Source organism: Phacochoerus africanus, chromosome 10, assembly GCF_016906955.1.
Source record: "Phacochoerus africanus isolate WHEZ1 chromosome 10, ROS_Pafr_v1, whole genome shotgun sequence".
NCBI lineage: Eukaryota > Metazoa > Chordata > Mammalia > Artiodactyla > Suidae > Phacochoerus > Phacochoerus africanus.
Genome location: NC_062553.1, coordinates 88,572,917 through 88,717,095, shown reverse-complemented (window position 1 = coordinate 88,717,095; position 144,179 = coordinate 88,572,917). Strand labels below are relative to the sequence as shown.

General features: G+C 36.9%; 1 protein-coding gene across 1 annotated transcript; it reads right to left on the bottom strand.

Annotated features, from left to right (window-relative positions):
• Positions 1-57,517: 57,517 nt before the first annotated feature.
• On the bottom strand, positions 57,518-137,569 carry SLC7A11 (solute carrier family 7 member 11). Its single transcript, XM_047798886.1, has 12 exons — positions 136,967-137,569; positions 133,189-133,315; positions 129,105-129,220; positions 121,372-121,497; positions 117,112-117,211; positions 110,008-110,052; positions 80,233-80,356; positions 78,259-78,362; positions 77,212-77,308; positions 75,631-75,780; positions 73,970-74,147; positions 57,518-62,875 (listed from the first exon to the last, which is right to left on the bottom strand). The coding sequence occupies exons 1-12, from the start codon at positions 137,241-137,243 to the stop codon at positions 62,811-62,813; spliced, it is 1,509 nt and encodes a 502-aa protein (XP_047654842.1). The 5' UTR covers positions 137,244-137,569; the 3' UTR covers positions 57,518-62,810.
• Between the last annotated feature and the right edge of the window lie 6,610 nt (positions 137,570-144,179).

Genomic DNA, 144,179 nt, shown 5'->3' with positions numbered 1-144,179 from the left:
TACAACATGGAATTTTACAGCTCCTTTGTATTCTATTCACATATAGATAATACTGAGCATGAAATGTCTGTGTAGCCAGATTCCAGGATGTGTTTGTATCAGCATGACCTGAAATGCAAGCAGTCTATTTTTGTCACAAAGTCAAAACAATAATATTTGGTACCTGAAATGTTTATATGAATGTTGACCCCTAAAAGCACATTACCTTTTGAGTGTAATATTGCTATCCTTAATGCTTGCCAGATCATTGGTATAAAAAAGCAATAGTACCTTGGAATTCTTTCTCCAGAAAGACAGTGTTTCCCCAGGCATTTTGAATAAACCCAGAGCAAAGACTAGGCTAACCAGATTTAGAGCTCTTTATCTGCAATTCATGGTAAATGGTCACAGAGCCTTTGGTGAAGGCTAGGAAGTAGATTTATTGCACATACAGGTGAGAGTATAACAAGAGTTCATCATCAAGTAAATTCCTGATTTACTAACTTAAATCTGAGAATTAAGTGAAAATGAGCTACTCCCTTAATGGTAGCCAGTTTCAGACCTAAGCTTCCCACCCGGGGAGTGTTTTCTACAATGCAAATCAAAAAGGACTAATGTCCTACCACCTATTTCAACCAAGGAACCCTGTGATTCGCCAACGATTCCTATAATTCAGAACATTCTAACCAATGCGCTTGCTCTGCTGCCTATTATGGTAACCATAACAATTTTACCTTTGAATGCTGCCACATGGCCTCAGCTGCCCTGCAAGACTTTCCTCCTCATTTCAATCAGGGAAACCATTTCAACCGAAGCATCTGCCATCCACATGCTCAGTCAGGAAAGAACAGTGGCACAAACTCTTTTCAAAACTGCTGCCACTCCCCTCAGCAACACATTTCTTAAGAACTTGACAATGAACTATATACCTTAGGGGGCAAATTAGGGTGATGGTGATTTGTATATGATAATTTTACCCCAGAATACATGCCATACTTCTCTGTATTATTTAAGGCATTTCAACTTCAGAATCTCAACTTCACTATCCTAAGCCTCCACTGAATTGAGATTATAGTCAAGCAAATGACCAAGAATCAGACACATACCTGCCAGTTCAGATTGAGCCAATCATTTCTTTGAAAAACTGTTTCAAGGTCAATCACTCTTATTAGTTATTATTGTTCTTGCATATAGTCCCAAGTGTTGTCAAAAAATAAAAGGAAAATATTTTTTTAAAAGGAAACAACTTTTCCACCCAGGTTTTGAAATGCAATTAACTCCTCTGGGACACATCAGTTAGAAGTCCAGAAATAATGAGAGGTCTGCAGGTTTCATGCGATGCATTGGCTCTCCCTGGCAAAGTTAGCTCCAGATAAAAAGAAAGTCTCCAAGCAAGAAGAGACAGCCCCATTAAATACGGAAAACGTATGTCTGAAATCCCAAGAACAGTGATGTGCTGGGAAATGTCTAACAACTCACTCCCCAGCAACAGGGAGGAGGTTATCCTGATTTATAGCATTTAAAATACACCATGGTTGACATCAAGTTGTCCAGGTGACACCACTGAACAAAGATGAGGTAAATACACTCAGCCCTTGTAAGCCATAATTAGCCAGCTCCCACCCACCACTACAGAGAAAGAAAGGCTAGGGATTCTCTAGAATCAACTCACGTGGTCCAATTCTGATGCTTAGGAAACAACAGTTTTTCCAGGTGCTTTTGCTTTCACTTAAAAAGGCCGGCAGGATTATAAAGTTAATTTTTATTGTAATTCAGCAACAATTTCACATCCTGAGTTTCATTGTCAAGTATGTGGAAGTTAAAAGAAGCTGAGAGAATGGAGAGACTCTTTGAACACTGTTAGAGTTCCTGAGATCCAGTCTTTGCCATAATCAAGAATTTAAGGGGAGAAATGTATCATTTGCTTTTTTTTTAGCTATTCAATGCTCTCGCAACATTCACAATATTCTTACAGTCTTTTATTTGATGTGTTTAATATCAGTGGCAATGTGGTTCCCCCAAAGTCTTACCTTGAATAGACATTTCATCCCAAGGGAGATCTTTCATTCCAGAGATCAGAGGCTGTATTTAATTAGCTCTTCACCATGGCGTGCAATGGGCAGCCTCTGATCTCTGGCAACCTCCCAGAAGATGAATGGGAGGCATTGTTTTCAGTCCCAGCCCACTAATAAGTCCCACATCCTCACTTTTCATCCCACTTTTTCTAAGGCTCCATTACATAAACCCATTCCCAAGTAGCATTTTCTTTACCAGTGAGGTCTTTTAACTCAAAGGAATATAAACCAAACATGTTTAAATTAAGGGGTGAAAGACATTTATGAAAAAGGCATTAGCTCAAAAATTATAGAAAACTTAGAAAACCAGTCTCAGAAAGTAGGAAGTACTCAAAAGAGATGAATCAACAGAAAAATGTTGCAGAGAAAGAGTTTAGTTTGGGACCCCACGGACTGGGAAGACAGGGCCATCACCTCTCTTCCATGCTCTGTTGCTGCTGCTGCCTATTTGTTAATAACTTCTCCTCTATCCTTGGGTGGAACTATCTTACTGCCAAGCTAAGCTGCATCTCTTCAACCTTGCACATGAACCCTACCTTCTGCCCAGATGTAGAAACTCAAGAATTCACCCTTAGGAAAAAGTGTGCTCAGAGGCCAATGGTCTACAACTACGACAACCATACTCAGCACATAGAAACGTGCACTTTCGTAGAATGCTTTCAACGAATGGGGGAGCAGAAAATGATTTTACAATAAAGAGAACAGAATAGTAAATGAAGAGGAAAGATGACAGAAACAGGCTAATCTTTTAAGAACTTTCATAGGAGCAGAAGCGATAGTAGCTTGAAAGGGAGTGTGGTCTTGGAAGTAATGTTTTTTCTCTTTTCCTTTATAAGGGGTAAATGCAAGTCAATCAGAAGATGTACTTAAGAGAAAAAGGTTGAACATTTTCTAATTAAGTGAAAAATTGAAGAATGACTGGAACCGGGTAAAATTAATAACACATGCATTTGTTTTAGCTTTATGAAGAGGAGGATACCTTTCTCCCTAAAATTTGGGAAAATGAAAGAATAATGAAGTCAGAGACATGAATCGGAGGGGAGGTTGCAGTTGTTTATTGAGTTCTCTCAGATAGTCTTGATCTGTCTACTTAAATAGGAGATGAGAGCAGTGTTCATACTGAGGGAATGAGGCAGAGTTATGAATGAGGGGTGAGTAGAAACCATTTAGAAAATGTGTTATGAAAAGTAATAATGGGAGTTCCCGTTGTGGCTCAGTGGTTAACAAATCCGACTAGGAACCGTGAGGTTGCAGGTTCAATCCCTGGCCTTGCTCAGTGGGTTAAGGTTCCAGTGTTGCCATGAGCTGTGCTGTAGGTCGCAGACATGGCTCGAATCCTGCATTGCTGTGGCTCTGGCGTAGGCCGGCAGCTTAGACCCCTAGCCTGGGAACCTCCATATGCTGCAGGAGTGGCCCAAGAAATGGCAAAAAGGACAAAAAGAAAAGAAAAGTAATAATGAATGAGGCTTGAATAAATGAACTACTAGTGGAATCGAAGACCACATCCAGCTGACTGCCTAAAAAGCTGCTTTATAGGAGTCACTAAAGTTGGGCTGATAGATTTTTCCATTAGGAGAAAAAAAGTATATGCTAAATCCAGCTTCCTCCCCAGCCATGGTAATAGCCTTGAATGTGATTACATAAACAACAGATGCAGGAGAAGGTGTTAGCCACACACCCACACACATAAAAGGCTCAAATACCTTCTTGTAGTTATGGTAAGTAGAATAAAATATTGCAAGAGGATGAAATGGTTGTGACAGATGGTAAATGAGTACTGAATTCCAGTGTCTGGGGTAGTTTTCTCTTTGGTTTTGTGGTGTCTTTTATGGCTACTTAAAGGAACTAGAATTTAACCACCCATTGAGAGCACAGATTGGACCTTAGATTCACCTTGGTCTTCTGAGGTTTGTCCCTTTTCCATAGAATCTTCCAGATGCATTCTGTAATGACACTTTATCAAGCCACTGCGATCAAATTCCAAAGCCAAATCTGCTATAGGAAACTTCCTAGAAGAAAAGGATATTTCATCAGAGGTAGCCATTCATCCTAGCCCACACCTCCCCTGCTTCTGATCTTCCACTGTTAAAAACATAACACACTGGAGGAAGATTGTGCTATATTTCATGAGTGCTCTGTGCCACCACCAAGGGACAGTTCCATCTGTTATTTGCTCTCAGCTTTGCTTACTGATAAAATAGGAAGGACAGCTTGCTGATGGGCTCTTTGAAGCAAATGGCTCCTCTCTTTCCTGCAATTAATGTTTATAAATTATTTCTACAGTAGACAATATGTACGATACCATGATTTCAAAATTAGTTTCAATAAATTAAGGGCCTGCATTGATTGCAAGAGGAGCTCAATTACAATGAACCTCATGGAGTTTAGCATTGCATGCCACCTTTTGTGAAAATTGTTGCATGAAATCAAACAGCCATTAAATCTGCTGATTATCATTCCCTTCTAAGATCTTAAGATTGTATGTTCAATTGTTGAAATTTCATTTTATGCATAGTATATCAGAAAGTTTTAGTTGTTCACAGAAAACAGAATTTCAGAGCACCTTAAAATTTCAGAGACTAGGTTAATAGCTTTCTGGTTGTAGCAAAGGGAAATAGTTCATGAGAACAAAGCACAAATATAACTAAAGTGATTTTTTTTTCCCCCAAATTATCCTGTTGTCCACATAATTTACCATTCTTAGGGCAGAGAAATAATTGCGTATTTCCTGGACTTTGCACTATTTTAAAAGAGATTTCCACAGACCTAGAATATGAATCACTTTTTCTCAGCTGGAAAATAGCCTTTTGCCTCAACTTGCATGTTTCCTTTATTTCTTGGGCTCAATACTGACGACCACATCTGTCTACATTTTCTTTATAAGCTAAATATTTTCCCATGCTCTACAATGATCCACCTTCTGAGAAATAAAAATTAAAAAACAGTGACTATAAAGTTGATCTTTGCCTTTTCACTATAAAAGTTTTTGATTAGTAATTTTAACTTTCCAAGCAACACCTATCAGTTCAAACTACAAACAAGAAGAAAATGAAATCCTGATTTCTAAAGACTCCAGGTTGGAAAAAGAAGCCTTTGAGCAATGTGAGAGTCATTAAAAGACTCTGAAAAGCCCAGGGAGGCAACTGTCTCTTCATCCTCCTGTGAGATCAGATGAGAAATAGAACCCCTGCCAGGAGGGAGGATCAAGGGGAGACAGGAACACCAAGATCGCTGGTTAAATGGAAGAAGACAGAGCACTGCCCAAAAGCGCTACTCCTTGGTAGAGGTGAATAACAGAAAAATGGAAGAAAGAATTACTGGAACATGAGGAAAGAAAAATAGGTCTGAAGCACCCCCTACCATTAACAGAATGTATTTAGGAGAAGAAATGTTACAAAAATTCAGGAAGTGGTATTGCATACTCTGCCACCATTGCATTTAAGTCCATAACAACTCACAGAAGACGGTCTGTTTTGTGTGGGCTCACAGAACGGAGAAAGCCAATTAGAAGGCATGGTAGAGATTTGAACCCTGAAACCCACTTCATGAAATGCAATTAAGTTTTTAAAAAATTTTTTTTCTCCTTGATGGTGATATTTCTTTTTTTTATTACTAAATGAATTTTATTACATTTATATGTGTACAACAGTCATCACAACCAAATTTTACAGTAGTTCCATCCCAAACCCTCAGTGCTTCCCCCCACCCACCCACCTGTCTCATTTGGAAACAATAAGTTTTTCAAAGTCTCTAAGTGAGTATCTGTTCTGTGAAGAAATTCATTGTGTTTTTTTGTTTGTTTGTTTTTTAGATTCCACATGTCAGTGACAGCATTTGATGTTGGTGTCTCATTGTCTGACTGAGTTCACTTAGCATGATAATTTCTAGGTCAATCCATATTGCTAAAAATGCCATTATTTCATTCTTTTTAATGGCTGAGTAATATTCCATTGTGTAAATGTACCACATCTTCTTCATTAACTTGTCTGTCGATGGGCATTTAGGTTGTTTCCATGTCTTGGCTATTGAAAATGTGCTGCAGTGAACATGGGAGTACATGTGTCTTTTTGAGTCATGGTTTTCTCTGGATAGATGCCAAGGAGTGGGATTGCTGGATCAAATGATAATTCTATTTTTAGTCTTCTGAGGAATCTCCATACTGTTTTCCACAGTGGTTGCACCAATTTATATTCCCCCCCAACAGTGTAATAAGGCTCCTTTTTCTTCACACCCTCTCCAGAACTTATTGTTTGTAGACTTTTTGTTTATGTCTGTATATGTCACATATATATATATATAAAACCGAATCTCTTTGTTGTACACCAGAAACTAAAACAATATTGTAAATAAACTATACATCAATTAAAAAAATACTGATAAACTGGAGAATTGATCAGAAACTAAGAGAACACAGGTACAAAAAGGGTGGGTAGACCAATTAGTTTTTTTAAATGTATTGTGGTAGAATTAAAAGAAATAGTTCTAATAAGGTAATGTTGTTCTTAAAAAGAGAAAGAACACCACTGGTCTGTGTGAGGAATAAGAGCAATGAAATAATTTTCCTTTTGAATATAGTCATCTCTTTGGGGGGAAATTTAGATAAGAAATTTAGATAATTTAGATAAATTTAGATAATCCAGGATCCATTTGAATGATTAGACATTCAACAAAACATTCTGGTCAGTTCATACTTTTCAAGTCATCAAGGAGATAGGCACATTCAGAGAGGTTAGAGGAGAAAACAAATTAAAGTACACAATATTTTTTTCAAGGAATAGCATACATTGAACCCAGAGAATAGCCGCCCCCCTTGTAATAGATTTCAACAAGAAATGGTAATTGTGTTTTTCATAATTACGAAGAACACACAATAAAAAAAATGAAAATGTAATATGAGGATTGGATTTGAATATAGGGCAACATACAGAACCTGAAAGACATTAGCCTTCCTTTTGACTCTTTATAAAAACATATGCCCTGCCATGTGTGAAATACTTTAGCACCAATCTTCTTATCAGCTTACTCACCGTGATCAGTCCATTATTATTCCCTCTGATACAGTTTGGAAAACAAGTTTGTACACTTAGTAAATGGACTGAATCATAAACAACTGTCTTTTGCTCCAGAATTAGATTACTGGTACACTTAACTAGTCAATAGGGAGGGGAAAAAAATGTTCATTTTCCTTTGAAGAAATTAAGTGCCTGTTTTTAGAGAACTGGAAGCAAGGAATCCATTGTGTTGTTTTCCAATGAAAGTTCAAGTGCGACAAAGACATTATAATCACTGACTACTGGTGGTAAGTGGTTTTCTTTTGATATGAAATGTAAATGTTTTTAATTATTATTTCAGAATTTTCAGTTGTCTAATGAAGTGACAGGGAAAATGGGCAACACAGTGCTAGGATTCAGGAGAAAGACCAGGTGTTCTTAAATAAAGCAACATGATATGTGACTATAAGGAGACAAAATTCTTTAAGCATTAAAACTACCATTATTTAAGAAGGTATTTTTCTTCAAAGTCATTTCCACAAGAAGCTATTATTCCAATGATAACTTTATTCTAAGTATTTGTAAAACATCACTTTGGGAATTGATTTTGTACACAATACTAACCATACAAGAAATCAAGCTCTCTAATTTTGCTGCATCCTATGTAGTAGCTCAAATTCTGCCGCTTCCCCCAAATATCTAAATAAACATGATTTACTCAGAACATTTGCTGCCTCCTCATCTTACTGACAGAGTCAAACAACTAAATTGAAGACATTTAAAAAATTAAGACTTGTACTTAGAGCAATTGAAAAACATGTTCATGGTCCTTACATTTTTGTATCATAATTGCTAAATAGACTGTGGGGATGGTCAGTGAACCAACCCACTAATCTACTCCTATTTTACTACTGATTTGGTTACACGAGGCTACTCTGTATCACTAGATAAACATTTAGGAAGAAAAGTTGCTTACACAGTGCAGGTGAAATGTCACAATCTAGTTAATTTATTTTGGTCCTCGACTGCAATTTTCGACCAGCTCAATACTAGTGCAAATTCTGCAGTCGGCTTGGGACTATTACTCACTCCTGACAGAGTCATTTACAATTCAAAGAATGGTCAAGTTCTTCCACTTAGGAAGGCAAGAGTCATAGAATCAAAACTCATCAAATTACAATTTCCAATCTAAACAAATCCTTCATTTCTTATTCTGAAGAGCATTATTGTTCTTTAAAAGGTATTAAAATATTGGCTGTAGAGTACAGTGGCATGGCAGATTTTTTACAAGAAAAGACTAGCAATGCCAACAACATGTAGTGAAATATAAGGACATGATTCCTCTCTTTCAAACATTTATAAATTTGTACAATGTATAATGGCAATATTTAGTATAACAATCCCCTCCAAAGTTATCATTGCATTGCTGTCATTATTGTTTTCAATAAAACCTCTTGTCTTGAAAGAAATGGTGGCACATACGACTAAAAATGATTATAAGTTATCTGCACAGATTATGTGTCTGCTGTATACTCTACTCTCCTAAAAATGGTTAATATTTCCAGAGAACTTACTGTGATCCAGTCACTATGTTTAACCTCTATAGGAAGTATAGCCAGCCCTGTTTTAAAGATAAGTAGGTAAAAATTCAAAGAGGTTAATAACTTGCTCTTGGTTTCATCCCTAAGAGGTGGCAAAACCAAAATTTAAACCTAGGGCTAGGAGTTCCTATTATGGCTCAGTGGGCTAAGGACCCAACACTGTCTCTGTGAGGATGTGGGTTCGAGTCCTGGCCTCACTTAGTGCATTTATGATCTGGTGTTGCTACAAGCTGGGATCCAGTATTGCCATGGCTGTGGCATGGGTCACAGTCACAGCTCCAAATCAACCCCTAGCCCAGGAACTTCCATATGCCACAGGTGCAGCTGTAAAAAAATAAAAACCAAAAACCTATGTCTAACTCCGGTTTGCAACTTCATTGACTGTTTCTGAGAATTTTGACTAATCCTAATTTTTGAAGTTTTAGTAGGAAAAAAACTCAGTCTCTAGGAATTGAAATGTACAAACTGTTGTATATGACAATATCTGTCAGCTAAAGAAACATAATTTAAAATAATGTTTAAGCCTGAGACTAACACCCCATGTCCTATTTATCATTTCAAAAATGATTAAATAAATTTATTTCCCCACCAGATTAACACCAGAATGGCATATGATATCTATCATCCAGTCTCAAATGGCCAGAAAACAAAAGCTGCTTTCATGTTATTTCTAAGCAAGAACTGAAAGGCCAAAAATCACAAGAAAAATTCATGCTGGTGAGATTTTCAGTTCAATTTGATTCTCCCTTGAGGTTCAAACAAACTTCAGATAATCATCTTGAACTTGGTGATGAACCAAACTCACATTTAGACTATGGCTTCTCAGAGGGTCAGCCCTTCCATTTAGACTAAGGCACAGCTTAAACTGACATGCCAAATGGTGTCAGATATTCAATACTTGGCAAAACCCTCAGCTGTCATATTGAAACAGAGTTGACAAGATGGCAGGCTTAAAATAAATCCCCTGTGGAGGTTATTGATATCATTCTTGCTTTCCCTTCTGTCTCTTACCCAGCTTTGCTTCTTTCTGGAGCATACGCCAATCATGCACAGCACTTACCAAGAAATGCAAGGACTATGCAACAGGACAATATTTCATCAACAGAAGTCAGCTGTGGGTACATAAAGGGCACTTTCTTGACTCTCCAGCCCAAAATAAAACATGCTGCTAATGCATACCTGCCCCAGCTATCAAAAGGCAACTGAAACCACCACAATCTTCACCCACCAGCAGTTAACACTTCAGTCGATTTTACTGAATAAATTGGGCGTTGAGCACCATGAGTTCTTCTCCTCAACAATCCATTTTGGCAAATGCTCTGAGAATGCTGATCAATTTCAGTTCAGCAACATCAATCCATCTTTCTGGTAAGCAAGAAGCTGGCTTACCAACTATGAGTTAAACACCATGTAAGGTTTAGAAATATGGATCAATTAACTCTTTGAGTAGTACAATTTCTCTACAATAAACTAACTTGGACTGCTTCTAGTATAGCCTAAAATTTTATCCCAAATTATAACAATATTAAAGCTTTAGATGAACCTTTAGAGCTAGCCACACTGTGAAGAAAATTAAGTTTTGGATACATTAATCCTCAGTTCTAAAAAAACTGATCACACCATAGAGATAAGAGAACAATAGGAGGATAATATAGAGCCAATAAATATAATTTGGTTTCCAAGTGAGATTGTTTTAAATAGCTCTACTTATCTTTGTTTTGGCGTCTATGTAATATATAATTCCAGCCCACATATATTCCAGTTATAAGATTCTGAAGTTGGAATATAGATATCTCAGTAGTTCCCGTCGTGGCATAGTAGAAACGTATCCGACTACGATCCATGAGGTTGTGGGTTCAATCCCTGGCCTTGATCAGTGGGTTGAGGATCCAGAGATGCTGTGAGCTGTGCTGTAGATCGTAGATGTGGCTTGGATCCTGAGTTGCTGTGGCTCTGGCACAGGCCGGTGACTATGACTCCAATTAGACCCTTAGCCTGGGAACCTCCATATGTGGTAGGTGCAGCCCTAGAAAAAGACAAAAAAAAAAGAAAAGAAATTTCTAATGAGGGTCTTAGAATAATTCCATTCTTAGGCTATTCCTCTTTTTAGTGTCCTCAGAGTATTAAAGTCATAGATAATAAAAAAGCTAGAATTTAAAGGGGCCAGAAGATGGTCTGATTTTGTCCTTGAAAAATGTGTTCAATGCTTCATTCCTAGGATACTCAAAGTTGAGAGCAGTGGGCTGCCCATGCCTGCTTCCATCAGGCCATCTACCACTCTCTATCTACTGGTCTTTCAAGCAGTTTCTTTTAGGAAAATAAAGTGACACTCTTAGGGGAAAAATTAAAAATCACGACCTTGTCCATACCCCTCATTTTGCAAGTGAATGAACTGAATTTGAGAAAGATGAAATAATCAAGCCAATGCCACCTGTCTAGTTAAGGATGATGTCAGAAGTGCAACAACTCTTCCCAATTCTGACACCAGAACACACCAGGCCCTTTCAGGAGAGGAATGTTTTGCTCATGTTGTTTATTCTGTCTACATTATCACCTCTTTTTTCTTGATATAGCCTACTTATTTGCCCAGCTTAAATCCATGAAGCCCTTTAAGAAACCCAGGCAATTTTATTCATGTCAACATGCAGCTGAGCACTTATTCAAAGTCTGAAGGAAAACACAGGCAAGAGCCAGTTTCAGAGAGAAAAGTCAAAGCTAGGGTGAAACTTTCACTTAATTTCAGGGTTACTTTTATCATCATCATCATCATCATCATCACGGGATTGTTCCTTGTATTTAAATGGCACTGGACAAAGTTTTATTAATGTACCTGTTGCTTCATTTGATGATGAGTCAACAAGTTCTATGAAACATCTTAATAAACTGAGTGCTAGGAAAATCAAAATATGTAAGACCTTGAACTCTTATACAGACTGCTTTGTAACCATTCACAAGTTACATAGCATGCAAAATTTCTCCCTCAAAATAGATTTTAAAGCTTTTGAAGTCAACTGTTATGCCTCCTGTTACTTTTTATTTATGTGGGTAACTAACAAAGAGACACGTTTATAGAAAACAATCTACAGATGACTGGTTAGTGAAACTTGAAATAAAACCAATACCCTTCACTAAAGAGTCTAATGACTAAAAGTTGAATTGTACATAGAATCCACTGCGTAGGAACTGCGGGGGTGCTGCAGTCCTGATGCTAATGGCCATGCCCTCCTTCCTGAACCTTCCATTCCCTCTGCTTTATACATTACTACTCTTTTCTTGGCTATTTGAAGTTTCCTTCTTTGTGCCATTTTATGGCTTTGCTGACCCTCTATACATTTTCATACTTTTGAGTATTTGCTCTTGATATTCTTTTCTTGCTTCCTCTCTGCTTGAACTTCTCATCTCCCCACATTCACCTCAAATACCCCTTCCTTCTAAAGTCATTCCTGACCATCCAGGCTGGAATGACTTGCTCTTGCCTCTTTTCTTTTTAAAAAATATAGTTAGTTTTTCAAACAGGTAATGCAATCTCATGGTTGAAAAATAAAAAATTTAGATAGGCATGAGATGAAGTCTCCTTTACACCATTGTTTTCTGTCACCTATTTTATCTTCCCATTGGTTGATTTCTATGTTCCCAAAGATACATACGCAAAAATAAGCAAAGCCAAGCACCCCATCCTTGTAAGAGCATTATAGGCCTCCAACCAACCGGCAAGTATATCATAAGAACCCTCTTTCCCCAACCAAACAGCAGGCCAGCAGGTATATCTTAAGACATGTCCTCTCTTCCTGGACTATAAAAGCACACTTGACCACTGCTCAGAGTTGACTCTTCCTTATCATCAGGGAGTTGTCTTGCTATGCTAGCAGCATCTCTTATCTCAATAAATTCCACTTTGTCTTAGGGGTAAGCTCTCCCTGATTATCAAGAAGTTGGCCCACTGTGTTAACAGCATCTCTGGCCTCAATAAACTTGTATTTTCTTCACCTTGCTCTGAGTATGGAAAATTCTTTTTCCAAACCCTGTGTACAGGACACAAGATATGCCTTTTATACATTTAGCTCAATGTCAGGCACCTAAAAATCAGCAATAAAATTTTCTGTGAATGAATCATTAGTGTTTTCTTATTTTCCTTTTGGAGTTTAAAAAAATGCTAAGGTTAACTTGGTGTTAGCTACATTTATTAAATAGACAGCATTTATGACACTACTTTGTTGTGGCTCTACTTTTCCTTTTCCCGTTCTACTGATGCTTAGCTGAACAACAAGCAGAAATTATTCAGTAGATTGGCTTTTATTTAGGATCTGGTTCAAAAGATGTCATGAATGTGTGTGTGTGCGTGTGCGTGTGTGTGTGTGCGCGCATGTATGGGGGAGGAAGTGGAGGAGGCACTTAAGGTCTTAAGTTTTATTTTTAATCTATAAATAAGTGCGAGAATAGAGCTCTCTGGAACATACAGAAGATTCTTTGCCAAGATTCTTAGTCCCAGCAATCTATTTAGAAATGATAGTTTTGAAGTAAATCAATAGAAAATTCAAGGAAATAAGAGAACTGCCCTTTAATGGATCCAACATCAATCAGTACTGCTTCTGTTTGTTATTTCTTTTCCTCCTCATGCTTCCCATATACAAATTTTAGGATATCTTTTTGTAGAAAAATATAAAAATTTTATTTTCTAGAATCAGCCTCTTGTTATCCTCTTGCTTCTCAAGAGTTTCTGTAGTTAAATGAAACTACAATGACAAAAAAAGCTTGTTGTATGCTTGGCCAGTGGGAGTGGAAGGGAGGCATGGAATTCCACACACATGTTCATCCATAATTTTCTCTTTGGTTCAGACCCGAATGAGGAGCCAAGATGTCCCCCTGCATTGTTTGGATTTGAGGTCTCTGTGCTAGCATGCCACTGCAGAAGATCAAGTCACCCAGGCTCACCTTCCCTTTTTGTTGTCTCCTGAATAAATAATGTTGCCTGCCATATCAGTAAACGAAGGATGTTACAGCTATTAAGCCACCACATTACAGGAAACAATGCCACCTGCAGTCACCCTCAATGGTGCACCCCTAGGAGACTCAGCATGAAAAACCATAGGATAATGCAGCAGATAGCTAAGGTGCATATCAAAAGAATGATTTCAATGAGCTCAGAACTCCCACCTTCCCATACAAAGAAAAATGCTAACTTCCTTAACTTGGGATATCTGGTTTTGTTTCATTAGCAATAATCTTGAGTCCGACTACATTGTCTTTGTTGCAAAAACTCCCATACATCCTAGCTACCCTATTTGCCTCTTTGGAGCAGTCTCTCAGAATTATCTGAGATGATGTCTCCCAAACTTAAGTCCTCTGTTCTGCCCACTAAAAAAAATGTAACTTTCAACTTTGAGGTTGTGTACTTTTTCAGTGGACAATCTGTATCATTTCCCCCCCCCCCCTCTCTCTGCCACTGATGATTGTACAAAGAAATAAATCGCTCTCCTATGATGCTCAATAGCAATCAAATGTGCCAGGGCAAGGACCCCTTTTCCAGAAAATGAAATAAAACATATGGAAGGAAACTAAGTACTCTTGTCAAAATTATTCCACTGTGAAATTAGTTACATTCCACAAGAAAATATAATCATGCCAAGTGTTTCTTCAGTGATTCTCACATAAACTGCTACAGCTAAAAAAAAAAAAAAAAAATCTAGCATTCAGCTTCATAACCTGTCAGTGCCATTGGCTACCTAAACCCATTTATATTTGATTATTTTCAGTCCACTGCAATTTCTATACAGCCCTGGTGGATATTTCTTCGGTTCATTTAATGAAACATTCACATCAGTCTATGATTGTGTTGCCGCTGTCTTTGCTATAATTAACACAGCAACAGATTAAAAAATACTACTTAAAATAACTAGTGGACAGTTCACTTCCAAATAGAATACACATAAAAGAGATTATCCAACAGAGAGCTGCTAAATGTACTGTAAACTGGAAGGGTTTCAATATCCCTTAAACACTTGGCTGGAAGCTAACTGAACCACATCTCTTCTGTCAGCAGAGCATGAAACTCAGAGATTTGCTTCAGTTTCCATCCAGCCCCTGCCAGTTAAAACTAGAGACTTCCTCTGAGTAAATACATATTTCCATTTTTACTGGCATTGTCTACTTACCCTTTTATAAGTAATACACTTCCCTCTCAAGGATGCTTGAACCTTTTATGAAGATGACATTCTGAAAAGCACTGTGGTCTAATGAACTTTCCCAACTTTCATCATCACTCTGGTCTCTACAAAACCTTTCCTGTTTGCACAGAGTTGCAAATGGCACCATAAAGAAAATCTAATAGACCCCATCCTTTTTCCATTAAGAATGTATCACAGGAATGAATACACAGACATACATACTACCTAGAGAGGGAGAGAAATGAAGGCAAACAGTAAACCCTATTCAAAATCCTCCATTGAATTCTCATTTCTTATCAAATAAAATACAATTTTCTCAGCATGTCATTCAGAGATTTCTGCAATATGAGCCTAGATTATCTTTCTAGCCTATGTTTTTATCAGTCTCCTGAGTTTATCTCCTATTCATAGTAAACCAGATTACTGTAGTTCCTGTATCATTGGTGCTTTCCCATTATCTGATCCTGCCTCCCAGATAAGCTGAAAATCAGGGCCCTGTAGTCAGCTTGCCTAGAATATGAGGTGTTAGAAGCCTGCTTCAAAAGGAAAGGAGGGAGAGTCAGAAGAAGGAGGAGGTATTCTTTGTAATCTTATCAATAGGCAGTTGGCAGGCAACCAAGAAAGTGACCTGAGTCAGATCATTTCTCAGAATTGCTGATGAGAAAAGTCATACCAACCATGCAAACAAGTTGTCAGTTTAAATAAGTGCAGTAGAAATAAGGTTTCAGTGATGAAACCAGAAAGACACAGATAGGACAGGAAATATTTGAAAGTGGAGGGGTTGAAAGGCAGGGTAAAGCTGTAGAAATGAGAGGAAAGATGAAGTGCTGGGCAACTGCAGACAGAGGGCTAAAGATGGGAATGGAACTAAATGCCACCTCAGTGCTTCTATGCATGGCTTTCTTTCTAAGGAACTTCTTCCTCCACTGCTTCCAATCATATCCATTCTTCAAAACCCATCTCACATACCATCTTTCCATGAAACTTGTTCCTATCCTTTCAAAAGAGGCCACCTCTTCCTCTTTTCCACTTCATCAGACATGGTTGGTACTTTTTAATGGCCTTTCTTAGGTAGATTATCTGTTACAGTCTTTGGTTTATTTGTCTCATAACTTTACAATATTATATACACTGTAAATTATGGATTTCTTTTTTCTTAATATCAACTGTAGCAACTATAAACTCTGATGCATAATTTTTGCTCAATAAATGTTGTTAATGTTACTTTAATATCTGAGTAGGGAAAAAATACTTGCATGATCTATGGGATAAGGAAAAGAGTATCAAGGTCCAAATATATCTCTGGATGTTCTCCCACTTGGCCAGTTTCACTGGCATTCTTGCATATGTTTTATAGAGATAATTATGTTCTGCTGATATTCAAAATTTATCTACAATTCTTCATAGACCTAGTAAATCAATTTGCTAATTTGTTAGAATAAAATTATTCACTATATTCTCCAGGTATATGGAGGATGTTTAATTAATATCACTGCAGAATTGTAGGAATGTGGATTTTAATAGTATCTTCAGTTTTTCTTGGTATAGTCGAGAAACCATTTCATTCCACCTGAAAGTCTGATACCAAGACTAATTTAGGCTATGTTTTGATTAAAACTAATGTTTTAATTTGCTTTCTTACTTCAGTTAACAAACCTTTCTCACTATATTATCCCTTTGTCAAATTAAATATTTTGGAAATCTATGCTTGAAATATATATTTCATATAAACTAATGGAAGGATTGACAGGAAAATCTTATGCTACTATCAGGAATAAAATATCTCTTGAATGTTTTTTGTGTTAGCTGTTAGTAAGATTGAGGTCATATTTTCAAGCAAGCTATAGTAAAGTCAAATGGACTTAGGAAGTATATTTTATGGTTAAAAATTGCCCCCAGATTTATTTTTTTCTTCCTACTTATTTTTCTTTTTTTAGATTTTTTTTAATTGCCATTTCCCCAATACAATTTTTTTTTCTACTGTACAGCATGGTGACCCAGTTACACATACATGTATACATTCTTTTTTCTCACATTATCAGGCTCCTTCATAAGTGACTACACATAGTTCCCAGTGCTACACAGCAGGATCTCATTGTTAATCCATTACAAAAGCAATAGTTTGCATTTATTAACCCCAAGCTCCCAATCCATCCCACTCCCTTCCCCTCCCCTTGGCAACCACAAGTCTATTCTCCAAATCCATGATTTTCTTCTCTGTGGAAAGGTTCATATGTGCCTTACATTAGATTCCAGATATAAGTTATATCATATGGTATTTGTCTTTCTCTTTCTGACTTACTTCACTCAATATGGGAGTCTCTAAATGCAAATCAAAACTACCATGAGATACCACCTCACACCAGTCAGAATGGCCATCATTAATAAGTCCACAAATAACAAATGCTGGAGGGGGTGTGGAGAAAAGGGAACCCTCCTGCACTGTTGGTGGGAATGTAAGTGGGTACAACCACTATGGAGAACAGTATGGAGGTACCTTAGAAAACTATACATAGATCTACTTATTTTTCTATTCTCCAATTTTTTACTTAAAATAATTGGTATCTATAAGCCCCTTTAAATACTTTTCATTTTAATAATGAAGGGTATAAATAATAAACACATAAAATTAAAATAATCCACTCTTATTGACATTTCAATATCCTGAAGTAAAATATATTACACAGGAGTATAATACTCCTGAATAAAAAAGAATTTGCCACTTTTACGTGTATCTTCTTAAAAGTGGAATGATTTAGAAACTAGCTGGAGGTTTCATGAAAAATTTATTGATCTCCTAATTTTCTCCCAATATTTAGGGAAGCCATGCATTCATTTTTATTTCTCTTTTTCTCTAAAGATTATATAAATAAAACTCTTATCTGGACACCTCACTTTTATATTTCTATCATACAGTATAAAGTTGAGGAATCTTGACTTTTAAAATTCCTTATAATACATACACACCTGGAAGATTATAAGAAATGCAGAGTAGTCATATTCATTAAGGATCTTGTTTTCCCAGGCTACGGGCATGCATTAAGAAAATAAACTATAAATATGATACACTATTGGCTAGTCAACATTGAAAACACCCAGAATGTTAGTTCTTTCACTAATAAGATGAGTACTTATAATTCGAAGCTGATTAATAGCAAATTGTTGCAAACGTAATGAAATTTGTCGTAACTTCTTTTTATATCCAAAATTTTCCTACTCTTAGTAATGCTGTGACATATACATTTGGCTTTTATTTGTATACTTTCATTTCCAATTAAGACATTCAAAAAATTAATGTTTTGACTACATACAGTCATTGAAAGGCTGAAGCAAAATATGAAGTTTCACAACTAAAAATATTTTTTTTAAAGTATGTTTAAACAATCAATAAGGCTTTTATGAACTGGTTATTTAAATGTGTGGAAGTGAGCAAATGTTACATTACTCCTGACTCAAAAGAAGACGCTTGCTATGTGGGCAGAGAACATGGAAGCTATTTGTGAGGGGGAAGTTTGTCACCTAAATGAATGTGGTAGACTTCCCTCATAAGTCATCTCCACCATCCTGCTCTCCTACACGACTGGGAAGAGTAGAGGTCAATATTCCACACATTAGGGCATACGGAGCCTATTTATTTGCTAAGGGACTCACATCCCTGTAATCAGGACACAGTAAGACTCAGATTAAGAGCTTCTTTAAGAAACCAATCATTCAGGGAAATGAAACAACTGTTAAACTTGAATAAGTATTTTTAAAGCCTGTTTGCTGTCGTCTGATACCAATCGCCATTACTAGCCTACCCGTACAGAAGGAGCGGTCACCTAACAAACCAGATTTCGGTGTCATTGAATAGGCTCCTTACCCCTGTGCAATATCCTTTCCCTCTTTATGTGTTCATTGGAGCCCTGATTTCCATTATTTTCCTCCAACATCCTTTAAAAAGGGACATGGCATTCCTTTGCTCAATTAGATTTAAGAATTAAAGTGCTTTATGCAGAACGAGTGCTATGCTCAACATGGTGGTCATGCTCTCAAAAAAACAGAAAGTGAAGAGAGTATGTGGAAAATAACAGAGAAAAGGAAACACTGAAAGTGTCTAAAACAAACTTCAGGGAATCAACATTTTGTATCGGATTCACTTTATTCTGAAGGTAAGAACATATTATTAGTGCTTAGGATAAAGATTGGAGAATTTGTTCTGAATATTTAGATTGATTCCTATTTATAGGAAATAATCATGGCTATTATAAAAATAACTGCATATTGAACAAATGGACTCTTCCTGGCCCTTTGGACCAGTTTCCAAAGCTGATCATATTCTTGGTACTATTTTGTTCCCATAGATACACAAAGAGTTGCTGCTTTGGTTTTCTTGCCTGGAGAATCAGTTCATTCAACACATCCATATGGTGCCCTAGATTCTATTGAGAAGTCAGTGAATCATGTGGGTAAATGACAGTGGACCACTTCTATGTCCTCATTTTCTCTTCCATTATTTGAGGTTTTAAAACTTTGGTTTGAGTTCATTTTGACTGATAATTATTAAGTTTCTGTAGCTGGTCAGAACTGTTGAGAAGCAGCTGAGAAAATAGTGGAAAAAGGCAAGAAGCTGGGAAAAGATTCAAGGCTGGTGTGCAGATGTGACCAGCTGGGCTGCCCATTTCCTAATGCTCCAGAGAACTCTATATTAAACCTGTTCTGTTAAAGTCTTTGTTTCAAAATCAAACTAATTCTCTAACAACTTCTTTTAGATGACTTAAAAATACTCATTGAGCACCAATTATGCATGAAGCAGTATGATAGATTTTCAATTATAAAAATATTAAAAGAATATGATTACTGTTTTTTTCTGGAACTCAGGGTAAAAGACACCATGAAAACAATACATCTGAGCAAAAATACCGTAATAACTGGTGACAGGTTATCAGTGCCATAGAAGAGACAAAAATGTCTCAGGAGACATGAGTGGAAGGGTTATATAGCAGGAGAAACAAGGACAAAGAAAAAAGAAGCATTGTAGGGGAGCCATAAAAATTTATGATTAAGAAATATAATGTGATTTCAATACATGAGAACCAGGGAATACTTCCGTTGTCTCATCAACTGAAGGGACAGTAACAAAATGTGGGGTTCATATTTCTATCTTGTGCACTTTTAGCTACTTCATGTTTCTACCAACACACTCTTAGCTGGTTGGCTGGAATCTTTGTTACCACATGTTCGTCATCCCTGCTCTTCTTTCATTTCTTCATGAAAAATGACTCAATTTATGTAAACACATTTTCTCAGAGGTCTCTATTTCCCTATAATATTATTATCTTTAGTCCCTTCCTTAACCATTTGTAAGCTCTATAAATACAGCTGTAATGGTGCTCTCAAAAGAGCAGTGGTACCAGACCCAGGGCAAATCAAAATTCGTTCCCCCTCTCCCCTGTGAAGTGTGGCTAAAATGAACATGAAGAAACTCTATGTTGTGATGATCATTGTACAGCTATAAATGTAATAAATTCATTGAGTAATTAAAAAAATAAAATAAAATAAAGGAGTTCCTATTGTGGTGCAGTAGAAACGAATCCAACAAGGAACCATGAGGTTGCAGGTTTGATCCCTGGCCTCGCTCAGTGGGTTAAGGATCCAGTGCTGCCATGAGTTGTGGTGTAGGTCATAAGATGTGGCTCAGATCCGGCGTTGCTGTGGCTGTGGCGTAGGCCAGCAGCTGTAGCTCTGATTTGACCCCTAGCCTGGGAACCTCCATATGCCATGGGGGCTGCCCTAAAAAGCAAAAAAAAAAAAAAAAGAAAGAAAGAAAGTGAAGTATCAAAGCCTGACCTGTTATTTTTTTCCAGTATATTGAAATGTTCCTCTTTATCACTAGTAACAGTCTTAGTCCTAAAGTCTACTTTTTATGATAGTATTAAGTACCTGGTTTTCTTATCAGTGTTTGCACTGTATCCTTTAATTTTACAATGTAAGGCACTTACAACAGTCTACTTCTGTTCCTCCAGGCACTGTACTGTTGTTTTAATTTACTTGTACATGTTATAAATTCTATGATGCATTGTTTTTACTTTTTTCTTTAAACTATTTCTTTTTAAAGAATTAAAACACAAGGAAACATAAAAAAAGAAAAAGAAAAAAAGAAAATCTATGAGGAGATTGCACAAAGGCAAGTGAATTGAAGCAGAGAGTAAGCCCGATTCTTCAGCTGGTTGAGGGAAGGCTGTCATAAAGGAAAAATGGAGAACTGGCTGCTGGGAGACTCTCCCACTTTTTCTTCCTTGTGCTTTGCGTGTGATACAAAGCAGCCGAACCATGGGCACTCACTTCAGCCTGGATTCAAGTTGCATGCCTGTGAAATCAGGCAAAGCACACACAACATAATCTGGAGAATAAGTGCACCTAGTACCACCCTTCCCTCTCCACCTATTCATTCTTCAATAACTGTATTCTAAGAATTGATGCTCTATCACTTACTTATACGTTCATTTGCCCAAATGTACTTTTGCTCTCCATATCATAGCTTAGGAAATATGATGGTAGAATGGCCACTATTCTCCTGAAAAACAGATTTCATCTACAGAGGCTTATTGAAAGGCTGATAATAATTCATTCCTACCAACCACTTCCAGAAAGTCAGGGAAGGAACAGCCCATCACCTTGAAGGAGGAAGAAAGGTAATTTCTCTGTGATTTTTAAATGTGTGGAAAGAAAAATCTTTACTGCAGTATTGGCTATAAACTGCACAAACAATAAATTGTTTGGAAGATTGACAAAACTCTCAACTTTTGCTGTGACCGCTAATCAATGGCATCAACGACTTACTACTTTACATGACATAAATAGAACAGTTGTGAAAAATCAACAAGCACAACTAAATTTGGTTGTAATTTGTTCAGGTCATCATAGAAATCTCAAGAAAAGGAAGACAAAACAAGTATTAAGTGGTACAGAAGTCTAGGCTTCCAATTTTCATTGCCACTGCAGCAGTAGTTTGATTTTAGCTTGTAAAATTTGGGGATAAACTTTGGTTCATAATGGGTTCCCATTTTCAAGGATGTAAAGTTGTCTTATGCCAAAAACATGTCTACAATTACTGAAAGTTTTTTCCTGTATTCTTATATCTTTGACAAAAATATTTAACCCCTTTTCTCACCTTTTATTTTTTCTGCCTACTGGAATAAATTTGAGGTGAATGTATAAGCTATCCAATTTAGCTGGCATTTTCAATCATTAAAAAGCTGACGTGAAGGACACTGAATGTGACACAAGAAAATAGAATGGATCAGCAGGATTATAGGAAATTTATATCACTCTAAAGCATAGGGGTCATCTCTGATCCTTATCTGCACCTCTTCATATTTCCTACAAGAGGCTATGGGATAGAATAGGTTATCAGAAGTGCTGGGTGAAATTGGTTAACAATGAGAGTTGTTATGTTGCAAGAATACAGGAAATTATATTTTGTCACCCACATCTTTAAATATGGCCTCTATGGGAGCAAGAGGCCATTTTGCTTCTCAGAATTAAGCTTTGAAAAGTGGATTTGCCCAGGTAAATGTCAATGTGGCCAGTTATAGGATCAAAGAGTTTAAAGTGTGAAACCTGACTGTAGTTTAAATGAAAATGTCTCTTCAAGGAGGAGTAGTGCAAGTAGGAAGAGAACTGAGGCTGGAGTTGCCTGACAGAACTCTATTTTTTGGGGGGGTGGGGGTCATACCTGCTGCACATAGAAGTTCCCAGGCTAGGGGTCAAATCAGAGCTGCAGCTTCAGGCCACAGCCACAGCCACAGCCACACCAATGCCAGATAGAGCTGCTTCTGTGACCTACACCATAGCTTGAGACAACAATGGATCCTTGACCCACTGAGTGAAGCCAGGTCTCAAAACTGTATCCTCATGGATATTAGTTGGGTTCTTAATCCACTGAATTGCAATGGGAGCTCTGAGAACTCTATCTTGACTAACTGTGTCAAATTGAGTGAGTCTCTTTTACCTCCAGGTCTTAACATACTCATCTGTAAAATAAAACAAACTGAACCTGCAAATCTTCTATGAATGTCAGGGTGAAACTCTTTAAGTAAACTGTTGCCATTCATTTACTAAAGCAACAAATGTGGGAAATAACTATAACAGAAGACTTTTAAGTTTACATTTAATAATTAATAATAACAAAATTGAAATTAATCATTTTTTCCTCCTTTTTCTAATTTGTTAGTTCTGTGGGAAAGGATGTGCATGCACATCTGATCCCACTTTGCCTACCACGTCTTATTTTCTTGGATGTCCCACAAGATTCAATTTGTCTGTTTGCATGATACTTTCATGATTTTTAGTAACTGCTTCTCTAATCCTCCAACATCACCTTTCCAGAACATGACTTCCTCAGCAAGGCCCCACATTTGTCTATAGTCTAATTTCTTCTACAAACTCTAATAAATCTCTCATTCCCTTGACACTTAGGGTGGCTCTGATCTCTTAACTGAAAGTCACCTGGTGCAATGGCATGACATATCATGTCGCCCACCACTTAGAGTCTCTGACTTGTTTGCATATACTGATTCTCTACCTGCAAGTCTGTCCTCAGCTTACGTTGAACCTCCTAGACAATGTAACACATGCAAAATCACTGCATACCCAAATACCCCTTCTTTCCCAGGTGAAACATAAGGTCTTCTAACTAAATGGTGTTCTCTGCCTACTCTATGAATCAGATAAGAGAATTAGGTATGAAAGAGAAAGGTTTCTCTTTTTTTAGCACCACTTCCAAAACTATTCCTGAAGGTAGGAAAGAGACAGAAAAATAGGATGAGGTAGAATGCCTGTCATTATCCCTGAGATCTTGACAAGTTTTAAAATCCTTTTCTTCACTCCTAAGAAAAAATAGGTTATGATGCAAAAAATAATAGGAAACTAAAAAATTGATATGAAGGAAATATTTACATAATGACAATCAGCATAAAGAAATGTAAAATATATTTAAGAATAAAACTAAAACTATGTTTTCATTTACTCATAGATTTAAAATTGTTCAATGATACAGAAACATAATCACCAGTGGAGGTAAAGGAAGGTATGACTCTTAACTACTTTGAAAGGCATTCTGACTTCTTTGTCCTGTTGTTTTTCTAGTCCATTTCTAAGTGGGGATCCCCTATCAAATGCTCAAATGCAAAAGCATAATCTCAAATAATTGTCAACACTCATCTGGACTCTTTTTTTAGTCAATCTTACATTTTAAAATCATGTTTATTTCATAACGTTAAACTCAAGCCTGATGAAATCCCTTGACAAAAGAATCGAACAAGTCCAAATTGATCTCTTAAGTGGATCAATAGAAACTTAACTGAAATGGATTGGGGATTTTATCAAACTTGATGTAGTAGAACACTAATAAGATCACTTCCAATTCACACATATAGAACAAAATTTTCAGCACAAATTGATCTGATTACTAAGGATGAATGGTCACCTTTAATAATGGATTAAGCTGGTAAAGAATTCTCTTTTTATACAAAAGTCTTATTTTTTTCTTTTACACTGTAGGAGATTGCTTTAACTTTTCTTCTTACGCTGAATTTAACTTGCTTCTTACATAGTCAGGTTTGAGTTTAGGATTGTTACAATTTTCATAATGTGACCTGAATTTTTAAAGTCAGAAATATCTTTTGATGTGTACTCAAAAGCGAGTTTTGTGACAGCAAGAAAAGCCATGATGATACAAATGTATTGCTCCGATAAACCATAACATCCCTAAAAGCTGTTTGTAAAATAATGCAAGTAATAGTAAAGTTGTCAGTATGATAGAGGACTGAATGTTTGAAGTGTTAGCCTTGTCCATTTTGTGATTATTAATGTAACAGTTCAGATACATGCTTCTTAAAAGAGTTATTGCATGTTGGAATTTATTCATATTGTTCATAAAATTTATGCATGAAAATTTGATGATAAATCTTCCAATTTGTTGTGGTAAAGACTTCATTTAGTGATGAATAAAGGCCAAAGATTGTATCTCTTTAAAAAATCTACCTCGAATCCATTTGAAATATTAGAAGATACATACACCTTAACACCCATCTATTTATTTCAATATTCAGTGACTACCTCCTGCAGTGGTGTCAAATGTTGGCTACAGAATGCTCCCAAGTTTCACTCTTCTTCGACAAAAAGAAAGAGTGTTGCTATGAAATGCTCAGATCCTAAGAGATTTTATTGGACACTTCGCTAATGAATTGCATGTGGATGTACATTTTCCAGACCTTTTCCTCCCAAGATTATAGAATAATGTTCTAGGACCTAAACACCTTGAACACCTTGAGAAAATCTCTCTCTCTGCCTCCTTCCCTACACCCTCCTCCTTCCCTCCCTCCCTTTCTATTTAGTGTATCTCTCTTTGGGTCTTTGACTCTACTGACTCCAAATTTACCCATCTTACATTAGGTAACCAGAGCCAAAAGCAGAAAACTTCTCTCTACCTAGGAAAACATTCAAACACTCAGCCAAGGCTCTATATCTTGTTCCTACACTCTCCTTTACTGGTGAATGGGCTCTGAATTAGAAATTCTTAAACATATTTGTGTTTCAGTAAGGAAGAAAGAATATGCTGTCTACTTTACTTCCAAGTTCTTAGAACCTAGATGATTTAGACAAAGTAAATCCATCTGAAACATTCCTATCTTTTTTGTTCAGGATAACTCATAGGAGTTTTATATTGGAGTATGAGTCTAAAACTCTAGAAAACTCTTCTGGTGTCCTTTTCCCTTCTGGTAACTTCTCTGTTCATCTTTGCCCAGAAGAACATACAAAAAAGGGCTGGTTTGTCTAGTGTACATTTGGATATGCATGTGTTCCTAAAACTAACACCACCATAAGGTCATACCAACATCTTTCAACACCGGAAACTCTAAGAAATATAAAAATTAACAAGATACTATAAATACTCTCAAGTGATATGGAATTATCCCTAATTTTCCTGAAGTCGGTTTCCCCTAGATGTTCTCTTTGTTTTTACTTATGTTATATTTGAAAATAATTTTATTGTATTTTTTTCTAGATGTAAAAATGATGATGCACTTATTGTAAAAGAAATATTTGGAAAATGTGGAAAATTTAAAAAAAATTAAAAAATTAAAACTCATATAGTTCTACAACCCAGAGAAAATCACCACATTTTCAAGAGAGACTACTTTATATTTACGTTGAAAATTTCTGGAGCTAAAGTATTAAATTGGATATTTCTTTCTGTTTCTAGACCAAAGCTCCAATGGCCACATGTTTTGCATATTCAATGCAATAAAAGGCCACCATTTCATAAAGAAGCAGAAAGAAGAATCTTCAAGATATTCAAGAGACAGATAATAGTTATCTCAATTTTTCTTAACAGCTAACTGTTCCCATCCCCATTCTCCTCATCCATCCTACCTGGTTATGTAGGAAGGACTTCAAAAGGGAAATTGGGTAAATGTAAATAGTTCAATCATTTGTGAGGAAGAGGATGCTTCAGGCTATCAACAGAACCAGACTATTCCAGCTTAGCACAGAGAAATCCCACTCATTTTCAAGTGGATAATAAAGCCCCTTTGGCTTTGAGCAACACATCTCCTGGAGACATATTAAATCCAGTATTCCTACCTCTTCTTGAATAAGGAGTTTGGAGTTAGTGTGGAGAAATAGGATTTGAACTCCATTGAGAGGCCAAAATCATGGTATAGGATGTGACATAAGTATGGAGAAGAGGCAAAAGTTATTTAATGTGAGCTGGCAGAGGAAATGAGAGGTGAGTGTCACTGCTTACCATGAGGTCAAATATTATTACTTCCCTTCTCTCAGTTTTCCTCTTGGAGGTGTGCTTCCACATCCCTACTCTGCAGAACTTAGTCTTGCTTCGGACAAATAATTGTATGTAAAGTGGTGTGAGTGAATGAGATGCAGAGGTTTTAGGAGGCTGTGTGTGATGTACCATACACCTTTTTTCTCTGCACCTGACAACGCTCCAGGTAGAGATGGTTCCATCACCCTAAGTCCTAAGGGAAATGCAACGTGGAGCAGAGCCAGAGGTAACCGGTGACAGATATAAGCATTACAAGTTAATAGAATTTATATGTTATTCACATAACTTTAGTGCACAATAATCTCTTCTCATGGACACATACCAGGTGCCAAAGATTCCACAAACTGATGAGGGATGTGATAGAATACTCCAACAAGAATAGGTGGAGCAAAAAACAGCTGTAAGAACTGAGCTGCAGAAGAGACTTGCTTTTTATTTAAGAATGAAAGGTGTATTTCTGGAAGCTTCATAGACTCAATTTTTTCACTGTGTATTTGATTTTGATTCATACACTATTTTTACTCAAAGTAATACTGTGAGCACCATTTTCAATGCCTATGTTCTAGCCCATTTATTCACTTATTGCACCATTGACATTTGTCTCCTATTATTTACCATCACAATGATACTATAAGCAATATCATTATTTGATACTTGAGTTTTCAATATGTAATTTTATAAACTTAGTTGACTGAATTTTACTTATTTAAAATCCCCTTTTGTATTTTCCTTTGCATTAGATTATAGCTCCTTGTATGCACATATTATGTTTATTATTTTCTCTTAATTTCCCTTGATACTTATTCCAGAAAATTACACAGAGCTAATACATGTAATAATTATAACCAGCTAACTAACGAAACAGTGCTATGAACATACTTTTATCTGACTCTTATAGAGATAACTGGTAGGATAGTGGAATGTTTTCTTAACAATAGCTGCCTTATGGATGATGTAATTGCATAAACATTTATAGGTACTTATAGGAAGGCTAATTCTGGGTTTTATTCTATGTTTGATATAGATGGCCAGGCTCTCATCAAAGCCCTTTAGAAGCCAATTTAAGAAAAATGGCAAAAGCCAATATTTTAATATATCCAAATCCCTATTTCCCTTCTTATTCAATAGCTAAAAGCTATTAAACACAGTAAGATCTTGCAAAGTCAGGATCACAAATGATTCAATGGTAAGCAGTAAAGTCGGCAAATGAAAGAAAAAACAAAAAGTCTATATAATTAATCATCTGTAGATGATATATATTCATGCAAATTAATCTAGATAATTCCTAAAGGGGGTGAAGGGAGAGAATTGGGCATCATTTAAATTGTTATGTGTGCTATACACTTATATTCCAAATTCACTAAATGTAGTGTATGTATCAGATGGAGTGGGGCAATAGTTGAGAATGATAGCCAAATTTCTAACTTGAGCAACATGATAAATGATGATGACATTCTGTAAGAGAGAGAAATCCAGGTTTGGGGGCTGAGTTGAAGGGGAAAAGTCTCACATGGTTGTGGACACATGGAGAAATGTGAGCTCAGGGTGTTTGATGTGCATATATGTTTATCCATCTGTCAGTTTGGTGGTAATTTCCTACATTTATCAACCTGATTGGTGCAGTATCTAATCCTATTCATTAGCTAGTTACATCCTTTGATTTAAACTTAGGAGAGAGCAGAAAAGCAGTGAAGAAATGGGAAAATGTTTTACCAAGGCAGCAAAGTAGTGAAAATAATTGCTTACACAACAATATGCTTTAACTCATTTGGAGTAAGTGCTGGCCATTAAATATAGTCAAAACAGTTACCATGCTGTGAATTATAGGGTCTTAAACATCCCTTTAACTGATATTTGACTTGTTCAAGTGTAATGGTGGGTAGAGAGAGAAGTATCACAATAAATAATTGAAGATAAATTCTAGTCCTGTCAGCAATGGTTTCTTATGTGTTATTTTCACTTAAACACTCCATGAAATGACAAAAGCATAAATAGAATGAAAGCCAACTTGATGAAGTCTTTTCTATACAGTTCAGTAATGCTGAATTTAAACCACTGCAGACAAGACAATTTCAGCACTAAAGTCAGATCCCAGGACTGGTTTGCTGGGATCAAAACTGAAATGCACTTCTAGAATTGTCTTTATGAGTCAAAAAGGTCAGTTTCTTCATTGTCATCCACTTGTTGCATTTTTTCAACTTGCTGGCATCTGCAAAATCATTTTCAATTTGCAAAATTTATTCCATAGCTAAAGGTATACTATAGATTAGTGTATATATACTTAGTTACTTCAGAGTTTTGAGTATAGCAATAAATGTATGTAAAGAAACACTACAGACTTCCAGAGGTTAAGGGGCTTCCAATACAAACTAATCTACTTTTAACTTCTAAGAGTCCTTCTATTTGAACTGCCATTGATCTAAATTTACATTGTCATTGCAAACTCAAAGCAAATCAAAGATTATGCTGTGCTGATCTTCCATACACTGATAGTTGTCTATGAACAAAATTTCTTCAAGAAAGTCAGTTGGAAATTGGCACAACATTGTAAATCAACTATACTTTAAATAAAGTCAATTGATACTAGATATTAATCCATTCTTTAACCATTTTATTGAAGATCTATTTTATGTCAGATATCATGGCATGCACAAATATAATCAAAATATTAAGTGCCTAACACATTGCAAATCAACTATATAACAATAAAAATTTAAAAATATATATTAAGTGCATCTTCCCTGTCTCTCTTTGGGAGCCAGATAGGTGGCTTGAATTGCAAATTTTAAAATACTAGGAAGTCAAAGCCCTTCTCACAATTAAGATTCCAGAGTCCTACTTTATCTTGATGGCATCTTATTCCAAACCTATATCTGAATCTCAGTTCCTTTAACAGAAGATACACATACACACACACAGGCACACACACACAGACACACACACACACATTTCTGCCTATTCTCAAGTTTAGTAATGCTATTTAAAATGCTGTACTATAGAGTATAGAATTACATGGCAGAATGTCCAGCCTTCTCCCAGCTCTCAGGCTCTCTCCCCATTAAGACTTTCTCTTTTTCTCCACTCTGCTTCCTCTTTCAAGACCAAAGCAAATTCTTCCCCTAATTATATGCCTGACATCTCTGTCATATTTTATTGAAATGTTCTAACTCAAACCAAAGTCTCTCTCTAGTCTGTGATGTTCCATTTCCTAATAAGATCTCTAATTCATAGAGCAAAGTTGTTGAATAGAACTTTCTACAATGAAGGGAATGTTCAATATTTATTTTCTCCATAGAAGAACCAATGTGACTATTGAACATTTTAAGTGTGGCTAGTACAAGGACCTGAATTTTTATTTAATTTAAATTAATTAATGTTTAAATGGACACACGTGGTTAGGGGCTGCTGTATAGAACAGCACCACTCTAGATAAACTAACCTCTGCCAAGCATTCAAGTACTTGCTTCATAATCAGGGCTGTATTAGCAAGTAAGTCATTAAGTATATCTTTACAGACTTCATTTTCTTCACGTTAAATATTTTAATCTCTTAATGAAAAACACCAAGGACGGAATTATAAAAACAGAGTCACTTGAATCAGAGTTTCAAATTTTAGTAATAATTTTGAGTTTTAAATTAATCCACAGCACAGGCAAGGCAAAGAGAAATCTAGAATCCTTAGTGCAGCTCCCCTGATGATTTCTTACCATGTGAGAATACCTTCTGGCCCAGATTAACGCATGAGAACACTAATCATGCATGTGGCTATACTCCCTAAATAGAAGAGATCTATTTTAATCACAAAATATCTCCATTTTATTCAAAATAGCTTTCATGACATTTCCTTAGAAAACTCTGTCCACACATCCATAGATTTCATTCCCCCCAAATCCACAGACTACCATAAACAACCACAGACAAACCTGGTGCACCTGCTCAAAGCATTCTGTAGATAAAACTCTCCTATTGCAAGTGTGTTTCCCAGGAGTTCTTAATTAGAATGTTCATATGAAAATTGTTTGGGTCACCTTTGTTTCTTCTTGGAGGCATTTTCCAGGTTAGGGGAGAGAATGGATTGAAGAACTGATGCTTGGCCATTTCCTTCCTACTTAAGAAACTGTGTGTTCACTGATGCTCTGTTGAGTCCTAACTTATATGCATCCAAAAATTAGGCAGCGGTGGTGAGAATATGTTACTGGTTATGCATCATTCAAGATGTAGTCCCATATTTGGTCCAAATTAGACAATCCCAGAGGAGCTTTGGAAATGAAATCGTACTATTAGCTGCAGTTTACCTAGACTATGTAGACATAGAGTTTTGATGTCCAATATAGAAAACACTAGCCACATATAGAGACCTTGAATGTGGCTAGTTCAAACTGAAATGTACTGTAAGTACAGTTTTTGAAGACTTAGTATCCAAAAAGGATTAGAACATACTGCATGGATAATTTTTACATTAATTACATGTTTAAATGAAAATATTTTGGATATATTTTGTTAAACTATATTATTAAAATTAATTCCACTATTTAATTCTACCTTTCCATGTGATTTAAAATTACCTATGCAGCTTGCATTTTGTGAGTCATGTTATATTTCTATTGAGCAGCAGTGGTCTCAAATATCCTATTTCAAGGACCCTTTGCCTGTTAAAAGTTCAAAGCCTCCTTGTGATCTCTTCAAATTCCCAGATATTACATTTCCATGGCACTCTTGCCGAATACCTCCTCTATACACACTCTTTCTGTTTTGTTCTATATTAGCTCAGCCCAAAATTCATAACTCTTATCCATTATTAATTTAAACGAAGAGATTTATAAGTGAAGAAACAGGATTGACAATTTATGGGCCAGAATTGCTTCTAAAGATCTCCTGCATTCTCTTTGCTGTCTTTTTCCTTTTTTTTGTTGTTCATTCTCCCTTTTCCTCTCCTTTCTCCCCAGGAACAAAACAATCTCTCTTTCTCCTGCAAAGCAGTTTAATAGTATCATAATTTGTGAAAGCATGTTTTTGAGGTCTGTCTCTCTACTTGAAGATGGGCAAAATTTCTCCTTAGGATGAAAACTAGAGAATACATTTTTCTTCATTCTTTTATAATTGTGATACAAAAATGAAAGCCACTGGAGAGATTTTTAGTGTGTTCACAATCTAGAGAAGGATACAGAGAAATTAAAACAAAAATGAAAATGGAGTATGGAAAATGCCCTTATCAAGCCATGCATGAGATGTTATTTGAGAACACAGGGAACCAGCAACAAGAAATGTTAATTACACAGATTGATACAAACAATCAGTAGCTGCATCCTTTTGGCTGTATTCACACTATGTCTAGCCAAGCAACCATATAACATTCATCATTTACTCTATCTCAAATTCTCTACTCTAGAGATTTTCAAATTTTAAGTACAATTTTATAACAAAGTCCCTTATTTAATTAAATAAAACCCTAGGGAAAATATAAACCTACAACTCAAATAAAAGCACAGTTACTCTAATTTTGGTTGGAGGTGTGGAGTCCCATTTACTCACTACTCTCTACTATTGTGAAATGCAATAACCCCTAGTGGGACTTTGGTAAGCGTAGTATAAAACCATGGCTTAGTTGTCTTGGCCCCCACAATACTTCCCTCAAGAAATTTTCCTTTTCTGAAAAATCCTCCTCCATCAACATTGAAGGCTGCTCTCCCAAACATCTCTAGTGCCAGCTCCCTGTTGAACTTTCCACTCTCATTCCCTCCCAGTGTGTTTTCATCCAACATGGCTTCAATTCTGCTCCCCAAAGACTGAAAGCATCGACATATAAACTTCTAACACCATTTTCATATAGGCTTCATGTTCAGATATCTATAACCTGCTAGATACGTAGACATCTCCCATTGGCTTGAAGTTCCACAGGCATCTTCACTTCTACAAGCTCCACACCTCATACCTGAACGATTTTTCCTCCATCATACTTCATTCCAGGTGATAACATCTCTTTTTTTAAAGTCTGCTGAGTTAAACAGCTGGAAGTGTTTTAATTTTCACTCATCCCACAACATCTTCATAAATTACCAAGTCCTCCTAATAATTCTTTCAATTTGTCTTGTGTGGTAGACAGAATGGCCCATCAAATATGCTTTTGTCCTAATCTCCCAACATGTGACTATGTTACTTTTCATGGCAAAAGGGACTTCCTAGATGTGATTCAAGTAAGGATTTTGAGATGAGGAGACGATCTTGTATTACCTGGGTGAGCCAACCAAAATGTGATCACAGTCATTGTAAGAGAAAGGAAGGAGGGTCATAGTCAGAGATGTGATGACAGAAATAAGAGGTCAGAGTGATGCAAGGAAGAGGCAATGAGCCAATGAATGCATGAAATCTGGAAGAGACAAAGAAATAGATTCTCCCCTAAAGCAACCAGAAAAAACAAAACTTTAATGACATATTGAGTTTAGCTCTATAAGACCCATTTTGGGAGAGGACAAGATGGAGGAGGAGTAGGGGGACACGCTCGCCCTCTCCCACAAACACAACAAAAAAAAGCACATCTACAGAATAAATGACTCGCACGGAACAGCAACCAATCGCTGGCAGAGGAACCTAAACTCCAATAATGGCAAGAAGTTCGTGACATTACTGGGCAGAACGGGAGAAAAGAGGAGAGTGAGAGAAGGTGAATCCGAGCAGGACAGGCGCTCCCGAAAGGGAACTGAGGAGGAGAAAGGGATCCCGCACCCTGGAAAGTCACCTACTCGGGGAAAGATCAAACGAACCAGAGGAATCTCCAGATGCAGAGAAGAGTGTAGCAGTAAGTTGGAGTACGGAAAAGCAGATTGAGAACCAAACGGACCATCTGAACTACGGGCACAGTCACCAAAAATTGAGATGCCTGGGTGGGGGCTGGGCACCGAATCCTCGGCTCCAGAGGTTAGTCCCCAAGAATGGGCTGGGGGGCGGGGCAGAGCGGAAACTGCTTGGGAGGTCTAGAAACCATTTGACGGGGCAGAGACTGCCTGGGAGACTAGAAAGCAAAGCTGTCGCAGAGGAAGGGAGCAATACTCTAGGGGCGGGGAAGTGGAAAGCCGCATCAGAGGAAACCTGGGAGAAGCGCCTGGTCTGCGCCCATGCTGGGGAGGGGAGAGAAGAAGGGGTGGGTCCCCATAGAATACCCCCCATGCCACAGCAAGCTTACAGGCCCGCTATCTAGCTGAAAGCTGTGCTTCCCAGTGCATCCCCTCCCCCGACCCCCACCACCCTCTACGCTCTCACCAAACCTGGACTGCCTGCCATCCAGGAGGGCTGACCTCAACAATTGCCTGAAGCCTACCACCGCAGGGGCTGTCCTTGCACAGGCCTGCTTGCCCTTTGGAGGGGCTACACTTCCGCAGAGCAGCACCGAACACCACCAGCCCCCGAGAAAAGGCCTGCAGCCCAGAAAAGCTAGAACAAGCCTAGCCAGGCCATGAATAGATCTGCCTAATTCTCGGACGGTTTTTCTGAGTCGGGCTGCCACGGGGAGGAGCCTCTTGGATTTCCAGCGGCCCTGCTACCCGCCCAAGCCCCCAGGGGGTGCCGAGGTCTAGAGGATCAGCTGCATAGGACTGCCAGCTCCAGGCAGGACCCCCTGCAGCCCAGAAAAGCTGCAACAAGCCTGGCCGAGTCGGGAAAAGATCTCATATGGTTTTTCTGAGTCAGGCTGCCCTGGGGAGGAGCCTCTTGGGTTTCCAACGGCCCTGCTACTCGCCCAAGCCCCCAGGGGGTGCCCCACTCCCGCGGAATAGCTGCTCAGCACCATCAGCCCCCTGGAAGAGCCCCTGCAGCCCAGAAAAGCTGCAACAAGCTTGGCCAGACTGTGAAAAGATCCACCTACATTCTCAGGCTGTCCTTCTGAGTTGGGCTGCCCTAGGGAAGAGCCTCTGAGGTTCTCAGTGACCCAGATAGCTGCTCCAGCCCCCAGGGGGTGCTGCACTCCTGAGGAACAGCTGCCCAACACTGCCAACCCCCTGCAAGAACCCCACAGCCTAAAAACACCAGAGCAAGCTCTGCATGACCAAGTGACATCTGCTACCATCGTGGTGTGGACCTCCCAGTCCTGTCTGCCCTCAGGAAGTCCTCCTTTGCTTCAAAGAGACCCTGTTAGCCCCATCAACACTCCAGAAAAGCCACACTGCCTCAAAAAAGATTGACCAACAACGCCAGCCCTCAGGAAACATTCCACGGCAGTGACAAGGAAAACACTGCCCGATAACGGAGAGTACAACTCCCTCAGGAGAAAGAAAACAACAAGCAAGATGAAGAAGCTGAGAATCCACCCCCAGTCAAACCAACAGGAGAACTCACCTAAAGCAGTCAACAATGAAACAGATCTCTGCAGTCAGACAGACCTGGAGTTCAAAAGAGAAATAGTGAAAATACTGAAGGAATTAAGAGAAGATATGAACAGTAATGCACATACCCTCAGAAAGGAACTAGAAAATATAAGGAGGAGCCAAGAAAAACTAGAACATTCATTGGCAGAGATGCAAACTGAACTAAGGGCAGTAAAAACCAGAATGAATAATGCAGAAGAACGAATCAGTGATATGGAAGATAGAATAATGGAAATCACTAAATCCGGTCAACAGACAGAAAACCAAATCAAAAAACTGGAAAGCAATATAAGAGACCTATGGGATAATATAAAGCAGGCCAATCTACACCTAATAGGAATTCCAGAAGGAGTAGAAAAAGATAAGGGGATGGAAAATATATTTGAAGAAATTATCACTGGAAACTTCCCAAATCTAAAGGATACTGGGTTCAAGATACAAGAAGCACAGAGGGCCCCAAACAAACTGAACCCAAATAGACCCACACCAAGACACATAATAATAAAAATGGCAAAAGTTAGTAATAAAGAGAGGATCCTAAAGGCAGCAAGAGAAAAGCAGAATGTTACCTACAAGGGAACCCCCATAAGATTATCAGCTGATTTCTCTACAGAAACACTACAGGCCAGGAGGGAATGGCAAGAGATATTTAAAGTGCTAAAAGGAAAAAATATGCAACCTAGAATACTCTATCTAGCAAGAATATCATTTAAAATAGAAGGGGAAACAAAAATTTTTTCCAACAAACAAAAACTTAAAGAATACAGCAACACAAAACCCAGGCTAAAAGAAATACTGAAAGGGCTTCTCTAAACCAAAAAGAAAGGAAGGAAAGGGAAGAAAAAAGAAAAGAAAAAAACAAAAGAAGAAGAGGAAGAACTAGGACTGAGGAAACTGCAATCAGAGAGCAGTCACTCAAATAAGCCAGCATACAGATTTAATCATGAACATGCTTCCAACAAAATAAAATTTAAAAGAAAAAAATAAAAAAGTCATCAAAACCATAAAATGTGGCAAGGGATGTTAGTAAATAAATAATCCTTTTTGTTTGTTTGTTTGTTTGTTTGTATGTTTCTCTTCTTAATGTTAATATAGTAATGAAGTATTTGAACCTACAGGACCATCAGGCTAAAACACACAATTATTGGAAGGGGTTAGCATACTTAAAAAACAGGGCAACCACAAGCCAAAACCAAATATTGCATTCGCAAAAAATGAAAAAAAAATGCACTCAAGCAGATAATAACAGGAGACCATCCAACCAAAAAAAAAAAAAAGAAAAAGAAAGGAAGAATGGAGAACCATAGAATCAACTGGAACACAAGGTTCAAATGGCAATAAATACTCATCTATCAATTATCACCTTAAATGTCAATGGACTGAATGCCCCAATCAAAAGACACAGACTGGCTGAGTGGATAAAAAGGCAAAAACCTTCAATATGCTGCCTACAAGAAACTCACCTTAGGACAAAAGATACATATAGATTGAAAGTGAAAGGGTGGGGAAAAATATTTCACGCCAATAGACATGACAGAAAAGCAGGAGTTGCAACGCTCATATCAGACAAAATAGACTTTAACACAAAAGACATAAAGACAAAGAAGGACACTACTTAATGATTAAGGGATCCATCCAAGGAGAGGATGTTACTATCATCAACATATATGCCCCAAATATAGGAGCACCCAGATACATACATCAAATATTAACAGACATAAAGGGAGAGATTGATGAGAATACAATCATAGTAGGAGACCTTAATACCCCCCTCACATCAATGGACAGATCCTGTAGACAGAAAACCAATAAAGCAACAGAGATCCTAAAGGAAACAATAGAAAAGTTAGACTTAATTGATATCTTCAGGACACTACATCCAAAAAAAGCAGAATACACATTCTTCTCAAATGCTCATGGAACATTCTCAAGAATCGACCACATATTGGGACACAAAGCGAATCTCAATAAATTTAGGAGCATAGAAATTATCTCAAGTATCTTCTCTGACCACAATGCCAGGAAATTAGAAACCATCCATGGGAAAAGGAAAGAGAAAAAACCTACTTCATGGAGACTAAACAACATGCTACTAAAAAACCAATGGGTCAATGAGGAAATCAAGAAGGAAATTAAAAACTACCTTGAAACAAATGATAATGAAGACACAACCTCTCAAAATCTATGGGATGCTGCGAAAGCAGTGCTCAGAGGGAAATTTATAGCAATACAGGCCTTTCTCAAAAAAGAAGAAAGATCCCAAATTGACAACTTAACCCTCCACCTAAATGAATTAGAAAAAGAGGAACAAAAAAGACCTAAAGTCAGCAGAAGGAAGGAAATTATAAAGATCAAAGAAGAAATCAATAAAATAGAGACTCAAAAAACAATAGAAGAAATCAATAAAACCAAGAGCTGATTCACTGAAAAGGTAAACAAAATTGACAAACCCCTGGCCACACTCACTAAAAAGAGGAGAGAAAGAACCCAAATAACCAAAATTATAAATGAAAATGGAGACATCACAAAGGATACAGAAGAAATACAAAAAACCATAAGAGAATACTATGAACAACTATACGGCAGCAAGTTTGACAATCTGGAAGAAATGGACAATTTTCTAGAATCTTACAGCCTGCCAAAACTGAATCAAGTAGAAACAGACCAACTGAACAGACCAATCACTAGAAATGAAATTGAAGAGGTCATAAAATCACTCCCTACAAATAAAAGTCCAGGACCAGATGGCTTCACAGGCGAATGCTATCAAACATATAAAGAGGAATTGGTGCCCATCCTCCTTAAACTCTTTCAAAAGGTTGAAGAAGAAGGAATACTCCCAAAGACATTCTATGATGCCACCCACCATCACCCTCATTCCAAAACCAGACAGAGATACCACCAAAAAAGAAAACTATCGCCCAATATCATTGATGAATATAGATGCAACAATTCTCAACAAAATCTTAGCCAACCGAATCCAACAACATACCAAAAAAATTATACACCATGACCAGGTTGGGTTCATCCCAGGTTCACAAGGATGGTTCAACATACACAAATCAATCAGCATCATACACCACATTAACAAAAAAAAGTAAAAAATCATATGATCATCTCAATAGATGCAGAAAAAGCATTTGACAAAGTCCAACATCCATTCACGATCAAGACCCTTGCCAAAGTGGGTATAGAGGGAACATTCCTGAATATAATCAAAGCCATTTATGACAAACCCACAGCAAATATAATACTCAATGGGGAAGAACTGAAAGCCTTCTCACTCAAATCTGGAACAAGACAGGGATGCCCACTCTCACCACTGCTCTTCAACATAATTTTGGAAGTCCTAGCCACAGCAATTAGACAAACCAAAGAAATAAAAGGCATCCATATAGGAAGAGAAGAGATCAAACTGTCACTGTATGCAGATGACATGATACTATACATAGAAAACCCTAAGGACTCAACCCCAAAACTCCTTGAACTGATTAATAAATTCAGCAAAGTAGCAGGATATAAGATTAACATTCAGAAGTCAGTTGCATTTCTCTATACCAGCAATGAAACATTAGAAAAGGAATACAAAAACACAATACCTTTTAAAATTGCACCTCACAAAATCAAATACCTCGGAATACACCTGACCAAGGAGGTAAAGGACCTATATGCCGAGAACTATAAAACTTTAATCAAAGAAATCAAAGAAGATGTAAAGAAATGGAAAGATATTCCATATTCCTGGATTGGGAAAATCAATATTGTAAAAATGGCCATACTACCCAAAGCAATCTACAGATTCAATGCAATCCCTATCAAATTACCCATGATATTTTTCAACAGAACTAGAACAAACAATCCAAACATTTATATGGAACCACAAAAGACCCAGAATTGCCAAAGTAATTCTGAGAAACAAAAACCAAGCAGGAGGCATCACTCTCCCAGACTTCAAGAAATACGACAAAGCCACAGTCATCAAAACAGTGTGGTACTGGTATCAAAACAGACAGACACACCAATGGAACAGAATAGAGAATCCGGAAATAAACCCTGACACCTATGGTCAGTTAATCTTTGACAAGGGAGGCAAGAACATCAAATGGGAAAAAGAAAGTCTATTCAGCAAGCATTGCTGGGAAACCTGGACAGCTGCATGCAAAGCAATGAAACTAGAACACACCCTCACACCATGCACAAAAATAAACTCCAAATGGCTTGAAAGACTTAAATATACGACAGGACACCATCAAACTCCTAGAAGAAAACATAGGCAAAACACTCTCTGACATCCACATCATGAATATTTTCTCAGGTCGGTCTCCCAAAGCAATAGAAATTAGAGCAAAAATAAACCCATGGGACCTCATCAAACTGAAAAGCTTTTGCACAGCAAAGGAAACCCAAAAGAAAACAAAAAGACAACTTAGACAGAATGGGAGAAAACAGTTTCAAATGATGCAACTGACAAGGGCTTAATCTCTAGAATATATAAACAACTTCTACAACTCAACAGCAAAAAAGCCAATCAATCAATGGAAAAATGGGCAAAAGACCTGAATAGACATTTCTCCAAAGAAGATATACAGATGGCCAACAAACACATGAAAAAATGCTCAACATCGCTGATTATAAGAGAAATGTAAATCAAAACTACCATGAGATATCACCTCACACCAGTCAGAATGGCTATCATTAATAAATCCACAAATAACAAGTGCTGGAGGGGGTGTGGAGGAAAGGGAACCCTCCTACACTGTTGGTGGGAATGTAAACTGGTACAGCCACTATGGAGAACAGTCTGGAGATACCTTAGAAATCTATACATAGAACTTCCATGTGACCCGCAATCCCACTCTTGGGCATCTATCTGGACAAAACTCTACTTAAAAGAGGCACGTGCACCCGCATGTTCATTGTAGCACTATTCACAATAGCCAAGACATGGAAACAACCCAAATGTCCATCGACAGATGATTGGATTCGGAAGAGGTGGTGTATTTATACACAATGGAATACTACTCAGCCATAAAAAAGAATGACATAATGCCATTTGCAGCAACATGGATGGAACTAGAGAATCTCATTCTGAGTGAAATGAGCCAGAAAGACAAAGACAAATACCATATGATATCACTTATAACTGGAATCTAATATCCAGCACAAATGAACATCTCCTCAGAAAAGAGAATCATGGACTTGGAGAAGAGACTTGTGGCTGCCTGATGGGAGGGGGAGGGAGTGGGAGGGATCGGGAGCTTGGGTTTATCAGACACAACTTAGAACAGATTTACAAGGAGATCCTGCTGAATAGCATTGAGAACTATGTCTAGGTACTCATGTTGCAACAGAAGAAAGGGTGGGGGAAAAATATAATTGTAATGTATACATGTAAGGATAACCTGACCCCCTTGCTGTACAGTGGGAAAATAAAAAAAAATTATAAAAAAAAGACCCATTTTGGACTTCTGACATCCAGAACTGTAAAATAATACATTTGCATTTGTTTAAGCCATAAAATATGCAGTAATTTCTTATAAGAGCAATAGGACGTCAACACATCCCTAATTTCACTCTAGTTTGGTTCTTGTCATGTCTTGTCCAGAACACTGACATGGCCTCCTTATTGTAACACTTCTTACATGCTGGTCCTCCAGAATCTGGTCTCTAATCTATAGGGCTTTCTGAAAGCTTCCCCTCTCTTACCCCCAAGGAATCATGCAGAGATTTCTCACAAGGCCTGTATGGTCCCATACGACCTGACTTTCCCCCGATTCTCTAGCTTTATGCCTTTATACCTGCCTCAAATACCACTTGAAGTCCTGTAACAGAGAAGAACAAACCTGACTTCATACTGAATCTTTTCCTTTAGTTCTAATCCTTGTACTCTGTTGCCTGTGACTCTGCACTTTTATTAAAGAATGTTGCCAATACCTGAAATATATAGGAGAGCCCATTCTCAAGGCTCTGACATTTAAAGGTATAACACCTTTCCATTCATAGAGAGATAAAAAAGTATAGAACAGTGAACAACATTCATCTTGTTGGAGGTTTATTGGATCCTTGTGAGTTGACCTATGTGGATAGCTGCAAGAACAAAGGATTCCTGCCCCAAGAAGTTTACAAAAACTAGCCACAGACTCTCCCCTTTTTGTATAAAATAATGCTGAATTCTAACTTGAGTAAAATGGTTCTTTGGAAGACTAGTCCACCATCTTTTCAGTCCACTGACTTTCTGAACAAAGGTACTATTGCTTGCCCCAATGATTTGTCTCTCAATTTACTGTCCTGTTGTGTGATGATCATACAAGCTTGAACTCAGTAATGGTCCCTCTGTACTCCATACACTTTCTCCTTGGCATCACACATGTTGTACCCACTAGCTGCAATGCTTTCCACACTCCCAACCCTACCACACCCCTTTACCTGGTTAGCTTTATAAAATGATTTTTATTTTTTCCATTATAGCTGGTTTATGGTGTTCTGCCAATTTTCTACTGTACAGCATGGTGACCTAGTTACACATACATGTACATATTCTTTTTTTCACATTATCATGCTTCGCCATAAGTGACCAGACATAGTTCCCAGTGCTACACATCAGCATCGCATTGCTAATCCATTCCAAAGGCAATAGTTTACATCCATTAACCCCAAGCTCCAAATCCATCCCCCCTCCCTTGGCAACCACAAGTCCATGATTTTCTTTTCTGTGGGAAGGTTCATTTGTGCCATATATTAGATTCCAGATATAGGGGATATCATATGGTATTTGTCTTTCTCTTTCTGGTTAACTTCATTCAGTATGAGAGTCTCTAGTTCCATCCATTGGTGTTGCTGAAAATGGCATTTTCTTATGGCTGAGTAGTATTCCATTGTGTATATATACCATATCTTCCTAATCCAATCATCTATCGATGGACATTTAGGTTGTTTCCATGTCCTGGCTATTGTGAATAGTGCTGCAATGAACATGTGGGTGCATGTGTCTTTTTCAAGGAAAGTTGTGTCCAGATATATGCCCATGGGCTTACTGGTTCATATGATAGTTCTATGCATAGTTTTCTAAGGTATCCCCATACTGTTCTCCATAGTGGTTGTACCAGCTTACATTCCCACCAACAGTGCAGTTTCCTTTTCCCCACACCCCCTTCAGCATTTGTTATTTGTGGACTTATTAATGATGGCTATTCTGACTGGCGTGAGGTGGTATCTCATGGTAGTTTTGACTTGCATTTCTCTAATAATCAGGGATGTTGAGTATTTTTTCATGTGCTTGTTGACCATCCATATATCTTCTTAGAGAAATGTCTATTCAGGTCTTTGGCCCATTTTTCCATTGGGTTGTTGGCTTTTTTTGCTGTTGAGTTATATATGTTGCTTGTATATTTTGAGATTAAGCCCTTGTCAGTTGCATCATTTGAAATTATTTTCTCCCATTCTGTAAGTGGCCTTTTTTTTTTGCTTATTTATGGTTTCCTTTGCTGTACAAAAGCTTGTCAGTTTAATTAGGTCCCATTGTTTTAATTTTGTTTTTATTTCTGTTGCTTTGGGAGACTGACCTGAGAAAACATTTGCAAGGTTTATATCAGAGAATGTTTTGCCTATGTTCTCTTCCAGGAGTTTGATGGCATCTTGTCTTACATTTAAGTCTTTAAGCCATTTTGAGTTTATTTTCATGCATGGTGTGAGGGTGTGTTCCAGATTTACATAGGGCTGTCCAGTTTTCCCAGCACCACCTGCTGAAAAGACCGTCTTTTCCCCATTTTATGTTCTTGCATCCTTTGTCAAAGATTAATTGACCGTAGGTGTCTGGGTTTATTTCTGGGTTCTCTATTCTCTTCCATTGGTCTGCATGTCTGTTTTGGTACCAGTACCACACTGTCTTAATGACTGTGGCTTTGTAATATTGCCTGAAGTCTGGGAGAGTTATCCCTCCTGCTTGGTTTTTGTTCCTCAGAATTACTTTGGCAATTCTGGGTCTTTTGTGGTTCCATATAAATGTTTGGATTGTTTGTTCTAGTTCTGTGAAAAAAGTCATGGGTAATTTGATAGGGATTGCATTGAATCTGTAGATTGCTTTGGGTAGTATGGCCACTTTTACAATATTAATTTTTTCCAACCCAGGAACATGGAATATCTTTCCATTTCTTTACATTTTCTTTAATTTCCTTGATTAATATCTTATAGTTCTTGGCATATAAGTCTTTTACCTCCTTGGTCAGGTGTATTCCCAGGTATTTGATTTTTGGGGGGTGCAATTTTAAAAGGTATTATTTCTTTGTATTCCTTTTCTAATATTTCATTGTTAGTATATAGAAATGTGACTGATTTCTCAATGTTAATCTTATATCCTGCTTTTAATGCCCAGTTTATTAATCAGCTCTCCAGGATCTCATCTCTATTCTCCTTAGGTGGGATCAAGTATTATTATTAAATGCTCCCATAAGGCCCCATGCATGCCTCTATCAGATCCTTATAATACTCTTGTATATCTGTTTAGGGGTCTCTTTTTCATCATACTGTTAATTACTTGAGAAAAATAGTGTTTTATCACAACATTCCACCTGGTACAGAGTAGCTGCTTATTATTTGTTGAATGAGTCAAGTTATTCAATTAAACTACATAATATCATACATCTAAAAAGATCAGTTTCTTCTAATTTAAGAGAAAATTGGAATATTGACAACTGTGATAGAAGAATATGTCACCAGTGAAATAAGTTTTAATGCATGTCATAAAACACCACAACTCATTCTGTTATTTATAACCCGGAAAATCTAAGGTAGAAAATGTTGCATAAAACAAATCAGGGTTGCAATGGTAAATTTCCAGTTTAAAAGTATAAATTTCCTTTGCCTTGGTATTATGCAGCTAAGACTCCTGCTTCGTCAATGGAGGAAAAGATTCTGTAGGATAAAGCAGTAATTTAAAATCCATATTCATATGGAAACTCAAATCAAAATCTCTGGGATGATCTTGCATTGACATATTTACCTTATTACATAGCTGAAAAGTTAATGAGCCTATCTCAAGTCTTCTTTCCGTTGCTTTATTTACTATAGTGTTAAAGGTAAATTGTGGAGGATATCTTACGAGTCATGTGATATTAGTAACATGCAAACTTCAGATTGTTAGGTCAAAATTCTGCCAGGTAAGTTAAGAATTGAGAAAGTTTGTTCTATGCTTCATTTTTCTCTGAAATCTAGAACACCATTATGAATTCCTTGGATAATGAAGCATAAGATTGCAGTAATCTATGGGTGAGATGGACTTCTCTTGCTAATGTGGCAAATTAACCATCCTTATTCTCCTTTATTTTTTACTCTCTTTTATGGATCTCAATTGCATAAAAAACTGAATAATTTGTGGTAATTTACAACATGCTTTGATGATTATTTTATTGGTACATGGATTTCTAACATAGCTCCTCAGTATCACTTTAATTTCCTGTTAAATAACCCCCTTTCCATTCTAAAAACTGACTTGAATGGAACACATTATTGTTGCACTATTGGAATTCATTCAAAATTATTGTCTTAAAAATACTGTTGAGCAGTTTCTCAGTTCATGATTCTTCATCTGGATCAACCTGTACTGTCTCTCTCCTGATTTTACTGCTGTTATACTATTATTATTGCTGTTATTTTCCTCCTACATCCATATCTCCTTTCTCCTTGCCTTCCAATTTCCCTCTTAGAATGCTTTAGTCATCATCTAAAAATGTTAGCTTGTTGCTTTCTTCATTATCATCTAATTTTAAATATTCTGTAATAATACTTAAAATACTTTTTTTAACCCAAGAGTTTCTTAGCAGTCTCCTTTTAAGATTATAGATACACAGACTATTTAAAGCTATTCTTTTATTATTAATTTCTAATTTTACTATGCTATTGTCATAGTCTCCACAATATTGAGTCCTTGAGATTTAGGTGGTTTTCACTGAGTCCCAACGGAAACTCAATTTTTGTGGATGTAAGGGTGCTCAAAAATAATATCTGCTTCTTGGGTATTGAATACATATATATGCACAATTTTATATATAGAAGATTTGTATATAATTAATTATATAAATATAATTATGATTTTCAAACATTCTATAGCTTCAAGTCTTGTGTGTTTGATCTAAACAATTTCTGAGGAATTATTAACATTTCCTCCTAAAACTGGCAATTCATCCAAATTTACTTGTCATTCTGTCCACTGCTTATCCCCACTTCATTCTTACAAAAAATAAAAAACAAGCAAACCAAAAAAAAAACCCTCTGAAACCAAAAGGAACATGGAATTCTTAATTGGAAGTAAAATCATTTTTATTAGCTATGACCTCAGGACAGGTCTGTGGAAGTGAGGCATGTAATTTGACTAGAATTGCCTTCCGATTTACCAGATTTTCCAGTGGTAAGAGAATCTGGCCATTTACACTTCCACTCTTAGCATCTCCCCACAGCTGGATAAGGCATCATCCAGGTGACCACCAGCATCCTTTGAATATCCAAAACAGCCAGTAATACCCACCATCAATCCTGCTACTTATGGATGTTTCTTCTGCTTTAGCCCAGTAAGCAAAGAAAATTCAATACTTATGAACAGACTGAAAATAAAAAATTTGATCATTGGAGAATAAGAATATTTAAAAAATGTGTTTATTTAAAAATATCCAAGATGTGCCAGGCACTTACGGTGTGACTTTGGACAAACTACTTTATTCTCTGTTGCTTCCAATTCTTCCTAATAGTGTGAACCTCATGAAGCTGTCATGAGGACTAAATGAATTAGTTTCTAGTTAGTGCTTAGAATGGTGCTAAAGGCACATAAAATGTATTTGTTAAACATTAGTTATTTTTAGGGAATTCCCGTCGTGGCGCAGCAGAAATGAATCCGACTAGGAAACATGAGGTTGCAGGTTCAATCCCTGGCCTTGCTCAGTGGGTTAAGGATCCAGCATTGCTGTGAGCTGTGGTATAGGTCACAGATGCAGCTCAGATCCCATGTTGCGTGGCTGTGTCTTAGGCAGGCAGCTGTAGCTCTGATTAGACCCTTAGCCTGGGAATGTCCACATGCCACAGGTGTGGCCCTAAAAAGCAAAACAAACAAACAAAAATACCGCATTAGTTATTTTTAGCTTATTGTTAGTTGCACCTCATCCTTCTTTCTTTCCAATTTTTTGATTTATTCATGCTCTATGTGAATGTGTGTCTGTGTATGTGGTGGGGGTAGGGAGAAAGAAAGGCATGTGTCTAGATGAAATTATAGTTAGTCCAGTGTCTGGGAATTCTTCCTCTTCAAAACCATTCACCCATTCAGTTATGCAGGAATCTGAAAGCCATGATCAGAGTCTTCTAGTCATTGACATTTGTTGCCTGTAATTGTGACTGAAAGATTTGTGTCTTGGTCTGAGTTTTTCTCTTGATTAGAAGAGATGTATTAACTCTGGCCTTGTATAGAGAAGGCCAGTATAGGGAAGACTAGAAGTATAATAAAGTCACACAAAGACAGAGATAAGAAATGGAGAGAATGTTGCCTAGCTTCCTGTAGTGTTTCATTCTAGGCTTGCAGCCCTTTCTGAGGCCAGACTGCATTCCTGACAAATGGTTCTTCAAGATATAGCTATGTGCCTATTATATTCCCTCTTTCACTTCAATTACCTGAATTTGTTTCTGTTGCTTGCATCTAAAAGAGTCCTAAGTAATATGATACTTCACCACAACCTGGTTAAGGCAGAAACCTTGTTAAACACGTCTTTGATGGCTTCTGGTATCAGAAGATAAAACAGTAATCATTGTTTAACATCTTTTCATTTACCACATACCTGGAACCACGAAGTCCAGAATGACTGTCAACTTGACCAAAATATGAGAAATAGAGAATGATATCAGTGGAAGTATTCTGAAATTATAATATATTGTGCTATCATCCAAAATAGATATCCATCTTAGACATCCAGAGTCTTAGTACATCCCTTTCAGTTCCCTTGCCCTTTCCTATTTCCTACCCAACTCATGCAGGCTTATTTTATCGGGCTACCCTCTTGTTACACTCTCTCCAGTGGAAAGCCATCAAGGCAAATCATCTTCAATTGCCAATTTTATTTACCCATTTAATCGAAAAGTATGTGTTGAGTTATTGGCTTTTTCCAGGTGTTGTGCTTGAGTCAGATTATGGATACAAAATACAAAAGACATGTTTTCTGGACCCATGAAGGTGACTTTCTATGCAGAGTACTCCTAAATATGATGGGGTGGGGAGAAGAGGAGACAGTTCTTTCCCATAGCTGATATTAACTTCCATGTCAAAGACACCATGTTAGGGAAACACTCTTAGCTTCATTCTAGAAGAGTTATGTTTTAATCTTATTGGTAAGTTTGGAAAGAAAAAAACCAAAAAAACAAATAAACTGATTATATGTCATTTCTCTCCTGGGAGCCATCCTGAACTCAGAGGGCATTTGTTCTGCTCTGCTGCTCCATGCCTTAAATTTTACAGGGTTAGAGCCCCACAGAAAGAGGCCTGAAGTGGTGCAAGACTGCCTGCAATGGGGTGAATAAATCTAACCCTAGAGTTCAATGTCAGAAAGCCCACTGGCCCATAGCTATGAATCACTTTCTTCTAGATTAGCTGTATCAGCAGTGATATTTGTTCTTCTATCTGCCTTATACTTTCAACATATCATAATTGAGTCATAATTCAAGTGGTGAAGAGAGGTGTTATTTATAAGCCTCCCCAAGAACACCAACAATGTGCATCTAAATCCTCTCCTCTCAGCCAAGCCCTTGCCTATAATATAATGATCAGGGGAGGTGCCCAGATGGAATCTTCATTACCTCCAATGTAGCACTTCACAAATAAAAATATGCTCCGATCTCCAATCATCTCACAAAAGGAAATCAGATGTTTACCACCAAACATGCTCCTTGACTGACCAGCTGGTTCAAGCAGGTGCCACACTGCGGAGTCACCCATGACTCCCCCTCCTCTGAGTCCTCCAAGTCAGGCACAAAGTCTTGCTATTTTTTCCTCCAGAATTTCCATTCACCTGGCTTTTTATCTCCAATCCCTATCTAGGCTTTTCAGACCTCTTTATAAGGCAAAAGCTCATCAATTAGATTTTGCTGAACCCAGATTTTGCCTTATAAACTCTAGCAGAGCTGACAACCTTGCTCAGTTGCCACTTTGACTACACGAGTCTCTTCAGAAAGGCCTCTGTGCCTTCTATCTTCAGATCAAACTCATTTTTCTGACTTAAAGGCACTTGTCATAAGCAGACATGATGCAATCAAACTCTCTGTAGTTACTATTCATCACTCTACATGGACTTAACTATTTTAAGAACCACAAGCCTGATATGCTTTTAATACATGCCTTTCATCAAATTGTGAACCATATACACACCATCCAAAATCAACATCTCGCTTCCTGACCATCTCCTTCAAATATTTAAGGATTAATGTGAAGCCCAACACACATTTTCACAGTTAATCACACACTGTATTCAACTATCTATTCTTGTGGTTTATTACAGACTCTTCTTTTATCTAAGCAGAATTACTGTGAGTTCCTTGAGCAAAGAATCATGGTACATTTCCCATACCATAAAGTTCATTATTAAACATACAGCAGATAGCAAAATAAATATTTAAGGACTTATTGACTTATAAATACAGCAAAGTAATTGCCTTCACCAAAGATTTGGTTTGATCCAACAGTCTGAAACTTGAGTGATTTGATAATCAGAATTGTTCCTCTGACCTTTTTGACTTTCCTCATTGCTCAAGGCAAGCCATCTTAGCTATTTTGGATTCATTTTCCTAATCTGAAAATGAAAGTAAGACTTGTCATCTGTCTTATTCATAGAGAGTGGTGAAGAGTAGCCTAGTCAATGCAAAGCACATGGCTAATACAAAGTTTAATAAAAATGATAAATAACTTCTATTACAAAATTGAACCATTGTTCAATTTCTTCTGCCCTTTCAGTCCTTTGATTCAATATTCTCTCAGTGAAATCTGAGAGCTTTAATTTGAGAAAGTGTTTTACTAATAATCATAGACTTTCTGCATTAACCTTTCCTTATCATTAGGCACACCTGGATGATATCAAATTATTCTTTTAAGGAAATCAATATATCACTATAAGTGCATAGAGAAACATCTGGTAATGGAACTTCCGATTAGGGAAACCTGGGTATGAAACACCGTGTCAGAGCAAAATGGCAAAATGGATGGTTTCTGCCTTTGGCTTCCCTGACAAAAAGAGCAACAAGCAACTGCTCATAGACAACACACCTTTGTGAAGAACCCAGAACATAGGGGTGAGGCTGAAGCACCTGCTTGGCCTACAAAAACCAAGAAAAAACACATTAAAAGCATAAGAATGGTTTCATTTTGATCATGTCACCCTGCCCTCAGGCCAACATACTGCCACACCTAGGCAGTCATCCCTAGCCTACAATTTCTCCTGTGGGAAAAGGAGAGTGCAAGGTGGACACTCAGCTAACTTAGCATTCTGGGAAGTTTCCCAGGAAACCCACTTAGGTATTGCCTCATGGGGATAACTGGAGGAATCAGCTGGAGGTGAAGAAGAAGAGTTGGGATCAAAATATTGAGTGTACAGATCTGGGTAGATAATACTTCTGTTGGCAGTGATGTGTGACCTTAGATCTGCCTATCTTTAGGCCCAAGACGGTGGCCCTGTCTGGCCAAGGAGTGAAGCCCTTTCCAGCCAGCAGGCTGTCCCAGTGGCAGAGCCCATTCTGTAAACTTGCCAAGACAGTGAAGCGGCTTCACTCAACTATTAGAACTTCCAGTCCTGCCTGACAAGCAAGCCCAGCCAGAGACCTTAGGCAGCTGCAAAGCTCATTCTGGAGCCCAATTGAGGCCGAGAGCCAAACTGGCAACTTCGCCCAAATGCACAGTATAACTTCTGGCCTCATCTGCAAGGGAGCCCAAACCATGACCCTACGCAGCCTCAAGCCAAGCCTAGAGTACTGCCTAATTGCTGAGCACAGCAAGTGGCCTCTTTCAGGCAGAAAGCCCAGCCAGCAACCCTGCCCAGTCACAGAGCATAGCCTGCAGCCCCACCTGACCAGGAAGCCTGGACAGCAACCACTATTAACCATGGATCATAGCCTCCAGCTCTACCCAACTGCAAGTTACAGCTGGTGACCCTGCTTAATCAGGGATACCAAACAGAGATCTCACCTAAGAGTGGAGCTCAGACACTAGACTGTTCAATCATAGGCTTCAGCCCAGCCAGAACCAAAGTCCAGCCAGTGGCACCATCCAGCTGGGGAGCATAGCCTGATGAACCTAGATTCAAAAATTCTCGACAAAATACAAGCAAACCAAATTCAGTATTAAAAGGATTGTACACAATGACCAAATAGGACTTATTACTGAGATGCAAAGATGGTACAATGGATGCAAATTGAAAAAATGTGATTCATCACATTAATAGACTGAAAAACAAAAAGCATGTGATCTTCTCAATAGATGCAGAAAAAGTATTTGACAAAATAGAATGTCCTTTTTTAATAAAGAAAAAACCATCAATCGAGTATAGAAGGAATACATCTCAACATGACAAAGGCCATATATAGTAAACCTACAGCTAACATCATATTTAACTGTGAAAGGTTGAAGAGGAACAAGAGTGCCCTCTCACCACTCATATTCAACATGGTACTGGAAGTCTTAGCCACAGCACTTAAGAAACAAACAGACATTCAAATTAGAAAGGAAGAAATAAAATTGCTTTTTGTTAGTAGATGATACGATCATATATTTAGTAAACTATAAATATTCCACCAAAAAACTGTTACGCAAATACTCTCTGATTTCACCTAGTAAAACGATGAACTCACAGAAAGTGGATTGGTGACTACGAGAGGCCGAAGGGTGGGAGAAAAGAGGAGATGGTCAAAAGTTGCAAATTTTCTGTTATAAATTGAATATATTCTGCAGATGAAATGTACAGCATGGTGCCTGGAGTTAACAATACTGTACTGCACACTTGAAATTTGTCAAGAGAGCAGATCTTAAATGTTACCACAGGAAAATATGGTCACTGGGAGAGGTGATGGAGATGTTAATTAATTTTCATGTGATAATCATTTCACAATATTTACATATATCAAATCATCATGTTGTTCTAAACTTACACAATATTATTTGTCAGTTACATCTCAATAGAGCTGGAGGAGAGAGCCGTATAAGAGAATTTTCTATTTTCCATTGAAGTATTCTTTAAAAAAAAAAAAATCTCAGTTTTTTTTTTTTTTACTTTCTCTCTGTAGTTCCTTGTGCTCTTGTTAGAAGAGTCACTTTTCGTCCAGGGTGAATTATGGTGAATAGGAAAAAAATTAAAAATTCTCTGTTCTACAGAACCAGAACAATTTTCAAATATTAATAGTATTTTTAAAATTAGAGTTGATTTACAATGTTGTGACAATTTCTGTTCTACAGCAGTGACTCAGTCATATATATATATATATATATATATATATATTCATTTTCTTATATTATTTTCCACCATAGTCTATCCCACAAGAGAACTGACATTTTTCATATTAACCCATTAGAGTCAAATGACTGGTACTTTTACATGGAAGACAGTAACTGTTAATAATGGGTCATGCAAGGTAGATTTTGTTTAATGTTTTCTCTCTTTTTTTTTCTTTTTGTCTTTTTGAGGGCTGCACCCACGGCACACAGAGGTTCCCAAGCTAGGGATTCAATCAGAGCTGTAGCTGCTGGCCTACACCATGGCCACAGCAATTCCAGATCCGAGCCATGTCTGTGACCTACACCACAGCTCACTGCAATGCCGGATCCTCAACTCACTGAGCGAGGCCAGGGATTGAACCCCCAACCTCTCGGTTCCTAATCAGATTCTTTTCCACTGCGCCACGACAGTAACACCTGTTTAATGCTTTCATTTGGACAAAAAATACATTTTAGAAGACTAGATTTAAAATTACAGCATCAGAGGAATATATTGCAAAAAAATTACAAACCATGCTAGAAATGATAATTGATGAGTATTCAACATTGTAGATCAGATGTAATCTAACTTGGAAGAGAAGGAGGAAACATGCAAAGGAGAGAGAACAATAAAATTTCTGGAAAAAAATATTTCCCTCATTTGTTGATTATGTAGTCCTGTAATTACTTTCTCTTTCAATAGTGTACGTTGAACCCATTGCAGTTTACAAGCACTTCTGTCAGTGTGAACTAATTAAGTAAAATATAAGATGAATAAGAAAGTGGTAAAACAAACTACCTTTTACTATTGAAAGAATTCTATTTAGAAGTTTTAGGAGAGGGTAAGATATGGAATTGTGAATTTTCAATGTTCATGTTGTGTGTGAACTTCACTTTCTGTGCCAACACATTATACTGGGCAAAGACCAATATCTTGTATAGGGGTGTATTACATACTTTATCCTTTTCTCTAGCTGCTCTGATCTTGCATTTATTTCTCTAAACAAGCTTTGCTTCTTCTAACTCAAGACTTTTATCACACAGACCACTTTGCCTATAACACTCATCTTACCTCCACTTTACCCATTTAATAAGCACCCACCCTTCAATATCAATTCATATTCATCCCTGGGAAAGCCTTTCCCCACCTCCTGGGCTGGGTCACGTCAGAGTATAAGGTCTTCTAGCACTTGAGACTTATTCTAATTCTTAATGAAACATATGAGTTGTTAGGAAAAAATAATCTATGCCCTCACCTTCATGAAGCAGAGGCAAAGCCAGCTGTTAAGCATTGTATTGCTGGCACTCATCATATTGATTGGCAAAGGAGAGGTGCTTAGTGAATTTTTGTTGAATCAATAAATGAATAAACTTTGACTTTAATGCCTTGAGTAGCAAATTCTGAAGGAAACATGGCAATCTGGGAGTAAGAAGTAAACATAAGTTTAAAGCAGACTTCAGAACATGAAATAAAATTTCATGGTGTATTTAGATTTTAGTAAATGGAATATGTGATGATGACATATTGTTATATAATTACAATGTTAACTAATACGACAAAAGATTAGTTTCTCATTTTTCAGAAAAATTAGAATAAGAGAAGAATAACTGGCTTGCCCACAAATTTCTTAGGGTTATACTCATTTGTATTTACTAATTTATTTTATGATAGCTGGAAGACATTTTGATTTTTGTAGTAATTTAACCTGAATTAACACCTTTGAAATCCTGTTTCATGTCCTTCAGAGATTAATAAATCTTCAAAGCTAAAAACTTAAAGGATATTGAATCCTAATTACATTTTAATTTTCAAATTCTTTCAAACATCAAACATTTTAAGATCATAGTTTTTAGTCAGTGCCAGCTGGTGACCAGGTGTTCTTAAGCTTAAGACTATAAAAACACTAAAATGGCTATGAAGCCCCAACCTTCAATATCAGATTTCTAGAAAGTCTGCAAATATAATTTTTAGGACATGGGGAGGCAAGAGCAACAGCATACTTACCCATATTCTGCCCACCCATCCCAGGATACAACATCATCTCAAATTTTTATAAATTAGACTCAGCCTAAAAATTCCAGTAGAAAATTATTAGAAGTAGTTCAGCAGCAAAAGTCACTGTGAACCTAAACTTAATGAGAGTTTTTGTTTGTTCTGTTTTTCAAATGAGAGTTGCAATGTTTATTTCAGATTCTTTCTTGTTTTGGGTGAGTTCTTATTTTTCAGTATTTTTTTTTTCTTTTTTGCCACACAGGCAGTATGTAGGAAGTCCTGGGCCAGTGATTGAACCTGTGCCACACAGCAGCAACCAGAGCCACAGCAATGAGAATGCAGGAGCCTCAACCCCCTAGGCCATCAGAGAACTCCCCCTAATGATAGTTTTAAAAAAATTATGTGCCACTATGTATTATCTAATTTTCCTACACATTTCATTAAATACATTTCCAGTCACATTCATTAATTTTAAATAAGTATATCTGCATATCACACAGATTGTATTTCTTTTCAAAAGTGCTTAAATTTAATAGGTCCAAAAGTTATGAGTTTTTTTTTATCGTTCTCCCCAAATATATCATCGGAAAAAAGTGCTACTTCATCTCCTGTGTCTACTTCAAAGAGAAGTTTGGTCATCAAAAATATAGATGTTCTTTTGCTCTTCATTTCAGATCATTATTTTTTCCTCAAGTTAGTATTACGAAAAAAAAAATCCTTATCAATAATATAGGAACCTAATATCTTTCCATGGGGACATTTCATAGTAGGTCATTTGCTCCTTTACTCTGTTCAAGGCTCACCTACCAACCTGAACTGAGGATGGGGGAGGGGAGAACAACAGAAGGAAGAGGAGAGACACTGAAACTCCTCAGTTTTCTTACATTTTGAAGGTAAGGCATTTCATAGAATTCCACAGAATCTAATGGATTGCTTAAATTTAGAGGTAATAAAAATTGCTTCTAAAAAAAGCTTATCATGATACCTAATAAATAAAAGTTATTTGTCCATTTATTGAATTTATGAACATAAAATACTGAGTACCCATTATGCTTGAGGCAGTAAAATATGACTAAAAAGTTCCAAATCCATGCAGAGAAGGGAACTGAGCAAATAAACTACAACGGTGTACAATGAGTTCTGCAGGAGAACTGTGCCCCAGATGATGAAAAATGGTCAGTGGTCAGGTCTTGAGCCAACCTGAGGAAAGTGGAAGATGTGACTTTTGAACTCAACCTTGAATATTGAGTAGAAGTATACCATGTTGGGTGTAGGCGATAGGAATGGGTGAGGAAAATATAATTCCTGTAGGAATCTGCAGTGTGTCAAATGAAATGACGGTATCTTTTCTTCATTAAACTATTAAAAGGGCATTCAATATTGTGGCAGAGAATATGGAAGTAGTCATGCGTAGCTGGAGAAAGAAACATGACAGATTATGGAAACTCCTGCATGCTCTACAGAAGTGTGGATTTTATCTGTCCAGAAAATAAATAAATAAATAAAAGGGAGGCCATAGAGGATTTTTACTGTGTGTTTCAGAAAGAATATCCTGGGAAAACATGTGAAGGCTGAATCTGAGACAGACAAAAGTTAAGACTTTGGCTAAAGGGCAGACAGACAGTAAGAAGAGTAAACTAGGGCAGGTGAAAATAGAAAAGTTGCTAGATATCTCAGAGCAGAGGACAGATGGATGTGGGCCATGAGGAAGAAGAATGTCTTCAGTGTTTGATGAATCTGCCACCACTTTCAGTTTTCAGTACAGGAAATTGTTATTAAGTGGGATGCTCTAAAATATTCAGCGAATCATCACAGATAAAACCAATCATTAAAACCAAAGCCTTCAAATTAATGGAATGTACACTACTAAAGCAAAGCAAAACACATTTTTTTAAAAACCGCAATGACTTTTATTAAACTATCAAATTTTTATTCAATTTCCACTTAAACTATTTTCTATTAAAATAAGTAAAAAATATATAGATACAAAGGTTGAAGCAACTAGAAGCATGACAGATATACATCTACATAAATATAATTGAAATTAAATTTAATGCAACATGGAGTGACATCACATTGCACCCAAATTTATTCCACACAAAAACACATGCATCAAGAGTTTCCATCTGATGAAAGCACCCTTTATTTCATAGTATCTTACCACTTACATAAATAGCCCATAAACACCATCTGGCAGTGTGATTGCTGTACCAGAACTCTCCCCAGAGGGAAATCATTAAGCTGTAGAAAAATCCATTTTATTTCACATATCACATGCTGGTATAGGCATCAGTGCCAGAGAACCCTAAGAAACACAGCACAATCCACAAATGAAAGTCCCTTTGCGCCATTTATATGTTCATAGTTAAATATCGTAGCACTTTTAATATGACTGGAATGTAGACGCAGAAAAGGAATTTTGCTCTTTTAGAATGTATCCATCTAAGACATTGTGTAAAATTTGCTTACAATATGCACAATCCCTTTTATCAAGTTTCCTTATCACAAGGCTAAGAGGAAGAAACCCGCCACAGATGAGGTCCATTCAGGGTGTCAAAGCACCCCCTCCCTCAGCTGGACATCTTGTTCTTGTATTTCAGAGCACCAGGCCAAACCAACCTCTCTCCCACTCCTCAATTAGCAGACTAGTCCAATATCATGGCGAACACATTCCATATCTAAATTAAGGGATAGAGCTGGTCTGTAAACTACAAATCCCACACAGTCCAACAGCTGCCAGCAAAGCCTTCCTGAGTAACCAGACTACTTTGCCACTGGGCTAACTTGATTCCATTGGTGCCAATTACCGATGCTTGCCATAGACTATGAACGGCATTTAAATACATTCACATACAGTACCAAATGATATGTCAATACACACATACCAATACATGGAGATTTTTCTACTCCTTAATAGGTAAAAATGAAATTATTGTTACCAGGCCAAATTTTAACACAAAGTTACTAAACCCATGTTTATTAAGTCAATGTAGATATACATACAGTAAAACAACATAAAAGATTCAATCATGAGATGAATTCTGAGTCAATAACTAAAAACCATCTCTACCAGTGCATCACTACCATCTAATCTGCTCTATGATAGGTAAAAACCAAGCTCTATGAAAACCAGAGTCAAGTCTTTGTCAGAAAACTAGGACAAATTAAGTTCTTGAAGCGTTCAGTACAAGAGGCCATCTGTCCTGCCTCTTTCTGACTTGTACTTATGAAACTGCCGGTAGTCAACATTCCACATCAGTGAAACAATTCTATATGTTTGTTCACCAGTTTGGCATAAAGAGAAGACACTGTGTTACATGGTAATAAGCAATTAAAAAAAAAAGTACATCTGATACTTATGTTTGCAGAGTTCCCAAAATATTGAGAGGTACCACTGAAAATTCATTAACTATTGTGCTACAATCCATCTACAAAAAGAAATTTGGGGCAAATTCCTGTGTTCACAATAAGCACAGGTAAAGTGGTATGCCACTCTCCAAACATGGATAATGTCCAAAGGTGAACACTGTTTTCAAAACACAAGTATCAATAGTTAAGTTCTAGATTTATAGCAGTAGTAATAACATCCCCAAAGGAAAACCATTACGCAGAAAACTTCAAAAAGAGGACCAAAATAATCCCAAACTACTTACAACCTTGGAGGGTTCTTGTGGTTTGCATGATAACCACAACTATATATACTTTTTTGCTTACAGAACACTTAAAAGTGCTATAGGGTAGTGTTTGAAATAATTAATATACACAGTAGTTTAATGTACGTCATTTCTATTGTTATAAGCATATATTCATCTGAAAAAATCTGTTCTATTTCCAAAGTATTTTTACTTTATATTACATTAGTTAGTAAGTGGAAATTTGGAATAAAGGAGAAATGCTAGAGGAAAAATTCATTCAGAAATCCTTTAAAATAAGATTGTCCCAGAGTTTCCATCATAGCTCAGTGGTTAAGGAACCTGAACAGCATCCATAAGGATGCGGGTTTGATCCCTGGCCTTGCTCAGTGGATTAAGGATCCCATGTTGTGTGGCTGTGGTGTAGGCTGGTGGCTATAGCTCCAATTCGACCCCTAGCCTGGGAACCTCCATATGCCGCAGGTGCAGTGGGAAAAAGACAAAAATATATATGTATACATATGGTCCCATCCTAGAACCAGAAAACCACATTGCATTGCCTCCTGCTGTGCCAAAAATGTGCTTCCGAGCATGCATAGAATATTAATCAGTAGGAATACATGGGGTCTAACTTCACAATCCTCATTTAAGTGGACTTAAACCAAAACCAAACCACTTTCACAGCTGGAACATCTAAAGGCCTAATCTGTTTTCCCACAAGATGCTGTGTGAAAATATCTTTTTGCACAAAGTACTCAAAATATAGCCACTGCTGTGAAAGAGATAACTGTGCACTAGTCTTTTTTTCTTTTTTTTTCTCTCTCTCTTTCTCTCTAGCTTTCCACATGGCCTTGAGAGGCTTCAACAAGAGGTAATAAGGAATCAGGAAGCAAGTCTTCTGAGAAATTAATTCACTTGAAAGCCATGCTTTAAAAAATAAAATCAGTAGTACATACGTTGAGGGAAAAAAATGTATACTCCCTTTCAAACAGTGCACCCATCTGTATGGCTCCTAGATACCTAATGCTCCACAGTTTCTTAAGAGAATTGTTAACAAACTGTGAAGGCAGTTACTGATACTAAAAATGTACCCTTGATCCAAGCAGCCAAAATACACACATGTAACAGGTAACTATTTGGATACCGTAACCATCCTCCAGTGATATTTTAAAGCCAATGATAACAGAGAGAATGGGGTAGGGATTTCCAAGAAAGTAATTTCACACTAAGAAGATTAGGTAAAGTGTATAAAATTAAATTAAGACTCACTCCTATCTTGAAAATATCACATCAAAAAAAAAAAAAAAGGAATCACTGATTCATTCAAAGAAAACAGAGAAATGGTTCAAAAAGATCAAGTTACTATGTCGTTGATATGGGCGGGAAGAAAAATATCCCACAACACACAGAAATTGGTGAACTTTCTCTGAGACCATGATGTATATATACCTTTGAGAATTTTTATCAGACCTAAAAATAGACCAAGCATTTACTTTCAAGACTCCAATTAATTTGAAAAAAAGGAAAGATTATCTCCCCCAATTGGCTATTAAAATATCTTTTTAAAGAACAGTACTAATAATATCTAGAGTTTGCGCTTTTAGTTTATAGATAGAGAAATTAAAAATACTGTTTATGGAAAAATTAACTTAAAATACATACATAGGTAATAATTCTTTTACCTACACATAAATAATGTAAACAGAAGCTGTCAAGATGACTCATTATCTAGTCTAGTTTACATCCTCTAGGAGTTTCTTCTCAGTTACACAATTCCATGCTTTAATTCTTGACTTTGTATGGTTAGGAAAGTAAATGTAACTCTATAAACATTACCAGCACCAACATACGGTACATTATGTAGGGAGAAATGAAGTAAGGTGTTACTTAAGTAAAATAAAATTTCTTGACTCATCTGCATTCAAACCCCAAATCTATATTTCTTTCCAAACTAAGAAAAAGAGCTACCTTTAAAATCCCATTTATTGTTTTCCTGTCATTCAGAACTGACACATGAAATATGTCCTACGTGAAACTCTCTCCTTATATATCACACGAAATAGTAAGAGAAATCCACTTGTAGTTATACATAGATATTTCAATTAACTCACAACTTTATTACTAAAAAATATATCCTACTAATACCTCATGCTTATTTCTAGTAGAAAAAGTACTGGGAGTACTTTGATTTTTCTCACAGGGAGAGATGCAGGTTTTGTAGAGCCTGAAGTATATATAATTTTACTAATTTTCTTCAAGAAAATTTTTAATAAAAAATTCCCAATTCAAAATTAAGTACAGGACCTTGGAAGGGGCATGTCTAAGTGAGGGGCACTGAAGCTTACATTGCATTAGCATCTCAGGATATCCACCTGTGTACAGCAGATGATTTTTAATATTTCATTGGCTATATTGTATAAAAAATTAGACCAAAATATTAACTCCAGCCACATGTTACCTTTCATTTTCTGTGACTCTGACCTCTAGTTTCTATCTTTTCATAACCTATACCTCTATGATAAGAAATCAAGTGTAGGTTAAAGATGCCCCCTTTCTCAGCTAAAGACTGACTCAGTTCAACACAGAATTCTATTGAGTTAGGTAATTATACTCTTGTTAACCACCTGTTTATAGATCAAATAACAATGGGGGAAACAATTTGACCAGACACATAAGACAATCTGGAAAGTTGTTTTAACTTACATATCTTAGTGTTAGAGAAATGGCCATGAATTGCTAATGTAACCTAATAATCTGTCCTAATTTTATGCCAGCAGAAGCAGGGAGATATGGTACAAGCACATGCACGCTTGTGTGTGTGTGTACACACGTCTCATGTTTATGGTCCGTACTGAAGCCAGCCAACTTTTCTAGGACACATCTTTAATCTCCTAAAGACAAGAACAGGGTCTACTTCCAGCTGACCAAGTCACAATTTATAACAGTTTTCTTCAACTGAACAAAGGAAACTAATTTAATATTTTCAAAAGGGGGTCAAAATGTTTACTGAAATATTCATAAGTGTGGAAGGAGAATCATTCTATTTTTAAAATCAAATTGTTTTAGCTTTGGAAGTCTTTACCAGATCTGCTTAATTTATAACTAAATACTTGAGAATTTATGTACCAAAAAAGCAGAATATCTGAAAACAGTGTATTAGTTGTCTTAAACTACATTGGCCACTTTTACTTTTTGTGTTCTAATGAACTCAGAAAATGTATTTCAGCATTTGAATATGCACACTGGTAAAAATATATCACATAATATTTTGATATAAAATATGTATGAGAAAAAAATTGTTCTAAATATATGAGAAAATTACTTAGTATAAAAATACACATATATATAAAAGTGCAGGAGTGTTCAAACTATAATCTGCTTGGCGTAATACCATTTCAAATAAATTCTATGAATATTGATTTGATGTTTACAGAAGCCCCTATCTTGTCATGATGTATCCTAAGAATAAGTAGAGATACAACTTAATCCTCATCACTTTAAAAAAAAAAGTTACTGACTGACTGTCCATCTGGTTAAAATGTTATTACAGTGGTGTTAGAAATTAACAATGCAAAAATCATTTTTAAAAGTGATAAAAAATGAGTATGTTATCTAGTTAGCTTGTATAATGATATATTTAAAGAGAAATTAGAACCAGACCTAAGGAAATAAATGAGGAGACCTATCTGCCACTTTTGATATAAACACGTGAACCTCAGGAATAATCAAGAACTATACAAATGTCTCTGTGAGACTTACTTTTTTTTTAATTTCAGAACAAAAAAGTCCAGAAGAGTTTTCTGATTTAGATTATAAGAGCCTTGACTATAAAAAAATAGAATATAAAGGAACTCTATTTTTACCTCTAGCAACAATTTAGTGGGGAGAGATATAGGCAAATGAATATAAGAAGCATGGACCACAGATCAAATTTTGAAAACTGTATGAAAACCTATGATAAGGGAAAAAGGATGGAATTTTTATGAATTTACTTAAAGACCCAAACACTAAATTTGGCTGAAAAAATTTTCAATCTTGGATATATTAAATTGAAACTTAATTAAATGAAATTAATTGAATATAATTTTGAAATCAAAATTAATGAATTGGAAATTAATGAATTGGAATTTCCTCAAATTATCATCATTCCACTTTGATCAATTGTCTGTGAACTCTATGTCTGCTCTTAATGATTTTAATCAGTGTAATTCTTCCAAATTTTATTCTTTTTAAATGGATAAAAATTAAAGGATGAAAAATACTCTGGCCATGGCTGTTTAATCCAAGGTATATGTAAATAATAGTTAAAATTATATTATTATTTGAAAGTTCCACAAGAGTTTCTAAACCTAGTAAAATAAAACCTGTCTGAATATACACATTTCATGCACAGTTTCTCCTTCTTTCAGTGAATTTGTTATCAGTTATCTCTTTTACAAGTTGAATGATAATTGAGATGAGAAAATTACTGACAAAGCCTGGACACATAAATGGAAAAATTCTTAGAAACATTAGTTTCAAAACTTATTTAACAGTGACATTTCTTCCCTTATTTTTATGTAAATATATCTTTTCCTAATTTATATGGATATTTTTATCCATAGAGATATTTTAATAGAATATAAAGTATACAAAGAAATGTAAATCATCACTATATAAAAATGGCTATGAAATTTAAAAGTTGTTTAGAATCAGTAACATTGCATAGAGAACCATAGAACTGATCATAATATTTTGGGCATTTTCTTTCCTAGTGATTTCTGTCTATGTTGTTACTGTAACTTGATGATTTAAAATGTACATATTTAGATATATCCATCAAAGGGCAAATTATTAGTGAAACAAGTGATTGGGCTTGAGGATTTATTACCATATTGATTGTTACCTTGCTCTAAGAAAGGTGTTACATCCTTCCTTGATCAAATAGACCGTCATGAAAAAAAAAAATGGCACATATCCACAGCACTTCCTAATATTGAGTGAAAAAAATCCTAACATAATACATTCTCAAGAATTTTTTTTACTTAAAAATAACTCCTAGATTTGCCTCAAAAACAATATCCCCTAGAATCTCTTCTTTAATGAATTCATTAAAATTAGGCATACCTCCTCTGTTCTTTGTTCAAAATGCTCTGTATATAATCCATTAAAATGAGTAATATCTAAGTTGATATTTGTGGGAAGCAATGCAATGCCAATGTAAAATAAATTTCTTTCTTTCTGCTGTCCATAATGATGACATATGCTTTTTATCAAAAGAGTAGAAAACACTTTTCAAAGTACAGTTACCTACAGTATATAAAAACTGTTTTTACAAAACCCATATGTACAGAAAACATCTCAGTCTTCAATTTGAAGGTTCTTAGCCATGGATATGTTACAGAGAACATAACCAGTTTAGTTACCACTAAAGTAACTGTCAATTCTGTAGTCTTTTTCCCTAACAGGTAGGTATCAGGGATTCAATGCTCACGCGAACTGTATCATTGTTTATCAGCTTTCTATAACTACAATGAGTTGTAACTAAATTTCTTAGAAACATGTTTGAAAAATCTAAAAGATAAACATAACTGATTCCTTTAGTCCATTTCCAAAGTTGCAGTCCTCTGGATTTTCATAAAATGGCGTGAAGATCCATTTTTTAAATTTTAGCCCTTTGGGAAGAAACAAGGCCAAGGATGGATTGCCAAGATTTCAAATATCTTAACTCATTATTTATGACAATCTTCTTCTGGTACAACTTCCAGTATTATTTGTAATGTTCTGGTTATTCTATCTACAAAGAAATAAAGGAGAGAAATTAAAAATGCACAGGAAATCAGAAATGCATAAAAAACAGCAAATGTGAATTATTTGGGATTGAGACTGAAAACATACAACCACATATTTCATTGAGCCCTTTCAAGAATTGTTTCATGAGAATCTTATCATGCTCAATTAATTTATTTGTCACTACTATAACTTCCCATGATGGCTTCTCAGCAAGAATGTAGTAATATTTTGTGTTCAAATAAGGACTTTTATTCATGAATCAGGAGGCTGAAAATATTTTGAGACAATAGGACTAAGATATAAATGTTCAAAAAATACACTTCATATTCAGTCTAAAATTGGCTTGTTGTTTTTGTGCCTACAAGAATACATCCAATTGCTCAGCAAAATCAGAAGAACCAGAGTATAATTTCCAGTATCAAACCTGTAGTGTATTATTGAGCAAAGCATCTTATCTCCCAGGGTCTCATTTGCTTCATCTGTAGAATGATGGATTTGGGAGTGACACTGGTAAGATGGAGGGCTGGGAGGTCCCAAAGCTTGTCCTTCCACCAAAACAAACCAAAAACCAAGAAAAATAAACAGCTACAAAGGAAGAGAAAACCTCAGGGAAAACTCAAGACAACAAAGAAGCCACAGCAAAAACCCAGCAGGGCTCAAAAATCAAGGAGGGCACATAGAAAAGTATAGGAAGCATTCTGCCCACATGGCGTCACCCCCCAGTTAAGAGCTGTGGAGCACCAGGAAGAATCCTCTGGGGAAAGCTCACCACCACATGAGGAGAAAGAGAGCAGAAGGACCTTATAAGCCTCACCACTGTGGATTTTTGCAGCTCTTGGTAGAGAATCTCTAAGTCTTCAATGAAGCTGACCCCAGCTGGTGGGATGCCTATGTAACCTTTGCCTCCCATATCTCCTCCCAGAGGCTAGAGCTGTTGCTGAGTTGACACCTGCCCTCAGGGGGCCTGGCTGTTGCTTTGCCACCCTCTCATGGATTGAGTACCACAGCACATCTTCATATATGAGGACAGACCTCCAACTACACTTTGCCCACCTCAGCCATGGATTGGAGCTTTGTTCCACCATTAATAAGGTGACCTCTCCGGCCACCCTGGAGGCAGGGTCCCAAGCCATGGGCTTTGGTTGCCATTATTGAGGCTGCTGTTGCCCTTCCCAGGTTCAGGACTCTTATCTGTCACTGCTGAGGTGAGCTTTTACTGCCCCAAGCCTTGCCTCCAAGGTTCCAGGTCCTGACTCTGACTTTTGGCATTGTCACTACCTTGAGCCCCAACCCATGGGGCAAGGCTCAAACCCACCATTGCTGGGACTGGGCTGTTTCTACCTTGAGCTTCACCCCTATCCCAGATTAAGGCTCTGAACAATCATTGCCAGGGGTATTACTGCTGCTCTGAGCTCTGCCCCTCAGGTTTGAGGCCTAGTCTGATCCATCGCAGCTGGGACCAAGCTACCACTGCCATGAAGCTCACCTAGTGGCCTTGCTGCTCCTACACTATGGCTGCTCCTACACTGAGTCCTAACACATAGCTTTAACAGACAATTACTGGAGTTGTGCTACAGCTATCCTGTGAATGCTCCTGAGGTCCAGAGTTGAGACTTTGACCCATGATCCCCAGGCTGTGCTGCCATCTCACTGTGCTTTCTGGACTCAATCCACCACTGCACCTTGCCATTCCAAGGTCCTGGTCACTTCTGTATTCCCTCTTACCAGCACAAGTATCAACAGTAAGCTCATGAGAACCAGGTACCATTTCCACAGGATTTCCACATGTCTTAACCCTAGATGCCTAGGTCACAGTCACAGCAAGCTCACATATGCTCCAGGACCCTGATACTGCAGTAGTTCCATGTGTGCCTGATCCTAGAACCCCAGTTCCAATAGTGCTCTGAGAGCTCCGTCAGCACATCAGACCAGGCACCAAGAGGGGTCTCCTCAGCTAAAGCATCCTCCAATGGTCAAAAGAGTAGAGGGAAAGCAGCAAGGCCTCAGCAGCCTTAGCGTTTGGAGATCCCAATAGCCCTACCTGCTACTGCTACCTGCAGGTCCTCTATAGCATTTGCCAGTAAAGATGGTCACAGACTGGCCAATTTCAATTTCACCCAATGGAATGGCATGGAGACTCCATCACTGTGCTTTCTCATGAACCAAAGATACTGCATCCCACCCAGTAGAGGAGCCCACAGCCACATCCAGGTAAAGGACTTTCCTTACTAGAGCCAGTTTGAAAAAACTGGAAGAGGTGACTTCACCCTCAAATGCACAGATATCAACACAAACCATCAGAAACATGAAAGAACAAGGAAATATGACAACACCAAAGCAATGCAACAGTATTGCAGCAACTGACCCCGAGGAAATGGAGGTCTGTGAGTTTTCTAAAAAAGTATTCAAAATAATGGTTTGAAAGAAGCTGAGTGATATACAAGAGAACACAGATGAATCAGTGAACTCAGGAACAGTATAGAAACAATATGAGAAATTCAACAAAGAAACAGAAATCATTTAAAAATAAGAAATTCTGGAGAAAAGGGATACAACTAATAAAATGAAAAAATGTGATAGCTTCTACCATAGGCTTAATCAGGCCAAAGAATGAGCTTCAAGACAGATCTCACCAGTTAGAGGAGAATAAAGAAATTAGAATTAAAAAAAATGAAAAAAGTATATATGAACTGTGGAACATGACCAAAAGAAATGATATCCATATTATAGGAGCTCCAAAGGAAAAGAGAAGGAGAAAGACACATAAGACTTACTTAAAAATATAATGGCTGAAAACTTCTGAATGGTGGGGAGAGATATGGCCATCTAGGTACAGGAATCTAAAAAATCCCTAGGTTACACCCAAAGAGATCTTCACTGAACACATTGTAATTAAGCTTTCAAAAATCAAAGACAAAAAAAAAAAAAAAAGGGACTCTTGAGAGCAGCAAGAGAAAAAAAGAACCATCACATTTGAGAGGATCCTAATAAGGCTATCAGCAAATGTCTTAGCAAAAATCTCACAGACCGGGGGGAATGGGTTGATATAGTCAAAATGCTCAAAGAACAAAAACTGCCATCCAGAATATTTTTCCCAGAAAATCTGTCATACAGAAATGAAGGCAAGATAAAGACTTTCCCAGACCAACAAAAGCTTAGGGAATTCACAGGCCTGCCCTACAAGAAATGCTAAAAGAGTTCTTTAGGCTGAAACAAAATTTTAAATGCTAATCAGTAACATGAAAATATATGAAAGTATGAAGAAGAGGGAACACTTCCAAATTCATTTCATGAGGCCACATTACCCTGATACTAAATTCAGACAAACATACAATAAGAAAAGAATATTAGAGACTAGTATCCCTGATGAATATAGATGTAAAAATTCTTAATAAAATATTAGAAATCCAAATTCAACAACACATTATATGGATCATTCACCATGATCAAGTGGGATTTATCTCTGGAATGCAAGGATGCATTCAACATAGAACTGGAAGTTTTAGTCAGAGCAATGAGGCAGAAAAAGAAATAAAATGTTTCCATATCAGAAAGGAAGGAGTAAAAAGATCTCTGTTCACAGATGACACAATCATACATGTAAAAAACCTCAAAGACAGCTAAAAATCTGTTAGAAGTAATAGATAAATTCAATAAAATTGCAGGATACAAAGTAGACACACAGAAATCAGTTGTTTTCCTATACATTAACAAATAACTATCTGAAAGAGGAATTAGAAAGCAATTAATAATAGCATCAAAAATTAAAATACTTAGGAACATGTTTAACCAAGATGAAAGAACTGTACCCTAAAAATGATGAGATTTTAATGAAAGAAACTGCAGAAGACACAAACCAATGGAAAGATATTTCATGTTCCTAGACTGGAAGAAGTAATATTGTGAATATTTTGGATGCAACATGGGTAGACATGGAAGATATTATGCAAAGTGACGAAAGTCAGACAGATAGAGACAAATAATGTATATCAGTTATGTGCAGAATATAAAAAAAAAAAAACTGAACTAGTGAAATTAGAGCATGGTTACCAGGGCTGCAGAGTAGAGAAATTTAAGAGATGTTGTTTAAGGATACAAAACAACTAGAAACTAAACAACTAGAAACAACTAGAAACTAAACCAATTCTGGAGATCTAATGCAGAACAGTGATTATAGTCAATACTGTATTACAAAAGTTGCTTGGAAACTAAATCCTAACTGTTCTCAACAATGACAGCAACAAAAGAAATGACAAATATGTAGCATGGTAAAGGTATTAACTACTCGAGCATCATATTGCAATATATAAATACATCAAATCAACATATCCTACACCTTAAATTTACACAATTTATGTGTCAATTATCTTTCAATAAAAAATTAATAAATACAGAAGACAGGGTCTCGCACTAAATCAGGGGTTCTCAAAGTGTAATCCTCAGAGCAGCATCAGTAGAGTCACCTGACATGTTAGGATAACAACTTTTCAAACCCCATCCTAGATCTACTGTATCACAAACTGAAGGTGGGGCTCAGAAATCCACGCTTCTGACAGACAGTAAACTGTAGGGACCACTGGGCTGAGTGATTTCTCAGGTCATTTTACCTGGGCAGCCGTAGAACGCTGTGGCTCTACTTTCCTGAGATATTAGGCCTTGTTCACCTCTTATCTTTGTAATCAGTCCCCACAGAATCTCTTCAAATTATTACTGGTCCTGGAGCCTCCTGGAGCCTATTGTCTTGATGATTTCAGACTCACATCATCTCTTATCCAGACATGTCATCTTTCTTCTCTTTTATGACTTGTCACCTGTAATCGTCCCTTCCAAGAACATTTAATGCCACTAAACAAAGGTATGTTTTTTTCATCCTTTACTTTATAAGAGTGTTCCAAGTTGTTTTCCCTGGCACACTAATTTTTATAACATCCATTATTTAATCACAAAGGGCCCAGCAAGCACCATTTTGACAAATGGTAAACTCTGTGTAAATGTTTCTTGAATAAAATATATTTTGTCACAGCCAACTCTTGACATTGAAATATATGTGGGGCACAGGGGAGCACTCAGAGCAGTGAAAGTTCATGTTTGCAGAAAAAGGAAATGATAAAATTATCCTAGAAAACAGACTGTGGAAAAGTAGGTATCAATTAACAATAAGGGAGATGTGGCTTTTGTAGGCAGAGATGGAGTCAGGACTACCTGGTAGGTTGAAACAAGAGGTCTTCCATGGTCAGCGCAAAGCAGTGGGGTGAAGTCAACTGGCTCTGCAGCCCTTCCTCTCTGGAAATTCCTGCAGTAGCTTCCTGAGCTAGTCTCTGCAACAACTGCCTTTCTTGAGTGAGTATGTGGGACAGAAACTATTCATGCATTTATCTACTGACATTTTTCTGTTTTTTTTTTTTTTTAAATGTTACATCATTTTTTCCATTCTTTCTTTCTTTTTTTTTTTTTTTTTGTTTGCATGCACAGCATGTGGAAGTTCCCAGACCAGGGATCCAACCCACACCACAAGAGTGACCCAAGACACTACAGTGACAATGCCAGATCCTTAACCTGCTATCCCCACAAGGGAACCCCAGAGATTTTTCTGTCTATTAACAACTGCCTTTTTCATGCAGTATCTGCTCTTCCATGTCCCCAAACAAAAGCCTTTTCCAAAAGCATGTCTGCATTCTGGAGTCCTCGGCATTTTGCTTTCTTAGACATCTTGCCCATGTCACAACACTACGTGGGTTCCAGACAAAGGGAGAACAACTTAAGAGAGCTTGTTACTTCACCCTCCTTCCTCAAAGCTCAACCTGGGTCTTTTATTCAGTAGCATGTCAGAGCCAAAGAATCTTCTGCAAGTTCCCGTCATTGCACAGTGGTTAATGAATCTGACTAGGAACCATGAGGTTTCGGGTTCGATGCCTGGCCATGCTCAGTGGGTTGAGGATCCAGCGCTGCCATGAGCTGGGGTGTAGGTCACAGACATGGCTTGGATCTGGTGTTCCTGTGGCTGTGGCATAGGCCAGTGGCTGCAGTCCGATTCGACCCCTAGCCTGGGAACCTCCATAAACCGTGGATGCGGCCCCAGAAAGACAAGAAAGAAAAAGGAAAGAAAAAAAAGAATCTTCTGATTCTGAATACCTAGTCCCTTCTTTGCCTCTATGTTCAGTCAGCCCTGCTGATAGTCTCCCCATGGCTTTCTTATCCTCTCCCTTGGGATTTTTTTTTTTTTTGTCTTTTTAGGGCTGCGCCTGAAGCACACGGAAGTTTCCAGCCTAGGGGTCGAATTGCAGCTGTAGCCACTGGCCTATAACCCAGCCACAGCAATGCCAGATCCGAGCTGTATCTGTGACCTACACCACAGCTCACAGAAATGCTGGATCCTCAACCCACTGAGCAAGGCCAGGGATTGAACCTGCGTCCTTATGGATGCTAGTCAGATTCATTTTCTCCAAGCCATGACGGGAACTCCTTCTCTTGGGATCTTGAGATGTAAATAATCTTTATCATGTTGGATGTTTGAGTATAGTGACTGCTTTTGGCTCTGCCTAGCTGTTAGAACCACACCAACCTTCCCTTCCACCAACCTTCATCTATGGCCATGGCATCAGACAGCAGTGCCCTGCAGAGGAAGCCTCCAGCTTGTCTAGGAAAGTCAAAGAGCATGTGGTCTCCAGCAACAACTCCATACATATAAGGCCCTAGCCCCATGGCAATATTTCTCTAAAGTCGAACTACTGAGTCCACATGTGGTGTTTTTAGTTGTGTAAGCTATAAGACCAAATAGCAATTGTGGTATTTTTAGCTTTGCTTTTCATGTTCAGTAGCTGTTCTTGAAATCAGCTGAAACAGCTACTGACCTTGCACAATCTAATTTACCCAATCATACCTGGGACAAGCACAGGAATTATACCCAAAATACAGGAAGCTTGTGAAGTGCTAGCAGAAAACCCATCTTTCCCAGAAATCATAATAAGAATAATAGTACCTATTTATTAAAAAAAAAAAAAGGTTTTAAAACCTTTTCACGTACATTGTCTCATGTTATCCTCATAACAAAGATAGTTTGGGCTCCTAAGAAATGCAGACAAACTCAACTCTTTTAAAACACTGAACCACAGACTTGGTGAAGAGCCTGTCCAATGCATTCGGCAGCTTTCAGTGAAGCATCATAAATGATCTTATCACGACACACTTGGTGCAGTGTATGCTTTCAGGACTCTGGTATTGCAAAGTCACTAACCACAACAGTGGACTACAGCCATCCTGCTGGTACTTCCCAGTATGAGTCTTTAGAACTAAAGATTTTGTTTAAATACTGCTGTCCTCAATAATCTCGCCCCAAGCCAGAGGGACCAACTTCCAGAGACTCAGTCTCAGCTGTGATAAAGAAAAGCAGCCAAGCAAAACGGCTGCCAGGAGCCATGGCTGGGTTTTATCAGGTCCAGTTATCCCCATGAATTTGAGTAAGACAGTGGGGTTGCTGCCCACTTTTCCTTGGGTGGGAAGTTCATGTTTCTATAAATAAATAATAAATAAATAAATATCGAGAAGAATGAAGCACTCTGTCACAGATGGCAGAAAAAAAAGCTCTCTGCACACCCAACTATTCCCTTAAGAGCACATTTTTTTTTTGTTTTGTTTCATCCTAGGAATGCTAGCAGAGAAAACGTGGTTCAATACTGGCATCCTGTGGCCAGAGAAATTCATCAAATCTCTCAAACTCTCAGCTCCTAGGAATCTGAACATTCCCTGGTTATCTGAACTCAGCAGCCTGTCTTCATTTTCTGAATGCGATTCGGTGACCTTGCATTTTTTTTAATGGTAGCACCCTAGGTAAGATGTCTTTTGATACACTATCCTTTCACCAGGCTATTATGTTCGTGCATATCAGGGTAAAGATAAGTGATCATAACAAGGCCAAAGAACGATCCCCAACAGAACAAACAATATGATGTTAAATTTGTACACACTGCGCCCAGCCAAGGTCTCTGGCTTCCAAGTTCACACTGAGTTTCCCCCTAACAACAGGGAAGCAGTTGGGAGAAGAGGCAAGGTGGTGATTCAGGACTCTGCTGTGTTGTGCGTGTGCGTGTGCGTGTGTGTGTGTGTGTATGTTTTGTTTTGGCCAAAGGCTAGAAAAATACTTGGTGCTGTCGCAATAAATATGAATTTTCTTTATTTTACTACAAGAATACTGCCTAAGAGGAAAATGAAACAAAATTACAGAGGATTGTTGCTTTTTGCAAACTCACTTTCAAGGCAGCTATAAAGATAAAGGGTTACAATGATCGCAGTTTAAAGGCAGAATTGCCACTCTCCCTGGTAAGACTCAACGGCACTGTTTAGAACCAAATAACCATTATGGGGCCACTGCCTCGCTGCTACTTTCACAAATGGCTAACACTAAATTGTGTCCTTGGAGATATTCCAAACATCATTAGAGACAGAAAAATGGCAGAGAACTTCAAAATTACATGAGAATGGAAAAACCTCAAAGATGGAGCAAGCCTGAAAATCAGTAGTTGATATACACTGGCTGAGAAATGGGACAAAATATGCACATGTTAACAGAAGGAAAGAAAGTTGTTTTTTTTTTTTTTTGTCTTTCTAGGGCTGCACCTGCGGCATATGGAGGTTACCAGGCTAGGGGTCTAATTGGAGCCATAGCTACTGGCCTATACCACAGCTCACAGCAACACTGGATCCTTAACCCACTGAGCGAGGCCAGGGACCAAACCCACAACCTCATGGTTCCTAGTTGGATTTGTTAACCACTGAGCCACGAAGGGAACTCCAAGAAAGAAGGATTTTTTTAGAGTCAGGTGACTACAAACAGAAGGAACCAAATGCCTACCAAGTGGACAACAGCAAGCAATGTGTTGGTTCATAGTGTGCTCACTCACTGCAATCCAACTCTAGGGCTCACTGCTCCTTCCTCCTAAATCCTCATGGTTTTCCATGTGCTCAGGGGTTTTAATCGTCCATAGCCAGGGTCTGAGAGGACCACAGAATAGTGGTGAATACTAATCTGTCCTGAACACTGGTAACAAGCAGTCCTATGAGTAAATATTGTTTAACAAGACTCAGTTTTTTTTTTTTTTAGAAAAGGCTCTATATTTATTGCCTACATTAGGAAAAAAAAACCATAACTAAAAATATTCTACAGAAAACTAGTGTGATCTTAATAAGAAACAGAGATTAAATACCTTGCTACATAATCAGTGTACCTATATTAGCCTCAAAGAACCTAAATTTTAGTAACACTTCTCTGGGGAGTAGTGTTGCCAGTGAGGAAAGAACAAAACTCAGTTATAAATGGTAGTAGAAGGTCTAAAGATACCAAATTGAAAGCTAATAAAGAGTAGTAGAAGAAGGTCTATTTTATTTATTTATTTATTTATTTTTGGTCTTTTTGCTATTGGGCCACTCCCACGGCATATGGAGGTTCCCAGGTTAGGGGTCGAATCAGAGCTGCAGCCACTGGCCTACGCCAGAGCCACAGCAACGCGGGACCCGAGCCGCGTCTGCAACCTACACCACAGCTCACGGCAACGCCGGATTGTTAACCCGCTGAGCAAGGGCAGGGACCGAACCCGCAACCTCATGGTTCCTAGTCGGATTCGTCAACCACTGCGCCAAGACGGGAACTCCAGAAGATCTATTCTAAATGACTAGCTTCCAAATGAGTTTGTGGAGTACACTAGACACGCTTATACAAAGGGGTTTTTTGTTTTTTATTTTTAGCAACATGGATATTATTTATTAATAATTTTACTAGAAACCTCCCTGAAATTTCTTACTGGGCTTTAAAAAAATTAATGATGGTAAAGTAAATAAATTAAAATGAATGAGAGAACAAAAGCTGATTTTTAAGCTCACCAAACTCATCAGCAAGAACACACAAACTCCTTGGGATTTTTTACCTCTCTCTCTTTCCCCACGCACCCAATCTAAAAACAACATGGTGTCCAGCATATGCACGTTCAAATCCTCAATGGTTTAACATCTGTACACTTAAAATTCTCCATCTCCCGGAGTCCTCGTCTTCCCATCTGGGTATAGAAATAAACTAACTCTCACATGGAAGTTGCAGAGGATTGAATGAGATGACGTGAGAGAAAGGGCTTGTTCAGCAGAGTCTCTGGCAGAGAGTTAGCCTTGCAACAGAGGCTGAGAGTAAGCCCCCTTCATACCTTCTGATTTACTGTATTTCTCCTCCCACAACTCACCAGGTCACCAAGCTCTTAAGCTTTTCTTCTCTACTATTTTTAGCTTTCTCTCAGACCCTGCCAACATCACTTACGTTCAGACCTGCTGTCAGGATTACTGTGCTCACCACCCATCTCTATTCACGAGAAGGTCCTCATCCTCATGTTCTTTAATCTATCCTGGCTGCCCTCAACCCCCAAGACAACTTTCACAAAGCACAAAACAGCCCGAGTTGGAATTCTAAGTCTTTTACTTAATATTTGCATCACTTGGAATAAGTTGCATGGCTTCTTCCATGCCATAACTCAAAAATCTACAAAAATCTATAATTTTTCCTATTTTAGAAAGTTGTTATAAGGATTAACTAAGGTCATATATGTGCTAACAGACAGAAATCACTCAATTAATGCCAGCTGTTAGTTTTCATTATTTTTGCTTTTTTTATGACCGTCCATGATTCAACACTAGGGTAGCATTATAATCATGATAGTTAAGACCTCTGCAAGTTCCGTGTAAACTCCCCACCAAACTGCCTACCATTCGTCAAGTAGTATGTCACCATCTAGAATCAATAAACTGTATCTGACCCAGAATAAAAATAATAAGGGATTCAAAAGAACAATTAGGTCATTTACAGAATGGCTGATAAAATTCTATCTAAAAATTTGTTCTCCTGAGAAATAATGAAAGCAACTCAAACTAAATATCCTGAAAGGATCCAGTGCCTCTACTCTAAACATTCTTCCTACTTTTTCTTCCGCCAGTTCTCATTAGAATGCAATAATGTATTCAGACTCACAATTTCCTCACTTATATTTTCAAACTTTAAGGTGTGCATGTTTGGTTTTCTACAGCGTGGTCCCTCAAAAGTCATGAAACTACTTAAAAGTCTTACCTGACATTCTTCGAAACCACTTGGGTTTCTTGTCCCATATAATGAAGAGATAGTAGGCAGGGACCCCGGTCAAAGTGATGATGAAGCCAATCCCCGTGCTAAATGGGTCTGAATAAAGCGAAAGGGCGACCACGAAGAGACACGTGAAGGAAAACAAAGCTGGGATGAAGATCGGCACCTGGAACACAGCACAGAAGAAAATCACTTCAAACGTGGTTCCAGAGGCGGGAGGTGGGTTCAAGATGAGCACGTCGGTCACGTGGCCAGGTGACAGGCACCATCCAACCTTACTTTAGTATCAACATCTCTTCAACAGGGGACAGAGAATGCATTAACCACACTCCTTTAAGTTTCTTTTTCTTTTCTTTTCTTTTTTTTTAAATCCTTGGACAGAGCAAAATCTTAGGATAAATAAGTGTTTTATTAGAGATACTCTGTTTGAATTATTTTACTAGTTAAGGACCATTATGATTTATGCTTTTGACTTTAAAAGATTGGTTCTTTGATAATTATGATTAGAATCCACTTTAATGTAGAGCCAAGAGCATGGTCTTCTTGTTACATGTTAAAGCCCTTCAGTGCATATTGATTTTCTGTTGGAGACTCACAATAAGAACTGACAGGGATGAAAGAGGCCAACTCTTATTCAACCAGTAATAAAGATGTTGCCAGCATTAGGCAATGCATATAATTAGAAAGAAATTCTGACAACATGATGGACAACATTATCTATGTTATTTCTTAAAAGCAAATAAATACTGAGGTCGAATCAATCCGTGAACACTCAAGGCCGAAGGCAATGAGAAGCATATTTGTCAGCCCTCCCAAAAGGAAACACTTCGTTATGGTAAATGGACATTTTATTAAGTGGTGAATTCAGACATCTTCACTTTCCCTAAATATTTTACATTTCTATTCCTTCCGGAGTACATAATGCAGAAAAGGTGTAATGTAACATATCATAACCTTTAAGAATATTTAAAATGCCATTTATTTTTTGGAAAGTGGCATCATTTTCAGAGTTTTTATTTATTTATTTATTTATTTATTGTTGTTGTTTTTTTTAATGGCCTCACTCACACCATATGGAAGTTCCCAGGCCAGAGACTGAATCCAAGCCACAGCTGTGACCTATGTACCTGTGGCAGTGCCAGCTCACTAACCCACTGCAATGGGCCAGGGATTGAACCCTCACCTCTGCAGCAACCTGAACCACTGCAGTGGGATTCTTAACCCATTGCACTACAGCAGGAACTCCCATTTTTAGAGTTTTCATTAGTGAGGATTCTATATGTGTCTGCCTCACTCTCTCTCTCAGCATGTCCGTCTACAACTATTCAGCATGAAGAAAGCAGCAGTCCATACTTTGAACATACCAGATCATCAGACACATTCATGGAAAATAAACATAACAAACAATGTATATAATATCCCACTTTCCAAAAATGTGACATACAAATGTATTGAACTCTGTACAATTTGATGAACTATTTTTCCAGACCAAAATAAACCCAACAAAAAGAACTACCTGCAAGAGTTAAACATTTTATTCCAGAGGATGCTGCCCTCCGCCCAAGCTCCTCATCATCAAGTTATGACAAAATGAGAACTAGGTATTAGGAGAAAGATTTATGTAAACCCATCAAGATTGCTGAGGTTACCTTGAAAGGACGATGCATATCTGGGCGTTTGTATCGAAGATAAATCAGTCCAGCCACTGCCAGCCCAATAAAAAGCCACCTGGCAAAACTGAGGAAATTCAAAAGACTGTAGAGGTCCCCAGAGAAGAGCATTATCATGGTCAAAGGGTGCTGAGGGGAGGGAGAGAAAAATGAGTGAGTTAGAAGACAGGTGATATCAAGCAATGACATCACTATTGCTATTACCTTTACCAAATGATTCCTTACACTGATGAATTACTACTGTGATGAAAATCTATACTCAACCAACTTCTCTTGTTATAACCTGCTCTAACCCTCTCTCTTGCCCATCTGGATGCATTATTTTTAATTGTTTTTCATTTGAGTTAAAAGAATAGGTTTTCAAAGTGTAAAATATGGGATGCCCAGTGACTCAAAATTAAAGCCACAGAGATTGAGATAATCAGTAAATAACTGATTCTAAAAAACAAAAGTGCACCCAATTCAAAAATTTGCAGAAAGCTCTGCAAATGCTTTCTAATGAGCTCTCGGCTATGCACACACAGGCAACAGGGCCACTTCTTGGTGACTGTCATCTCCTGAATGCAAAACGCTGACAGTTTCTTCCTCTACACTTCCTTCCCCCATGCGCTTGCCACGTACGACCCTCAGGCGCACCGAAGAGAAGGAAGCGCAGAGATGAGCACAGCAAGTCTCTACAGCTGCACATACCAAGGACGGTGTGACTGATAGCAGAGGCTTAAAATAAAAGCCCTCTTCACAGAGTAATACATTCTGTTCCCACAAGTGGAATAAACTTCCAGATTCCACACATAGAGTACCTGGTATTTTGCAGAGAAATTTCAAGGAAACATTTGGAAACAAATTACATGCATGAAAAAGACCAGTGTTCAATGCATTCTGTGTGCTCCTGACAACAGATGCTGTCTGAGAAAAATGTGACACAATAGTAGGTAAAAAGGAAGATAACACAGCCAATGGGGATATGTAGACTTTTACACCTGACACGGTCTTTTGTATTTCACAAATGCTTTTCTCTTCATGAAGAATCCTACAATTCAAATTTAAATTGTTGTGCTTTTATTTCTTCCAGTCAGGGTTGCTATCAAAAGTCTCACTTTTAATCACAGAATCACTGCACTGTCTTAAGATTTCATCAACTTTCCTAATAATTCTGCGTGCATTTCATTATAAGGGGCCTATGATGAGCCCTCTGGCTATTTGGGGACTGTAACTTTTAGCTCCACCTTTAGTGAGTAGAATTGGGACATGCTGTCCTACATCCTTTTCTGTGAGGCTTTATGTGAATGACAGGAACCAGGATAATCACTTTCCTTAGATTTCACAAATGTCTACAAAGGTGAAAAACAAGTAATGTGGTTATTGCCCCAAAGCATCAAATATGCATCGGAAATACTGGATAAAGGGAAGCCATGAAAAATATCCTGCCTCTTCAACTCCACCAAGATACTCAGAAAGCCAAATTAGCAATGAATGAGAACAGAAAGCACTAGCTAAAGTCGAGCTTTGCTAACCTGTTCTTTGAGGTTATATCTAGACATTCATATTAACATGCATTACCAAAACAATAACAGCTGGCAGAGGAGTGTGTTTGCGGATGTGAATCATGGAGAGAATTTCTGGAAGGTGACCCTCCCGAGATGCAACATAGAATAACCTGATGGGAGAGAAATGTAGGCTTGATCATTTCCAAAAGAAAAAAAAAAAATCCAGAAGTCTAAGAGAAAATTTGCATGTTCTTCCTACCAAATGGTTTGACATTTCTTAGGTGATTACTTAGGTTACACTTTTCAGTTAAGGTAGAGTACATTGTGAAAAATTGGACTTGGAATTTTATAAAATTTGCCAAAAATATCATATGAGTCTTTGAGGAGAAACAGTAGCAACATGTGACACAGCATAGTTCACCTTACATGTAAAGAACTGGTGGTAAATTCAGTTCTAGCCTCAGCACTGCATGTGTGTTGTCAATCCAATCCAACCCAACACACACACACATGCATGCGCACACACACACACACACACACACACAACATTCACATTCATCTGGCTGGGTTTTGCTTGTTTTTAATTGAAGTACAGTTGTGTTAGTTTCAGGTGTATAGCAAAGTGATTCAGTTATACGTACATATATATCTATTTTTTTCATGTTCTTTCCCCTTATAGCTTATTATAAAACATTGAGTATAGTTCCTTGAGCTTTATGGTAGGTCTGAGTTGGTAATTATATTAAAAAGGACTACTGCATCGAACAAAACGAAAGGTTTATGGGTGGTGGGATAATGATTTCTGATGTATCTTACTTTAGCTTATTTCTTTAGCTAAACAAAAGATTTAATTATCAGAAATAAAATACTTTTAACTGTGTAGACACATATGATTAAAAAAAACGAAAACCAAAAACTTCCTGTCTGGCTTCAGAGCAGGCTATCAGTAGCCAAGCAGTGCCCTCTAATGGACAGAATGGGATGTGCGGTTGCTACGTGGAGGAAGACAATCTTGCTTGTCCCTTTAAAAACAGGATCGGAGGCACTATTTCTTTTCTTTTTAAATTTATCCAATCTCAGAAACAGAAATGCGTTTCTAGAAATGCTTGAACTCACTCACCTGGAGACAGCAAACACACCACCATTCATGGAGCCAAAGCAGGAGAGGGCAACAAAGATCGGAACTGCTAATGAGAAATTTCCCAGGAGCCGCTCAGAAAAGGTCTAGTGAAAGACATAAGGAAGCAAATTAATGCTTTGCCAGAAAGTGGAATAAAATGAAACAATTTAGGCCGAACTTGCTCTATGACTTTCTATTCACCTGGTGATACGTGTGTGTTTTATAATCCCTCTTTTTGGTGAGTGTCAGACTAACCTCCTAGGACAACAATCAAAGGTGGATACCATGTCATTCCCTATTGCAAAACTATGGGCAACGGTGTAAGCAAGCCCCTTCCCTCTACTTTCAAAAAGCAATGATCCATTGATCCAATCTTTAATCAACTATATCTATCATTTCTGAATCTAGTGAATAAAAACAGCTCAATTCATAAGTTCTCCTTTTGGAGACAGAAAGCCTTCTGTATACCTTTTCTTCAGTCTGGGAAGCCACGTTTTTGGAATGAAGTATGAATATACACTGAGACGTGTTACAGACACATGTTTTATATAACAGTCCCACCATTGTGGCCTAAAAGTGTGAACAAATAAATAATTTAATCATGTATATCATAAATGTGAGCAGTTCTGAAAAATCTTTCACCCAGAATAATCACATCAGCTGAATCTCTGTTCGTCGAGTCACTCTGGCCCTCTCAGGTATGTGCCAATTTCTTCTCCAGTTTCTTATTCAAAGGATAGAACATCCATACAAGTCTGAGGAAATCGAGCCACAGGAAATACGAAAGATAAAACTTCCTACATTTCTTTTTACTCCATGGCAGGTGCAACACTGCAAATTTTCATGAAGGATGTATTTTCCAAAATAAAACAAAAAAGAGTGGGATTCTTTACTTGTCCTTGATGCAGCTGGTGCTATATAATTAATGGACACACGACTCTCAAAGACTAAGTGCTGCCCTTTGTCTAGTAAGATGAGACAAGCACCCGACATCAGGAAGCTCTGTGCCTTTGCTTGTCTGGTAGAAGTTACAGCAGTGCGCAAAGTCTTTTTTTTTAATGCAGTGAACTTCTACACAGGTTCACATGAAATGAGATAATTTGTTCCTTGTGGATGTTGCTGATATGAGGTAATAGTGACTATTTTAAAAGGAACTGACATCTAGTGATGGGAAGTTCTTTTTTTCACCGTTTATTGTTATAAAGGTCACGAACGAATGCTCTCTTACTAGCTAAGTTTTTATGCCAAAAAGCATGTCACAGAATAGCAGTCCCATCACATGACCTTTGGGAGCAAAGATATTCCTGAAGTCAAATAAATTTTGGACAATGCTGTAAAATTATGAGTATCCACTTCTGAGGGAGTTAAAATGCACATTAGCTTCTACAATATTCTGAGGAATACTACAGCAATGACATCTGTTTAACTTTGAATAACACAGGATTTCTCCAAATTAATAATATCCTAGAATTAGTATTCAAAAGGATACACACACACACACACACTAGAAAAAAACAAATGTACATGGTCTGCTTAGAAATTCTTAAGTGTTACTTTGGGGAAAAGATGTTAACTTTTGTAAAAGGTCCAAACAGGAAAGAGCACAGAATAAACTGCAATTTGCATACCCCAAATGCAGTCATTTAAACTCAGAAATTTCCCACCTGCCCTTTATGACATGTTGGACGAATAATGCCTTCTATTCAACATGTGTGTGTGGAAATATGCTTACAAGCACATATGTGTGGAAATATTTGACACGAAAGTAACAGTACAGAGAAATCATGTAGGATTGTAGCTGGATCAGCTAGATGGAATATGCTAAGGTTTGCCCTAAATTTTTAAAATACTCATCATTCTTCAAAAAAAAAATTAACTTCATTTCAAACCACTTGCTGCTGGAGGGAACTGCTATAAAACTGCATCAACTCATTAACCCAGATTCCAGTTGGCATTTTCCCAACTCAGACTCACCACAGCCACTGCCTTCGAAAGCAACAGTTCCTCGGCACTAATGGTCGTGAAGTAGGCCACGTTTGTTAGCACGTAGCCAGTGGTGACAATGGCCATGGATATACATATCGCAAGGGGGATGGTTCTGAAATACACAAAGGAATAGCTTATTAGTCATCTTTTGTTAGTCGTTTCTCTGAAACCAAAGAAGACAACAAGCTAATCCAAAGAAAGATTAAAATAGTATGGATAATTTCAGGTTCTGCTGGGTATGTATAAACATTTCATCAGGGTGAAGTACCACCTCTTTCTTTGTAATGGAATAAAGTCCATGAGGGGAGATACTACATTGTCTTGCCCACTGCTCTACCCCAGAACATATGGGTCTATCCCATTCTTGTGCTCCATAAATCCCATAGCACTGGTTCACCAACTTGAGCATGCATCACCTGAAAGGCTTGTTGAAACAGATTGCTGAGTCTATCTCAAGAGTGTCTGATTCAGGAGGATATACATTTCTAACACGTTCCTGGGTGATTCTGATGCTGTTGGCCAGGGGACCACACTTTGAGATTCACTGTCCTATATGCCTTTCTAACACTGGTTCACTTGCCTTGACACCTTTCCAAAGAGGTCTTTTGCATTCAGTGTTTTCCCCGCAGTAATGCCCCTTGCAATCAAAAAAGTGTGTGCTTTTGGAAGCATGAGAAGAGGATACATCCACCTTTCTAAGTAACGGTAATAATCTTGAATATAACACAAAAAGCCCAGAAATGCTCCCAATAATGGCTTTGCTCTGCCCTGCTGTGAGTTCAAAGGAAGCTCAAGATCATGAGTATCTATTAAAGCAACAGCATAGATAATCCCATGAAATTAGAGGTGACATGCTGTGAAGTACATATGACCAGACAGTGCTGACACTATGTGGCATCAAGAAGTACCCGGCACCAATGCAATGTTATGTCTTCATTTAATGCACTGGGAAAGTCAGGAAGTTACTGACCCTAATAATTTGATTCCATGTTACCAATACACATTACTTGCTAGCATAATCACCTCTTCAGACATTTTCCAGTTCAAGCAACTTAAACCTTCAGTGCCTTGCACAAAGGCTGATGGGTTCTTTTAGCCATAGAGCTTATCAGCCCTCATGGAGCCTTAACCCTGCTGGGTGCCACTAATGAAGACCTCCATATAATTTCTTGCAGGATGAAAATTCAGTTCCGAACCAGGGAAAAAAAAAAATAAAGGCACAGCCTGCCTCACTCCCCAAGCTGGTGTGTTGAGCGCACAAAGTCCCAGCTCATTACGCTGAATTCTCTATCCCCTGTTGAGAACAGGCAAACCTAGCCCATCAGCAACTGCCATTCATTATGCTGCTTGGAGCCTGACACGTCCCCTGATCCCCAAAGCCTTAAGCCTTGATGGGGAAACACATTGACCTCTAAAATCCTGGTATCCTAATAGGAAAGGAGCAGATGTTTCTCTTTCCCAGTGTGAAGAGGGTCCCGTGGAATTTTCTGCTCACACTATAACATGCATTGCTCCATTGCTCGTTGTGACTGATGAATGTTAAATGTAAGCAAAGGAAATCACTGGGCCAGTTAAATACAGAGGGGTAAATGGCACAAGGCGAGTTAAAGACAGATTCTGTTTCTTTGAAAGGTGATGGATCAATGCAAATGGGTAAGAAGGGGAGCATGAAGATGTATACGCAGCTTTTCAACCACTCCCTGTATTATCTTAAACCTGAATCCTTTAGCTTTTATAACTTCCCACATGCGGTTTTAAGTTCTTTCTGTGGAGGAACGAAGCAGACAGGGAGGGAGAGAGAAAGAGACTCTTTAGAGATTCCTTGCAAATGTAGGATTAAGAAACACAAAGGCTCTGCTATCTGCTAGTAAGGGGACTTACTGCAAAGTGCACTGAAGTCACCTAACCTGTCCAAGACAGACAGTGCTGTCAGGTCACATGATGCTGCAAATGGGGCAGAGGATAGTGAGTGTGAAAGTTGGCTGTGGTTTCTGCAGCCCAGCATCTAGCCTCCCAGCTCATCATCTCCAGGGCAGCCTCCTTGCTTCCTGCCTGGAGATTCTGGGCTTTCTGAGAGAGGGTTTCTAAGTTGATTTTAGCAGAAGAGGAACTTAAAAAAAAAAAATACAACCTTTCAGGTTAGTTTCCCTATTTTACCTTCCTCAGCGTGTCAACTGCAAAAACAACAGCAGCAGCTGTTGCTATTTACTCAGTGGCCGCTATGTACCACCATTTCATTAGCTACTTTACATATTTCCCTCATTTTCTCCTTCGAAAATGCTATGAGTTAAGAGCATCCTCACCATTTTACACCTGAGGAAATGAAGTAGAGAGTTTTAATAACTGTTCAAGGAGGCACAGCTGGTAAGTGGAAACCCAAAACCCAGCCACCAATCTATCCTACCTTGAAGTCAGAGCATTGAAGCCTCTGAAGTGTAAAGTGTACCCTCTCTCTCTCTTATGCATGTGCCTCCTCAAACTCCATTAATTTTCAGAGAAAATGTAATTGTGGAATATAACGTTTATTGGAAAGCTTTTATCAAGGCTGTATTCCTCTTATATTCACTGAAAATGTAGGTTTACGTATTATTAAGAAAAGAAAAAGATTCATGCCATGATTTGTATAATCTTTCTACGTGACATGAACTATAATGTCAAGGGAATGTTTTCAGAAGTTTCAGTATTTAGGAATATTTATTTGTTTGCTTATTCATCTTTTTAGGGCCGCACTGGTGGCATATGGAAGTTCTTCCCAGGCTAGGGAGCAAATTGGAGCTGTAGCTGCTGGCCTCCACCACAGCCACAGCAATGTGGGATCCAAGCCTAGTCTGCGACCTACACCACAGATCAGGGCAACACAGATCCTTAACTTGCTGAGTGAGGCCAGGGATGGAACTGTGTCCTCATGGATACTAATCAGATTCGTTTTCACTGAGCCATGATGGGAACTCCAGGAAATATTAGTTTATGTTTAATTAAAAAAAAAAAAAAAAAGAGGCTCACTGAATAAATCTCCCTGGATGACTTTTATGGTAAAGGAGGAAAAGTAAGCCTGCTTATCAGATAAGGTGAAATAGAATATTAACAGTTTTATTATCAGCCAAATACCATATAGATAGTGGAGAAAAAAAATCAGAGGAAAAAAAAATCAAAGGAGCTTAAAATATAGGATAAAAGAGAAAAATGTTCTAATCTTGCGGCCATTCCCAATATGCCTACTAATGCCCCTTTAGGTAGAATGAAGCCAGGGGAATTGGAGAGGAAGGACAGAGGAGCCACTAGCTTCCATCCTTAAGGTTCCATTTCACTTTAACAAAGGGAAGGGGATGGGGTTGTGACTGCCATGGCATAAATAGCAATCATTTACAGAGGAAAACAGTTGTTCTGAAGGACTTGGCACCGAGTGGATAACTCCTGGATTTCAGAGCTTAAGAGCCACCGGGTGAGCTGATAAAAGCTATTAGGCCATGCCAGAGCAATCTTTCTGGAAGCTTTAGATGCAGAGGGCAGATAAGCACAGTTACTAACCCAAGATTAAGGCAAATGGCACATGATAATAAAAGGAATTGAAGGAACTGGTAGGCCACTGATATTTCAAAGCCTGTATTATTGTCAAATATCCAGCAATTCTAAGTGCAACAAAAGCATTGTCTTTAAGCTGAACAAAAATGATTCATGCCTACAACACTCTCTTGCAAATGTTTATGCATTTATGATTAACAAGATGTAAACAGTATTGAAAAAGTTTACTTAATCCTTAAGAACTTTTTTGTCATTACATATAGTCACTTCAATTAAGAAATCAACATATGAGACATAAGCTTTATGTGAGACTCTGATATTTTTATTAATTGCAAATGGTCTTTGATCAAAAGGTCCTGGATAGTCTTCTTTTCTTATAGGTTTATTTCAAATTGGCATCTATAACCTTTCTACGTAATACATGGATAAATACCTCTTTTGTTGTACATAGAAGTCTCTGGAACATCTGCTTAAAAGCACTTTCATTCTAAGGGATAGAGCCCTCAGGTATTTAAATGGTCCCAATAGTAATGGCAGGTGGCTTATACTTTTATAATCTACAAAGCACTGGCATATACATTTTATCTTCAAATATACACATTTCATTTCAAATCCTTTGTGGAATAAGATAGAATGCGAACAAATGACAAACTAAATTCTCACCAACCCAATGAAATAGAAGGTATAATACCATCATTTTCAAACATTGGAACCAAGGCTTAGAGAGGTTAAGTGACTGGCCAAAGTCACAAGGTAGTAAGTGAGAGAGCTGGGACTTGAACCCAGATCTCCCAATTCTAAGTTCCACATTTGTGACATATCATGTACATGATGTCACAGCTGTTTTGTGTCAGATCCTTACATACTGACAAACATGTACTATACCAAATAATAGAAGGCTGACTATTACAACGTGACACATTTTTAGCTAAGTATATTTTACTGTGCACCTAGAAGCATCACAAATAACGTTACAAACGATGCAGCAGGGGATGCATTTTTAAATACACTTTGCAAGTATATGATGGAGTATGAGAAATGAGCATTGTTTTCAGTGCTTCATGTTGGCTAAAAAGACGATTGCTATGAAAACAGAATGAATAAAGCTAGCTTGATGCTCCAGAGAGTTAAGAACACCTGAAGGTGACAGAAATTTTCTGATAGTCAGACAATCTGAGTAATTCTGTAATTGCCTATACTTAGGATATTCCTAAAATTGTTTTATAACTGGTACAAAATCTCCTGAGATTTGCAGAAATCAAAAAAAAAAAAAGGTTTCGCACACTCTCCAATGTGTATATACAAAATGGAGACTACAGAACTCCCTGATCCTGGGGCATCTGAAATTGTCTTTCACTGGGCATGATGACAGTTTTGCTAAAACTTACATGTTCCAAAATATTCTAAGAGAAGTGCTCAATGCTTCACATTTTCTATTTAGAAGTCATTAATATTTTAACACATGTATTTGGCATTCCAGAAAAAGAAAGGGGGGGGGGGACTAAGGAGGGCTTGAAAACTACAAACTCCTTAATATGTGAGAAGCAAATAAAAAGTATAACAAGGGTTTTCAAAGCATTTTTAAATTTTGTTAGTAGATTATTTGTTTATATATAATTGAAACAAAGCTGTGATTCATCCCAACATGAAGTATTTAAAAGTATGTCTTTTAAATCTGAATATTTATTTTAGAATCATACCTATTTCACGTTTCCTTTATAATGACCCTGTAGAGATCCTGAAAGCTTGTCTATAGCTCTGACCCAGAAGTGACTCCAGCATCTCTTCTTTTCTCTTTTTGATCTACCCATCTATTTCTGCATAATTATTCAGTTTATTTTATTACCACTGCTATTAATTTTATCTCACGCCTCAAACTTCAGTCATGTGTTACAACCCAAAAGATAACAGGATATCTCAAAGAAAATCTACCTATAATTTTCATTCATATGATTTTTCTTCCATACATTTTTACATACTCTCCTGGGTTCTTGCTCACATCAAACCCTCCTGAGATCCCCCATGACACAGAACTGTACTACCTGGGTATGTGATTTCTGACATTTCTAGCAGGAAATGAACTACACATATATGTTCTTAATAGTTTTCCAGACTTGAAACAATCATATTACAGATTAGTGGAATCATATGAATTGCTTTGTATGTTTTCGGTGATTTTTGCCTCATTGTCATTTAGTGCCATCACTGTCTCTCTAGCATACCGTGAGTGGAACTGGGCTGTTAATGACATTATAAGCAAAATGCTCTTGAGGAGACATGTCAAGTAGCTGGAGGGAAGGTGTGGGTTGTCAATGAAAGAAAAAAATGTAGCAAGAGGAAGAATACATTCAATAAACCTATTTATAAACAGTCTTAAAGGTGCCTGGTTCATGTTCTAACTTAATGACAATTTCTGGGCCAAGGCTGAAACATACTGATGTGACAAGCAGACTGTCACATAAAGGTACACAGTGTTCCCACTGATTTCAAGCATTAAACACCTGCCTTCTGCTTCTTCCAGTACCATGGCAATGTGATGGGAGTTTTTTCACTGAGACATTTTAAATTTCAATACTACTGATGTTTAATCTAAATCTCACCAATTGCCACTGTCCACAGATGAAGAACTCCATAAACAAAAAGAGAAGACAGAGAGACCTGTAGGGAGATGTAAGAAATAAACAGACATAGATTAAAAGACTGCAGGCTGAAGAAGACTAGTGGGAAAATGTCCACAGATGCAAAAAGGAGAGAGAAAAGTGCAGCAAAACCACACAGAAAAAGGAACTAAAATGGAAACGTACAATCCATAAACATGGTAATAAGCAATCAGAAGCATTAGTATAAGCATTTTATCACTAACAATACTTTATTTTTTATCCTACTATTAGAATAAACTCATGCTTAAATAAAATTATTCAGCAAAATGCAGCTTGAAAGTAAATTTTCATTTGCTTGAATTTCATATGAACAAAAAATTTGCATTGACTGCATCTCATTTTTTTCTCATTTTCTCAAGATTCAGAGTGTGTCTTCCAGATGTATTTCGGTTATCCATATTCATCAAGGGTGAACGTAGAGATATTAATAGGCAAGTTTGAGTGTGTGAAAACAGAACTGGTTTCTAAGAAAATGTTAGCAAGTATATAACTAAGACAACACAATATTTTAACAATAAATTACACTTCCCACTAATGTTCAACTCTTACTTTTGTTTTTCAGTAGACTTTTTTGAATGTTATCATTTTCCTCAGGATTTTGTCTAAAGTACTCCAAGGTAATACAATATCTCGATGAAACATTTTTTTCTTTTTATAACAAGAGTTCCTAAATTCAGATGTGAATGGCTGAGAAAAGCAATTACTTACCACAATTTCGTGTTTCTCATTACAAAGTATCAGTCAATCCTGAGAAGCAGCTATCCAGATAGACCACATTTCCCAGACTCTCTGATATCTACCTGGGAGTGTGACTCATTTTTGTGTGTCAACTGATGTGGCAATCGCAGGCCAGCACACTTGAGAAGTGGGTTGCCTTGCCCCTCCCTTTCCCTAACTGACAGCTGGTGGCAGAGGATCTACATAGAGGCAAAGCCACACTGTGGAAGGAATCTGGACTAAAGAATCAATATGTGGAAGAAAGCCCACCACTCAGCCAGGGACACCAACAGTGGACTGTTATATAATTTAAAACTTAAATGTGCAACTGTTTAAAGCCATCAAAAATGTGTGGTTTATTTGTTATAGCAGGTGGCATTACCCTAACTAACAAAAGAATGAAGGGATTCATTATATCAAGACTTTTTATAGATTTCAGTGGATTAGTTTATATTGGACTAAATGGGTCCTCATTAAACTTTATCTTATTATTTTTTTGGTTTTTTAAGAGACCAGAATATGATGTTAAATCTTTAAAAAATAGCATCCCAAATGATAAAGTCAAATTAAAAACATTTACATTTGAAAAAGTTAGGACAGTGAAATTTTATTATTTTTCAAAGTTTCCAGAAAGAGAAGAAACATAGACACTATTGTTCACTATTTTGAAATATAAAATCTCCTGCACATCTGACAATTGCCACCAATTAACAAAGAAAGATCAAAGTATAATCGCCTCTTGTTTTGGCCAAGGACACATAATAAGACAATGCAATGTTAAATAAATATTCTCCTATGCTAAGAACAAGGCAACATAAAATAAATATACCCACTTTGGCATAGTAACTGGGAATTAGAGTCAAAATTCCCTCAGGCCATAAACACGTGTCTTAGAAGGAACTGATAATACTTCTACTATAAACCCATAAATCAAATCCAGTCACATTTCTGACCAGCTGCATGATAAGAAATGGAAAAGGTAAATATGGGGACATTCAACGAATGAACTACTATTTCTACCACTAAAAACTGCCTTCAACATTTGGGACCAATAATAACAAGTCTAATTATTAATAATCATTTTACTTTGATATTCAGTGGTTAAATAGATAACTGCTTTCCAAGTGGGTACTCTGGGAATCAGAATATAAGGTAGACAATTGATAGGAATACAGACTCACCTGTCCTCACTCACTTCAGCCAGATTAGTCCTCTTTTACTTGTTTCAGGTATTGATATACAATTGAAGTGATCCAGTGCTTTTGAAATCACTCCTCTAGATTTTAAAAGTCAAATCATGTTTTTAGATATTTTTTTGAACTCAGTGCTGACTTCCTATAGTTTTAAAAATATATGATATTGGTGTCATAAAAATGCCTATGTATGATTGATTATATAGATGTGTTTATGCATCTATTTGATCCTATAAAGTTGAAATAATTTTTCACTGCACAAACCCTATTTATTTTTGGGAAAAAAAATTGAGGAAAAAATTCTTAGTATGAAAGATATAAAGTTGATAGGGGAGCCAATAACTTTGTCCTGACTTTAATCAAAGTAGTCAATCCACATGGCCAGGCCACAGAGAAGAAGACACAGTAGCTTAATGGAGCCACAGAGAAAGGTGAAGATTAGAACAGAGGTGATGGGATAAGCATTGCCAGTTAAGAGGAATGACATGTCCTGGGCCAGATAGTGATGATGAAGACTCCCTGCTTGGAACAGCTGACAATCCCCTGCAAAGGCCACCAAGGCCAAACTTCCTGCAAGTCCTCCTTTCCTATCCTTGGCCTGTCCATTCACAGAGATTCACATTCCCAGCAGAAATGGAAATTTTTTCATCCTCCAGCTCAAAAGTTAAACCTTTCAAAAAATAAATTTTTGTGCTTTATTTTATAGTTGCTAATGCCTTTTCTTTCTTTTTTGGGGGTGGTGGTGGTGAAATAGAAAACAATAGCATTATTGTTTTGCCAGGCAAAGGAGCCACAGGAGGCTAGTGCTGTCAAAACTGTGTTCCATCCTGGAAGGTGTAGTGAAGAGTCTTATAGTGTTCAAGGGTAGGTGGTGATCAGCTTGTGGACCCTCTTCTGATTAAGGTAATTGGGAACCACCGCCAGTTATCAACACTCTGGTTCAATGGGCCTGGAGTTGACATGCTTGGAAGCAGCATACAATTAACTTCTTCCACCTGGTGGGAGTTTTGGTATCTGCAAAACACCTCAAAGGCAAACAGTATCATCCCTTGAGGAAGAACTAAAGATCCTTGGCTTTCTTCACTACAAGGAGTCATAGGTAAACCTCTCTCTTTATCACAGGGATAAAGTTCTCAAGGCAAACACAAAGTGCGATGGTTGAGGAACTCCCTATCCTAGAAAGGGAAGAGGTCCCTGCATTCACCCACCCTATAATTTCTCTTCTCTTCCATATTTTCCCTCCACCCCATTCCAAACTCCTATAACCATGGTAAAAGGTGTATATACCATCCCAAGTATAAATTTTCTTTATAAAACATCTTTTCTCTGAAGTTTTGCCTTTGATGTTTGGCTCAACTTGATTTCATAAAATTACAAAAAATTCTCTGGACTCTAGTCTGACGGCTGGGTCCCGTCATGGTTTTGTCACTAGCAGGGATCCAGGACATGACTGGACCTCTCTAGGCTTAAACTTCTGCATTAGTTAAAGACAATGCTGAATTAATGACCTCTACAGTGCACTGGACTTGAAAATTCATTATTCAATCACCTTAGCAAATAAAGCTGATCTTAAAGACTATTTAACAAAATACTTTGAAAATTCACTTGAATACTTGCTCATGTACCAGAGAGTTTGAAGGAAATGTCTGTCTTTGCCTTGTTCCATCACTCAGAGAAAAAAAAAATAGTATACTGACTTTACAAACTCTTCTCCTGGGTCTTTTGATTATGATGCTATCCTCCACCAAGAACAGCAGCACATCACAGTACCTTCCATCATTACAATGTCATAGTATCAGTCTGGCTGAAAATACTGATCATTACAAAAGATTATTTAAAGGATAAGTGGTCTGTCCATTCTTTCACTCTTAAGACAGTGTGTGTAGATCAGGGCAGACCTCTGGATGCCATATTAATTGTACCATATCATCCAAATATTGGATACTCAAATTTTATGCCTTTAGCTTTTATCAAAACACTCTTGCAAATACATTTTTAAAATCTTCTGAATTTTCAGACGATATTTGTAGTAATATAATTAAGGATATTTTCATTTGCATCTATCAAAGTCCTGCATAAAAATTCATTCATTTTACCAACATTGATTAAATATCTGCTTCATGCTAGACAATGTTATAAGTAAAGTGATAAAGACATCAACTACAATCAAAAATGCATTCTCTCAGAGTTCCCATTGCGGTGCAGTGGAAATGAATCTAACTAGGAACCATGAGGTAGCAGGTTCGATCCCTGGCCTTGCTCAGTGAGTTAAGGATCCAGCGTTGCCATGGCTGTGGTGTAGGCCAGCAGCTGTAGCTCCAATTAGACCCCTAGCTGAGGAATCTCCAAATGCCATGAGTGTGGCCCTAAAAAGGAAAAAAAAAAAAAAGTGCATTCTCTCATGGGCTTTAAAATTCAATCAGGATAAGACATGGAGACCCTGCTCTGGTACTTCACATAATTGCTTCATTCTTGTCAGTAGGCTCAGATCAAAAGGGTCCGCCTCAGAGAACTCTCTCCTTTTGCTAAGTATGACCCTGTTCTCCTCATTCCCTACTATTTTTAATGTGAGGAAAACAAAACTAACTCCAAGAATCTTTTCAAGTATCTTTACGTATTCATATTCACCAAATTCTATGAAGAAATTAATGACATTCACTGAGCATTTAAAGTGTCCTGAAAGTATTTCCTCTATATCCTGAATGCAAATATTTTTGAGAGGCGTTGTTAGGACTGTTTGTCACCCTCAAGGATAATTCTGCTTTTTATGTAGCTTGTAATCACATATGGAAAGAGTTCCTGACCTCTTTAGACTGTTATTATTTTTTTCTTTTTATCAACCTTTTATTTGTAGGGCATGTTCTAAAAAAAATAGTTCCTTAAAACATGGAGAGAAGATAACTCCTTTGTGAGATATAACTTGGGATTTAAAAAATTAAAACAGAAATGCGTTTATGATTGCAATGCAAAGACCCACAAAACTTACCAAATTTTAATTACTTCAGCCAAACTAAGCTATCATTTTGACTCTTACATTATTTTAATAGCCATGAGATAAATCTGTACACACCTCCCAAAAGAAGGCTTTTAAAAAATAAATAAATGGAAGCAGCGAAGAGGAAAAATAAAAAAAAAGTTTAAAAGCAGCTTTAACAGAGAAAAGAAATGTTTATTCCACCAAAACCTCATGTGAATTCTAAATTATTAAATCTCTGAGAACACCTGATTTATGAACAGGATAACACAGCCCCTAGCCAAAATCATTTTTAATAAAAAGCAGGAAACCTCCTGAAGTTCATCTCAGACTTAATATCAAACACAGCAACCACACATGAACATTTTCCCATAAAACACGAACACAGCACGGCACAATCAGCTGGCAGCCATCAACAGGGAGTCAGCAGTACATACAAACAGGGTGTCAGAACCAGGGAAGGGATCAGGCCTCGCAATCTAGAGGGAGCAGCCATGGAAATGGACCATGAGATTGAAATGATGTCACTGAGGAAGGACAAAGAGCAGCTACCATTCCCGGTTAAAGTACTTAATGGACTACTGGATTGAGAGAGCAGCACAATTGTGTCTTGTGTTGATTTTTGTGCAAATATTTGGAATGCACCAATTGCACTGGAACCACCATGAGAAAACAAATGCTAGAAATGAAATAATCCAATATGTCACTCTCATTTGGTACAAAAAGTAGCAAATGTCTAAGAGATGCATTAAAAACATGATTCAAATATCCAACAGATGTTTGGCTTAATGAAAAGAAGGATGTCAAGGAAAAAACTCACTCTTTCTATTGTACATTGCTTAGGAATCGTGTTTGTTTATTACCATGTTTATAATTTATGTGGCAAAGGATTATTTCTCAGGAATATAAATTCAACTAGTTGGATATCTATATAGTAATTAATTCATTATTTTTTCTCACATTATCATGCTCCATCACGAATGACCAGACAGTGCAGTAGAAAAATGACAAAACACTGTAAATCAGCTATAATAGAAAAAAATAAAAATCATTATAAAAAGAAATTCATTACTACTCACTACTAGGCATTAAATCCCTTACAGAGTAGTTTCAACAATTACAAGGATCATAAATAATTTTTGCATGTTTCCACTGACATTTCCATTAATATTTGGGCATTTGGAATTTTGTTAAAATATTCCGGAAAATAGAAAGGTGTTCTATTATTAGAGCTCAAGGGTTAAAAAAGGCGAAAAGGGGAAAAGAGTAAGATGAATATTATTGGCAGATACCTTGTAGGTCACTTTAATTAGTATTTTTAAAAGCTGATAGAAGAAAAGGAAGAAACCAACTTAAAAATAAACCACAGGACACAACAAAAGAAATTTTTGAACTATGAAGGATTTAATCATATGTGTAGAATATATACCTTTATATAGCACAGGTTATGAGCTAACACTACCAAGATAATTTGAAAAGACTATGGGCTTTAAATCTCAAAGCACTGTATAGATTCTCTTCCTATGCATGCAAAGCTAAGAGTGGAAACTGCTTTCATACAAATATATGATACTCAACATATTTATTAGAAAAAGAATAATTTATTATTCAGATTAATTTATTTAGAGAAATAATTTAGATTTAGATAAAATTTATTTAGACCTAGAGAAATTGCTTTATTTAGAGAAAAGAGTAATAATTAAGGCCCTCTTTCCTTGAAGATTAAAGAGACTATTAAAACCTATAATAATAAAAAGTGTATGGTAATTTGCTGATATAGCAATAGAAAGATAAGTGGAACATGGAGTGCCTGTCGTGGCTCAGTGGTTAATGAATCCGACTAAGAACCATGAAGTTGTGGGTTCGGTCCCTGGCCTTGCTCAGTGGGTTAAGGATCCGGCGTTGCCATGAGCTGTGGTGTAGGTTGCAGACACGGCTCAGATCCCGCATTGCTGTGGCTCTGGCCTAGGCTGGTGGCTACAGCTCTGATTCGACCCCTAGCCTGGGAACCTCCATATGCCGCAGGAGCAGCCCAAGAAATGGCAAAAAGACAGGAAAAAACGAAACAAAACAAAAAAGTGGAACAGATTACCTTAAAATACAACCCAGCATATGACATAAAAACTTAATATATAAGTGTAGTATTATAAATAAGTAAATGTCATAAGCTAAGGGGTAATATCAGTGTTCAGTAAATGGTGGGATGTTGGGAAATTTGAGGGGAGTCAAGAGCTACACTGTGGATCACACACACAGAAACCCAATCTGGATAAGATAAAAAGTTTAATGTGAAAAGAAATCACACAAAAAAGAACAAATTGAAATAGGAATGATATTTAAATGATCTCAGGATGCAGACAGATTTACAATATAAAAACAATATTCAGATTTTTTTAAATGATTACATTAAAATGCAGTGGTTCAATGTCAATATTTAACTTATTAAATTACTGTATTTAAAGTCAAAGTTCTATAAGCTGAACCATAGGGAAAATTTAGTTACATGAAAAACTGACAAAATTGTTGCCAAAAAATATAGGCAATAAAGTGTCAGTGCCCATAATATACAAAGAATTCTGTTGAATCATGAAAATTTTTACCATTTTTTTTGTCTTTTGTCCTTTTTTAGGGCTGCGCCAGCGGCATATGGAAGTTCCCAAGCTAGGGGTGCAATCAGAGCTGTAGCTGTCAGCCTATGCCAGAGCCACAGCAACACCAGATCTGAGCTGTGTCTACAACCTACACCATGGCTCATGGCAACACCAGATCCTTAACCCAGTCAGCGAGGCCAGGGATTGAACCCACAACCTCATGGTTCCTAGTTGGATTCATTTCTGCTGTGCTACGACAGGAACTCCAAAAATTCTTACCCTTAAATGTCAATCACACACAGATACTAGACACAGAAGTATCAAGCCTCATGTGTAATAAAAAAAAATGTAACAAAAACAATTAGGTATCATTTTTGCTTTCAATTAACAAAGATTTTTGTATATAATGACCTTCCACACTGATTAAGTATTCTTAACTATTGCTACTGGGAGAGGAAATTTATATACTCATTTTGGAAAGTAACTTGGTAGTACAAAAAGACTTTTTAAAAGTTCATTGCCTTTGACCTAGTAATTCTCTTCTAGCAATCTTCCTAAGAAAATCATTGAACACTTAAAAATCTGCATATATTAAGTGTATAACACAGCATTTTAGGCTAAGAAAAATTAGAAACACTTGCAATGCCTACCAGGAAAATGAATAAATATTGGTACACCAACCTAATGAAATATACCAATATTAAAAATGGTGTTTACATAGATTTTAAAGATCCAGGAAAATATAATGAAATGACATGTGAAAACAAATAAACAAAAACAACCAGGATAGATCTAGTTGAATTAGAAAGAGCTACAAGTAAGCTTGGGATAAAACAAATCTAGATGGCAGAACAGATCATGATGCCTTCAAACTGCTTGGGGATGCAGCAGTGAATGACACAGGAGCAACTGACAATAAATAAACAAGTAAATACATAAAATGTCAAGGTTATGAAGGACACATATGTACATTCATCTCAAGTAATATAATGCAACACATAGCACAAACATACACAAATGGGAAAAAAGCAAACAATCAAAGCAATAGTAATGAGTACTTTCATTTAATGAGATTATGAGCTGATAGGTGACCTTAATTTTCTTCTACGTATTTATTGATAGTCTAAAACTTGATCATCTATTACTATAAATGGGGAAAGGCTACATATAGTTATTGAAAATACTATGAAAATCATAAAGTTTTGACTTTTTCTAGTAAGAGACCGAATACAAAGAAAGAAATTTTCCTATCACTTGACTGAATCATTTGACCACAGCTAGAGATGACAATTTGGGTCCTGGCCATTTACAAATGGAATAAGCAAAGTGTGTCTGTTAAGAGAACTATGAGATCGAGAGGTGCCCTGGATCTGACCTGTGGAGCAGGGGAGCTGGGTTAAGAGGTAACGGACCTCTGGCCGCTGCTAAGGAAACGGCAATAATAGGAGAGAGTTAACGCTATCTTTTAGAGAGCAGGAAACTCACTCTGTTTGGTCATAGACTTGCATCATAAATGTACCAGTTTGAAAGCACCTGCATAGTCTCGAAACAGAAACGCTCTTTCTTGCAGCAGTTCGGAGTTCAGGTTGTGGCTTGGCAGAAAGACAAATCGTTTCGTGGCCCAGAGAGAGACATCAGTGAGTTCCCTTCGCAGTTGCTTTCCCCCAGCATTTGCCATTTGATACCCTCTCCTTGGCAAGAGTACAGGGCATTATGAACATCACATAGCTAAACACTTACCTACACTTAAAACACACTTAACCTTTCTTTCACCAGACTCTGAGCAGCCGCAAAACTATTTTAGAATCATGACCTCCTCTTGTTATCTATCTCATTCATTTCTTTTGTCATATTCTGGCTCAAACAAGACAGAGAATTAATCACATCTTCTATATCAATTTCTCTTTTGTCTGCCTCAGGCCAGAATATAGGAAGTAAGATTTTGATTATTTGACAATATCAATACAGAAAATTAAACATTGCCCCCCAGAGAGATATCAGAACTATTTTAAGAACCAGTCTATCTGTAAGGATGTTAGAGAAAATAAAAAAGCAATATTTCCTTATCACAGCGTTTTAGCATTTCCTAGTCATAAAGTTTCCATTTTAATCTTGCAACCAAAAGACCTTCAATAAATGACCTGGAATAGATTACTTAATTCAGCTAGCCTGGGACCTCTTTCATTACATGTTTGAATAACAGTTTTAGGAAGTTGAATGTAGGCAAGGGTTAATGCTTTTACACACTTTTAAAGGCAGTTTTATTGTTTTCTCAAATGGTATAACAGGTCACTTCTAATGAGAACATTCTCCCCTCAACTAATTTCAAGGCTACACTCTTGCCATATCCATCTCTCTTAGATTTGTATTAAAATAATACTAAGTTTTAGAAAGAGGACTGAAAGGGATCAGGATTTTAACTTGTAAATATAGACAAATTAATCCATCTCTAGGACTTCAATTCTTTTAGCTTTACAGTGAAAGGTTTGGAAAATGTGATGGCAACTTCTCTTCCAATTCTAACACCCCCGACCATTGTGATTTATTTTCTCAAAGCCAAAGTCATTGTGTTGTTAATTGTGACAGTTATTCTAATAAACTAAGACAACCACATTAGTGTGTGAACAGAAGGCGGCAAATGAATGGAGAACTATTCCTACACAGATGTAACATGAAAACTGAAACAAGTTAGACCTTTAGATATATTATCACACCTTTTGCCATCCCTCTATCCCTGAAAGAAAGACCATGACAGTAGAATCTCAGGAAAGAAGAAAAATGGCATGACAATAGCTCAACAGGAGAGACACTCTGGATAGGGGGAGACAGAAGATGCCTACGAAAAGTGCTGTGTGGCAGGCAACAAGCCAGGTTCAAGAAATGACTGCTCATAAAGTCATGCATTATAATCTTTAGTCTCTTTCTCATTTTGTTATGTGGCTATATATTATAAGCTTACCTTTTTCATATATTATGAAATAATTGAGAGCTACACTATAGACTTAATTCCATAAACTATCTTCCTTCTAATATTATATATCATACCATGTAAAACACAGGCCTTTGTATTTGATTACTGCATTCTTAACCAATTTGCATCCAGTGTTGACTATTGTTAAGCATTCGATCATTCTGTCTATTCCATAGTTATAATTTAGAGAGAGAGAGAATATGATAAAGGGGAAAATGAGAACACAGCACAGTAGTAAATAATTAGTTGGGAAAACCATCTGATCTTTTTTTTTTTTTTTTCTTTTTAGGGCCACACCTGTGGCATATGGAAGTTCTCAGGCTAGGGGTCAAATTTGAGCTACAGCTGCCTGCCTACACCACAGACACAGCAACACTAGAACCTCAGGGCAATGCCAGATCCTTAACCCACTGATCAAGGCCTGGGACCCACATCCTCATGGATACCCATAACCAGCTAAACTAGAACAGGAACTCTAAATCTTTATTTTCATTTATTTATTTATTTATTTAGCATATCCATTTTTCTTTTCCCCCAATACATTATTTTTTCTTCTACTGTACAGCATGGTGACCCAGTTACACATACATGTATACATTCTTTTTTCTCAAATTATCAGGCTCCGTCATAAGTGAGTAGACACAGTTCCCAGGGCTACACAATAGGATCCCGTTGCCAATCCATTCCAAAGGCAATAGTCTGCATCTCTTAACCCCAAGCCCCCAATCCATCCCACTCCCTCCACCTCCCCCTTGGCAACCATGAGTCTATTCTCTAAGTCCATGATCTTCTTTTCTGTGGAAAGATTCATTTGTGCCATATATTAGATTCCAGACATAAGCGATATCATATGGTATTTGTCTTTCTCTTTCTGACTTCACTCAGTGTGAGAGTCTCTAGTTCCATCTGGAACTCTAAATCTTTATTTATTTATTTATTGTCTTTTTGTCTATTGGGGGCTGCACCCATCTAGGGGTCAAATCGGAGCTGTAGCCGCCAGCCTACGCCACAGCCACAGCAACACCAGATTTGAGCCGCGTCTATGACCTACACCACAGCTCACGGCAATGCTGGATCCTTAACCCACTGAGTGAGACCAGGGATCGAACCTGCAACCTCATGGTTCCTAGTCAGATTTGTTTCCACTGTGCCGTGACAGGAACTCCTGGAACTCTAAATCTTTAAAATCTATGAGCTGGTCACTTTATAAAAGCAATGAAATACTATATGTTTTTGAAAAACAACCTCCAATGTCAGAGATTAGAAATACCTAACTCTGAGACTGAGATAATTTCTGCTTCCCATGGTAAGGGTTTCAAACAAGGTATCTTTTACCTTGTCATAATGGATTGCAAACCCCACACTTAAGCAGTACAGAAAAAAGAAACACTTTGCCCAAGTTTACAAATCCCAATCTGATTATTCCTACTGGATTGCAAATGAGCTAATGACATGATGTTTGATGACAAGAACAAAAAGTAAATGTTCTATCATTAAGTAAGCATATACTATGAGCAAAATAATGTCAGACACATCAGTATATTATTTCTGATTTTCACCAAAATTCTGCAAGATAAGCCGTAGAATATTCACTTAACAGTAGGTAAGGGAATGAATACACATTTTTGAAAGTTATTACAAAACACACACTCTCTCTCTCCCTCTTTATCTCTCCCTCCCTCCCCCTCTCCCTCCTTCTCATTCCTTAGGGAGTCAGCATAAAACTATGTATAAATGTAATTCTAACCAGATGATTGGAAATGTCCAAGGCTTATATTAGTAGACCTATCAGAGGCGATATCTCTCTGCAAAGGTAATTGCCTCATAATATACGCCTTGACCCTTGAGAAAAATAAAAGGCCACTATGAACTTCCTATATCACTTTGTACCATTTCATATCTTCTGTAGGCATATATGATAAAAATACTAAACAGGATCCAAGATTCATCGTTCAGGCTACTAGTCACCCTAAAAAGTATATCGACATCTCTATACTTCCTAGTGCCTTCCACACACCACAGAACTTGTACTTCAGTTGTCCCCAATGAATCAGATGCCACAGCTTGGATCTAGCCCTAGATATTCAAATCTAATAGTCAAGTTTCCACATAGTGGGTGACAGGCTGGCTTTACTCCCCTCATTTGTTCATCTAAACTACTTATGATTTTCTGAAATAACAAAACTTTAGTCCTCTCTAAAAGGAGATCTAGAAACTTGTCACAGACTCCCTTTATTACATCTGTGTCCTTGACACCTTTTCTTTCTGAGTTAGATCTAAGTTTTATCCTTTAGTCATGCTCCTACAGTATCTTCCATTGCCAAACTAGGTACTTAGGCATCATCTACAAAAATCACAGATCATGTTAGGGTCAACAAAATCTCAGAATTTGCTACTCTACCAAATTTGCTACTGAACCCATCCTTTTCTGCAGCTGACAAATCAGAGGGGATAAAGATGTAGCTAAATTAATATTTGAAGGTCACTAAATTAATATTTGAAGAACCAGAACTAGAAGTCAGAGCTCCTTCCAAAAGTAAGAATCTCACCATGACTGGCAGTGCCAACTGCCTTCCAGCCCAACTCTGGTCTTGTAATGGCATTGCTATTTTCCTAGCCTCCTTACCTCCCCTTTCCTCTAGAAGATCAAATGTTTGAAAATTATATATTTAACACATTGTATTTAAAATATTTCCAAATACTGATATAGAATTTCTACTGAACCTTAAAATCTAGCAAAGGATTTCTGGATTTCCTTTATATTCCTAGTATGTGACACCCTCCCCAATGATATAAACCTGGGCTGTAGTATATGCTTCCCCACATTGTTTACTGGTATATTTACAAACCTGAAAAAGAGACACTTTACATTATAGAACTAGAAGCAAACTTAGGCAATGGTCTCTTCCTCTTTCAACCTAAAGAAATACAACTAATGAATTCCAATGCCTAACCAAATTCTCTTGGTTCAGCACATTTGAATATAAATTTTATTCTAAAATTCTCTTCTCGTTTTATCTCATTTGCTTTTCTATTGGCATGGAGAATAAATGACACCATCTTTTTCATTAAAAAAAAAACACTCTCTATTTTTGAGGAGAGTATGTAAAGACTATGTTTACTCAACTTTTTTTCTCTAAGTGGCTTGTTAGGCCATATCTTTAGGCTAGAACAGTGTAGAGCTTATGGTGCTATTTGTTAGCATTTTCTGCCACATCATTTGCCACCTTGTCTGACTCTACCAACATTTCAAGTCCAGGAGGGAATTATCTTTTCCAAGATACTTGCTTTTATTAAAATTAAACATATAAAAGAAGATTTAAATGTGATTTCTCAGACTGCAACTTTTGTGTGTGTGTGCTTTTTAGGGCTGTACCTGCAGCATATGGAAGTTCCAGGCCCAGGGGTCAAATCGGACCTACAGGTGCTGGCCTACACCACAGCCACAGCAACGTGGGATCCAAGCCAGGTCTGTGACCTACACCACAGCTCATGGAGGCAACACCAGATCCTTAACCCACTGAGCAAGGCCAGGGGTCAGACCCACATCTTCATGGATATTAGTTGGGTTCATAACCTGTTAAGTCACAACAGGAACTACTGCAACACTTTAAACTGTATACAAACACACACACACACACACACACACACACACGGAAAATCCACTGAACCTGCCATCAGGTCATCTTCCCCAAACACTGTTTCACATATACCAAAAACTTGCAACACCACCCCCACCCCTGCCACCCCATCCCATGGGCTCCTGGGTCAGGTCCAAAATTCTTATGATAGAAGCTAAGGCTCACCCCACACCAGCACCTCTATCTTAACCACCATGCGTCTTCTACTCCACAATCTGTTGCTGTAGCTAGAGCAGTCTACACAGTATCCCCTGAAGCCACTAAATAGTTCCCAGCTTCCTCTTCAATAGCAAAATTACTTTTTTTTTTTTTTGTCCGCACTTGCGGCATGCGGAATTTCCTGGCAGGGAGGCACCATGGCAGTGACCCCCACTGCGCCACTGCAGTGACAACACCAGATCCTTAGCCCCTTGCACCACAAGAGAACTCTGCCAACTTCCTTAGTCGGCCACTATACCACCTGGCACACTTCTGCTCTGCCCACAAAGAGAACAACTGTCTTATAGGAAAGAACTCTGCAGCCCAACAGTCCATACACTCTATCAAACATGGATTATAACCCCAGTCTTCTCATGTATTAAACACGTGACCAGAAGTTACTCCACTTCTATATGCTTTAATTTCTCAACTGAAGAATTGAAATAAGAAACATCATACTGTTAAAAATAATCAGAAGTGCTTCACTGTAATCCATCTATTATTCAGATAACAAGTACCATTTATATTTGTAATAAATGCTATACATTTTTAAATTAGGAAAATTTATAAAATAATAACATTTAGGGGTAAACTAACACTTGTGTTCTACTGTTTTATGTCAATTCAATAACTGCTTTTCTGGAAAGAAAAATAAGAATTTAAATCCATGATACAATTATTCAGATTAATACCTTGTTTGCCAGATTTCATAAAGGAGTTTCTTGGTAACATAGGGCTAAAAATAGGTGACTGCAGTGGAAATTAAAAAAAAAATCCATTCGTTTATCAGCACCATTATCCAACAGTGGGACTAGGACAGGATGGGTGTGGGTATGCAAATATTTTGTTCAGAAGGAAAAAAAAATCTGCCAAGAAATTCATTCTGATTATGATGCGTGAGCATATTACCACCTGAGGAAGGTTAGAGACTATTAAATAAAAAGCAGTTCTCATCATCTTCTGAACCTTTTAACTACTAATAATTGGGTACTTTGCTGATGATGCAGAACAACTTTTCAAGCTGATTAATAGGTCATGTGTGTTGAAAAGACACCCCTGTTCATAAAACAATTATGCTAATCCTCTAATTTTTTCCAAAGATTGTGAAATATTCTAATCTTTGAAGAACATAGGTTTGGGTTGCAGATGGTGTTTGTATATTACTTGTCAGGATCATTAACATTTTTGATTTTCACATATTTTATCCTCACAACCCCATGAGAATTGTAATATTGGGATTATTACCCTCTATTTAAAAGGGGAACACAAAGATTCAAAAGCAATTTAGAGGTCTGCCCAAGGTGAAACATCTAGTTAAGAGGAAACAGCATTACAATTTTTATTTTCTGAACTAGTGCTATTTTTGAAGACTCAGTAAGTAAATATTTTTACTGTTCACAAAAGTAAAGGAAATGTTTCTTCACTAAAAGGTCTCAACTTTATTGGGTACATTTTAGATGTTCACATTGTTGGTACTATAGCTTTAGCTTGTACCATATAAATGCAAAAACTGCTCATTTTCTGAGTAAATCAATAAACTGAGTCAATGTTTGAGTATGACTAGACAAAGTTATCAAAATGACTTCAGTGCATGGCAAGTGCATATGTCATGGTCTAGGTGCATCTCTTCTCTGCCTATAAGGAATAATATGGAATATTATTCTACTTTGTGAGAATCTTAAATAACATTGAATCTGAATGAATATCAAATAGCAGTCCATGGAGTAGATATGAGTGGTCTAAGAAGTTTTTCACCAAGGACAACCTAGAATGTAAAATTTAGGTATGAGCCACTTCTTGGGTACAATTATTAACTTTCAAACCCAGGCATAGAGAAGAGTATCTTATTTGCATAAATCAGAATATGGTTGAGGGAAGCTACTAAACTGTGAATGCAAAACAGGAGAGAATCTAATGACTGACATTACTTCTATTGCAGAAGGTATTTCCTTTCAGCTAAGAGGATTCTAATGCTGCAACATTGGTGTTTGAGAAACTAAATGACATTTGAATTATATCTATTATAGTCAAGACATTTGATCCAACCTATTTATGCCAGCCAACCAAAAATTTATCAACATTTGAAAGAGTCATAGAAATTAGTAGCTTGCTAATTAACATATGCAAGAAAAATATTGGTAGTCTAACTCAAAGAAGTTATAGTAAGTTTCTCTTGGTTTTTATATGACATATATCTGTCTAGAGATACTACAGAGGAGATTCATACATGTTGGGAAAACCTAGATTTGATAGAGTCCAAGTTCCCCTTTGAGTTCTGAAATGTGTTAATTCTACTTATTACACCACTTGTGGTCTCTTGGTTTATGGATAATTACTGGGGACAGAAACACAGGATAGAATTAAATCAGCCACCATTATGCTCCTAAAACATGAGTTCATGATTCTAGGCTCAAAACACAAACTTTGATAAAATTAAAATTTAGAAACAACTACTATAAAGGACATAAAACAGTCAAAAGCATTGACCTTCAAATTTTTGCTTCCTAAGGGGGTTAGATTCCTTAAAATTAAAAAAAAAAAAAAGAAATCTTGATGATTTCCACAAAGCACTTGAAGGATTAATATCTGTCTTCTTTGATTACTGTGTAATAAAATAACAGTAATCCTGTAATTTCTGCACCAATTATTTGACACTTCAGCCTTACATGAACAAACTGTGTTTGAGCCAAATGTATTTTTTATGCATATGTGAAGCTGAGAAATGCAGGGATTTTGTATCCCAGGGTATATCAACCTCATGTTCCATTAGGGAGAAATGGTTAGGTTGCACAAAGGCAAGGAAGGGTAACTTGTTGACCTTGTTCTCTGAACATAGAATCCTTGCTTTTCTGTGTTATCTGGACAAATGCTAATCTTTGGTCAGCCTCAGTGGCTCGGCTGGTATAATTATACTTCTATTGTGAAATACACTGAAAAATAGATTTGCCAAATCTTTATATATATATATTCCCAGAAGAAATGCACAAAATAGAATGGTTTTAATTTAGGTTTTCAATTTTTTCAACAACTGAAGAGAAGCACTGTCACATACTAACATAATTCCATCAGTGCTTTGTCATTAATAAAGAGATGTCTCATTTTGTCAAATCTTTGTAAACTTGTACATAGACGCAATTTTACAAATTAACTTGGGTAGGAGACATCATTTTAAGAAATTCATTTGGCAAATACTTTGGCAAATTCTGTTTAACAATTCATATCATTCCTATATACATTTATTTATAGTGAATTATCTTTTTGTAAAAATTAGTTTGCATACTTTAAAAATACATATCACTTGGATATTTGTAAAAGACATTTTGAAAATATTCTAAGAATGTAGATAACATTACCTTGTAATAAAAATATCACAAAATATACTACTACTGTAATCTGCGCATTTATAGTCAAGATCTTATATGCTTTTTTTTAGCAACTATTACATTAGAAAGCTACAAAGCATATCAAAAGAAAGATTTGTCTCTCACAGAAAACTACATCCTTAAGAATGTCAAAATGTGGAGTTCCTGTTGTGATTTAGTGGTAAACGAACGTGACTAGTATCCATGAGGATATGGGTTCAATCCCTGGCATTGATCAGTGCGTTGAGGATCCGGTGTTGCCATGAGCTTTGGTGTAGGTCCCAGGAGTGGCTTGGATCCTGTGTTGCTGTGGCTGTGATGTAGGTCAGCAGCTGTAGTTACAATTGGACCCCTAGCCTGGGAACTTCCATATGCCACAGGTACAGCCCTAAAAAGAGAAACAAAAATAATAATGTGCCAAAATGCACATTAAAGACATCAGGTCAACTTTTAATGTTTTGTCATGCAACTTTGCTACTGCACATTTAGGCAAGATTTTTTAATTATTTAATTTTTCTGTGTTTTTAATCAGGTTTATAGTTTTATATGTCCTACAGCAACAGGCCTTGTAAAATGCTATAATATTATTAATAAATGCCTTAATACAAGTCAGTAAGTATAAAAACCACACACACCAAGAATTTAAGCCTAAACCATCTGAACTAAATGGAAATAACATGATTGTGGACCATTTATTAACCACTGTGATCAATCACATGACCTTAAAGTCTTTGGGCATTTTTCCCAAATCAAGTTTCTCTTCTTCTAAGTTATCATTGGTACAAGGTGTGATGACTTTCAGGCATTAATTAATATAAATTGGAAGCAGGCAAAAGTATTAATTAAACATGACACTCTGATTATTTAAACCTTCTATTAAAGTTGATTATTCAGAGCATGCTGATAGCCTGCTCTTCAACAATGACTGATGATATCAAGCTTTACTGACTTCCTCCTGGTCTACTGTTTCCAACCCTTCAGAACAGAAGGAATAAATGAAGTGAGAAGAACAGTGCAACAGGTTTAATAGACAAGACTGACTAATCTCAGACCTCCAAGGTCAAAGTAAAGCAATCCATTTCTTGGCTTTCATCAACACAAGACATGATTTATCCATCTGAGAGCAAGATTACAAACATTATACATCTCAATGATATGTTCTTTGCACCCTGTAACTTTTTGAACAATGATAGATTGCACAGTCTCCACAAAAGTAATGTCATAAAGCAAAACTCAATGTATTGGCAAATAAAAACACTGATTTTTAAGACTAAATGTACACATTAGCAACTATTACCACTACACACTTATTTGGGAGGGGGGAATAACATTTTAAAATTCAGATATTCCTTGGCACACTATTACCTTCATGGTCCAAACTTGGAATTCATACTCCTCAAAATACAATTCTTACTCTAACATATATTTTTTATGGATCCAGTCAATGCTATCAATAATTCTTAACTGAAATGCTTTTATATTACTATAAAATTTCAATAATAGTCACTGTGTTTTCACATAAAAATGTTAAATGCCCCTTAAAGGATTACTATGCCGATAGATGCAAAGCTACTCTTAGGGAAAAAAACACAAGTTGTAAGAAAGACAACGGAGGAGTTCCCTTCATGGCTCAGTGGTTAATGAACCAGACTAGAAACCCTGAGGATGCCGGTTCGATCCCTGATCACACTCAGTGGGTTAAGGACTCTGCATTGCTGTGAGCTGTGGTGTAGGTCGCAGATGCAGCTAGGATCCTGCATTGCTGTGGCTGTCGCTGTGGCCAGCAGCTGTAACTCCAATTGGACCCCTAGCCTGGGAACTTCCACATGCCATGGGTGTGGCCCTTAAAAAAAAAAAAAGTGAAAGACAACAGGAACATTTTCTAACATTATAAATGTAAGTATATAACAGAACTTTTGCCCAAAATTTTAGTTTAGTGCTTTACGAGCTTTAAAGAATAGGTCAGACTTAAAAGAAGAAAGAAGTCAGGAGCTAGTTACTTCAATTCCGTTAAGCTCCCAGTTTCCCTCTCACTTGTTACATTAAGGAACTGTTCTATAAGTCATATTCATAACAGCAGTTCCAAAATTATTCCACAGAGTGATTTTAGCTAATTTGAAAGATTTCCACTGAAATTAAATTAAATGTAAAGGGTAGCCAATTGTGATCATGAAACCTTAACTCCACATTCTATATATATTAAATCACATTGCCATTTTCACTGATCTAAATTAATAATCCCCTTTTCTACTGGATCACAATTTGAGGGAAATTTTATTGCCTAGGTGGAAGAGGATAGTAAAAAGTGTTGTGTCTTCAGCTAATGATTCATTTCACCAGCTGCCAGAATGCTGCGCGGTATAGCACACCTGGACACACGCACCAGTGGCTGATTGGGAAACACATTTATCTTGGCACGTCACAAAGGAGATGGAATTATAATTATTCTCCCTTGTAACTAAATATATTTTGGAGCTGTATTTCCCTAAAAAATAATACAAATTACACATCTGGACGAGGTCCACATCATTTTACCATCTGTTCTCTGCATTCAATCATCAATATTTCCCAAAGCATCATCTGTGATTAAAAAATAAGACTTAAGTTTTAAAAGACCTGGACTAACGTCAACATTTCAGGGAAATGTTATTTTAAAAATGAAGACATTGAATAAATTGCTCAAAACCCTAAATTTCCCTGGTTGACAAATATGCAATACAAATTTAACCTTTACTTTCCATTAAGGGGATTTTGTAGCTTTCTCACATTCTAATTTTGAGTAGATAAACGTGTGGTCTGAGTTTTACATAGAATTTTCCATGCGAAATTTGAATATATGAGTATCTAACGTAAAAGTACAAAAAAGTATCAGAGGTTTCTTCTTTCAACTAAAGTCTTGATCTAAAAATCCAGAGATGTGTAGTCTCTTCTGAGAAGTTCCTTAGTTTAAGAGCATAAAATATAATTTTAAATTAAAATTGTTCTAGGAATACTTAATGAAAATTTCACAATCATGTTTTCCAGAAAATGAAAATATTTCAGCCACTGTAACCAGTGATAAAAATCTTAGTCTTATACAACAGGCTTCAATGTGGTGTGAAATAATTTTTTGTATTTCTTTCAAAAACCCTGAAGAAAGAATTGCTTAGGATATGGAAACTTGGGTGACACTTTTATGTAAGTAATATTTGACCTTGTTCCTAAAATAAGGATATAATAATAGCAACAACCAATTATATGCAGAGATTAAAAAGTAATAGTCTCTAATCTATATACATTACACATGTCAGCTCATTTCTACAACCCAGTGAGGTCAGTGCTCTCCCTTTCTGAAAAGAGGAAATTTCTTTGCAACAACAACAGAAAACACTAAATCAATACATTACTGTTCTTAGTATTTGTATATATTGATTATGGACATTATCAATGTGTGAAACTAAGGCTCTTAAAATAAGAAAAAGAAAGAGGGAGAGAATCCTTAACTGCCATACCACCCTGGTAGACTGCATCAGAAATTCAAATCAAGCTATCAATGGCATAGTTTTAAATATGCTTAATATTCATAACAGTATTGTTGTACATATTGAAAACCAAAACCACGGTTAAATTATTAAATGACATTAAAAGAGAATATGAACTATCCTTATACCACTGATATACCATATAATAAATATTACATTACAGGTCACATCCAGAACCCTACAGTTTGCTATATTCTCTGATATTGGATTTAATAATAGTCCCCTTTAAAATGTTTTTAGATAGAAATGAAGACAGTCATAAACCACACAAATATCTTTCACACAATGGAAATTCAATAAATACTTTATATAAAATCTAGTAAGAGGAATCTTTCCTCTGTATTGCCATTTCCACACTAATCATCCTCAAAAATAAAAAAACAAAGCAACCTATTTTTCTCCGTAGTCAGTGGATTTAGAATCATAATGTAGTTGCTCATTTCAAAGCAATGCTAGAAAGGAGTTCCCATCTTTGCTCAGCAGAAACGAATCCAACTAGGAACCATGAGGTTGTAGGTTCGATCCCTGGCCTCACTCACTGGGTTAAGGATCCAGTGTTGCCGTGAGCTGTGGTGTAGGTCACAGATGTGGCTCAGATCTGGCACTGCTGTGGTTCTGGCATAGGACGGTGGCTACAGCTCCGATTCGATCCCTAGCCTGAGAACCTCCATATGCTGTGGGTGCGGCCGTAAAAACACAAAAGACAAAAAAAAAAAAAAAAAAACCACAAGGTAATGCTGGAAAGAACTAGTTCCTGGTAAATACTATGTTCTCTCCCACAATTCCAGTTATAAATATGAAAACAGTGATGTAAATATACCATATTTCTCAATAAAATAACTTTTAACATGTTTAAAATTACATAGTGATTTTCATGGCAGTTAAATCTGATAATATGAAGTGCCATTTTAACCTCAGTTGCTGGTTTGTGTGTTCAAAATTCTGACAACCATAGTACTTGGCAAGATCTAACTGGCTTACTATCTTCCGATATACTTGCTGCCAGAATTTCAGTCTACCTTAACTTGAATTGTCAACCCTTAGGCATGTTGTCTGATGTCCAGGCTACTTCACACTGACTCACCTTTGTACTTGTTTGCCTTTCTTGGCAGTCAGCTCCTTCCTCTCCCTCTCTCTTTCTCCTTCTCTCTCTCTCCCTCCCTCCCCCTATGCTTACCTATGGAACACCTATTCATAATTTGAGACTCTATATAAGCAACATCTCTCTAGGTAAATATGTCTTCCTTTCATTTCTGTCAAATTTGGAAAATAATCTACTCTGATACCAATCACACCACATTACAATTATTTACTTACACATTTGACTCAATGACTAGACAATAAAATCTTTTTTTTTTTGTGTCTTTTTGCTATTTCTTTGGGCAACATATGGAGGTTCCCAGGCTAGGGGTCGAATCAGAGCTGTAGCCACTGGCCTACGCCAGAGCCACAGCAATGCGGGATCCGAGCCACATCTGCTGCCTACACCACAGCTCACGGCAACGCCAGATTGTTAACCCACTGAGCAAGGGCAGGGACCGAACCCGCACCTCATGGTTCCTAGTCGGATTCGTTAACCACTGCACCACAACGGAAACTCCGACAATAAAATCTTGAACACAAGTCTTATTCATCACGTAGGATGAGGCACAAGAGTTGGAATGTGGTAGATGTTTAATAAAAGTTAGATGATTAAATAAGTTTAAAATTCTCCAAAGTCTTTATCTTACACTGTATCATATAAAATTTCCCTTTCTGGCCATTGATTATGTGATTTTCCTGTATAAAATCAAGTTTTTATATAAATCATCATAATAATTCACTGTTCAAAGTTCTAGGTTAAAAATAATTCATTCTGAAGCATTACATAAATCATCATCAAATCATCTACTCATCAAAAGGATCAACAAGAAAATGTTAATAGCAGTCATCCAGCGACCAAAATTTACAAGTTCTGATAATACTCTGCAGTTGTTTACAGTTGTTCATAACTATATATTCATTAATGACATTATTCTCTTTAGTTGGATAGGTATGAAAAATGCACATGAATTATTAGAAATAATCAACTTTCAGAGTTCACATCTTATGGACATGTGTGTGTAGCCAAGAATCCATGTTAAGTTGTATGTACTATTTTATAAAATAAGTTACCTAAAGTATAACTCTATGCCTTTATGCTTTTAGTTTATCAGATAATTTCATACTGGATGTAGAATAGACAATAAAGTTATTTACATCTAATTTATGATATAATCAAATAAGTTTTACTTGCCCAAGAGAATGATAACAATGATGATAATGAGCAAGCAAATTAGTCCACACTGAATTCCTTCTTTAGGTCCACTTTATCAACTACGTAACTGTACATTTTATTCCTTATAAGTGTATCAGAGTAAATATGGCTACTTACTTTTCAGGATTTTCCACTTCTTCAGTAACAAAGTTGAGATAAAACCTAAAATGTCATAAATGAATTATAAACTATTAACATATTTTATAATCATCCAAAGTTTCAAATTTTAAATATTTAAAATCAAATCAGAATTTTAAAAATTTTATCAACAAATAATCTAAGATGAAAATCTCTTATCACCAAAAGCCCCCACAATTCATTTTTCTATTAAACAGTATTTAAGGAGTTCTCTTATTTCATAGCTTTTTTTTATAGATGTATAACATACAAACAGTAGAGTGAATAAGGCTTTATGTATAACTTGATGAATTTTTTACATATTTATAAACCTATGTAACCAACAAAAAGATCAAGAAATAAAATATTCCTAGTACTCTAGGAGGTTCCCCTCAAGCCCTTTCAATCAATATCATCTCCGCTACCCTCCTGTAAAGGTGACCACTGTTCTGAATTTTATCATTGTAGATTAGTTTTCCTCATTTCATTGCAATAGATTAATACTTCTTTTATAATTATTATACAATATTTATTCTTTGTGTCTGTCTTTTGCTGGAAGTTATGTTTGTGGGTCTCATCCATGTACATAGCAGTAATTCATTATGTTTTGTTGTTGCTTTTCCCTGTATGAATATAATACTATGCATTCTACCACAGATCAACATTTAATTTTTCCAATGTATAACTAATATGAATATAGATACCATAAATATGCTTCTATCCTTTTGGGGATCATGCCATCATTTTTCTTGGACATCTACTCAGAATATGATCACCAGGTCACAGGATAGATTTATGTTTGCTGTCAAACTATTTTCCACCATTTTTGCATTCTTACATCAATGTGTGAGATTATCATGTGTTGGTCACTGGGGAAATGAAAGTAGGAAATATAGAATCTCTCTCCTCAAGGAGCTCATGGTTCCTAGACTGGTTCATAGAATCATATGATACAGCACATAAGCAATGCTGGAGCATGCCCAGGTTACCATGGGAACTAGGGTGAGGTTTCAACCAGACCAGCAGTTCACAGATTTACGAGAGAAGGCATCACCCAAGCTGATTCTTCAGACATATTTTACATTGAGCCCTGGTGAAGTGGTGTAAAGTGCCAGATACACCAGGGTGTGAGCAACAGTTTAGTACTCTGCAGCACAAAATATGTCAGAGCAATGGGAACAGAATATAAGTACAAAATGGCCTAGGGCTTCTGGGAATCCAGATTTTAGCAGTGGTGACAGGTCAATCAAAACTTGTAAGGCAATAGAAGTATGACAATAGCATTTCTTGGTTTTAGAGAACTGGCTTCCTGGATATACATACACAGAAAAAGCAAGTAGGAAATCAAAATGCGTTAAAAAATAATACATTCTAAATTTGCACTCACTTCTTCCTTTCAATTCACTGTTCTCCCATCCCATTCAAATAAGCTCAAATCCTAAGGTAACTGTGCCTCAGGCATTATAGCAACTAGCAGGTTGCTATTTTTCTTCTCTCTCTTTTTTTGTATATTTAGATAGCTAATTTTAGGCTTATTGTTAGTCTTTACACTTTTTGATAACTAAAGTACACAATAATTTGAGTACTTCTCACAAGTTGTAAACACTTTTGTGGTCTCTTAAATGACAAGAAACATTCTAGGCACAGGGCAGCTCACTTTCAAGTCCCATAGGATTGCAAATACTACCCTCACGTTATGGCCCTAGAGAAATTCAGATTCTTTCCCCCACTTTATAACTCAAGTCATCCCACCAAGGAATGTCAATTGCCTTGCGGCCTTGACTTCTTTTTCCACTATGTGAACTGCCAGAGACCCTTTAAAGCCCTTAAAATTTTCTTTCAAGGTTCCATGATGTAAAACCGAGGCAAATTCCTCAAATAAGCAACATAAATAACTGGATCATGAAGATGGGAAAACTAAGGGATCATAATGGAGAGCGAGACATATAAAGTCAAAGACCTTCTCTCTCTTCATTTCAGAAGCTTAGGAGATTTCCACCAAGTAAAAAAGTCATATTTTTCAATATACTCTTCAGTGGGCTTATTATTCCTTTGAAAATAAAATAGTCATTATATAGGTACACAGACGCATATAGGTACAAATTCTCTGTAATCTAAAAGCAAATGGCTGGAATATTAGCCTATCACTCTGATATATACTTAAAGTCTTTTATAACTTAAAGATGAGAAAAGCTGTGTTATTCCATCTTTATGAAAACCCCATTTAAATTCACAAGTAGGCAGCTGACATTCACGATTGTTTAAAAAAAAAAAAAAAAGACAACAGGGCCCAAAACAAAGTCACATATGCTGTGACTCATGTCAGCACACCAAAACTTAACTCACTTAAAATCTCCAACCTCTCAGAAATGGAATCTTAAACCAGTCAATTAGGAATTGCACTATTTAGGTAATCTATTCAAAAGACCCCTGCCATCCTCTAAATGAGAGTAACTTTGCAATAACCAACTTGTCTTTTTGTTTAGTATCACTTCCTTGTTCTCATCCGCTTCTGCCTGTAAAAGCCTTTCACTTTCTACAGCTCAGTGGAGCTCTTTTCTATCTGCTAGGTTGGATGCTGCCAATTCATATTGATTTTTGCTTGAACTCTTAAAAATTTTAATATGTCTCAGTTTGTCATTTCACAAGGTTAAGGTGTCTAATATTTGAAGGACTATGTTCTAAGTAGAAACATTTGAATATCTGAGGCAACAGTAGCAATAAAGGTAAGCTTAAAGAGTTAGCAGCCAAGAGTATTTTTTAATGACTAGAAAATAAGTTTCTAAAAATAGAGGTTGTAGTTATACCAGGAAGGCAAGCAACAATCAATACTTATATCTGGAATATGCACTCTGAGGGATCTGGTATGATTGTTATGAGCCCAAGGCAATGGGAATTACAGGAAGAAAATGAAAAAAAAAAAAAAAAAAAAACCAGAAACCCCCGCAACCCCCCCCCCCGACACACACTTAGAAATATTTCCAGGCTTCTCACTTCAAAAATAGGCAGTTCCTTCTAAATAAATGTTTTAGAAACTGGTCTTTTCCAACAATGTTGAGTCAAGAAAGGAAATATTTATGAAAAAAGAACCAATTCAAATATTTGCCATAGAGAAAAGGAAAGGACTTGGGACAGGGTCAGGAGGAGAGGTGGGAAGAAGAAAGCTTTTTATTTTGGTCCAAACATTCATATCTTGTGGGAAATACACCGTTATGTTCTCCTAGTCTCCAGCAATGCATCCATAGCATCCTCTTTGCTTTACATCTCCTCAAATTCTTTAGAGAATGTTCACAAGATCTACTGTTTCAGTTTCTCCATGATTGTGTATAAAAGGCACTGCAAACCTGGGAATGCATTCCAATACCCAACTATGTGAATTATTTTAAAAAGCTTATTCTTTAGATTAGATTGTACACAATGCTACAAAATAATCCCAGCAGGTGCTTTAGAAAGACTAAATCCACTGAGGATAGGATTTAAAGGGAAGAAAAAAAGATACCAAAAAACTATTTTCTATCGCACAGTTGAAAAAAAAAAAATCCCACCAAGCAATATTTAGCTTTGGATCAGGATATGGGACTGAAATTGGTTGCGTTCCCCTAGGCCACAAGGGAGCCTGGCAGACATATTTCTCTGAATGCAGACATTGGCAATAATATTAAAGTTGTTCTGACCCAACTCTGTGACCTGGCTGGGTTAATGATTTCTTTCTCCCTAATCATGTTTCTGTGAGGGAGTTTTCATCATTCTAAAAAGGTCCAGCACCTCACAGCCAAAAACCCACTCTATTCAGATCCAAGGTTCAGCAGTGTTTTGTTTTGTTTTTTTTTTTTTTCCTATTCAATATGTAGGAGATGACTTGCTAACAGAGCAAGGCCTCCCAGACAACAGGGATCTTGCTGCTTTTACTTACACCCTGGGTGGTTCAGTTCTGAAGACAATAGCTGCTTTCTTTCTTTCTTATTTGCAATGGCCCCTGTGCCTTTTTTTTTTTTCCCATCAAACATTGTCTGGGCAGCATCCTAGGGAGTGGAGGCTCATTTGAGGTGCCCCATCTATAATTCCACAACCCAGGCTTCTAATTCTATCATGAAAGACAAAGAGAAGTCAAAGAGGCAGGATCACATTTGGAAACAGGCTAAATATGCCCTGCTTTGGGAACTTTTTTGGTTTCTATCTTATTCCATTTATATCCAGGTATTAATGTTTCCTCTTGAACTCCAAATCAACAGACTATTTCTTCTAAACATAGCTCCCTTTTCCTAAGAGTGATGGCCACATGTTATCAACCAGATTATTTCTACCTGTCCACAAAGCAGCACTCAGGTATCAGAACAGCCAGTTGGATAAGTACAGTTAACTTATCTGCCCTCTACACATACTACATATATCAGATAACGTTTCACTTAAATTCCTAGCTTTAATTTCTCATATTATACGATTCAACCCACTAGAACATAGGAAAATCAACAGATTCCTGTTCTTTAAAATAGAGAGGACCTGAGGATTCTATGGGTAAAAGTATAAATAAAGGTTCATGTAAACTCTGTTGACCCTGTAAACAGAGTATTGAAATAAATTTCAAGGCCCCAGATGGAGCCATTCCCCAAATACCAAACCAACTCTGGGCTCTGCATTTATCTACTTGTTTCATGCTCATTTTCTATTTTTTTCTTCTTTGTTCCCTATTCTTCATCCTATAAAAACTTCCTGTCCTCCACTCCATTTTGCAGTTCTTCAGAGTCTTGTTTGTATCACCTAAATTGTCTCTTTGAATCATTTTAACAAGAGTAATATTTGGATTCAATGTCAACAAAACTCAAGATGAATAAGATAATCTATCAGCCCTCCAGAGCTTACAGAAGTAGAGAAGATTTGCTCTGCATAAAGCGGGTGACCTGAATATGCAGCATTTGAAGTAGTTGGCTAGAAGAATATTTTAAGATTCCGTGGGAACAGATGCATGGTGCTCACAGGCACAAGAAACTTCATTCAACAGAATTAATCAAATCTCCCTTGTGACTATCTCCACATTCCACATTACTGATTGAATATTGCTGAGCTTCCAAACCTTGGCTCTAGCTGAAAGCTTTTGCCACCTCCCCACTTGTTCTGGCTTCTCCTGTTGACCCTCCCAGAGCTTGGCTGTGGCCCCAGGAAACTGGAGCTCTGACCCAGGCTGAATAGCTGTAGAATAGATGATTTTGCTGCTAACCCTGTGATCAAACTCCATTTTATTTTCCGTTCAGCACCACATTGTGCTTTGGACAAGAAGAAGATGACTTCAAAAATACTAAGACTATTGCTTACACATAATGGCTATCGAAATATTCTGGGAATACATAAATATTTTATGCTTAATCTATGATCATCTAAGACCTTCAAACATTTTGCTTCAAACGCCATGTTAAAATTTTTAGTTCCTGTACTCTAATTTACCACTAGTGCTGTATTTTCATGATCCAATGACATTAACAGGGTAAAAACTCCATTTATTTTAAAATATATCTTGGGAGTTCCCATCATGGCTCAGTGGTTAGCGAATCCGACTAGGAACAATGAGGTTGCAGGTTCGATCCCTGGCCTCGCTCAGTGGGTTAAGGATCCAGAGTTGCCATGAGCTATGGTGTGGGTCACAGACGTGGCTTGGATCCCAAGTTGCTGTGGCTCTGGCGAAGGCCGGCAGCTACAGCTCCGATTAGACTCCTAGCCTGGGAACCTCCATATGCCGTGGGTACAGTGCTAGAAAAGGCAAAAAGACAAAAAAAAAAATATATATATATATATACACACACACACACACACACACACATACACACACATATTTACATTCCATGTTCCACTAAAGAACAAAAGGAAACTGTATTTGTGTTTGAAATGCACTTATATAATTTTTGAGCTAGTGTAGTCTGTCATTATTTTTGGCTTATAGGACATTCTCACAGCTAAAACTGTACAGATGCAAATGCTCTATGAATAAAATGTTCTATAAATAACCACAAAGAAATATTGCTTCTAATTACTCCAAAACAGTGAAATTTGATTTAAATGCAATTATTTTGATGTTTAAATAACACTCTTCTACCCACTGAGCGTTCTCACAAGAGTCACTTCAACTAAATCTTACTAGATCAATAAATCTAATTAGGAAAAGATCTCACTCACAATCACGAGTATTATTATTCAAGTTCCTGAACAAAGCAAGACATAAATACAAAGCTGTGATGCCTCAACCAGAACAGCATTACAGTTGGACATGCATTCAAGGAATTGTAGATGTGGCAATTTTAATCATCTTTGCTGCATTTTTCTTTTCAAATGTTGAGGAAATTTTAAGGAATTTGTAAGGTCCTTTGAAATGTAATAGATGATCCAGCACACCTGAGTTCATTATCCTGCTTTCTCCTTCCTGCCTTTAAGGAAACATCTTACCTCCTGGAAACATCTTTATTTCTATATCTGAATTATTTCTTTCTCATGGGAAGATGGAGGAAAATTCATTAATTGCTACTTGTGTACACCCTTGAATCTTCAGCTGGAAGGCTTTTTGACAAGCAAAATACTAATCTTTAATTTCTTGCAATACTATTGTGCCCTTACTGATACATTCCTACATATGTGGTTTGTACTGGTTCTTCTTTATTTTTCTTTTTCGGCCTCACCCATGGCACATTTAGGTTCCTGGGCCAGGGAACAAATTCAAGCCACATCTGTGACCTATGCTACAGCTGCAGCAACACCAGATCCTTACCCCACTGTGCTAGGCTGGGGATGGAACCAGCAATGCCACAGAGACAAGCTCATTAACCCACTGAGCCACAGGGAGAACTCCTGTACTGGTTCTTATGACCCAGCATTCAATTGCTTTTTATATTATCAAGCTAAATATAATAGTTGCCTTGACTGGAAACCTTAGTGATGTTTGTGCTAAACTGTGTGTAATTGGCCTGGTAAAGGGAGCTGCACCATCTTTCTCACTTAAGTAAAGTGCATCACACTGGATTATGGCTGTTCACATTTGCCTAGTACCTTGCTTGATGCTTAAAGTATTTAAAAGGATTAATGGACTATCCAAACCACCAGCTGATAGAGATAGCAACTTACCAGCCAGCATATGCATACATTCCATAATAAAAAGCCAGTGGCAATCCCATAATACTTTCATCTCTTCCCGAAAAGGCATCTTTAAAGTGTTGTGTTTGCCCTGCAGTTAGAATAGAAAGATTTAGGACTTTTCAAAGAATTGCTTATTATTCATTCTTTAACCACAAACATGAACGGGGGGAGGGGGGAGGTTGGGGTGAACTACATAGTTTTGGGTCTAGATTTCTTACTCTCTACTCACTTCCAACTTTATCTATTAATGCTACATCCATTCGAGAGAAGAAGTCCCCAAAGTATATGGACTGCCACTAAGACTACTTCATATTTCTTTTAACAAAATCATGGCAAAGCGAAAAAAGGCCTTTAAAAAACAATCCCTTGTTTAAATGTACCTCTACTCTTAAGAGTTTGACCATGAGAGAAGTCTCAACTGCAGTTTTTGGGAGTATGATATAATTCTTTAAAAATGGTGAAAATTATTTTGGGAAGAAATAGTCAAGGGTCTGATCTCAATAAGGAGGTGACATGAAACACAGAAGCACCTTCTCATATAATTTTAACTTTCTCTCTGCCTTTTCCTTATAGTTCACTAGATAGCAAGAGGAAAGTCTGTGGAACAATTCTGCTCCCCACCCCCACATATTTCCTAGTGACTGATACTACCAGCCTACAGCTAACTTCACTCTCCAACAGCAGAGTTGTGCAGAGACCACATGGCACACGGCATGCAAAGTTGAGAACATTTACTCTTCACTTGTCAGAGTAAGCCTGCTGACCTTTTCTTAGAGGATGGCATGCATTCCTTCTAGAAACACAGAAGCTGCCCTGAACTCTAAACAGGTTTTAACACATTTTGCATCAACGTGTGGATTGAACATTTTTACGAGTCACATTTTTTCTCTACTTTATAAATCATAAGAGGACTTCTCTTGCATATCTCTTTTGAAGAATTGAAAAACATAGCAATTCAGATTTTTAGTCAACCAATATTCAAAATTAAGCAGAAAGTCTCTATTAATAGCAAATTAGATTACCCAAATGAGAAAGGTGACTGTTTCCAAATGAGTCTTCACATAAGGAAATAAAAGGGGGATGGGAGGGAGATGATTGGCATGACCCTCTCTCTTCAGTCAAATCTCAGTTTTTGTCTGCAGTGTCTGAGCAACAACAGATTTATCAATATTATGAGGAGGTTTGAGACCAAAACTAGAACATCCAATTCCAAAATATAGTTCTTTTTTTACAAATGATACTGTCAATTTAGAAATATCTATTTCACTAAAGCTTCTCTGGGTCATCAAAGAAGGAAAATGTAAATACTGGGACCCAGATAAAAACATATGTTGAACATAGCTTTTATCATGATCTGTGGCATCCTTGGCCTTAAGGGTCAATAGTCCTAGGAGTAAAGTACTGAATAATCAATAAAAGACACCAAACTTTGTAAAGACTAAGTCCCAAGCACAAATCGCAAAAAGGGTCATTTTGCATGTGTTATAGAAGAGAGGCGATTCTAAGTTTCAGAAATATTTTGGATACATAACAGAGGTCTCAGGGAGATGAAAATTATTGTATCCAAAGGAAAGTTTAACAAACCCTCATAAGAGAATACAGAACATACAGCTATTTTCCAGATCTCATTAGATTCGAAATAAATGCACAACCTGTTATTAGTGAAGGAATACACTTCTCTTCCTGAAGTTCCATATTAATGTGAAAAATATGTGATAAGTTACAGATAAAGAAAATCAATATTTTGTGGTAGTAGAGTAAATACACCTGCTAAGAAGGCTCTCCAAAAATACTTAATTTACTTTAAATGTGGAAAAACTCTCAGGTCATTGCTCTGTTCAGTAAGATATATAAGGAAACCTGGACACATTAAGCACTGGTATTGAAACTGAGCAGGACCCTGTGGGGCCTTCCTGGGGACAGACCTGCCATGGCCCCTGCCTCTTGTTTATAGAAAAGATTTAGCCTCCTAGGCCTTTCCCAAGTTACAAAGAACAATTTTAATCAGAGAAGTGATAAAGTGCAGAAACAAAGGAGAGTAGTCAACTAAGACAAAATAGTAATAGTTTAGCCATAAAATAAAGTCAAGGTCCTTTAGTTCCTCCTCAAGGCCTATAAATAATATCCTCAGTCATATCCTTGTATCATTTTAAAGACGCTAAAACCCCCACCAGGTGAAGAAGCTATCTGCATGATGACCACAAACATGTAGCCCCTAAAACTTCCTGGAACCTGAGAATTGACAATGCTGACCTCTGTGACCTCACCTATTACCTCATTATTAACCAGTCAGAGAACTACTCAAGCTGATCACATACCCCAGGACACTCTCCCTCCATACTGTCTTTAAAAACCCTTTCCTGGAAGCCACCAAGGAGTTCAGATCTTTTGAGCCTGAGCTGCCCATTCTCCCTGCTTGGCCCTGCAATAAACACTGTACTTGTCTTCACCAAAACCTGGTGTCAGTAGATTGGCTTTGCTGTCCATTGGGGAAGCAGACCCAAGTTTGGTTTGGTAATAGCATAAGTATTAAAGGATAGTTCTATTTTAAATGTCTAAAAATCCAAAAAATATATCATAACCTCTACTCTCAAGAACTTTGCAATTTAGCAATATTTGGGCAACCTCACCTCACCTCACACACATGTATAACTAAGTGGTAAAATCTGACTGCAGTCTTACATTACATCAAAAAGAAAAAAAAAAGAAAAAAATATTTGTTTTAAAGGATAGTATATCATTTTTTTTGGAAGTTAAACGAGAACTAAAAGAGAATCAATGACCCAGAGTTTCTGCACTTTCTAAAAATGGAAGAAATTCCTTACAGCAGACTAAAGAGTTAGCCCAGAAAAGGAAAGCAGTAACAAAGCAGATTATTTTCCCTACATTTTTAATGGATCAGATAAAGTATGGGCAGGTCAGCTCTGTGGAAGTGGGCATGAATTAGAAGAGGACTTTTACATGTCTTTCCCTCAGTGTAAGCTATAGTTTATTTTGAGTTGGCCAAGGTAGCTAGATTTGATGCAAACATTTAGCCAGGAGAGTTCTAAGATCTAAATGAACAGCACCAGCTCCTTTTCCCCAGCTACAGAGAGACAAATCTTTTCATGGTGGTCGTTATTTAACGACTCTAACTTTTTCGCTGAATTTTGGGATTTCCTTTTGCCTTGTGTAATTCTTATTCCTCAACTTCATTAAATTTCTCTATAGATTTCCATTCCTTGGAACAGACAACATCAACATAAACATCAAATACTTAACATCTCCAAGTTATGTCACTCCTTTACAATTTCATCTTGCTTTCCTACTTACTTCCTACTATTGTGTCCATTGCTAGTTAAATAACTTACCTGGACCTCCTTCTCTTCCAATGGTTTCCCCTGAATCCAAGCAACTGCCTGTGTCTTCTTCCCTAGAGCAACTGAAACTCTAAATGACATCACCCTCAACTATCTCATCTTTTTTTATTTAATAGACGACTCTGTAAAGCAAATAATCCCAGAAAATGGTGTTACATTCCCACATAAACGTAGATTTTACATTAAAAATAATGTAACAAGAAAAATTATGTTTTGTTTTGTATTGTTTTGGTTGGTTGGCAGCACCCGTGGCATGCAGAATTTCCCGGGTTAGGGATCAAACCAGCGCCGCATTAGTAACTCAAGCCACAGCAGTAACCTCACCAGGTCCTTAACCTGATAAGCCACCAAGGAACTCCATTACAACCATTTTTATTGTCAGATGGTTTTGTTTTTTTTAGGAATGCAATTCCCATCTTCTGACTTCCCCCGTCAAGATTCCATTCTCAAGGTAAAAGGAATAATAACCATAAAGTAAAAGAATTATTCACCATTTTCATTACTTTCCACACACCTTTTGCTCTCTAATCTTAATACTATTGTTTAACTACTTGAAAGTAAAAATAAGAGGACACATTTATCTGTAGTTAAAATGGCTTTTTTCCACTTTGAGTTTCCACTACAAATAGTTTATATGAGAAAAAATTCACTGATGTCTTATTTTGTTGCTTGGCCCAGTCTTAATCTCTTGTTGCCATTCAGCTGTAAATACCAACACCCCTACACACAATGTTACAGGCTTTCAAATCAATTAAATGACAGCATAGAGTCTAAGTTCTACTAGCAGAGAGACTAATTAAGGGATTTTGCTAGTACAAGCAAAAGTTAGTGTCAGAAAGGACCAAAAGCAGATACGTATTTTAAAAAGCATTTACTTTTCAGTCCATACCTTTAATTAGCTGTATCACTCCAGGGACTATAATTATCAGAATTGCTGTGAGCTTGCAAAAGGTTAGGAAAATCTGGATCCGGGCACTCCAGCTGACACTCATGCTATTCAGGACCATCACCACAGCTGCAAACAAACAGATGAAGTTACAAAAGGTGAATCCTCACGGGCATGAAGGCATCTTAGCTGCTGGCTACTCCAAGTGCCATCCATGAACCAACAGTGTTGCCATTACCTGGAGGTATTTTGGAAACGCAGAGTCTCAAGCATCACCCCAGATCTAAGGACCACAAGTCTGCATTTTAATAAGATCTCAAGGTGAGTTTTATTCACATTGAAGTTTGAGAAGCTTGGGTAAAACCCGCAGACAGGAAGGCGTTATCTCTTGTTGTTTGAATATGTCCATACAAGTGGGCAAATATTGTAGCACCCTAACCATTATATAAAAATATCATCTAAGCAAATTCTGAAGTCATTACATGCAATCAGATTGCTGAATGTGACTCTTTAGCTTGATATAGCAAGCAACTATGTCCTCCCTCAATGACTGCATGCATGTTCAGCAATCATGGTGCTCACACTCTGAAAAGGGCAGTATGTCCACAGGTTGGCTGGGACATTAGTTTTACTCTCAGGGCCATCCTTAGCCAGCATTTTTTGCATTTCCTCTCCACTTTCCAAACATCATAGCAAAGAGTGACTTTCAACCTACCCTAAATGTATAGGTTTCCAAGATATGTTTTGGGACTTGAAAAAAAATGTTGTGATGAATCCAAAAGAGTTCCCAGAGTAGGCTGCTCAGTGGGTCTGAAGCCAGAAGAATTTCCCTTTCTTAGTGATGCTGTCTACAGTGTCTGAGCAGTACTCAACTCTCTATTCCCCCTACTGGGACCCTGAGTACCTGGAGGAAGAACAGATATCATTCATCTCTCTATTGCTAGTATCCAGTTTCATCCCTAGCCCAGGAAGATAATCAATACAGTTTCATTGAATAAATGAATGAGCTGGATCTCAGTTTAAAAACAAAACAAAAAAAAACAACAAAAAAACTACTTTTAACAAGGAGGCACGAAATGAATGGTGACACTCTCAGACGCTGCCTCCTGTACTCTACTGGAATGACTTAATTATTCTAGACAGTAGATTTCAACTTTACACTCTTTCCAAAACCTTATGCTCTGCGTTACTTGACCCTAAATCCCCTACCCACCCAAAAAGCTACTTAATACTTAACATTTGCAGTTATTATCTATAAGTTTAATTTTTTAAGAGTGCATTCTCCCTAAACAACAAAAACATATGAAAATACTTTTTAGAGAATAAAAAAAAAGCACTTAAAGAATTCTTATAATTCAGGTGGCAATGAGAATGGGAAGTTTTCCATATGTACAGTAATGACCTTCACAGTTCCCATTGCATGAGATAATCATTAGCTCATTTCAGATGTAAGGATTGGTACAAATGCTATCAACACATATAATAGCAAAAATGTGTAAATATCCTAGACCCCCTAGAGGAAGGCTAATTAAGGTATACTTTTTAAAAAAGTTTAGTAGGCAGCTATTTAAAATCATAATGCAGTTAAATATTTATTAAACTAAAGGTGGTTCATGAAATATCACTAATACAGTAAATTCCATAGAGATGGACAGATGATAGATTGATGGATAGAGAGAGACAGATAGAAAGATAAAGACATTTTAGAAAAAGGAAAGGAAAAATTCTGAATTTACCAAAACATTAACAGAAGGTATCAATAGATGAAAGAATACTGAATGATTTTCAAGTATTAAATTTTATTTTCTACATTATTTTAATAATTTTATAATGAACACAAAACATTAAGTCAAAAATCAGTAAATTGAAAAAAAAATGCAGAGGCGGGAAGAATAAGGAACTAGCAGATCCCATACAAAATTAAATAGGAGGTTACTAATGATGAAATGTTTCAAAGGAGTAATGATAAAAATCTTTAGTCTGGCTGTAGTCCTAGATAAAATACATGGGAGGTGAAGGGAAAGGTTTGAAGCTGAAAACATGAAGAAACAGGCCCATTGCTGGTTGCCAAGTGCATTATTTTATCAGTGAAAAGATAAAAAATTATTCCCCCCATATAAAGCATTTGGTTATTGAAAATAATTTAATGCAACTCTGCTTGCTCTCATGTTCATCATCCAGTGATTCCTTTCCTTTTTCTATGCAAATGACTCTGTGATAAATGAGTCATCATATGAAAAGGATTTTTTTTTTAGTTAAGGAGATTCAGCATTGGTTTGAAATTAACTGGACTCATGTTCCCACTGAGAACAAAAGAGCACTGTTTGCTTTTAAATAGAGCTTCTAAAACCCAAAACACTATTTCTGAGAGTACTCCATTATGGAAAAGAGCTGTTGTATAGAAAGGAATGGGGAAAAAGGAGGAAGGTAGGAGAAAGAGAAAAAGGAATAGAGGAAGGAAAGGAAGGAAGGGAGAGAGGGAGGTGGGAAGGGAGGGAAGGAGAGGGGAAAAGGAAAAGGAAAAGAGAAATAGGCATTCTTATATTTGGAATCATATATTTGGGAAGAGGAAAGAGGGTTTACTACTTTCATAAAGAATACAAGAACTTAATGCCTACTGAAATAGAAAACAATGAGGTTGGAGAATTTTCTTTATATTTTGTGAAGTTTTTCTTAGAAAAATGGAAGACAAAAATCAAACAAATATAAGGAATTGATAATCTCACCTTGCTTTCCTTGCAGACAGCTAAAATTAAAATTCTCCTTAAGTCTGTTTTCTCTCAAAAATTTCTCAAAACCCTGCTGTATCTGAGCATCCAGACATTACCCTCCTTATTTGGTAAGCCAAATTCCAGCAGAGCTGTACCTCTATGAGCCTTATAGCTTCACAGGTAACAAGGCAGCCAGTACAGAGGCACTGAGAAGGTCCTCAAGTCGCTAGAACTGCTGTTCCATCATGTGTCTTCACAGAGAAATTTAAGTCTACCTATGTTGCTTATCCAACAATATTGAAAATGGATTTGGGATTCACTAAGTGCAAGAGCTTTCAGAGTTTCTAAAACAAATAATATCTACTTTGGTTTTTATACACTATATATCCACCTTGTAATCATCAAAGAAATTTGAACAAGCTTTCATCCTCATTTTGGATAATATGGATATCCATATTATCCATATGGATAATAACTGCTAATTTCCTGCATTAGGAATTACTCACATAAATCTGAGCTTATTATTATTATTTGGTTCACCTTAAATATTACCCAAATAAAAATAGATGGGTATATGGTTTTATTTACTTATTAATGACTCAGTTTCCTAAGAACTGAAATACAGCAATGAAAGCCATATGTATAAATCCCAGCAATCAGAAATATATATTGAAGAGAGTTGTTTTTGAAGAGGATGTTTAGGGGAGTATTAAAAACTGATGCCATGATTTCAATATTTAAGTATTAAGACTAGCAAGTATTTCTTTCTGCACTTCCATAACCCGTCTGTCTTTTGTTTTCTAGAATGAGATTATTGAGCCTGGATATATTGAGTTTTCTCCCAGGATCAGGTTCTCCCTGGGTCCTGACTTCTGACTTCTTTGTGCTAAACTGCTAAAATATATGGACACTGGATGGATGTGACACAGTAAGCTAAAGTGAATTGTTCCACTGTTCTTTATACCACATGCCTGGGTTGCCTTTGTCTCTTCACTGGCATTCATTTCCTGTATGCTTTAATTTCAGAGAAGCTATGTAGCAATAAACACTTTTACAAAGCAGAGAGACTCTATCTGAGATCTCGCTCTTGGGAACAAAAATGGTAAGCATTAAAAAAGTATACACTATTGTTATGACAGACATTGTGCAAAGACTTTACATAAATAATGTTATTTAATCCTTATATATGACACAGTTACCATTATTGGCTTTATTTTTCGATGAGCGGCTGAGAATCCAGATATTACTTAACTTGCCTGTGTTCACAAAGGTAAGTGTGAAGATAGAACTGGAGCCAGGTGAGCTGACTCCAGAGTCCACACTTTTACCACTGGTTCATAGGAAACAATGAGGAAGTAGCTCAAAAAATATATTGATGTCATTAGTATACCTAGTTCTTTCAAACTTCTGATGGCTCTTCCTCTCTGCTAAGGATTTCAGGTCATGTTGATTCCACATTTGTCATCCTCCTAGAGTATGGTGGTTGTCCTGCAGACCTTGTATTTTTCAATCCTATGTATATCTACCTAACAATCAGTAGTCATTTAGTTACCATAGAAAAGACTAACTTCAGGACAGAGCTACTCTTTGTGCAATATGTGAAATGCTAGCCAAGAACTGGTCCTAAATTTTCTTTCATGTAGTTTAATGATGCCAGGAAAATACAGTTTTAGAAAAGAAAATGTAGTAATGCATTTGTAGAAATGGCTAATTTTTTTCTCATGATGCAATCACAAGTGTCATTTTGTTTGCTTCTCCCAGTGATTTCCACAAGTTAGAAGAAGAAAGCAGTGCTCTTTATTCACCTACGTGAACTAAAGTTGTAATAAAACTGAGATTCAGAGAGGTTGTTAGGGATGCATCTGGGACCAGATCTCACATTTTAAGGAAAGTATTTTTATTATAACATTCTGCCATTTAAGTGTATACTTATAATGGGGTCTAGTTTCAGGAGACCAGGACAAAAAACTATATATCATTTTAAATAATGAACATGCTTCAATGTTTTTTGAAGCTACAAGAAGCATGAAAATTCATGGAGTTCCATGGAAAGTAAAGGGAGCAATGTCAGCATGAAGCTAGAGGAGAGAAGATAAATGTGTTTTAAGACTTCCCAGTTCAACTTCTATATGCCTGACATGTTTACCAGAACAGATAGCATTTGAGGTAAGTAAAATTTTTCCATGTTCATTAATTTCACAGAAATTAAGTAGAATACTTTAAAAGGGAGGAGGGGTAAATTAGAATTTAGTAACGCCCCCCTCCCATCCCATGCTCGTTTCTCAAGTAGTTGGTTACTACTTCACAAACCTGGAAATTCCTTTTCATGTATGATTTGATTGTAGCAAGATCTTTCAGATTTATTCTTGCTCTACACTTGAACCAGAGAATTCAAACTACTACAAACTGTTTCCTCCCCTCCTACAGGGGGATACAGGAAAGCAGTTCATGCAATTAAACTGTATTTTCTACAACTCACTAACCTTCCGGCCCCTAGCAGGCAGAAAATCACCTATCCTCACTTTGAACACTGCAGAATGTGAGCGATTTGCCCCCAGGTAAGTTTCCCCTTCTCCATTTCCATCTCCACCTGCAGTGTCTCCATTAAAGCTAAATTCCTCTCAAAGACAGTTTGACTTTGCCAATTAGGCCACTGATTTACATTACCTGCCTGAGACATAAGAATATCTAGTTTCCTCTTTCAGTGCTTCGGATTCTAGGAAGGCATTTCCTCAAAAGCTCAAGCTTGCAAAAGGGACTTCAAGATTTGCAAACTAGCGTTATAACTAACGGCAAAAATAGGCGGACATGGCTAAGTTCATCCGTGATGATTTACTCAGGCCCTTTGTTAGCTGTTCCTTCACCCACTCTACTATGGGAGTTTTGTAAACTGCAACCTACTTAATCATTCTTACCTATAATTGCTTTCAAATTTTCTTTAGAACAGTATCTACTTAGGCCCCTACAACACAAAGTACCCCTTTAAAAAGTTTAATAGAATTGGGAAAAATAAGAAAATAGTAACCTAGACTTGCCAAAGTAGTAATATGTTACCATTATCCACCTCATTTCAAATCTATCCCAACCCGTCATAGATTTGTAAATGTTTACATAATATCCACTGAAAGTCTGCTACTAGAGCTTTTAATTAGTAACCTCTTCTAGCAATTGGCAGAGCTCTCAAAAAATGCTACCCCTACCTTTCTCTTTTCAAATGTAGTAACTGGGGTATGATGGAACCTCAGTCAGCTGAGGGACAAGAATAAAACAGATACAACAATGGTTATGGATCCAGTCCCTCAATGGAATGCCAGACTTACAGAGAACTTTCTAAGGGAGAAGCGCTCTGCTAAAAGTCTTAAAAATCTGACTAATTTCATCCTTCCTCAGCCATTAAAGATAATTTTATCTTTTCACAGGTGTTTTACCAATAAGTAAAACTGACACAAACAGGGGTTTAATATTTAGCCCCGAATCGCATAACTCAAACTGTGACACTAAATTTCAATTCCAGGTTGTCTGCTTCCAAGCCTGAGCTATAACTATTATGCTAAGATGGTTCAAAAATTCAAAAATTTGTGATATTAAATCTGAACATCACATTGAACAAGATTGTGACAAAAATATTATTTTATTTCTCATGAAAGTTTTAAACAAATACTGACTGAGCACACAACATGCTAGGTGTTATGTATAAGTAGCTACCATTCATAATTTGTTCTTTAAAAATATTTGGCATTATCCAAAACATTTTACATACATCATCTCTTTTAATATCATTTAATCCTCACAAGACACTTTATGAGACTGGGCATGATGTACAGATAAGAACACTGAGATGCAGAAAGGTTAAAGGACTTGCCCATAAATTTCACATCTGTTGTGTATGTTAAGGGCAAGATGAATCAAACACATCATTACCTCTTCAGAACTTGGAAATGTCTAACTCCAGTATTTTTATCTTTCTTCAGAGATTTCGCAGTATAACTATGTGTGTATGTTTTTTAGATGAAGTGAGGAATCCAGGATGAGCCTATTTAAATTCAGAAATACATCTACCTAGCACTAGAGATGTGTAATTACTCGTTCCTGCTAACTAACCACTCTCCTCTCTACTGTCAAATATTCACCTCTCTCTTTGTTGTTCACTGAACGACTTCAGCCTGAGGATGCAGTTCAGTTTTTCCCGTGTAGCTGTTTCCAAGTAGTTCAAACTTTAATCAAATGGGATCATATTGATTCTTAAATCAGTGATTCAGTTAATATCTTTAAGTGATCATTTCCCATCATATTCAAGGGTTTGGTATTTAGATTCTTAAAATAAGGGCTTTGAGTCATAACTGTCTTCATATCATTTACGTAATGTTGTGCAGTTCCTCTTTTTTTTATTTCCTCTTCTAAAGGAAGTTCTAAGATCTGTGCCCACTAAGCAACAACAAAAAAGAACCACTTCTTCATTTGGAGACCATAAAGTAGTTGAGAAATGCTACTAATAGTCAAATATTGAAAGAAGACTCTTACCATGACCAGTGATGGGATGGATAAAATCCTAACATTGAGAGTGAGAGCCACTAACACTGAACACACTATACACACCCAACACAGAAACATCACTCCATGAGGATAAGTGCATTACAATTCAACATGTCATCACTGAGCAAGGATAATTCTAATTCCAAATGAAAATCCATAAAATAATTAGGCTTTCATCCATAAACCTCTCTTATAGGTACAATCCAGTTGCTATATTACTAAAAAGATAATTTTTTGTTTGTTTGCCTGTTTTAAAAGATTAGCCATCATATCTACTGACCCAGTGCAAAACTGGCATGTAATCTAATATCAGGGATCACTCCAAATCCTTATTCTTTTCTTTATTTAACACAATTTTGGCAAGGAACTTTAAGCACAAAGAACACTATGTGGGAAGCAGTCCCACCAGGAAACAGTCTCAAGAAACTTGGTCTCCAATCACTTTTGTGAGGATTTTTTTTTTTTTTTTAGATTTACACCTATAATACTCACTTATGCCCACAGCTGTAATGAGCTTGATTGCAAGTTCAGGAATTTCACATTGAATAAAAAATGGTTCCAGAATGTAGCGTCCAAATGCCAGAGATATCACAGCAGTGGCTGCAGGGCTAGGAAAAAAGAATTTAGGTTAACCATAGGAAAAAAAAAATAGCATCTTCACTGAACTTTGTCTACCTGGATGTACTGTAAACCAGCAAATGGAACATTTAAAGTCTATAATTTTTAGAACTCCGTATTTAATTAGGTTGTCCTAGACATTCCAAATGAAAGATTGGCTACAGCTCTGGTGGCTAGTTTTTAAACTTCACATCTCCTTGGGAACAAGCATGGGTATGGTTGATTTTGCCATACCCTTCCATATTTGACATTTTATTAAAATTCTAGTATATTACTTGAGATCCTGACAGAGCTGAGTCTCACAAGAAATAATCTTCTTTCTCAGCAAGTCAACAGTTAAATTCCAGCACACTAAGAACATGTTAACAATGCAGTTCTAATGGGTTGGGGCATGGTCAGGAAAAGAACATAAAACTCAACTTAAGAAGTTAGTATTAATAAGTGGTCATTACATACATATATACTTATATTCTCTCTCTCTCTCTCTCTCTCTCTCTCTCTATATATATATATATATATATATATATATATATATATGGTATTAGTCTTATTTTTCCATGCAGACAAAAAAACTTGGAGTCAATAATTATTTTTAATTCCAAAGAAATATTTAGATGCAAAGTATACATTGAAAAATAAAAGTATTCTTATAATTTTATAAATGGAGAAAATTTGCATGAGATAAGAAAATGAAAATAAGTTCAGGTATGTAGTAAAATAGGTAAAAACCCCCTTCTATTTTAATTCTTCAACTATTTCTCTGAGATCATTGTACATGCCTTTTCAGTTTAAATATACCCACACATGAACACGTATTCGTTAGATACACAGGCAAGTCCATGGAATTATCTCATTTCTCATTGCCAGTTCTCCCTTTAGCTTATCTTCCTTCTCGTGGTTACCCAACACCCATGTCCAACTCCTAGACTATCAGAAAACCAACCACCACTATGTGTTCCAACCTTGGCCTTCTATACTACACAGTACCATGGATTTCTTGATTTTTTTTTCTTTTCCTAGAGAACCCCTTCCTTATCCCAACAAGACTATTTCTCTTGGTCTCCATCAATCATAATTTTTTGATGTATGTATTACATCATGTCATCTTGGTGCTTTCAAAACCTGCTCAGGATATACAAAATGCCTTCAGTTCAAGGCTCCATCTGGTCTAAGCTGTTCCTTCCTCTTCAGTTGGCTTCTTTCCACTAGAAGGATCTGAATCACCTTTGCCCAGAGCTCCTGCAACTCACTGACAGTTTCTCCCAGCTCAGGTCTTAGTTCAATTTTCTGTTGCCCAAAGGAGCATCTCCAATTCACTGATTGGGTTAGATTCCCAGGGTACTCTCTCTTGCTGAACCCCATGACATTCCTCTCACAGTGCATATCACAGTAGCAACTTCATATTCACTTAATTACTTCTTGATTGATAACTATTTCTCTCACTTGACCCTAAGCTCCATGAGCATAAAACTGTGTCCATCTTGATCACTATTTCATCCCCAGTGTTTTGTACAATGTTTTGTCATAGAGTAGAAACCCAGTGAACGGTGACTATATGTTGAATGTGTAAATTCAAATGACTCCTGCAATGCACTGATGTGTGATATTTCTTCCCTTGAAATTGGTGTTTTATGGATTACTTCTGACAAGAGGTATTCTGAAGCACAATAGTAAGTATTTAGGGACGATGGGTGTTTTCTTTTTTTCTTTTTTCTTTTTTTTTTGTCTTTTTGCCATTTCTTGGGCTGCTTCCCGCAGCATATGGAGTTTACCAGGCTAGGAGTCGAATCGGAGCTGTAGCTGCCAGCCTATACCACAGCCACAGCAACACGGGATCTGAGCCACATCTGCGACCTACACCACAGCTCACGGCAACACCGGATTCTTAACCCACTGAGCAAGGCCAGGGATCGAACCCACAACCTCATGGTTCCTAGTCGGATTTGTTAACCACTGAGCCATGACGGGAACTCTGACCATGGGTGTTTTCAACGGAAGAGAAATATTAAAGTACCAAGGTATCTTGTTACCCCTCAAGTCATTCGTTACTTTGCCCATGTGAAAGACCAACTAAGTAATGTGAGTCCAATATTACAAAGAAATCTATGAACCCACTGAAAAAGCTTCCAGAATACACCTGGGTAATTTCTTCTGTAAACACATATACACACTGTGAAGTAGCTCTCTTGTGATTAAAGTAGCATTTGATTATGAACTACTTGAGAATAGGAACCGTGGCTCACTCCACCATAAATCTCTTTAACTTGGTGTAAATCATTCAGTAGCAGTTTGTAGAATGAATGAATAAATGAATGAGCACTGTACTGGTACTACTATTGCAAAAGGAAGGATAATGGTCATCATAAGACCAAAGCTTGGCTAATTAGCCAATACAATGAGCCAATACATGACTGAAGAGGGACTCAAGTCCAGTTTGAGTCAGGCTCCAAAGCCTGCCCTCCTCACAGGCCAGCACTCTAAATAAGTAGCATATTCATTTGAAAGCTGAGCATGTTGTATTCAGCATACTACAACCTTAATCTGTCAGTCACTTATTCAAAAAGAGTTTAATATTTGACAATCAGGGCACTGAAATAAGTAGTATAAGGGTTACAAAAAGTACTTGAAATGCTTGCAGTTTTAACAGGGAAGTGGTACAGATTCCTAAAATATTAAAGTAAGAATATAAGATACCATGTTCAGTGCCAAATGAGAAGCAGAGACTGCATTTTTTCAGAATAATTAAGAGAGGAAAGAAATACTATAAACTAGAGTGAACAGGTAATTAATGGTGGAAAAGATAGAATTTAAATTGGCCTTTGAAGAGTAATATTCGGATTATTAGTAAGGAGTGGAAGACACATCCCAAGCAAATCCGAGATTTTAGAAAAGGAACAAAATAGCTCTTTATAATTATCTCATTATAATAAGTTTTAAATAATGCACAATTGTTTAAGATGAGAACAGACTTAACAAAGAAGTAAATACTTTTCTAAACTCTTTGCTAAAAAAGAGACTCCTAGGGCTATAAAAACCAAGATTAGTGTTAAGTCAATACTTATTAGCTCTGCATTAGCCACTTAGTCCAAATGACAGGATAAAAGCTCACAGGAGCTCTCAACTGTGTAGGTCTGATAAGTTTACAGTAAGAGCAAGTTTCTCTAGTTACTTTTGTTAAACTCTGTAATCATAATGTGCTAGGCACATTTCATGGAAGCCGTTTGCCTTAAGGATACGCCAAACTTCTCATGTGACATCATAAGTTTCCCACAAAGTTGGAGGAAATGTGCTATTCAGAGTGACTTAGCATTATTTGGTTTGATTTTAAACCAAGACAATCAGGAAGAGGAACATATTTTTACAACAATAAAATCAAAGCTTTTCGCAACTATAGTTCACTGGTTTGTTTAACGTGAGGATATGAGTCATTTATGACAAGTGAAGTTTTGTTTTTTTCCGTAATATAAAAGTTGGTGACATACTAAGTGGTGAGGAACAGAAGTTTCCTAGTCATGCAACGTGAGTAAACTAAAACGACTTAATAGTGTAATGTACAAGAAGAAAAACCCCAGTTCCTAGCATAACACTTAATTTTGTCTAATTATGATTTATAATCAAACAAAATGTCTGATTTATCAAGGCAGATTTTGATGCTTCACATTCTTTTCAGGTCAATATCTTTCCTGAAAATGTCATAGAGAATAACTGAATACTAACACAGAGTAGATGCTTTAAAAGTTTGGCATAGGTAGCAAACTACTGCCAGTGGCAAAACTGCATGAAATAAAAACCTTCAGAAAGGTATTTCATTACAGATTTTATGTCTGAAAGTAGATGTGCTTACCACATAGTCACATGACATGCATATTTCTAATTACATGAAATAATCAAGGTGATTCAAAACAGCATATAATGAGTAAGTTTATTTTTCCTTAATGCCTTCTATCTAGGTTCTTACCGTATTATGAGCAGTTCTACCCAGACTCGCACAAAAGCTGGTAATGGTCCGAAAACTTCCAGAATATATGTGTAGTGACCACCAGATTTCTTTATGCTTGTTCCCAACTCAGCATAGGACAAGGCTCCTGTGAAATATTTATAATAAAAAGACGCAAAGTTAAAATATTACCAAGTCATCCAGAAGTAGAATGCATTCAACGTTTATGTTGTGTGAAATGCTACTACATCCTTTGGTCTGAATGACATCCTTTTTCAAAATAAACAGCAGTCATCTAATTCCAAAGAGTCTCCAAATTCATCTTGTTAACTTCCTCACATTTGAGATCTAGTTCATTCTACTCAAACAATGTAATTTTACTTAAAATAGCAAAGACAAACTTCTAAAACAATATCATATTATGAAGAATTTTCAATCTCGAACCTGGGAACAAGGGAAAAAGTGAAGACAAATGCCAAAAATACTAACATATTTTTTGAAGAATATAACTTCACATCAAGACAAGGAATTATCCCAAAAGGACTTCATTCCACTAAGATTCCTTTTAATAAATGATATTTCTGGGGTACATCAAAATAAGTAAGATTTATCTGCTTTGCAGAAAAGTATGGACTCAAGGCCTTGTAAGGCTTTACTTCATCTGTGGGATATGTTTTGCTTGTCAACAAAATGAATTTTAACTCAGATATTCTACTTTTAGGAAAGTTTTTCCTGGATGTTTTTGAAGAATATACTCTGGGTGGTTGAAATAACATAAAAACCTCTTTAAAAAGAAGAGCTATAACATTAATGTACATTAGGTAAAATTAACTACAGACCAAATATTAACATTTAGCAATAAAATTCACATGGACTTGAGCAAGTTACATAACCTCCCAAAACCTCAGGTTCATCATCTATAAAATTAAAAATCATAATTATTACCTCATTAGGGGTTTGTATATATAAATATGAAAATATGTGCCAAGGACAGTACCTGGGCCTGACACACAGAAAACACCTCATGAAATATAGCAATATGTATTGATGTGAGCAATTATAAAGAAAATGGAAAATATATCTTGATGTTATGTGAAAAGTTCTATCCATACTGCTAAGTACTTAAATGTAAGACCTAATTTCTGCCTTAGCTACTTTGGAGACTAAAAGTGTGGCAAATTATTACTAATCAGTAAAGCTTCAGGTGGAACAGTCCAACATTAATATATTTTCGATATTCCATAAAATCTTACTGTTATTTATCCTATTCTTAAAACTAGTACTGCATCTGAATCACCTGGGAGGACTTTTATTTAAAAATAAGAACAAATGCTAAGGCCATACCCCAGAACTACTCTCTAACCAAGAGAGACCAGAGTCTCCAGTAGAGGCATCCAAGTAGGTCCAATATTTTAAAATTTGCATAGCTAATTCTAGAGTAACTAGCCTACAGATTGATATTTGCAGATCACCGATACAGTTTGTCTAGTTTATAACTCGTTTTAACAGGTTGCAATTTACTGTATTTGGAAACCAGCTGCCATGTTGGCAGGCTATACAAAAGAGCACCTAATATGAAATGTTACGGGAAAGTGTCCTATGTACCTCAGAACTTATCGCCAGAGAATCAATACCTAGACCTATGTGTGCTTTTCTGAAATTCTAGAATGGTTGTCCCAGGTTTAAATTTAGTTCCTGGAGAAATGAAATTTTCATGTAAAAATCTCAAGCCCCAAATAACCACTTTTACCCATATGAAAAAAGTTCAAAACAGAAGGTAAGGATCCATGTATTGACCCTGGCTTTAAAAAATTATAAACCAAATTTTTTACTCTTACTCCCAGAGTTCTAGAGCTTTAAGACCAAGGATTTTTTTTCCCCTTCTATTTGCTTTGCTTCCTGTTAAGAAAACACTCCTGTCAAAGGCTCCTTGTGGCTTAAGTGACAAATGCAATACAAATGTAGATTAGTACAGAAGCATACTCCCTGCAATTAGTAATCACCCATGTGTAAGCTTAGCTAGTTTCTTTAGCATTTTTTCCCCCTGAACTTCTTGAGGCAAAAGCATATTCTCACAGTTGAAATCAATGTTACTTTAATCAGTTTAATGCTGAGAGCCATTCATTTTATTCTATCAGAATAACATTTTGTTGGGTACAAAAATGGAATCACATAGTGGGAGTTACCGCACATAGTATGCAAAATCATGGAAACTGGTGATGGTTTTGCCAACTAGTAATTGATATAGGCTGAATATACCAAGTGTTGTAGAAGATTAAGAAAGCCCTAGGGTATACAAAGTCATTTAAGAAGGTAAACAATTAGGTTTCTCTGTGTCTATAAATATACATGCCACTCCATATGAATACAACAAACTCTTGGCAAACACCTAAAAATAAGTCCTCTGCAGATCTTTCCACACTAAAAGTTTTGTTTTAACAAATTTTATCTAAAATATATTCTTCCCAATAATGGAAGTTTGAGTTCTTTAGATGAATATTCAAACTAACGCATTAAAACATTACAAGGCCTTAAGAATAAGTGGATTGTTATGTGTAGGACTGAGAGTTTGTACTTAGTAATAGCGTTAGTACCTTTAAAAATGAATCCTTTGGAGCATGATAATGTGAGAAAATAGAAAGTATACATGTATGTGTAACTGGGTCACCATGCTGTACAGTAGAAAAAAAAATTGTATTGGGGAAATAACAATTACAAAAATATTTTTAATAAATAAAAAGATTTTAAAAAATAATACGTCCTTTGGGCATCAAAACACAGTATTTGCCAGAGAAGAGCACAAATGTCTTATACACTTTTTCCATAGCATAAGTAAAAATTTCATTCTCTTGACCATCCACCAGTTTTTGCCACCTTTACAACAAACTGAGGTGTCTTTCTAATAATTTGCCCACCTCATTAGGGGTCATTTATTAACTCTTTCCTATTAATCATTAAATCAATAGAAGAGATCTAGATTTTGAAGAAAAATAATAATCATACTTCTACCAGATCTGTTCAGACTAACTCAGCAGACAGGTGGATAAATTGGTCTCTGGAGACCAAGTGAACTGGCAATGAAGAAAAGAGAGTCTGTGCAAACACAGCAAACCAACAACCAATTCCAATTGTATAATTTTTACTGCAAAAGTTTATAGGTACTGGAGAGAGATAAAAGGTTGAAAGAATAAAAGATGCTCGGACCCTTGCAATATTCCCACTTATGATAGGGAATGAATTATGTGCCGTCACTTTCACATCAAGGACTTTTTAAAGAATACTAGGAACTAACAAACACATGAAGTTAAAACATTAAAATGGAAAAGATTTCCACCCATTTGTTTTGCGAATAAAAAGTGAGTAAAACTTCTGTTGAACACTCAGTTCCGTGCTAAACAGGCCACACCAGGTTTCACTTCACAGGTGTTTCATTTGGACTGCCAGCTGCCAAGATGTCCCAGACACACTAACTGAGCACAAGTACTACTCGGTACAGAAAGCTCACAGGTATTTTACTGGGTCATCAAAGTTAGCCTTAATGTTCATTGCCACAGAGGAAAGTAAGAAAAATAGTCTGTGGAAAAGTGAACACAGCCTACGAGAAGCAATTTCAAGGAATTCAGGAGTCTGCCAACAGTGGACACTGCGTTTGAATAGTTTGCATACCTCCTCCCCAAATCAGAAAATCTGGAGTGGCCTGTGCCATTCATTCACTCCTCCGTAGAAATGAACCTCTGCTCTCCCTGAGAGGAAACTGCTGCGCTCCCCAGACACACCCCAGGGAAGCAGCTGCACTCACCAAACAGTGACAGGACCCCGCATACGGTCCAGACGACCAGGGACAAGCCCACGCTGCCCGTGTTCTGGAGCACGCCCTTAGGAGAGATGAAGATCCCTGCTCCGATGATGGTTCCGATGATGATGGAGATTCCTCTCAACAGAGTGATTTTCTTCTTCAGCACAACTTTCTCCTGCCCAGGTGGCTCCCTGCCGCCCAGGGAGGGCAGCCTCCCGTGAACATTCCCCTGCAGGTAACCTCCATTGGAGATGGTGGACACCACAGGCTTTCTGACCATTGTAGTTACCCGCAGGGGAGAAAAGGAAGTAGCAAAAAAGTACAAAATAAATAAATAAATAAAAATAAACCCCCTAAACTTTCAACTTTGGTGCCTGTTGGTGTTTCTTGACTGATGGTTCTCTTCCTCTTTGCTTTCAGATTCCTTCTCAGTTGTTACTGGGCTCACAGGTAAAAATGCTCAGGTATATTTTTGCCTTCAGCAATCTAATTACTCCTGAGAAACACCTGTGTGTTCGGTCATGGTGTTCTGGTTCCTCCACCTCCCCGACTACCTCTGCTGCTGCCTCTGCTGCTGCTGCCGCCCTATCATTACAGACCAGCTCAGCTTCCTCGTGGGCTGGTATTTAAGCTCCTGCCTGTCACACAAACTTACTCCGGCTAGATGATGATGCAAATTCTCCAGGTTTGCATCAGCCACATGAGAAGGCTCCAGCATTACTCAGCTTTTTAAAAAAAAAAAAAAAAAAAAAAAAAAAACCACTAGCAGCAAGTTGCTTTCGGAGGACAAAGCACACACTTAAAAGGGATCCTAACCAATTCAGGAGTAGTAAATTCGGAACAGACCTTCTCCTAGTGAGGGACAAAAGCTCTTCACTCGAAAAGAAAATGAAAAATGAAACAGGAAATGATCCCTGCGTCGTTAAGAAGCTTCTTTTTTCTTTACCTTACATAAAAAACAGTTTCCACAAAACTGTTTTGATCACAGAACATTACCCAAAGCTGCACTGTTTATAACCACAAAATTTAGATTTCATCCTGCTTCCTGGTTAATTTTTTTTTATTTTGGGTTTCCTAGCAACACAGTCAATCTAATATTTACAAAGCTGGAATGATTCTGTATAGCTGCCGTCTCGCACAGAACAATTGGGAGCTTTAACATTTAAGATAAAAATTATTTCTTACTACCATAATATACCAATACTTAAAATCACCATCTGAGTGTGACTACTATGAAAATTACAGTGACTCCAGAAAATAGTCATTTTCTGATTCTCTTAGCAGTAGGTGATCTCCTAAACTAAGTAAAAGATATGTACTCTTCATTTTGCATGTTGTTCCATCAAATTATTAAAAAAAAAAACCTTCAAATTAAGCAATATTTACAATGACATAAAAACATACACAAAACAAAGGCTTGAAAGGATACACAGACTAAAATTGAGGAAAATGTTAATATGTAGAATTTCATTCTAGAGTGTGAATTGTTATATTGTGATCTTAAATTTAAAATGGATTAGAAATATAAGCTAAGGTTAAAACATTTAGTTTGAGACAGTAAAAAAGGCAAATTATTTTTCTGTCTTTTAAGGGCTGCACCCAAGGCATATGGAGGTTCCCAGGTTAGGGGTCTAATTGGAGCTACAGCTACTGGCCTACAGCACAGTCACAGCAATGCTGGATGCCAACCACATTTGCAACCTACACAACAGCTTACAGCGACACCAGATCCTTAACCCACAAGTGAGGCAGGGATTGAACCTGTATCCTCATGGATGCTAGTCAGATTTGTTTCCACTGAGCCACGATGGGAATTCCCAGAAAGGCAAACACTTTAAAGTTTTATTGCCTTTCTTAATCAAATGTCCATAAGACAAATACTAAAAGAAAAAAATCCTAGATAAAATGTTTGGCAGAGGTGGTTCTGGATTCAATGAGAAGAATTATATGTTATCATTGCCCTAAAGCTACATTTACAAACACTTTTAAATACGCTTCTGAACATCTGAGCAAAAATGACAGAAAACTTGCATGTGGGAAGGAGGGGATGTGGAGGGGAGTCAGAATGATACAAGAAAGAAACAGCCACTAGCTGTTAAATGGACAAGCTCAGACCATTTAATGCTATGTCAGCACCTGAGGAAATTATCCACATCAATACTCTATCATCAAATAACAGAGGCTACCTTATTTCCTTTTTGTATTATCTACCTAAACCCTACATAATTTGCTTTGGGTATACCAAGTAGGGTTTTTAAAAAGCCAAAATAAATACTTTTTCCCAGCTGTATGTCTTTCAAAAAATTTAAATGGGTAGTTTTCCTCATTCAGTTTTGTTGAAACTCCTAAAAAGAAGAAGAAAAAGCTAAGGGAAGATTTTTCTATTTCTCTTCCTCATCCTAGGTGTTCTTCAATCACACAATTATTGTGATTAATACACATAGTGAAGAGAGGAGAGGTCTTTGTTTCCCAAAAAGGGGAACAGATTAGTTCTGGAGAAAAATGAGTTAAAAGTAAAAGACTAGAAATCCCAGCCAACAACTTCCCATCTCCAACTAAGGAGGAGCCACAGGGCAATTTTTAATTTTGAGTTTAATGACTGAACTAATAAATTGAAAATAAAGCTGCACTCAGAAAACCTAGATAGATTCTAAAAAAGGAAAAATGTTTCAATACCGAACATTCTCCTACTTTGCTAAAAGTACTTATGAAGAAAAGTTGCTAAAGTTAGACTATTGGTCAAAAGGATTGTGCTATCATATAAAACAGTCACACACAAAAATTCTACGAAGCTGCACACAGTTGCCAAAGATACCAGTATACCTCATCCAATCACCCAGGAATTTGCATAAAATGCAGAATACAAAGAAAACATTGAGTTACTTTCAGGGTTAACAAATTCTTATAAATCAACAATCCTAAACCTATAAACAAAAAATTGGGATGGTCTTGGAAAAAATGTGTAACAGAAAAATTACTTCCAAATAAATGCATGTATATTCTTCCTCCTATGTTAGGTCTTATTTTAAGCATTGCTGTCATATTGGGAACCTATTCTAGTGCTATTTACACATATAAATTTAGTGCATAAGGAATGGCCCTGTTCCCTAAAAGCATTGCATGGAAGAAATAGATGTGATATATTATAGTAGCTTCCCTTTTCTGGTAATAATTTCTATCCCATGATTATAAATATGGGCATATAATGAATGATCTGACCATAAATAATTATCTCCCCAGCTACCCAGTTGCAGGCTATAGGAATGAGGCCTGAGCTGGGATATTTCTAAAAGAATTACATTTCTTTTTTCTTATCTGTTGCAAGTTCTAAAGATGTGACCTGAGAACAACTGATGGCCATGTCCCCTGCCATGTTAAGAAAATTCTCATGAAATAAAATAAGCAAAGAATATATTTATAAAGTTCCAGCATCAACAAGCCCTGTTCTAGTTCCTACGGAAGGAATCCAGATAGGTTCTGTGTACTGAAGATCTTTCAATTCCATAAACTACTAGTATCCTTGCTAGGAATATTACCTCATGCCACACGCAAAAAGAAGTTATACATGGATGGTAGAGTTAAATGTAAATAGCATGTCATTAAAGTTGTAAACTAGACTAGACTGAAATGACATGGTACACTACAGCCATTAGACAGACACATGTGGTTATCAGCACTTGAAATGTGGCCAGTCCAAATTGTGATGTGTTACATGTGTAAAATAGCCTCTGGCATTTGAAATCTTTTTTTTTTGTCTTTTTTTTTTCCCATTTCTTGGGCCGCTCCCACGGCATATTGAAGTTCCCAGGCTAGGGGTCTAATCGGAGCTGTAGCTGCCAGCCTATACCAGAGCCACAGCAACACGGGATCCAAGCCACGTCTGCAACCTACACCACAGCTCAAGGCAACACCAAATCGGTAACCCACTGAGCAAGGGCAGGGATTGAACCTGCAATCTCATGGTTCCTAGTCAGATTCGTTAACCACTGCGCCACGACAGGAACTCCTGAAATCTTATTTTTTAAAAAGAACAAAAAATATTTCCTTAATAATTTCGTCATTCACATTAATTTCTCCAGTTTCATTATATTTTTGATGTTGTGACTTAAAAATTAAAATTATATGTGTAGTTCAAATTTGTGGCCCATTTTATTTATTTATTTATTTTTGCTTTTTAGGGCCGCACCTGTGGCATATGGAATTTCCCAGGCCAGGAGTTGAATCGGAGCTGTAACAGCTAGAACTCCTTACATTCTGTTGCTGGGAGTATAAACATCCATTATGCCAGTTTGTTGTATCTACTAGAGTTAAACACATGCATACTCTTTGACCAATAAATCCCACTCCTAAGAAAATGCTTGCCCAATAAAAATGCAGGACATCCATGGACAAAAGACATGGGTGAGAATATTTATGGTAGATTTATAATGGCTAGTACAGAAACTAATGCAAGTGAGTACATAAACGGTAGAATGGACTAATGTATCACTGTATTTATTCTATGAAATACTATAAGACAATAAAAAACAGAATGAACAATATAACTGTGTACAATATGGATGATTCTCACATAATATTAGAAGAGATATAAAAATATATATATGATTCAATTTATTTATTTATTTATTGCTTTTTAGGGCCACATATGTGGCATATGGAGGTTCCCACTCTAGGGGTGGAATCAGAGCTGTACCTGATGGCCTACACCACAGCCACAGCAATGTCAGATCTGAGCCACCTCTGCAACCTATACCACAGCTCATGGCAACACCAAATCCTTAAAGCACTGAGCAAGGACAGGGATCAAACCTGCATCCTCATGGATTCTAGTCATTCCTTAACCACTGAGCCACGATGAAAACTCCTATATGTATGTATGTGTATATACATCCTTTTTTTTTTTTTTTTTGGTTTTTTGTCTTTTCCAGGTCTGCAACTGCAGCATATGGAAGTTCTCAGGCTAGGAGTTGAATTGGAGCTGTAGCCGCTGGCCTACACCAGGGCCATAGCAATTCAGGATCCAAGCCGCAGCTGCAACCTGTACCACAGATCATGGTAACAACAGATCCTTAACCCGCTGAGCGATGCCAGGGATCAAACCCACCACCTCAGGGCTCCTAATCGGATTTGTTAACCACTGAGCCACGACGAATATATATATATCTTTTTAATTACATTTTTGTTTCTATTATTTCCACAATTTTCTACTGCTAGTCAGATTCATTTCCACTGAGGCACAATGGAACTCCTCAGTTTACATAACGTTTAAAAATAAGTAAAACAACTATAGTGTGAGAACTCTGATCTTTGGGGAAAAGTGGATTCTAATGATTGGGGGAGGTGACACGAAGACAGTTCGAGCATCCTAGTAACGTTCTTTTTTAACAACCTGGGTAGTAATTACCTATGTCTTTTAACTTTAGTTCAAGACTTTAATACACTTACATTTTTGTATTTTCTGTATTCAAGTTAAAACTCAGGTTTTTTTTAAAGCAAGCATTTTGGTTGAAAAGGTATGGTATCCTCTCCAAAATGGACAGATCAAGCAGACAAATAAGCAACACTATAGAAAATCTGAGTATGAGTAATACACTTGGGTAGTAGTTCTATAGAGAACTTCCCATTCACCAAATAGAAAATACAGATTATTTTAAAGCATATGTAATGCCAAGTCTAAGGCACGAGGGAAACTTCAATAAGTTCAAAAAAATTAACGTGTAAACTATGCACTCTTGCCATAGTGCAATAAAATTAGAAATTAATAACTATAAAACTAAAAAAATAAATCTTCTATCTCTGGAAATTAAAAATCATACTGTTAACTTGTCTTTAAATTAAAGAAATGTGAGATAAATATTCACAAAATACTTAAAATTGAATAATAGTAAAAATTATACATTCAAATTTGTGACAGTGAAAAATTACTTAAGAGAAAAATGAAAGCTGTAAGTTACATTAATCAGAAAATAAGAAAGTTTTAGAGAAAATAAGCTAAATGTTTAACAAAAAAAATTGGGGTAAAAAGACTAAACTCAAAGAAGAAAAAAATTTAGGAGTAAGGAAGATAATAATAAAAAGACAATAAAATATTTCTAACAGCAAATTCCAATTATTTACAAAGACTAATAATATATATAAAAGTTTGGCAAAAGTGAACAAGAAAAAATTAGTAAATTATTTAAATGTAAAATTAAAAAGAAAAAATATTTTAGTGAGCTGGAAAGAGTTGTTCAATTACAAAGAAATAAAATGACTAACTATGGAAGTAATATGAAAACTTGCAGTAAATGGACATTTTCTGGAAAACAGGTACTGATATGGCACTAGAAGAAGTAGAAAAATTGAATAACCATTTAAGGTGGTAATCAAGGATATCCTTGACTCAAAAAAAAAAAAAAAAAGAAAGAAAGAAAACTAGGTTTCATTTATTTTACAGACAAGGCCTATCAAATTTTTATTAACTAAATAATTTTTCTTAGAGAAGTTATTTAGGGGAAAGAAGAAAATTATTAAAATTATCCAACTCATTTTAGTGAGTCTACTGTAGGATTTGGCAAACTTTCTGTAAAAAGCCAGGTAGTGAAGATTAGGCTTTAAAGACAAACATGGTCTTTGTCCAATATGTGTGTGTGTGTATGTATTTATGTGTGTGTGTGTATGTATGTGTATGTATGTGTGTGTGTGTGTGTTACAACACTTTAAAAATGCAAAAGTTATTTAGCTCCTGTTTGCCAACTCTTGGTCTAGTGATACTTTGATTGCAAATAAGGTAAAGTAATGCAAAGTCACTGCACTGGCTATGACATATGATTCTGTACGTAATGTTTTAATAAAGCATAGACATGCCCATTTATTTATATGTTGTCTTTGACTGCTTTTACATTCCAAGAGCAGAGATGAGTAGTTGCAATAGAGACTATATGGCTCACCAGGTGGAACATGTTCACCATCTGGCTCTTTACGAAAGGTCTGCTGCCGACCTTGGCTTACGAGAACATACCGGAACTGCCAACCCATTTCTTTGATTTTTCTCTTACTAATAATATCTCTTCTCGCACACTTAGAGCTTGCTATTTCTACAATACAGACATGCTCCAGCCATAGGGCATTGCAATTACTATTCCCTCTGACTGAAATTCTAATTCTCTTAACATCTCCATGTTTCATTATCTCATCTTCCATACTAACTTTATCATAATCATTCTATTTCTGTTAG

Excerpts from the sequence above, each read along its gene's own strand:
- SLC7A11 (XM_047798886.1), bottom strand. The coding sequence starts at position 137,243 with ATGGTCAGAAAGCCTGTGGTGTCCACCATCTCCAATGGAGGTTACCTG. Across the intron at positions 121,498-129,104 it reads CATTACAGCTGTGGGCATAA|CTGTGGTGATGGTCCTGAAT; the intron begins GTGAGTATTATA and ends GTTTGTTTGCAG. Across the intron at positions 75,781-77,211 it reads TGCCAGCTGTTATTGTTTTG|CACCCTTTGACCATGATAAT; the intron begins GTAATGCATGTT and ends CCCTCCCCTCAG.